Consider the following 112466-nt stretch of genomic DNA (forward strand, 5'->3'; position numbering starts at 1 on the left):
GCACACGTTTTGTATCTTCTCTCAGAGGTCAATATACAATGCTCTTCCCCAGACTTCCTGAATTTCAATTTTTCAGTGTTGCCCTTGGTAGTCTCCTGATGAATCAGCCAGACTGTTCACTGCTGCCTGGAGTCCTTTTCTCAGGCCACTACCCCTTTGGAAGCAAGTCAATGCACTGCTTGAAGTTCTGCCTCCTGGGGCAATCTCCCCTTCACACTATCCTGCAGGATCTGCCTGAGCAGGGCTGCAGTGCAGGGAAAGTTCCTTTCGTTTTTGTCTCCTACCAGTCTATTGTGCTAACCTGTCCATAAAGCAGGCCCAAGCTTTCTCCTTCTCCGCAGCTGGCCATAAGGAATCCCCCAGGAGGTATAGCCATGAGCGGAGGGAGAGGCTCCAGCGAGAATACGGTGACCACGTGGGGACCGTATGGTCTGCTTGTGCGATCCGTCTTTGACTTCCAGGCCTCCTCAGGCCTGGTCTTGAATGTTCCATTTCCATCCCATGACAGCTTGCTGTTGCAATCGTCTGACTTTATGACATAGTGCTCTGACAGCTGGCAACTTACAATGGGGTGCTCCGGTCACACGGTCAGTGGGTCTCCCACAGTCACTGCTCAGCCTCTGTTAGAACCCAGTAGCAGGGGTGCCTGGGTGGCTCAGTCGGTTGGGCATCCGCCTTCGGCTCAGGTGACGATCTCGGAGTCCTGGGATTGAGCCCTGGGATTGAGCCCTGCTTTGCAAGAGAGGAACCCTGCTCAACAGGGAGTCTGCTTCTCTCTTTCCCTCTGCCCCGTCCCCCTGCTTGGGCTCTCCCTCTCTCTCTCTCTCTCTCTCTCTCTCTCTCTCAAATAAATAAATAAATAAATCTTAAAAAAAAAAAACAAAAACAAAACAAAAAACAAAAACCCAGTAGCATGCCAGGTGTTGGTTTTCAGATACTGAAGAAAGCATATTCTAGCTCCAGATTCTCGCTCCAGATTCCTAGAGGTCTGCGCTGAAGCCTCCTACAGGGCTTGCGGAAGGCTCCCTATGTGTCCTTCCCTAGATATGAATGCTTCTATCAGCATGACATCCGATAAATGGTTTGGAGCAGTATTCCCACAGGAGATAAATGTTGTCCCCCAAATCCAGAGGTCCACCGAGTGCCTCTTTATTGGTGGTAAGACATACAAGGTACAATTATTTGTCTGTTACTTTGGAGGGCACATCTCCGCATGTCCTAGATCTCTGACCCACTAAAACTTCTACTGTTGTATCTGATCCCTGAATCTTGGTATTTTCCACCCTCTTGCACATGTATCTTAGAAGGCATCCAGGAGACTCACCACTTCCTCTTCCCCCACGTCTGATTAATATGATCTCATCAACATAGTACTTCTCAGAACCCGTATGAGGCTCTGAGGAAGGACAGGTAGTAAGTATATTGTGACTGAGTAGGAGAGTTAACATAGCCCTGGGGCACAGCCATGACTGTGTCCTGCTGTCATTCCAAGTGAATGTAAATTTTTTCTGATCTTCCTTCCTGAAAATGACTGGGGTGGGGAAGGAAAAGGCATTTGCCAGGACAGTTGCTTCATGCCAAGTGCTGGAATTTACCTTGGTCTGTTTTAGTAAAGTTCGCACATCTGGCATGAAAACTACAATTGGAGTCTACCGTGGAGTCTATGGTAGTCCACCATCACCCACCATGATTTGTTGGTTTTGTTTTAATTTTTATTTTTGCGGTGGTAGGTCTGAATTAAATGGAAATACCATGGGGACTACTACTCCTTTGTTCTTTAAACCTTTGAGGGCAATGCCATTTAACCACAGAGTGCACATTAACTATTTTGTCTGGGGCTATATATGTAACTTCAGATGTTTCACTTGACCTTCCTACCGTTATAGACCTTTCTGTGCAGATCAAGAAACCAATGTGAGGTTTCTACCAGCTACTAAAGTGTATTCTCCCCAATTTTCAGGGATGGGGAAATGATCACAGGAGGGTCTGCAGACCCAAAGGATCCACTGTGAGATGGGCTTCAGCCAAGACTCCATTGGTCCTCTTGTTTCCAAATCCCTATTTTAACAGAAGGGCCACAATGGCATTTTGAGGGTCCTGGTATTAGTGTCATCCCAGACCCTGTATCCCCAAACCATAGAAACATCTGGGTATTCTTCACTCCCTGGTATACAGTTACTTTGGATAAATGGCCATAGGGCCCTTTGGGGAAAGAGTAGGGAAATCAGTTCTTCACGTACTTACTTGGCATTGTATGGTCCTTTCCCAAAATAACCAAGTCTTTCCTGAAAACAATGGGCCCTTGGTCTAAGGACGAGCTTCAGCATGGGAAATGGGCGAGAGAGAGCAATTTTCCATTGTGATGGCTCACATCAGACTTCGGATCCCATGCTCTCGACATGCTTTGATTACATGGGTCAATAATGCCATAGTTGGTTGTCCATTGATCTCACCCTTTGGAACGCTAAGAGCTAGCCCTCAGATCTGTGTGGGGAAGGGTCCCTGGGTAGACTTTCCATCCACCTTGCCTCTGATGGTTAAGCACTGTCACGAGGACCCTGCTGTTCCGAAATCCTGTCATCACCATGAACGCACACCGAGAATTCCATTCCCTGAGCAGTCTCCCCTACTGTCCATTTAGCTTCGAAAGAACCAGCACCCCTGAGCTGCTCCGTGACGCCAACACCCCCTTCACAGCTCCTTTCTTACCACTTCAGTGAAAGGAGCAGACTGGGAATAGACTCAGCTGGAGGGTCCTTTGGGTTTTGATAATATGTTTCTTCTAGTGGGCACCATCTCCGTGGACCATCCTGCTGCTTCTCTGGTTCTAGCAGCTCATGCATTTCTACGTTGCTCATTGTAGCTGTTCTTTCTGTCACCTGTTAAGCTAGGGCCTCTTAGCACCAAAGCCACCCTTCCATTTCCTGTTGTTTAGTGCTGGAGCCGGGACTCAGAAAATCACATCTTAGGATCACCAGTCGCTCTGGTTAGGTCCTCCCATAAGGAGTGCATGAGGGAGCTGACAAGACCGAAGCAGGCAGGAGGGACACGCTCTTTCCCTTGGCTTCCCGGGGCGTCCTGTTTCTGCGGGCACCCCCCCCCCCCGCCCCAGCAAAGCTGTTTTGCCCTGCAGTCCATCGGTGGTGCCTTCCCTTAGCGGCAGCTGAATCCAGTATGTGGGTTTTCCCAACGCTCTGGTGCCCCTCCTCTGAGGTCTGAGCTTCGGTTTCTTGGAAGCCCTCCTCGAAACTTTTCAATTTTGGCAACCTTACCCTCTTACCTTATTCCACCAGCCCTGGGCATGGCATCTGCTCCCGTCATTGCTACCTTTGTGATAACTTGGTGTTTCTCTGTTTACCTTTTCACTTACCTAGTTAATAACATTATACCTACTTCTGGATACTATACATTCTGCTCACTCTATTTAAATTAGTGCTGTGGTTTCTGTCTCCTGATTGGACTCTGATCTTTTTTTATTCCCCCGCTGAAGTTTCAGGGAGCTGTCCCAGCTCCAAGAGTCCCTCCCGGGAGGACAGATCCAGAGGCCCAGGGTATGCATCTGTATCAACAAAGTCTTCCCCAACGCAACCCTAGATTCCCTTTCCCCTCCCAAGTTAACACCCCTAATATCCATTCCCAGGCATGTTCTCTGGACCTCTCTTGGCACCTGTTAGCCAGATACTGTGGTTCTTTTCATAAAAATCCCATTTCTCCAGAGAGTGGTGCCATGCTGACCCCTGGTCCTAGTGATTGGTCTAGAAGTCACAAGAGAACGTGAGAGCAGGTCTTGAAAAGGGCAAGTATGCTCTTGACCGTTGTCTGCCTGAGGTGACGCTTCGGTCACAGAGGTTTTCTGGCTTTCACACCATGCCCTAGACTGGTAGTAGTTGGCTTGTCTGAGCTCATCATTTTCTTCTTTCATCGCATCCATGGCACTTATCAACCAGCAAACTCCACCAGTTCTTTTAATTCCCATTGCCCCCACTCCTTCCAAGTGCTGGGGAGACTGTATAAACCATTATATCCCCTTACACTGGCAGCCCAGCCTCCATGTCACCACAAATGAGACTTCTTGTAATGGGGCTTCTACATGTCAAGGTCTACCAACAACAGAGGTCTTGATGCCATGGACCGGCAAGTGATCCAGTTCTAGAATTTTGTCCTAAGGACCTGCGTTCGAACACCACTTCTGGTACAAGCCGTCCTAGCTCAGGAGACCTCGTGACAAGGACTCGAGCTAAATTCGCTTATTTGGGGAAGCATCCACAGTGAGAGAGAAGTGGGAAGTGGGAGACTGAGAGCAAAGCATCCGAGAAGAGCACACTCTGAAGCCCAGCGACCTACTGAGCTGGTTCTTGGAGCTTGCTTATCCCAGCAGGGGAACCCCAGACAATGGTACAAAACATATAACCCACGCGGGAGGTGGGGGAGCTGGGGTGCGAGTCCCTGCTTAGGGGCGGATGCTAACAGTTGGCAGGAAAGGTCCAGGGGGTATGGTGGGGAGCTGGCCGCCCCCCTGCAACAACCTCCTTGCTGACAACATAGACTTGGGCCCGGCTGGGAGAAAGTGAGAAGGGGATGCATGACTTCCCTGCAGCTTTCTGAGGATCTCCACGTATTTCAAAATAAAAAGTTAAAAAAAATAGGTAGGATGACCAAGGGAACCAATCACATGGAAATAGCATTAACAGCATATATGTCCTTAATGTGGGTTCTTGGGCTTCTTCCAGCAAGCACACGTACTCCAGTGAGGACAGAAGAGCCTTTCAGCTCCCACTCTAAATGGAAATGATGGATAAACTCTAACAGCAAACCATACTTATATATCTACCTGAGTGCAAAATCTGTAGGTGGGAAGGATCACCTGGGAGTAAGGGCAGCCCCCAGCCGGCACTGATGTGGGTGCAAGGACTCAGTTTGTATTAATGTTGCAATGGGGGTGGTGATAACTGGGGGAAACCCTGCCAAGAAATGGAAATAACATTTGTCAGTGGGACTCGTTAAACTAATGGAGCTTCTTGCCAAGCTCCCCGTGGCACTTCTCCGCGATCTGGGGCACAGGGGACTTCCATAGAAAACAACTCCCACGAGCAAAACATCACAAAGTATGAGAAGAGAGAGACTTCCAGGAGACAAGGTCAGAAGACGAAACAGCTTGGGGAATTCCCATGCCTTATTAGTGAGGCAGGATGTCAGAGTAGGGGTGGAGCTGGGAGTGCAAGGTGTTCGTTGAGGGATGATGCCTGCAGAGGAGAAAGGGGTTGGCAGGGAGAACCTCAGCTGAGATGCAGGTCAGACAAAGTCTTGGCTGACCCAAAGGACAATGACAAAGCAAACTTTGGCCCGTAGAAGAGTTCCAGGTTGAGAAGTGGCAAGAGGGGCGCCTGGCTGGCTCAGTCGGCCGAACGTTGGACTCTTGATTTCGGCTCAGCTCAGGTCATGATCTTGGGGTCATGAGCTCGAACCCTGTGTGGGGAGTCTGCTTCTTTCCCTCTCCCTTCCCCCCATTCATGCTCTCTCCCTCAAATAAATAAGTAAATCTTGAAAGAAAGGAAAAAAGAAATGCCAAGACTCCAGCGCCCCATTCATCCTCAGTCACTGCTTGGGGTCTGCCAAGGAAGATTGAGCTGAGGCCAACCTGGAAGGCACGAAGCCCAAGGTTGTCAGTGAGCTGCACTCTTTGTGGCCGAGGGGCAAGTTTGTATCGAAAGGAGATGTGAGTGATGCACGGGCCAAGAAGCTCCTGTCCTAGAACAACTAGAAAGTATACTTCAAAAAGATACACGGAAGACCAGAGACATAAGGCAGGAAGAGGAGCTGGTGGCAGAAGAGGCAAACCAAGGTACCCCACTAATGGGTCCGTGATTAAAGGAGCGAGACTGATACAAAGCGAAGGTCAAGCAAAGCTTTATTCCCGCGCCAAGCATCAAGAATCAAATCTCTTACAGAGAGCGCGACCCCTCTCTGCCCCACAGACTAGCCTTTAAGGGCAAAGGCCAAGTGGTTGGGCCTGGCCACGCACAGGTGGCCAATGAGATTGTTACACACAGAGAAAGCTGCACAGTCATGCTAGGTCACACATAAGTGACCAACTGAATTACAATTTACCCTATAGTAGACATTTGAACTAGCCTATCACTTTGGTCAGAATTGGCGCCCAACAGGCGGGGCCCATATTCCTCGGTAGCTAGGGAGACAGTATGTGCGCCCCCCCGCCCCCAAACTGATTGGATGTCTCCACCTGGCCTGACCCACCCCTGTATGTGGGCTTTGTTACCTGGGACTGGTTTCCGGGACTTGTTTCTAAGTAAGTCCCCTGGGGGAAGGGGGGCAGGGATAGTTTAAGTTTTACTGCATAAACAACAAAATGACTGTTTAATACAAGATGGAATCACTCTGACTAAATAGGGCCCTTACAAACCGAGTAGGAATGAACTGCCCGAAACACAACCCGTGTATTGAAAAGTAAGCCAGATGCAGGCTGGAGAGGGAACCAGTTGAGTCAAATGGATCTGAAGGAACCACCCAGAATGCAGCCCAGGAAGCAGAGAAAAGGATGAAAGCAGGATGGATGGATGGTGCAGAATATGAGCGGAGGGCTCAGGCTCTGAAACCACCCACCCGGGATGAAGTTTTAGCTCAGCTGCTAAAGGTGTGGGTGTGAGGTCTCAGGCATGTTTGTAAAGCTCTCTGTGTCTCTGTTCTCTCGTCAATAAAAGGGAAGGACCTCAGTCCCTACCTCATGCCTGCTATTAGGGTTAAATGAATATAGTTCTTATCAACAAGTTATAGTTCTTATGGCCTATAGTAAGGGCTCAGTAAATGTCAGCTAATACAAGAGAGGAAGGGAAACTATGAAAGATAAATTAAAAGTCAGGATGGGGGAAATTAGAGGTTCTGACATTTATCTGAGAGTAGTTCCAGAAGGGCAAATAGGAAAGAAGCAGCATCTGAAGTACTCATGATGGAGAATTTTCTCTACGTGGAGAAAAATGAGCCCCTAAACTGAAAAACACTGAGCTCTGAGGAGGATTTAACAATTCCATTCCTGGACCTGTTGCAGAGAAATTAAAACACAATAAAGAAAAAAGTCTGCAAAGCTACCGAGGAGGAAAGAGGTGGAAACAGATTATCTACAAATGAATGACATTCTCCCTGAAGCCAGTTTGTCATCAGTCCGCAGTAGGTGCCAATGGAATAATAGCTTTAGAAGGATCAGAAAAACAATTTTAGAATCCTACCTTCGGCTAACCCGCCTTTAAGGGTGAATGTGAAATGGAGAGATTTTCAGATACTCATGACTGAGAGAGAAGTCAATCTGACCTTGGACTTTTGTTCAAACAGTTTATGAAAGATGAGCTTTGGCAGGAAGAAAATCAAACTCGGAAGGGAAAGACCTCTGTCAGCTGAGCTGGAATAACAAGAGCCAGATGTACCTTCCTATGGAGGGGGAACCTAGGCAGACCCAGAGGCCTTCCTAAAATAAGGAGGCAGCTGGAGTCCAAGCAGGCCAAAGAAGTGAAAGTTTGCAGGACAAAGTACCAGAGGAGAGAGCCATACAGTAGTGGGCACTGATCAGCGCATGCACAAGAGGATATGATCCAAGGCTGGGAAATCGCCTCCCAGAAGGATTGAAGGTAAATATTCTCAGAGTTCACATGTAGCCAGGAATGATGCCATTCCCACCAGCTAGAGTGGAAAACACAATTATTGGGGCACTGAGTAGATTATTTCTTTATACTGACAAAGGATCATCAGAAACTCGAAACTTCATTTGCAGTAGCATAAAATGTATGAAGTAATAGGGATAAATCAGACAGAAGATGTGTAAGACCTGTGCTTTGAAAATTACAGAGCCTTGCTTAGAGAAATGAAAGAAGGACCTAATGAAATGGGAAGATATACAGTGTTCTTAGATTAGAGGATCAATGTTGTTATGATGTCAATTCTCCCAAAATTCATCCACGGATTCAACAGAATCTTAATGAAGACCCCAGTAGGCTTGTGCGTGTGCGTGTGTGTGTGTAGAAATTGACAAGCTAATTCTAAAATTTATTTTAAAATGCAGAGGTTCTAAAATGGCAAAAACAACTTGAAAAAAAAAAGAGGAAATTTGAAGGACTTCTACTACTTGACTTCAAGACTTAGGATAGATCTCCAGTAAGCAGGAGAGTTTGGCATTGGCTGCAAGAGAGACAGATCAATGGACAGAATAGAGATTCCAGAAATAGATCCACACTTAGTTGACTGATCTTTGAAAAAATGTGAAGATGATTCAGTTGAGAAAGGATAATCTTTTCAAGATATAGTACTAGAGCAATTAGATATCCATAGGTACAACACAAAACCAAAGATAGGACCTGAAGTGAATCATAGGCTTAAATGTACAATGGAGAACTATAAAACTTTCAGGAGAAAGCATAGAAGAAATTCTTTGCTGGCTTTGGGTTAAGCAAAGATTTCTTGGATACACTAGAGAAATGAAAAAAAAAGTTGGATAAAATGCACAAGAGAAAAATAGATAAATTATGTATTTCATAAAAATTAAGAGAGATCTATTCTTTGAAAGATGCTATTACAAAAATGGAAAGACAAGTGGCGGAAAATATTTGCAAATCACATATATATCCAGAAGAAGTAAAGAACCCTGAAAACTCAGTAATAAGAAAACACATGGCTCTCCTCCCCGACAAATGGGCAAAAGATTTGGACAGACCCTTCCCCCAAGTAGATAGGTGGATAACAAATAAGCATATAAAAAGATGTTTGACATTATTAGTCATCATTAAAACAAATGAAAACCACAGGAAGATACTCCTATGGACCCACGGTATGGCTAAGACCCTGCCAAGTGTTGGCAAGGATGGGGGAGCAAAGAAATCTCCCTCACGTTGCTGGTGGAAATGTCAAGCGTATAACCATTTTGGAAAAACAGTTAAGCAGTATGTAAAGTTAAACATACACCCACTGTACAACGTAGCCATTCCACTCCCAGATGCTCGAGAGAAAAGAAAGCATCTGCCGTATACAAATTTGCATGCACACATTCATTCCTGCTTTATTTATAATACAGCCCAAACTGGAAATAACTCAAATGTCCCCAGTCGGCAGGTAAATGGGTATATAAAAGGTGAGACAACCACACAATGGAATACTTCTCAGCAATAAGAAGAATAAACTATGCATGCAACCACGTGATAAATCTTCAAATAATTGTGCTGAGTCAAAGAAGACAGACAAAAAAATAGCACATACCGTGTGCATCCTTTCATGGAAGATTCTAGAAAATGAAACTAATCCAGAGCCACAGAAAGCAGATCGGTGGTTGCCTGAGCAGGGGGTGGTGCAGGGAGTGGAGGGAGGGAGGGAGAAATTGTGAATCACCAGGAAACTTCTGAGGGTGATGCTCATTGTCTTGAAAGTGGTGATGATTTCATGGGTGTATCCGTATGCCCAAACTTATCAAAACTGCTCACTTTAAATAGGTGCAGTTTATTATATGACAATTACACCTCAATAGAGGTGCTAGAAAAAAATCCCAGAAGTGAAGTGTGAGAAGCAAGAGGTGAGAGTGAACAAAAAAACTGGCAAATTGTTAGTGAATCTAAACAAGTAGCGGTTCTTCTAATAATGATAATAATTATGAGATAGAATGAAAACATTTGATTTGGTGTTGGTTGGAAGAAAGAAGGTGAGGGATTTTTATTCGACTCTTGATTTTTAAGTGTGTGTTATGCATAGTTAACATCCATGCTAGCTGAGGGAACAAAGGAAAGGGATTTGTGGAAAGGCATTTGTTAAAAAAAAAAAAAATCAGCTCCAAAGATGTGAAATAAGAAAAATGAAGCAAAGAAAAAGCATGTGGTAATTGAAGTCATGGGGAAGCATGCAAGAATAGTCGAATGCAGCACCTTAAAAATTCCAAGGGGAATCAAGGAAGGCTTCCTGGAGGAGGGGGACACTTATTTAAGATCATTTTAAAGAATGAGCAGAGATACCCTCCTAGAGAAGGCAGGGGTGTTATAATAGACAGAGGGGGTTGCATGAGCAAACGTGCAGGGAGATAAAAGGACATGTTAGGTCAGCATATGGGATGTGACCCCAGCAGGGGACTGGAGGGTAGGGATGATAGTTCGGGGCCACATCACTGAGGGCCTTGAATGAGGGCAGTGGAGAACCAAAGAAAGATTTTCCAAGCAGAGGTGACAGGGTGGGAGTGGCGTTTTGGGTGCATCCCTGTGGACTGTGTAGAGAATGGGTCACTGAGTCAGTAATGGAGGCAGGGAGAGGAGGGCTGAGGGGAGGCATGTGGTCATGGAGAGGAGGCCACCCCCTTTCCCCCGCATCTCAGCTTCCTGGTGAGCATCAGTGAAGGTCTGTGACAAAGCTCGGACTTCCTGGCTATGAGATAAGGAAACGGAATCAGAGAGACCTGTTCTCACAGCAAATCGGTGGTAATACCATGCCTGTGGAAACATACTATTTAAGTGACCTCATTTTTTTTTTTAAATAAAGATTTTATTTATTCATTTGAGAGCAAGAGGAGAGAGAGCTCAGGCACACGGAAAGGGAGAGGGAGAAGCAGAATCCTCACTGAGCAGGGAGCCCGACGCGGGCTCTATCCCAGGATCCTGGGATCATGACCCAAGCCAATGGCAGACGCTTAAGGACTGAGCCACCCGGGGGCCCCAAAAGTGACCTCACTTCTGATCTTCAGATCCACCTTATGAAGTGACAGCTGCGAGGAAAGAGCCCTGGACTCGGTTTGGAAGGCCTGGGTTCTGGTGCCTGACGCAGCACTGGCTCGCTGTGTAACCTCGGCCGAGTCCCTAGCCGTCTCTGAGCCACTGTCCACTCTATCCCTCCTGCCTCAAAGTGAGGTGTTAGACGAGCAGTTTCTGCCCACCCCACTTGTCTCTGCTGGTTCAGGACTAGCACCAGACAACTCTTCTCAATGGATCAGCAGATCTGGCCAAGCTCCTAATGTCCCCCTTAACCTCCCAACCCACTAGCACATCTTCCTCGTAGGGTCATCGCTGCATTCCCACCAGTAGGCTTCATCACCTGGGAAAGCAGGAACCTCTGATTTTTTCTTCTCTCGAAGTGAAAAAAGCCTTATTGTTCTCATTATAGAAATAATATGGGCTTATTATTAAAAATTTAAACAGTTCAGAAGTGTAAAGGAGAAAGTAAAATTAGAGGTTAATCCTATTATACAAAGGTAGCCACCATTAGGATTTGGGCAGTAGTCTGCCATAATCTCACACACACACACACACACACACACACACAGACACGCGCACACACACACACACTTTAGACACCCTCACACTTTGTGTAAATGGGATCATAGTATTTTAACTGCGTTGTAATCTGTTTTTTACCCAGTGATATGTTGTGAAGATCTATGTAAAAAATATTTACCTTGTTATTTAAAAAATCTTAATTTTGATTACATACTCACATAAAAATATACCATTTACATAAATGTGTAAATGTGGTCACCAGCCACATGACCAAACCCTTGTTACTGTCGTATTCTCAGCAGCTCCCTATTTTCCTCTATAAATGAAAGAACTGTAAATACTGCGACAGTGAGCATCTTTAAACCTCTATCCTTTTGCAATTTTAGGATAAATTTCCAGATATGAAATTGTTGGGCCAAAAATGTGAATATTAAAATGTTTTATACAGATTGTCCAACTATCCTCTGAAAAGTTAGGACCAGTTCTCACTTCTTTTTTTTTTTTTAAGATTTTATTTTTTGATTTGACAGAGAAAGAGATCACAAGGAGGTAGAGCAGCAGGCAGAGCGAGAGGGGGAAGCAGGCTCCCCACTTCACAGAAAGCCCGATGTGGGGCTCGATCCCAGAATCCTGAGATCATGACCTGAGCTGAAGGCAGAGGCTTAACCCACTGAGCCACCCAGAGGCACCCAGTTCTCACTTCTACCAACAATATGAGTGCCAACGTCTCAACACTCTTGCTAATAGAGGGCTTTTGCAATTTCTAATCTGAAAGGCGAACATGTCATCTCGTTGTTTTTATTTTCATTTCTTTGTTTTTTTATGAGATTGTCTGCTTATTGACCATTTGGATATTTTGTGAAATGGCCTGTTTATATCCTGTGTCTACTTACCTTTTGGGTACATTTGTCTGCTGCTTATTGCTTTTTAAGAGCTCTTTGTATATTAGGGATTTAACCTCAGACCATCTGGTTTCTCAGGGTCCCTAGAGTTGGACAACGGGGTCCCCCATGAAATTAGATTCCCAAGAGACAGGAGCAGTTCTGCCTCTGGTCAGCGGAGGGCAGCAGTGGGCAAGATTCGCATTCCAGCGCAACACAGGCCTTTGGGGAGCTGGACACACACCCACACTACACCCTACAAAGACCCTTCAAGAGAGCTTCTCATATTCTCAGGAAACGACTTGGTTCACTGATTCAGGCTCCGCAACACAGAATGGTTTCCCCCTAGTCTCTAGAGACAGCTGACCAGTGAAGAGAACCAGGCTCTGAAGCCAGACTAGAATTTCATATCCAACTCTGTCTGCAAAGCTGGGTGCAACCGTCATGCCCTCCCGAACTCTCAGTTTCCTCATCTGTAAAATGGGTCCACCGATACCCACCTTCACAGGGCATGGTGAAGGAGAGGTGAACCGAGGATGATGTAGTCTGCTGTAGTTGGGAGCTCAGGGATCGTGAACCCACTCCCTAAGCCCTGTCCTCCACTCACTCATTGGCTGACCAGAGAGAAGCACTGGTTCCTGCTGTCATGGCTGGGTTTGCTCCTTCCCGGGCTTGTCCCCATGCTTGACCAGCGCTGTGGCTAAGGAACATCCCCTTTGGGCTGGCTGTGTGGGATTCACTGATGAGGACCCCCACTAGGGGGTGAGGAAGGACCTGTGTGCGGGAGGGACCAGCAAGAACCATGCTGAAAGGGCTGGTACCTGGCAACTAACGAGATGCGCTGGCTAGGTTTTCTCCCCGGAAGGACTTTGTGGACAGCCAGGGCAGGTGCAGAAGAAAAGTCCTGCTCATGTTGGGCTGAGTCTGAGGTGCTAGAGACTTCCAGGATCCTCCCAGCAGTGGGAAATCGTGGCTCTAGCCTGACCTCTCCATTCCTCCCTCACCCCCGCCCCCACCCACCAAAAACTAGGTCCATCCCTGCCCCAGGGATCAGAACTGCTCCAGACCTAATTCAGGCCCAAAGAAGAAACTGTCTCCTTCCTTTCTTCCTCTCTGATCTTCCCTCTTGCTTCCCAGGTCCCCCTATGTTCCAGGTCTGGAGAGGGGAAAAGAGGGGAAGACTGATTTTCACTCAGGGCTCCTACCCCTCCTTTAGGCTAAGGAACAAGGCAAAGCCCAAGAGGGTCCCCCCGCCCCCAGAAGGGGAAACCAGAAAAATGCATTTCTGATGGGCATGACGATGGCCTGGGGGCAGGATGAATCATCTAAAGCAGCAGACGGACAGACGGGGAGCAGAAAGAGAGGGCTGGACCCAGGCTCCCAGGCTGTGAGCTTTGCAGGGAGACAAGGTGTGTACGTAAAAGGGAATGGGGTCCTGCGGCTCCACAAGTGGGGGGCGGGGGGGAGGGGGTGTATCTCTGATTTTTCTTCCATAGCCTACCTGGTCCCGGGGCTAAGGCAGGATTACAGACTTTTTATTCCTGTCTCTATTATGGACGACAGCAGTAAGAGCTCCTTTATTGACCGCTTTCTCTCTGGCCAGCCTCCTGTTAAACTCTTTATAAGCATTCTTCTGTATAATCCTCACTCCCCTATTGTCAATCTCCATCTTACAGCTGAGGTCATAAGAAGCTTGGAGAAGTTACACCACTCACCCCAGGTCACACTGAGGAGTTAGGGAGCCCTGTGCTTGCCCCTAGAGGTGAAGAACTCGCCTCCCTCTTCTCCACCCCCCACCCCCACTCATGGTTGGACCATGTCCTGCACCCAGCAAGACCAGTGGGTTTCCACCCAGCATCCCAGGCACCCAGAGGCCTGGGAGTTCTAACCAAGGTGAAGAAGGGTGACAGGGATGTTCATCCACTGCTAGGTCACTCTAGGCATGGTTTCCCTAATGCCAGAGGATTCTGAGCATGGTTTAAAATTTGTGGGTCTTACAGGGAGGAAAGGAATGAAGCCGGTGGGTGCTAGGTGGGGAATGGGGTAGGGACCCCATCAAAGTGGCAGAGCCAGGGTCAGCTGAAGTCCCCACGTGCTGGGGACTTTTTGGGGTTCCTTAAAGCTCTGCTGCTATGGGGTTCTGTGAGAAAGGGACAGGGGCATGCATATTTGAGGGGGTGGGTTTGTGGCAGCCAGCCCCTACTGTGTGGAAGGCGAAGGCCCGGGCCTCCCCATCTGGTCTGAAGCAGGCAGTGGGTGGTGGGCGTGGCTTGCAGAATATTATCAATCCCTCAGGAATGTATGTGGCTTTGGTAAACCCCAGCCGCAGGCAGAGGAGTGGGGTACAGGCCAGGGCCCGTCCTGGCTGTGGGTGGGAACACTGGGCAGGGCCCCCCACCCCGGCAGGCTTGGGCTGAGGCCAGGTTTGGGGTGGGGCTGGTCAAGGAAACCCTACAGCACGTGTCAGGCAGGGCTACCCCCTGCCACCCCACTGCCAGGCTGCTCTCCAGCTTCACACCTCCCCACACATTTCTTTGAGATCAAATGGGGGGGGTGCTATAGTCTTCAGAATAGCCTCATTTATCAAAACATGGAGTACCAAAGCTATATCAAGTATGTCTCTTCAAGATCTTATTTAATCCTCAGAACCCACCCAATGATATATTTCTAATCACTAGTTTCTAGATGAGGAAAAATCAGTCTCAGAGTAGTTAAGTGATTTTCCCAATGCCACACAGCTTCCAAAGGTCAGAGCCTGGTGGAATCCCAAAGTCAGTCTGGGATTGTGACTCCAAAGTTAATTCATTCTTCATTTCGCTAAGCTAGTGTCCAGAGGGGGTAAGATCTGAACCTTACCCTTCAGGGGTGTCTGGGCTGTTCTAGAGGGGTAAAAAGGTAGGTAGATAATCTCACCCAGCATGAGAGCAAGAGCAAAATGGTAGTGGTAGGAGCAGTGGCTGTATGATGATGGTTGCCTTTCCTCCTGTAGTAGACAGTTTCTTGGTAAGAAGGTCATGGCTGCAGTCATACTAGGCTTAAATCATCCCAGCAAAGGAGGAGAAGGAAGAGGCGAAGGAGGAGAGAGAGAGGTAGCAAAGTGTGTATGTTCTGATGACAGAGTACCTGGATCCAGCTGTCCCTGAGCCTGTATTTCAGAAGAGAGTCTACCAACAATTTCCCATTTTTGCTTAAGCTGGTTTGACATTTGCAACCAAAAGATACCAAATCAATGCCAATTGCATAGTATGTAAATGGCTTCAAAGTGGAACTCAATTTTTATCTCCCAAACCTATGCCTTTCCATACTTCTTCATCTTGATACATAGTTCCACCATCCACCCAATTGTTCAAGCCCTCCTCACCCCATACATAGCCAGCAAAAAGTCCTGTCAGTCCTACCTCCAAAATATATCTCATATCCATCGATTTTTCCTCATTTGCACCTGCCACCTTGGTCCAGGCCATTATCATTGCTCACCTGGATTTCTACATATAGTCTTACCAATGGTCTCTGTAGTTTGGTTCTTGTCCGCCCTTAAATATTTACTCTCATAGCAGCCAGAGTAATTTTTCAAAAATCTGAACCAGACCATGTCATACTCTTACGTAAAATTCTTCAATAATTTCCTGCTGCACTTGCAATGAAATTTATACCCTTTGCCAGGGCTTATAAGACCTGACTCTTATCTACCTTGTAATGTCATTCTGTCTTCTTTCTATTCCACAAAGCTGCCAAGCTCATTTCTCCTTAGGGCACTGGCATTTACTGCTTGCTCTGTCTGGAAGAAACTATACCTTCCCATGGCTCTTTGTTTCTCATCATTCATGTCAGGTCTCAAGTGTCATCTCATACAGAGGTCTTCCTTGAACACTCTACCCCAGACAGCATCCACTGTTCATTTCCAACCCGAAATATTCTTTCTTCTCTCATTCTGTTTACCCCCTTCACAGAACTTTTCATGGTTTGTAATTTTGAGTGAATCATAAATAGACTAGCCGTCTTAAACACTGAAAGCCAGCTCAATCTCTGACTGCATTAAAGTGATCTGCTTCTACTATCCATCAAAAGTGAAAGTATATCTTTTCTTGAGGGAGATAACATGAGCCAGAGCCTCAAATTTTCTCTATATTTCTCATACACAATATCAAAATTTAATCAAAAGTTAGCAAACATGCAGAGACAAGAACTGGCCCCCCAAAAAATAAATAAATAAGAGAAAACATAGACAGATATACAGTAGAAAGAGACCCACAGGGACCCTTCTATCGGCATTAGCAGAATTTTCAGTAGTAGTGATTAACATGATCAACAAATTAAATGAAAACATCAAGAATTTTGGCAGAGAACTGGAAACTAAGAAATTATTAAAAAGTAATTCTATAACTTAAAAACATGAGACTTAAAATTAAGAGCTCAGTAGAGGAGTTTGATAGCAGATTAGATGCAATTGAAGAGAGACTTAGTGGACTGGAAATAAGCCAAAAGAAAACATCCATACCAAAATTAGGAGAAACTAAAGGATGAAAAAATACAAAAAAGAATATAAGAGACAAATGAAACATGGTGAAAATGTCCAAATTACGTGTAATTAGACTCTCAGGGTGAAATGAAAGAGAAAGTAGGACAGATGCAATACTCAAAGAGAAGACAGTTGAGAATTTCCAAAGCCAAAGAAAGACATCAAGTCATGGATGTCTGAAGCACTATGAACCTTAGACAGAGTGAATACAAAGAAAACCAGATTCGGATACATAATAGCTAAACTTCTGAAAATGAAAGACAGAGAGAAAATCTTAAAAGCAGCCAGTGGTGGCAGGGTTGTGGGGTAAAGAATTTTATCTTCATAAAATATACAGTAGGGCTGGGAGCAACTTCTACACAGAAACTATGGAGACTAGAAGACAATGAAATGAATGATAATCTCAAATCACTGAAAGAAAAAACTGCCAATCTAGAATTTTGTATCTTTCACTGTATCCTTTACCTCATCCTCTACTCTTCCCTTCATGTATTTAGCTCCAGTCATACGGCCTACTCTGTCATTCCTTGTACATTTCAGACATACTGACTCCTTGCACTGGCTGTTTCCTATACTTGATTCATTTTTCTCTTAAATATTCATATAGCTATTTTCCTCATCGCTTTCAAGTCTTTTCTCAAATGTCACCATTTCAATGAGGTCTACCTTAAACATCCTATTTAAAATTGTATCCACTTTTTAAAAAAGATTTTATTTATTTATTTGACAGACAGAGATCACAAGTAAGCAGAGGGGCAGGCAGAGAGAGAGGGAGAAGCAGGCTTCCTGCTGAGCAGAGAGCCCAATGTGGGGCTCAATCCCAGGACCCTGGGATCATGACCTGAGCCAAAGGCAGAGGCTTTAAACCACTGAGCCACCCAGGTGCCCCAAATTGTATCCACTTCTGAGCTCTCTTCCCTAAATTATTTTTTTACAAAGCTTTTAATTAATCTATTAATTAATTTTATTTTTTGAGAGAGAGAAAGCAAGTGGAGGTGGGGGGGTGGTGTGGACAGAGGGAGTGGGGAGAGAAATCTTAAGCAGGCTCCATGTCCTGCACAGAGTCCTATGCATGGCTTGATCCCATGACCTGAGCTGAAATCAACAGTCAGATGCTTAGCTGACTGAGCCACCCAAGTATTCCTTCCCCAAATTATTTTTCATTATACATTGCTACCTTTTAACATGTCATATCCTTTATTTATTTATGATTGTGTTTTAAATTTTTTTTGGTCTCCCTTAACTTATATAAATTTAAGCAGATTGATTCAATTAAGACTACTTATTTAAACTATAGCTGTTTTTTTTTTTTAAGATTTTATTTATTTTAGAGAGAGAGATAGAGAGCACGAGAAGGGGGAGGGTTAGAGGGAGAAGCAGACTCCCCATTGAGTGGGACTCAATGCCGGGACTCCAGAATTATGACTGGAGCTGAAGGCAGTTGCCCAGTCGACAAAGCCACCCAGGTGCACAACTCTAGCTGTTTTTACCAGGAAGGCTGTTAAGGGTACTTAATACACCTTGATGTCAGAGACAGAAGTCCCCCTTCATTCAATTCCCTTGTTTAACCTTATTCTCATTTTTTCCTCTGTCTTTTGTTGTAAAATAAGTCTAATTCTCTCTGAAAGTAGATGGGAGGTAGATAGATAGAAGCTGATATATGTTTAAGTATGGATGTTTTCAGCTGCAAGTTACAGGAAACCCAACGACAAGTGACTTAAAGAATAAGGATATTATTTCACATAAGGAGTCATCCAGAGTGAGGGCACCTCCAGTGGTAGCTCAACGCGGACATCTATTTGCTTTCCATTTTCACATTTATCACACTCCGCAGGCTGATTGCTATACATTTTCACAAGAAGACATGACAATATGTTGCTAAAGAGGGATAGCTGCTTTTTCTGCATCTCTTATTTAAGGGCTAAGAAACTCACTTTCTGCAGTACTCCCAGCAGACCTCCTTCCTGTCTCATTCACCAGGACTGTATCACTAGGCCATTTCAAGAACATTTATAGGAGAGGACGATGGATTACCGTGATTGTCTTAGCTTAAACTGATCATGATTTGTCTGGTATAGTGGAAAGGGTCCAGACCCATGAGACAGATGGTTTCTTCATGCTTGACCAAAATCAGGGTTCTTTTTTTTTTTTTTTAAGATTTTATTTATTTATTTGACAGAGAGAGAGATCACAAGTAGGCAGAGAGGCTGGCAGAGAGAGAGAGAAGCAGGCTCCCCGCCGAGCAGAGAGCCCAACGTGGGACTCGATCCCAGGACCCCGAGATCATGACCGGAGCAGAAGGCAGAGGCTTTAACCCACTAAGACACCCAGGCGCCCCCAAATCAGGGTTTGTTCTGAGAAAAGGGGAGTGGTTGGGTGGCTGACCCGAAGTCTCTTTTACATAGCATCTGTCAGATATCATTCTGAAAGTCACTTCACATCCTTGAGCTCATGTGACCTTACGTGTTCAGGAATATTTTATTATCCTATTTTGCAGAGGAAGCTCAGTGATGTTGGGTAACTTCCTGAAGGTCGTAGAGCTAGGACATGTTAAGATCCCATTGGGGGCCCACCACCCCTGGATGTCCTGTCCGTGGATCAATGGTGGTTTAAAAACCGTCCACAAAACTTGTCCGTGAATGTTCACAGCAGCATTATGCTTAAGAGTTAAAAGGTAGAAACAACCTTAAAGGTCCATCCTCTGGTGAATGAATAAACAAAATATGGCACATCCATGTAATTTAATTATGATTTGGTCATAAAAAGGAATGAAGTTCTGACACAGGCTTTGGCATGGATGAACCTGGAAAACATGATGCTAAGTAAAAGAAACTAATCACAAAAGACTACACACGTGATTGCATTTATATGAAATGTGCAGAGAAGTCAAATCTATGGAGACTGAAAGTAGATTGGTGTTTTTCAGGGGCTGGAAGGAAGGGCGGGGACAGTGATAACTAGGGGTTTCGGGGTACCTGGGTGGCTCAGTGGGTTAAGACTCTGCCTTTGGCTCAGGTCATGATCTTGGGGTCCTGGGATCAAGCTCCACATCGGGCTCTCTGCTCAGGGGGGAGCCTGCTTCCCTCTCTCTCTCTGCCTGCTTGTGATCTCTCGCTCTCTATTAAATAAATAAATAAATAAATAAATAAATAAATAAAATCTCTTTAAAAAAGGATACAGGATGGGGCACCTGGGTGGCTCAGTGGGTTAAAGCCTCTGCCTTCGGCTCAGGTCATGATCCCAGGGTCCTGGAATCGAGCCCCGCATCGGGCTCTCTGGTCCACGGAGAGCCTGCTTCCTCCTCTCTGTGCCTGCCTCTCCGCCTACTTGTGATCTCTGTCAAATAAATAAAAAAATAAAATATTTTAAATAAATAAATAAATAAGGATACAGGATTTCTTTTCGGGATGATGAAAATGTTCTAAAATCGAGTATGGTGACAGGTTGCACAATTTCGTGAAAAGACTAAAAAGTATTCAATTATATATTTTAAATGAGTGAATCAGGTGATATGTAAACTATATATTCCTAAAACTTACTTAAAAATGGCTGCAAATGATTTTAAAAGTGCTGCTATGGAAAGCTGGGTCTAGGTCCCTAGAGCTTGAATCTGAATTGCTTTGACCACTTTGACCAACGGTGTATGATGGAAGGGACAGTATGTGACAATATGTGACTTCTGAGTCTGGGCTTTTTAGCAGCTTCTGCTTGGCTTTCTCTAGACACAGGTTCTCGGGACTGTTCTCGGGAATGAGTTCTCACTCAGTGCTGTTAAGAAGGCCAAGTCATACCGAAAGGCCACATATAAGTGCGACAGGGGACACTTGCAGTTAAACCTGGCCTTCAGCCATTCAGGACCAGGAGCCAGACATGTGAGAAAAGGAGCCTCCAAATGATTCCAGTCTCCAGCCATCATAGTCTCCCTACTTGAGGCCTCAGACATTGTACAGCAGATACAAACCACTTCTTTGTGCTCTGTCCAAATTCCTGGCCCCAGAAGGCATTAGCATAATAAAAAATGTTGTTTTATATTACCAATTAGGAGTGGCTCGTTGTGCAGGAACAGATAAGCAGAGTCACTTTCTTACCCCCAGCTGTACAACCATTATCTCTGTTCCATCTGTCCTCCCAGGTCTTGTAGGAGCCCTTCATCCAGGTGCCCTGGAGAGACAGATGGTTCTCAGAACTGGGGAAGGCCGTCTTTCTTTTCCCCTTCACCCCATTCTTCTCTGAGGGTATTTCCCTCACATTACACACGGTTGAAGATTTCACCTGCAGGTTCAAATTCCTAGTTGAATCCTTGAACACCTGCATTGACACCTGTTTGCCCCGACTCTGGGATTTGGAAAAAGGGCTCAGCTTTGTGTAGATTTGCATCTCTTTTACATACATTTGATGGAAGCTCAGTTACCCTCTGTCTCTCTATCTCTCCCTCTCTTGCCCAGACCTCTCTCTGAGCTTATGGTCTCTAGACCAAACTGCCTGCCAAGCCACTCCCTGCCACTCTGTGACGCCCTAAAGTACCTTGAAATCTGGTGTCCACAAGCAAACACTTCTTCCCTTTGAAACCAGCTCCTCCTCCCGTGTCCTCCACCGACAAAGAAGGAAAAGCATCCTTCCAGTAACCAGAGCCAGAAACCTAGGTATCATTCTTCTCTTCCTGTACTCAATCCTGGATCTTCTCATCCATTTCTTGGGTTTGAAACACCATCTATATGCTGATGACTCCTAATTTTTGTCTTTGGCCCTGACCTCTTCTCCGAACTTCTTTCCAGTATGTTCTACCTGCCTACTGGACACCCTCATGGGCAGCTGAAAGGTATCTTGAACCCAACATGACCCACTTCAACTCCTGGTCGCCTTCCACGAATCTGGTTCCCAGGAGGCCTTCGCCTTCTCAGAAAAAGTCGACTCTGTTCTGCTGGCACAGGCCACAGATTTTGGACTCACTCTTGACTTCTCTTGCTGACTCCTCCATTCAAAATACATTCAGAATCCAACACTGCTCAGTGGGACTCTACTCCGAAACCACTGTCATCTCTCTGCCGGATTATTGCAAAGGCCTCCTAACTGGTCCCCTGCTTTCAACTTTGCCTGTATCTATCTCTCACACAGCAGCCTCAGCGATCCTTTTAAAATGAAGGTCAAGCCTGTCACTTGCTTGAAACCTCTGACGGCTTCCCATCTCACTCAGAACAACAGTCCAAGTCCTGACAGTGGCCGACTTCCTTTGGCCCCCTTGCCTCCCTAATCCCATCCACCGCTGGTTCCCCTCCCTCTCTCTCTGCAGCCACCCTGGCCTCCTTGCTCTTCTTTGACACCCAAGATGTCTTGTTATAAAGTCTTTGTGACTGCTCTTTCCTGGAAGGGAGTGGTTTTGCTCAAGATACACACACAGCTGCTTCTCTCGTTTCCTTCCAACTCTGCTCAACTGTTTCCAAAGGATGGGGTCTTCTGTAGTTGCCCTCTACCCCACTCTGGTGCTCTCTATTCCCCCATCTGGCTCTGCTTTTCTGTCCAACACTTAACACCTGACTCATCAGGCACTGATGAGTTTATCATCCAGTCTCTTCCCAGTGGAAAGGAAGCTCTCCAAGGTTGGGGACTGACCTGTCCTGTGGAAGCTTGGTTCCCAGAACAGCTCCAGCAACACTGGTCCGTACCTTTACAGTCATCTGTGGAATGAGGAATGAATGGATCCTCCTTCGCACACATTCAATCAGTCACAAAGTCATTTCTGTGCTTGTCCGTACCTGCTGTCCAAACCGCTCCCCCCCTCCCCACCCCATCAACACTCTGGTTCAGACCTCACCTTCTCCCCTCTTGACTGCTGCAACTGTTTACTGACCTGACCTGCATCCCTCCCTCAGCTTCTCATCCATCTAGGCACTTGCCACAGTCATTTAAAACATTAATTTGGTTTATTTTCCCCCAATGCCAAAGTAATACATGTTGCTAATGGAAAACTTAGAAGACACAGATCAATGAAAAAGCAGGGGGGAAAAAATCCCCACTTATATTCCTCCCATCTAGAGAATGTGTTTTCCCGCTGGCCTCTTCTCCTGTGCACTAGCTTTTTTTTTTTTTTAAACGTTTAAAAGATTATTTATTTCTTTATTTGACAGAGAGTGAGACAGCAAGAGAGGGAACACAAGCAAGGGGAGTGGGAGAGAGGAAGATGCAGGCTTCCCACTAAGCAGGGAGCCAGATGAACCCTGGGATCATAACCTGAGCTGGAGGGCAGACGCTTAATGACTGAGCCACCCAGGTGCCCTGTGCACTAGCTATTCTGTTTGTTTGTTTGTTTTAAAGATTTTATTTATTTATTTGATAGATAGAAATCACAAGTAGGCAGAGAGAGAGGAGGAAGCAGTCTCCCCGCTGAGCAGAGAGTCCGACGCGGGGCTGGATCCCAGGACTCTGGGATCATGACCTGAGCGGAAGGCAGAGGCCTTAACCCACTGAACCACCCAGGTGCCCGTTTTTGTTTTTTTTTTTTGCAGATAGCCGTGCTTCTGCGGACTCTCCAGATGAACACCGACTTTGGAAAAAACCGACAAGCAGAGCAGCTAAGGTTCAAATTTGCTGGCTAACTGAAAGCATCCGGTTTAACCTACGCCCTTAGGTGCCCCACCTGTAAAATGGGAATGATATCAATGCCTCCCTGGCTGGTAGGTGGCCAGGATTAAATCTAGAAAGTGAATCTGCTAGGTGCTCAGCGTTAGCCGCCCCTCTTGCGGGTGCTGTATTGGCTGCCGAGTGCTTCTGCCTTTCCAGGCACCACTCCGAAGACGAAGACGCCAAGCCGTGCGTGTCACACACGCTAACTCCTGGAATCCTCCCCACCTCCATACGCTAACTCCTGGAATCCTCCCCACCTCCCCCGGAGGTAGGTGTGGTTCTAACTTAGCACGGCGAGCTAAAGAGGCCTCGGTGATTTTACAAAGGGAAGGGAAAGCAGAGCGGGGGGTGGCTCCCTCCAGCTTACAGTCCCATGCTCCCGCTATCTAGGGGGATACATGAGATTGAAAAGAGTCGCTAGGGTTCCCCAAGCCCTTACTGTCCGTTGGGCCCGGTGCTAAGTGTTTGCATGCTCAGGCATTCCTCCCACAGCGCGGGTTTTCAGAACCAGCTCGGTGCAGAGCTTGATGGATCAATTAGGCAACGCAATTTGCATCCCGCGGCTTGCGATTGGTTAGACAGTCCTGCAAGGAGAAAGCAGCCTGGAAACCGAGGCTGCAGCGCCTGGCTGGGTCTCGCTTTGTTTATCCTAACAATGGTCGCTCCTCAAGGTGTGTTACGGATAGAAATGGGAAGGCTGGTACTCCGGAGGAAAATCTAGGTGCCATCAAGCTCGGGGACGCTCAGGGACGTTTAACATTCCTGGCCATACACGTATTGCGATGACAAACACCTTTATTATTGAAATAGCATCGAGAAGAACGGCTTTGCAGCCGCCAGCCTGAAGATCCCGAGCCCCATTTTCATGTGTGTGTTTATGTTTCATTTCAAAACAACAAGCCGATAATAATAACAGCGCTCACTCACATTTCTGGAGTTTACATTATGGCAGGCCTGTCTGTGCCGAGAGCTTTGTAGTTAAGCTTTACCATGACTCTATTTGTTATTGGCTCCATTTTGCAGATGGGGAAACCAAGGCACAAAGAGAGGATGCCATTGCTCATTGTCCCACAGCCAGAAGGACCTGGAGCCTGCTCCCAGCAAGTGCACTCTGGCTCCAGCCAGAAACCTCAGCGGCTGTGCTGTGCTGGATTGTGGAGAGCTAGAGGTTTCTCAACTACTGTAGGATGGTCCAAAAGGCCACCTTCTCTCATTTTGTCATCCTACCAATCCCAGCGGACAGGTACCATTGTTTTTGCTGGTTTCCAATGAAAGCAGGGCCTAGAGATGTCAAGCAAATTGCCTTTGAAGAATCACACAGGCAGTAAATGGCTGAGCCTGGGCTCAAAATGACACTACCCAAGTCCAAAGCCCTTCACCTCCCTGCCTGGGTCAAGTTTCCCTGCTATGTCCTCTCATGGCATCAATGCCAGTCCGTCTATGACCGATCACGGGTGTTGCTGCGCACACACACCTGTCTGGTTATCCCATTGGCTCCCCAGTTAGGGGGTAAGCTCTGTGAGGGCAGGGTCCATGTCAAGTTTTGCCCATTGTTTGTCCCCACTACAAAGTAGGTGCCCAATTAATATTCATGGATTGATAAGTGAACGATGGATCCTGCTGGAGGCACTGAGCTGGACCCAGGGGACACAGGACGTGTAGCCCAGCTCCCCCAGCCCTACTGAGGCGGTTTCTAAGGCACAGGGCATTGGGCTCAGTCTGTCCTGATCTCAGGGGTCATAGAATAATCTTAGGACCTGAATCCAAGCAGGTAGGGAAATGAGATTATCCTTATTGCCCAGAGCTTGGACCCAGATCCTTGGAGTCACAAATAATGCTAATGGCCTGGCCAAGTCTCTTTCCTTTTCTTCCTTGATGGAAAGGCTTATTTTATTCGGGTCCTGTCATACTGAGGCCAAATACTCGGAAAAAGCCCCTTCTCAGCCCTTAAGCCAGTCATGATGATTACATTCGGAACTTTGCCAGGATTGGTTTAGTGAAAAGTATGTGATTTAATCCTGGCCAATGGGACCTGAGGGGAAGTCTGATAGGGAGGCTTTCACTAAAAGTTTTCTACCTTTAAAGATGCGTAGGAGGTGGGGCGCCTTGGGTGGCTCAGTCGGTCAGGCTGCTGCCTTTAGCTCAGGTCATGATCCCAGCATCCTGGGATCGAGTCCCGCATGGGGCTCCTTGCTCGGCAGGGAGCCTGCTTCTCTCTCTGCTTCTGCCTACCACTCTGCCTGCTTGTGCACTCACAAGTGTGTGCTCTCTCTCTCTTGCTCTCTCTCTCTCTCTGACAAATAAATTAATAAATAAAATCATTAAAGGTGCATAGGAGGAAATGCCTTCTTCAGTAAATATTATCATGTCTATGCGTGATGGCAGGCCCTGCTGCATCCATCTTGTGACTACGAGGCAAGGCATTGCCCACATGGGAAGGAGGCTGACACCTCTTTGAAGACATCATTGAGCCACTGAATTTCTGAACTGTAGAACTTTTCTCCATTGTTAAGTTTGAAAATTGACCCTTTATGGATTAAATCATATTTAGTTGGAGTTTCTGTTCCTTGCTGTCAAAGCCTCCTGATTGGCATACAGGGAGCCTCTGGCTCCCGTGGCATTTGTCTAGTTGTTCAGCTGCAAATCCACATTTTGGCTCCTAACTTGAGGGTTGGTAGAGACTGGAAACTAACATTTGTGAGGTTCCTACTACAAATGCATTGTTTCATCTCTTCTAGTAGGTTATTTTACTCGCAGTTTATGGCTAGGGAAACTGAAGTGCAGTCAGGTAAAATGACTTGTCCAAGGCTACACACCTTGTCTTCCATTGCCCACTGGATAAAACCCAAACTTGTTGCGGCATTTGGTGCCCTTCAGGATCCTTGGTCCTTCTACCCTCTTCCTCCCCACCAGACTCCAAGCTCTAGTCAGACTGGACTTCCTTCACTCTCCCCTCTGTGCCCATTGCACATGTGGCTCCCTCTCCCTGGGACCTATTTCCCTTTGGCCTGACTTGTCACTCCTTAAGCACTGGGCTGGCTGTCACATTCTCCCAGAGGCTTTCTTGATCACTCAAGCCAGCTCACCCTTCCGCTGCACACCTTCAGTCCCCTGCACTTCCCTTACCCATGCCCTTTCACACTTTATAGTAATTGCCTGGATTCATGTCTGTCTTCCCGAGAGACTGGGAGTTTCAGGAGGTTTAACATGAATGGTCAAAAGCGTGGACTCTGGCAGCTTGATTCCCAGCTCCATCACTTCCTAGCTATGCAACTATAGTGCACCACTTTTTATTTATTTATTTTAAAAGATTTTATTTATTTATTTGACACAGAGAGAGAGAGATAGTGAGAGCAGGAACACAAGCAAGGGGAGTGGGAGAGGAAGAAGCAGACTTTCCAAGCAGGGAGCCCAATGCAGGGCTTGATCCCAGAACTCTGGGATCATGACCTGAGCCAAAGGCAGACACCTAATGACTGAGACCCCCAGGCACCCCTATTTTTTTTTAAGATTTTATTTATTTATTTGACAGACAGAGATCACAATTAGGCAGAGAGGCAGGCAGAGAGAGGAAGGAAAGCAGGCTCTCTGCTCAGCAGAGAGCCCAATGCAGGGCTTGATCCCAGGAGCCTGGGATCATGACCTGAGCCGAAGGCAGAGGCTTTAACCCACTGAGCCACCCAGGCACCGTAAGATTTTATTTCTTTATTTGACACAGAGAGAGAGAGTACAAGCAGGAGGAACAGCAGGAAGAAGGAAAGGGAGAAGCAGATTCCCCACTGAGCAGGGAGCCCTAAGTGCACCGCTTTTAAAAAAAGGTTTTATTTATTTATTTGAGAGAATGAGAGAGAGAACGAGTTGGGGGAGGGGCGGAGACAGAATCCGGACTTGATCCCAGGTCCCTGGGGATCATAACCTGAGCCAAAGGCAGATGTTTAACCGACAGAGCCACCCAGACGTCCCTATGATGCATCCTTTTCTCTCTCTGTGCCTGTGTCACTCCCCATAAGATACGGAGTATTCAACAGGTCCTATCTCGTATGATCGTTGCAAGGACTAAATGAGTTCATTCATGTAAAATACTTAGAAGAGTGCCTGGCACATAGCAAGTCTGACTAGATCCTGTCTATTTGTGTTATCTGTGTACCCAAAGCACTTGGCACCTACCAGACATTTAGCAAGTATTTGTTGAATAAAGGAATGGAGCGGTTGTGATGGTTAATGTTGAACTTGACTGGGCCACAGGATGCCCAGAGATGTAGCTAACATTACTTCTGGGTGTGACTGTGAAGGTGTTTCTGGAAGAGATGAGCATGTGAGTTGGTAGACTGAGTAAAGTAGATTGTCCTCCCCAGGGCGGGTGGGCATCATTGAACCAGTGGAGGATCTGGATAGAACAAAAAGATGGAGGAAGGGCGAACTCACTGTCTGCCTGAAGGCTTGGGTGGGAGCTTTGGTCTTCTCCGGCACCCACAAGGGGACTGGCACCAGCAGCTGGCCTGAGTCTTGGGCCTTTGGATTTGGACTTTCCTGGGTCTCTATAATGAGCCAACTCCTATAATAAATTACATGTCTGTCTGTCTGTCTATCATTGGTTCTGTTTCTATGGAAAACCCTAATACAGAACTGAGACTACCCAAAACACAACCCCTGGGGCACCGATGTGGCCTGAAGTTATGTGCTGCTAAGGCTGTTGAATCAGACACACCTGGGCTCAGATCCTGGCTGTGTGACCTTGAACAGGTTACTTCACCTCACTGTGCTCCAATTCCTCATCTGTAAAATGAGGAGACCAATCTCTACCATGGGAGATAGTTATGTCTGTGAAAGATTCACCTGGCATGGAGCCTAGCATATAGTAGGGGCTCAAATACCTCAGTTTACTTGCCCTCACCCCATGTTATAATTTTTGCCAAGGCCCACATCAGAAGAAAGGATGTTAAGAAATTGGCTTATGTTCACTTAAAATCTCGAAAGATAAAGTAGTCTTTGTGATTTAAAGACCCATTCTCTGCCCTGTGCTGTCCAGGCCCCTCCCCCACCATTCCAGGGGCCTTTGAACTTACTCAGCTCTGACAGGAAACGGACCCCCCCACAGCAGAGAGATCGGAAGGAGCAGGCCCTCCCTGCCTGCTTCCCGCAGAGCCAGAGGAAGCAGGAGCAACACTGATGAGTGGAGGAAGTCCCGGGTAAGTGAGCACCGTGGCCCTCACACTCGTCCCAAATTGCCCCCCCTCCCCCCACCCCAGCTACCTGTGTGACCTTGACCAGGGTCTCCTCCTGTCAGGTCTCCAGCAGACCCATCTGTCCAATGAGGTTGGGCTCCATGACTTCTGCGGTCCCTTCCGGAGCAGGCATTCCGGGATGCAGGAAGTGGGACCCCTTGGCTGCTAGGGAGATCAAAGGGTGGCTTCCCAGAGGAGGCCCCACAGCTGCGTGCCCTCCAGAGCAGCTCCTGGCTTCCTGCTCTGCAAGGAGCCTGCTGTGCAGCCCTGGGAACTGCGGAGGCCCCAGCCAAGGTCCAAGGTCGGACATTAGGCTTCCTCAGCCGCCTCCCACTCCCATCCCCAGGCTGAAGTCATAGGCTTGAGATACTTGACTCCATTTTCCTTTGTCAGCCACCTGGGACAGAGGGACCATGCTGTGTATTGCTCAAATTTAATTCACAGGAAATGCTGGTGTGTGCCATAGGACCCTGGCGAACTTCTTTCTTCACTCTTCTGGAACCCCTCAGGACCATGCAGGGATCCTAGTGCAGGGATCCTAGTCACGCTCTTCATCTGGCCTTTGAGACTCATCATAGTTTCTCTGCCTGGCGGCCCAGCCTCCGGTTCCGGCTGGCTGATCCCTCCTTGCTCTACTCAGTGCCACCTCTCTGCCTTTATAGGTGCTGTCCCCGCCCTGCACACCCCCTTCCTGCCCGCACTCCCCCCCTCCTGCACTCCCCCCCACCTCACCATACTCATAGCTTAACCTAGGACAGGTGCTTTCCTAGGTCATGTCACTTCTTCCCAGCAAAAGCATCTGAAGGAGACATCCTTGCTGCCTTCATTTCCCAGGAGAAGGAGAAAGATTGGGGGAAAGGGGAGGTGCCCTGCTGAAGGTCTCTGGGCAGCTCCAGGCTGAGCCCAGTCTAGAAGCTGGCCTCCTTCCTCCACCTCCCATGCTCAGCCCACCCTCTCTCTGCCCTGCTTCCAGTGGCTAGGACTCTTGGGTTTGCATAGCTCAGATATCCAACCTGAAGAAGCTGAAGCCAAAAGGGAAGTTACTGATTTCTTAGAAAGATACCAGGGTCGACTTTAGAGCAGGACTCAGGAGCCCAACTGTGGGCAGCAAACACTGACAGTGCTACTTCCCATTGTGCAAGTGAGGACACCTCTTAGGGCTTTGGTCTTCCTGTCTACACAACAGAGTTCTAATGACACCTCCTTCACCGGGTTGCTGGGAAGGGTCAATGAGTGAGGACAGTGACTGTAACCCGCAATCAGAAAGCTATTTTATATCATGACCCAGTACATGCATAATATAAAACAGAAGCCACAGAACAATATTTGCCCTTACCATGAGTGGTAGACTCTGATAATTTCAGTTGCAGTATAGTCTAGTCGCTTCTGTTTATTATAAAATATTGGTACCGACTCCTTAAAATGATTTCACGGCCCCTCCCTCTACAGTGGGTTGTGACTAGAGTTTGAAATTGTTAGTGTCTATTAAGAGCTTAGCGAGGCGTCTGGCACAGAATGTTAGCTACTCTTCTCACGGTTGTTATTAATTGCAGACCGACCAAGACTAGAGAAGGACAGGTTTGATTGTAGCAGGTGGCTGAGCGCCATCAGGAAGAGCTCTCTCTCCAGCCTCTGTCTCTCTTTTCTTCCTGTGTCAGCGTCTCTTCCATACGCTTGGCCTTCCCCACTCATCGGTGCCGGGCTGCTCTCAGATGACATCAAGATAGCTCTCCCACCAGAAAGAAGAAGAGTGCTTTCCTCTTCCCCACCTCTAGCTTCACAGAGGATCACAACTAACATTTATTGAGCGCTAATGAGGGCCAGACACTCTTCTAAATCTTGACACGATTCTCTAACTCAGTCCCCAAGACAGCCTGGAGTCCATGGCAGAGATCAGAGGGATGTTAATTAGATCCTTTTCCTCTTCCTGGACCTGCAGATGAATGGCATTTCCCCGTCCCTGTACCTCTGGGTGGGGCCATAGGACTGGCTCTTGCCAATGGATTGGGAGTAGAAATGATCTACGGTTCAAGGCAGTGTGGCTTTCACTGTGCTCTCTTTCTTTAAGCTGCCAGTGAGCTGAGGACAGGGCCCTCCTGAAGCCAGGTGTCAAAGATGATGGAAGCACATGAGGAGTGACCTCTGCATGACCTCACAGAGCAGAACCGAGGGAGCACCCCTGGCCTCTGACCATCAGCAGTGGAGCAAGATCAGCACAAGAAATAACTTTTCATTGCACTAAAGCCAATGAGATAACGGAGCTGTTTGTTACAGCAGCTAGCATCGCCCAGCCTGATGAATACAAAATTACCTGTGTGTCCTTATTTTACAGATAAGGAAATCGAGGCATCAAGAGGTTAAATGATATACATTTCATGGCAAAGCTAGCAGGCAAGGAAGCCAGGATTTGAAAGGGAACTGCGTTATGAACCCGCATTCATTTCTCTGTGCAGTAGGTTGGGGTTCCACAAGCTTGACCTGCCGCAGGCCAAATCCAGCACTATTCCTTTATGTATCATCTTTGGCTGTGTTCACTTGCAAGGGCAGAATTTAGCACAGAATTGATCATTGTGAAAGAGACCCTATCTCCCTTCCCCACCAAAGCGGAAAATATTTACTATTTAGTTTTTTATTAAAAAAAAAGTTGGGGCACCTGGGTGGCTCAGTGGGTTAAGGCCTCTGCTTTGGCTCAGGTCATGATCCCAGGGTCCTGCGATTGAGCCCCACAAGGGGCTTTCTGCTCAGCCGGGAGCCTGGTTCCCCCTCTCTCTCTCTGCCTGCCTCTCTGCCTACTTGTGATCTGTCAAATAAATAAATAAAATCTTTTAAAAAAAATTTGGAACCCGTGCTCTAAATTGAAAAATAACTTCTCTTTCGAAGTCAGTTTGAGTCATGGGTTCTTGTGTGTGGACTAATCAACATAGCTGGGGTCAGGGAGGTGCTGTAATTGGCCAAGTTAAGGTCAGGTGCTTGCCCTTCAGCCCCTCAGTGCAGCCAGGAAGACAGTCCTGTACAAATATACATGGGGCACCTGGGTGGCTCAGGCGGTTAAAGTGTCTGACTTTGGCTTGGGTCATGGTCTCAGGGACCTGGAATTGAGCCCCATGTCTGGCTTCCTGTTCAGCGGGGAGTCTGCTTGTCCCTCTGCCCCTACTTCTGCCCCTCCCCTCAGCTAGTGTGCACTCTCTCTAATAAATAAATAAAATATTTTTTAAAAATGCTAGTGCCTGGGTGGCTCAGTCAGCTGAGTGTCTGCCTTGGGCTCGGGTCATGATCCCAGGGTCTTGGGATTGAGCCCTGCATCAGGCTTCTTGCAAAAGCAGGGAGCCTGCTTTTCCTTCTCCCTCTGCTGTTCCCCCTGCTTGTGCTCTCTCTCTTCCTCTCCCTCTCTGTTAAGTAAATGAATAAAATATTTTTAAAAATATTTTAAAAAATATATAGAGCCAGAACAAAAGGAGAATGTTATGGACTAAATTGTGCCCCACTAAAATTCTTAGGTTGAAACTCTAACCCCCAATATGACTACATTTGGAGATAAGGCTTTTAAGGAGGTGATTAAATAATAAGGTCATAAGGTCATATAAGGTCACCGGAGTCTTTATAAGAAGAGGATGAGACAGCAGAATTTACTCTGTCCATGTGCACACAGAGATGAGGCCGTGTGCAGAGAATGAGAAAGTGCTGTCTGCAAGCTGAGTAGAGGGTCCTCACCAGGAACCAACCCTTCCTGGCCCCTTGATTTTGGACTTCTAGCTTCCAGAACATGAGAAAATAAATTTCTGCTCTTTAAGCCACCCAGTCTGTGGTATGAGTAGATGAAGACAGGAGGACTGGCTATCCAAATGGTGTGTGTTGGTTGAGGGCATGGGCAACACAGACATGATGAATTCAAACCAAAACAATCTCTATGAGCCACGTAATGACCACCCTATTCTCCAATATGTGCTGCTGTGCCATTATCAAATACTATTAACATAGTATCTGGTAGGGAGTGGCAGCCAAAACCCAAAATAGGTCCCAGATTTGCTCTCTCTCTCCTGCTCTAATATCCTTGGCAAGACCCCACACATGGACCGTAAGGAGGGTTCCCCTAGATCATTCTCCTGGTACTCATCTACATATTGGTATACAGACACATAAACTGGTGTGTGTTATACATTTTGGCACACACCAGAAAGCAAGGAAGTGCTCAAAGAATGAGGGGGCATATCAAAAGACACAGGACCTAACTTAAAGAGGCTCCCACTGGCCAAATCCGGAACAATCTGAAAGTCAAAATAATAAATGATAATAGTGGATTATAGCCTGTTGAATAAAATAATCTATGAGTCTGTACAGAAGGAAAGGAAAGAAGGATGGAAGGGAAGAAAGGATGGAAGGAAGGAAGAAAGATGCTGTTTCCTTGTGGTTGTATGTCATCTACTAAATATAGAAGGAAAGAGAATTAGAAAATCACAGTGACTGACTCCCCTGGGGTGAAGCCCCCCACCAGAAGCATGGAGGCAAGGAGGACCCAAAATGCAGAATAAAAATGCTAAGTTCAGATTATCATCAAAGGTGGTCGAACTAGTGGGTAAAGTCCTAGGAAGGACAGCATACTAGTGTGGTCTCAGAGTATCTCTCCCATGCTACTTGTAAGTTACAAAGGGAATCATGGGAACTTTACTAGGGCTTCTACTTTCACCGAGCAATCAAAGCAAACACCCCCAGTACTGGGAAGAGTTCACTGGTGTGCTTCCTGACCCAATGGGCTGCACTAGTGGCATACCACAGGTGTGGCTGCGTGGTGCGGAGTCCCTGCCCTGGGTGCAGCCAGTTAGGCGGTAAATTGTGTTCTAAAATTTTAAAATAGTGAAACAAACTAAAATCGATTTCTTTTTTATTATCACCACGTGCCAGCAATTGGGTGATGAAGCAGTCCCCTTTGAAATCATCCAAGTGATCACTGCCATGACTTTCAGTTTTAACCGTATATCTAATAATGTATTTGGTATATATTTAATTATGTGTGTGTCTATGTAAACATATACATGCGTATGCATTTCAAGTGAGCATATTTTAATCACTTCTCATCCGATAAACGTTGGATTTGAAGTGGAGTTTGTTTGGCGAATTCCCAGTTACACAGCTGGCCCCGGTGGATGTGGGCTCTGCAGAATATGTTTCTTTTTTCAGAGGGAGATAATTTCAGTTTGCAACCGTTCAAGCTAACTTTGGTGCGGTTTGTGCTTCCAAGCCCTGTGGAGCTGCCCATCCCGTGTTTAAACGGTAGATTCAAAATAAGCAATGGCAGCAGAGGGATGGCAAAGAAACGAAACGTGAGTCAGTTTAATTCCGACATTCGGTGTGATTAGCTGGAGTCTTTTTCCCATGTGTGACAATTTTGGGGGAACTTTAGAAAAAATGGAGTCATTCTTTTCAGCCTGGCTTCATTGATGGGAAATGCTGCAGAAGGAAGCACTGGGAAAAGGCTTTCCCGGACAAAATGATTGCACCGCATGAAGTCCTGTGTGCAGGGCAGATGATCTGGAAAGTGAACCTCAGCCTTTGAAGAACTGTGGGTTCCAAAGGGGGATCCGTTCAGATGTTGCTCTCTGCTGTATGTGTCTATTTTTTCCCGAGTTATCTTTTATCAAGTGTGAAGTTTTAGGTGAGGTCAATCAGACACAGAAATATTTGAATCCTCCAGGACCAGCCTTGATCACGGAACAGTAAAGCATCCAGACAGAAATGGTGGAGAAGTTCATTAACTATGCAACAACACATGTAAGGAAGTGGACATTCACCGAGAAAAAATAATCAAATTTCCAAGAAGAGAGCGGGGAGGAGCCGCAGAAGATGCTGCTCTTACTCTGCCAGAAGAAATAAAAGGGAAATGCTTGGATGCTGCAATCGTTTTCAGCAAGAATTGGATACACTTGAAAGACAATGGATCAAACAATGTTAGTTTTCAGCCATTTTGTCTGTTTTTGCAAAAGAAGAAAAACTTTAGAAGTTTTTTTTTTTTTTAACCAAGTATAATAGAAATATTTGATGAATTTTCTGGTGAATATGTTCTAGTGGAAATTTTTTTGACGGTAGAGATGTTTGAATCAGTATCAATCCCAAACAAACAAAGCCATGAGCTGCATGGCAATTTCTGGGTTTTATTATGAAAGAGATTTTTATGAGTCTCTTCCAAACTTACTTCTGTGTTTAATACTTCTTTATAACTATCTGTGTATCTGTTGATCCGTGTGAAATAAACTTTTTTAAAAAAAGATTTATTTATTCATCTTAGGGAGAGAGAGCAGGTGGGAGGAGCAGAGTGGGAGACAGAATCCCCAAGCAGACCCACCATTAAGTGTGAAGCCCAACTTAGAAATTGATCCTAAGACCCTGAGATCATGACCTGAGCAGAAATCAAGAGCTGTTCACTTACAAGACTGAGCCACCCAGGTGCCCCTGAAAGAAACTTTTCTAAATAATTAAAATTAATTAAAAGTATTTGATCAACTATGAATAGACAGATTTACAAACCTGGCTACATTTTCTATTGGACATGAACATATGAATCAGATCAATTCTGATGAAGTCATGAGAAATTTACATCAGTTAAAGCACAAAAACCAACTGTACGGCTGTTATGTATTTCTGGGACAGATCCGTATGTAGTATATATTTTTCCTCCCTTCTTCTAAAACTGCATTAATGTAACTAAATATCATTAAGCCATTAATGTTTTCTTTTTGTGTTCTATAATTTTTTTAATATTTTATGTTCTCATATTTTTAGTGGCATTTCTGTGTTTCTTTTCTGGGCCATTATTCTCATTCATATCATTTCATGATTATTTCTGAAAATAGTTGTGTCATATAGAAGAGGGGAGTGTTCATTTAAAAAAAAAAGATCTGTTCTGGTGGTCAAATGCCCTAGTTCATACGCTGGGATGGGTACAACCTTCAACGGGATTCCCACCAAAAATATATGATCTGATTCTGGTCGTGAGGAAACACCAGGCAAACCCAAACTGGAAGACATCTTACAAAATAACTTATCCATGGACTGTTCAAAAATGTCAGGGTCAAAAAGACAAAGGCCCAGGAATTGTTTCACATGAAGGGAGACTAAAGAGATAGGGAAGGGGCGCCTGGGTGGCTCAGTGGGTTAAAGCCTCTGCCTTCATCTCAGGTCGTGATCTCAGGGTTCTGGGATCGAGCCCCGCATCGGGCTCTCTGTTCAGTGGGGAGCCTGCTCCACCCCCCACCACCCGACTCTCTGCCTACTTGTGACCTTTGTCTGTAAAGTAAATAAAATCTTTAAAAGAAAGAAAAGAAGAAAGAAAGAAAGAAAGAAAGAAAGAAAGAGCGAGCTAGGGAAGTTAAATGCAATGTGTCACCTTGGATTGGACCCTGGACTAGGAAAAAAATAATTATACAGAATATTATTGGAATAATTGACAAAAATTTGAACATGGATTGTGGGTTAGACAAGACAATTTTATTAATGCTAAATTTCCTGTGCTTGATGATTGTATTACTGCTCTTTAAGAGACCCCTTTTGTTCTTAGGAAATATACTTTGAAACATGTAGTGGAAAGAGGCAGGATGTCTTCATATGAGTGTGTATTGTGTATATGTGAAGATACGTATACAGATAGAGATAGAAAAACAGTGAATGAGGCAAAATGTATACAAATGGTGAACCTGGGTAAAGGATATTTGGGAGTTCTTTTGTGCTATTACTGTAACTTTTCTGTGAATTTGAAATTATTGCAAAATGGAAATTTACAAAAAAAAAAAAAATCCAGGCAGGTGAAGCTGGACCCATTGGTATGTGGGGTAAAGGCAAGGGAAGAGCTGAGAACTGCAATTAGTTACCGATTGTGGGTGAATGGGAGAGAGAGGGAGGGGAGAGAAGGAGAGACAATGAGAAAGACAGAGAGAATGAGAATATACCAGCCCAGCAAGATGAGGAGGCTGTGGACAAATGGAATCTCAGATTCTTGAGGGATGATCAGGAGATGATCCAGCAAGCCACTAGGTATGTGGTCCTGGTGTTCGAGGGACAGATCAGGGAGGGAGAACTAACGTTATACAAATCATAGGAGGGATGGAAGAAATTACACAGAGAAGAGAGAACCAAGGATGAACCCTAGGGAGACCAAGATTTAAGAGCTAGCCAGGGTACCTGAGTGGCTGATCAGTGAAGCTTCCAACTCTTAATTTCAGCTCAGGTCATGATCTCAGGGCTGTGAGATGGAACCCCATGTCCAGCTCTGTGCTCAGTGGGGAGTCTGCTTCTCTCTTTCTTTTTTCGCCTCTCCCTCTGCCTCTCCTCCGGCTTGTGTTCTCTCGCTCTCTAAAATAAATAAATAAGTCTTTTTTTTTTTTTAAGATTTTATTTATTTTACAGAGAGAGACACAGTGGGAGAGGGAACACAAGCAGGGGGAGTGGGAGAGGGAGAAGCAGGCTTCCTGCTGAGCAGGGAGTCCCATGTGGGGCTCGATCCCAGGACCCTGGGATCATGACCTGAGCCGAAGGCAGATGCTTAACAACTGAGCCACCCAGGCGCCTCTAAATAAATAAAACTTAAAAAAAAAAAAAAAGAGCTAGTGAAGGAGTGCCTGGCTGGCTCAGTTGGTAGAGCATGTGACTCTTGATCTCAGACTGTGAGTTTTTGAGCCCCACATTGGGTGTAGAGATTACTTAAAAATAAAATATTGGAAACAAAAGAGCTAGTCGAGGAAGAGAAGTCAGCAAAACCAACAGCAGGAATCGGAGAGGCAAAGGGATGATTAAATGACAGTGGTGTCACAGAAGTCTGGGGAGGTGAGAATTTCCCTGGGAGGACATGGTCAGTGGGGACAAATGCCATGAAAACTCAAAGAGGATAAGGATAAGACTTTAAAATTGGATTCTGTGAGCAGCTAGAGGTATACCCCCAAACATACCTACAAAGACTTGGAAAAAGACAAAAATTCATTAGACATTGAAAATCAACCCATGCTTATAATCAGGGCTTCCCACTGATCAGAAGGTGATGGAGGTAGATTGAGAAGTGGAATTGGCAAAGCACCTGTGATATTTGATAAGAAAGTGCAAGATGTAAATGGTCCATTTTCCATACTCTCTGCCCCTGGTCAGAAACATAAGGATGTCGCAACCAGAAAAATGACAGCCGTGTTTGTAAGACATGGTCGCTGTTTGGAGGAAGCCAGAGTGTTGTCTCCCTTCCTCCACATCAGTCCTTTAAAAAAAAAATTTACACAGGGGCCCCTGGCTGGCTCAGTCAGTTTAGTGTCCGACTCTTAATCTTGGCTCAGGTCCCAGTTTCAGGGTCCTAAGTTTGAGCCCCAAACTGGGCTCTACACTGGGCAGGGAGCATACTTAAAAAAAAAAAAAAAATCCACATGAAAACTGCAAATCCTGGAAAACAACTGAGTAAGAGGTGGAGGGATGGACCTGGGGGTACATCCTGGTTTGGGGGATGGGAGATTCTGATTAATACATTTCCCCCCCTCTCTTTCTTTATGTACTAAGTTTATTCATGTATTATAATATGAGAGATATTAAAAACAATTATGTATAAGTTTGTGCATTACCAAATGATCACATTTGGTTAAAGAAAAAATGCCTTGGTGAAAATACCTGACAAAAAAAAAAAGATTGGAAGGGATTACATCAAAATATTAGTTATCTCTGGGTGATGGGCCCAGAGGAGAGCTTTTCCCCCTCTTCCTTCAACCTGTAGGTATTTTCAACTGGTTCTATCATGAGCATGCACTGGAAAAAATAAAGGTAATTTTTTAAAAAGGAAAAGGGAAGTGAAAAAGAGTCCATGGGTTTGGAGATTAGTGCAAGAACTGTCAGCAGAGGGATGGGATGGGGGAGGCAGGATTGTAGCTCCCTTGATAATCGCTAACATTTACAGAGCACTTTCTTGTTTTGCAAAGTGCTTTTACAAACATTTTCTCCTCTTGCAGACTTGGCCAGCTGGACCAGACCCAGGGTCATGAACTCCAACCCTGCAGCACCTGGGAGACCTCTGCACTCCATTGGGCTCCAAGCCTCAGCAAGGCCTGCCTCCAGGCACCCGCTACCCCTACCCCCAGTCCCCAGCTGCCCCAGCCCCTCCCAGCCTGCTCCACTCCCTGTCTGGGCAGTGGTGTCCCGGAGGCGGTGTCAGGTATGTCTGCCTAGACAAACCTGGAGGTATTTCCTCCTCCCGCGTGTGCAGAGCACCAGGTACATGGCCGCACACGTGCCTCAGTTCTCAGATCCCAAGACCCACCTGGGGCTCCCATCTCTGGCGCCCTTGAACATTCCAAGCTTTGTTCTTGCCTCCTCTGCGATGCTCCTTCTGCCTTGCCTATTCCTCGGGGCGATGGGTGGGAAGGGGTGTCCTCTCCACGTCTCAGGGATTATCACGTCTTCTCCTAAGTCTTTGGTCTTATGTCTGGGTGTAGGGTTTTGACAGGAGAAAGTGCGGGATGTGAGCCCTTTGTTATCTGGGCAGTCCGTCATCCCCTCCCAGGGATGCTAATTGCAGGAACGCCCTCACTACCTGAATTAGTCTCTCCAACGCGTATTTATGGAGTATCATCTAATGTGCCGGGGCACTGTTGTAGCCACAAGGGGTACAGCTGTGCCTCAGACAGTCTGATGGAGGAACAATGGCAGGTACAGGGCATTTTGTGTGTGGGGGGAACTCCTCAGATAAGTGTTATCTCACTGGGCTTCTAAATACCCTGATGTCACTGCCCACAGGGAGGAGACACTCAGGGGTAGTTAGCTTTTGCTTTAGTGAGTAATGATTATTTTGCCTCCCCTACCTCTTCTGGGCCCTTCTCTCATTCCTCCATCCCTAACAGTCCCATGCGGGTATATATGATGGACCCTGTGCTCCTAGCTGTTAGTGTAGCTGTTGGTGCACTCCGTAACAAGGCAGGGAAAGAATGAAGTTGATATTTGAGGGAGGGCGGGAGGAGGGAGGCCTGACATGTCTGTGTCCCTGGCTCTGTTACTGTTCCCCAGACCTCTGCTTCTTAGCACAGCTTGAGTTCCGTGAGCCATGACTAGCCCTGTTTTTTCTGCTGATTTGCTACTCTGAGATGGATTTCTGCCTCTTGCAACCCGAAGACTGCAAAAAGAACGACTCGGTATTTTTTTTTTAAAGATGTATTTATTTTAGAGAATGAGAGAGTGAGAAGGGGGGTAGGGGCAGAGAGAGAGGGAGAGAGAATGTCAAGCAGACTCCATGCTAAGCTGAGTTCAGCTGCCCCAGAGCTCAATCCCATGACCCTAAGATCACATCCTGAGCTGAAACCAAGAGTCTGGGGCTTAACCGACTGCGCCCCCCAGGTGCCTCAAGAATTCCTCAGTATTATATATGAATGGAGTAAAGCCCAGAACAATAGGCTTAGGTCAGGTCAAGTGTTGGTTCCATCTCATTTTACATGTGGGAAAACAGAAGCCCGGCACCTGGAAGGGAACCACCCACAGCCACGCAGCTTGTGAGCAATGGGGCTAGGACCCCAAAACACGGGCCCCCAGTTGTCTGCCTCTCTGAGTCACTGCTTTAAGGACCTTTCATCACCCTGACACCCTGACTGGCATATGACAGAGGGTGGCTGGCCTTTTTTCTCTCTTTGCCTCAATTTCCCCATCCTGTCCCCGTGGGCACACAATTCCTGGCAGAAGGGAAGGGAACCAGATGTTATCCATGTGGGCTGCTTTGAGTTCTCAGGGCCTACAAAAGGCTATTATTATTTAATTACTGCAAATGGTAATTATAAGGGAAGGTAATTGTCTGCCCTTTCATTATGGCACTTTTGCCCTTTTCCTCTGGCAGCCCCAGGCCAGTCGTAAAAGACAACTGGGTCCAGATTTGCTGTAAAGCCCCCTCACTGGAGGATTGTTGAGAGCCGTGGGGGTTGGGGGGAGCTGTAAATAGTTGCTGCCGTCATTTTCTGAAGGTGATTTGTGGATAATACAGCCTTTCCATACCCACAGACTCCTTAGATCCTATAGGAAATGGGGAATTAACACTCCCTGAGAAGTGGCCAGGTCCTGGGCACTGTGCCTTCCCTAAGTGAGATCATGCCCATAAAAAGCCCAGCAAGATGCCTCACTTCGAGCGAATGCTTGGTAAATGGTTGTGTATATAGTCTCTAATCCCCACACACTGCCCTGTGAAATAAGGATTATTATTCTCCTTTTTTAAATGAGAAGACTTGAGATGCCCTCAGGTCCTCTAGCTAGTGAGAGTGAGTATTTGAAATGTGTGTGCCCGATCTGAAAGCACTCACACTTTTCACCTACAACTTGCCACAGATACTACTGGCCCATTTCACAGCTGAAGAAATGGAGGCCCAGCCTTGTAAGGTGGCTTGCTTCAGCTCATTGAGGGATTTGACAGAGTCAGGATCTGGATCCACATGTCCTGCCCTGCCGAGCTGGGGCTCAGACTTGCTGCCAGCTCTGCTGTACCCCCTACACTTCCCCTGTCACCTGGCCACATCCCACAAGCCCCAGCTCACAACTAATGGTAGAGACACAAATGATGAGTAAGATATAGTCTTCACCCACTTGCTGAGCAAATGCTAAGCCGAATGGTAGATCTGGGGGCTCTAGCATGAGGCTGGTCTAGGTGACCGGCTGTCACTGCCCATGATGGACATTGCTAATCAGTCACAACATTCTCCGTGTTGAGAGCCCAGATTTTGAGTCTTTTGAGATTTAAATAAAATTTTGCTAGAATTGTCTCCCTTACATTTTGTGGAAATCTGATGATGTCCCCAAGATTTCTTCAAGTTCCAGTGACTTATGAAGTTCTGGTCACTTACTGCTCCTTCTACTTCCAGGGCACCTTCAGTGTCTCCTCTGCCGGTCTGTCCTCTCTGCTCAGGGCCAATCTGGGCATCCCAGTCCCAGGGAAACATCCATCACACAGCTCATTTTACTGAAGGTTTGAGGAAACCAAGTTGGGGGGGATGGTGTCATGGCAACGCAAAGGGCAGAGAGTTGAGTAATAATATCTGTTTGACAAGTTCTGCAGCCGCCTGTCCCCTGGCAGCCCTCTCCTTCAGCTAACCCGTGTCACTGATCACCTCCACATTTCAGGACAATGCTCACATATTTCAGCTTGTTTGCTTTTGGAGCCCCCTCACCTTCAAAAATTCAACCCTTATCATTTTTTTTGTATTCGGGTGAATGAATCAACAAAGAAGTATTGAGCTTACAGTCTGATGTCAAATCACAAGATTAGAAATCTGAATGCAGGGAGCGCCTGGGTGGCTCAAAGGGTTAAGCCTCTGCCTTCAGCTCAGGTCATGATCTCAGGGTCCTGGGATCGAGTCCCGCATCGGGCTTTCTGCTCAGCAGGGAGCCTGCTCCCCCCGTCCCCCACCGCCCTGCTTGCCTCTCTCCCTACTTGTGATCTCTCTCTCCGAATCAAATAAATAAAATCTTAAAAAAAAAAAAAGAAATCTGAATGCAGAATTACAGCTGGGATAAGTGTACCAAAAAGGGAGACGTCCATGGGGTTATGAGGGCATCCTGGAGATAACTGAAGGCCACCCTCAGCATGTGGCTATGAGCCATAGTGTGCTGGGTGAGTAGGCGTCCATTAGGTGAGGGGGGACACGGTGGGTGTGGTTAGGTGGGGAGCACCTGCTAAGAGAAGGGTACTGCAAAGGCCGTGTGACAACAGGAATGAGAATGCCTTCCACGAGCTCACAAGAGGCCTGCATGGCCTCTTGTGCACAGTGGCCAAGGGCGAAAGTAGTCCTGATTGAGCATGGAGGCTTTTGGAGCGGTCAGACTGTGAACAGACACACTTGGGGACCACAGTCACTGTCATTTCATCATGTAGAGCAATTTAGGTCTCCATCTCTCTCTCAGCTCCTGGACAATGTTGGTGTATCTGAACCTTCATTAATAGCTCTGCTCATTAATAACCTCCAAATACTCCGAGTCTCTCTGGAGGGAGCAGAAGTTTTTCCTTCCCCATTCCACATCCTCCCACCCCAAATGGAATGGACGGCACAGAGAAATGTGGCTTCACAAAAGTGTGAGTTATAATACGACCTTAACAAGGCGGAGGGGCCAGTTTGGGATTTAAACAACCCTTTTCCTCATACCTTGGACAGTACAGACTGAAGGTCTTGAGAAGTGTGGGCTCGTGTTCTCAGGGAAGATTTCCCAGGGGACGTGGGGTCAGGGTGGGTCCCCAATGTACAGGTAGCCACAATGCCATGGTCTCACCCGTGATCTCCCATATACTTGGCCCGTGAAGTAGGTGTCATCACGCTGTTTGCACAGGAGAAAAGAGAGGCTCCGAGAGAGGAAGAAACTTGCCTGAAATTAGCAGCTGGTAAGTGACAAGCCGAGGTTCAACCCTGCTCCGACTGGACTCCAGAACCTAACCTATAGTCTCAAACTCCATGGCCTCCTGAGGGGAGCAAAATGAACAAAGCTGGAGAAGGTGAATAGGCACAGAGCTCACATACTTACTCATTCAGTCTCTCAGCTAACAGCCCATAGCGCTCACCATGCACAGGGGCTCTGGACCCTGGGTTGGAAGATCCCAGCCTAGGCCAGGCCTTAAGACCTAGCCAACGATTTTCCTTCCCGTGCCTCAGTTTTTCCCCCTGTGAAATGGGGGATAACATCCCTGTTGGCCTCCCAGGGCTCCTATTAGAAAGTGCTTGTGTTGATGTTTGAGGTTGGTTTAGTTTTGATGGGAGGTATACCCCGCGGGGAGGATGAGGAGGTGATTAGCTTGAGTAGAGGGCAAAGAGAGAAAGATGGAAATCTCTTGGCCTTAAGGTCCCACTGTGAGCAAGCTGGGAATGTAATGTTAGGAAACCTGCCTTGTGCTTCGCGTGACAGGAGTTACGGGGCCCAGGAGTTGCCTGGACATCCCCTGCTTTGTAACTCCCTACATCAGCCACCAAGTCCTTAACACGTCCCACACTTGTCCACTTCTTTCGACTTCTGCGAAGGCCACCACCACTGTTTACCTGGGAGACCCTGAAAGTCTCCCTGCTGGCCTCCCTGCTATTCTGCTTTGCCCATTCCAGCCCATTCTTTCCCCAGCAGCCACATGAACGCTTTGAAATGAAATGTGATCACATCACCTGTCTGCCTAATGCCTGTCTCCTCATGACTTCCTCTTGTTCTCAAGCTAAATCCTTGCCAAGGAGCCCCTGGGACGTCCAGCCCAGAGGGTCACTTCACAAGTCCCCCCTATTTCAATTCCGTTCCATGGTCCTTTATGGCCCTTCAATACAGCCCCACAACCTCCACACACAGTTCTCTCCACCAGAAATGCTCTTGTCCCATCTCTTCCCTGGTCTGGGCTTCCGCGTCCTTTCCTCTGAGAAGCTCCCTGCCCATCTTCTCTGACCCACTCCCCAGACATCTCAAAGCTCTTTTTTGCAGTTCTTGTGAGACAATTATCTGAGTGCCTATTTGTTAAATTCTGCCTCCTGAAATTAACACCCACTTCTCTTCTCCTTTCAGAGAATGCTGCCCTTCCCCGCCTCCCTTGGGGTTGGGCAGGACCACGTGACTCGTCTTGGCCAATAGTGAGGAGAGGCGGTGCGCGTTCCCCATCCCCGCTGAAGCGGCCTAATACAGTGCCAGGATTTTGCAGCCTCCGTTCTGCGGTGGGAACTTAAAAGGGCATGCATTTCCTTCGGTGGGTGCAGCTTCAAGATGGTAGGAACTCCTCAGCCAAGCTCTCTGAGCCACTAGAGTAGAGGACCCAGGATGGGCATGTGGCACAAGAGAGAAAGAAACGGTAAGACTCTCGTGTTACGTCTCTGAGGTTCCAGAGTTCTTTGTTTCTGCAGCAGAATCTGGTTTATGTTGACTAATTCACAGTCCTAACATGCTTCATCAGAGTGGGGCCTGGATCTAATTCACTGCCTCTCCGGTGTCTGTGACGCAAAAGATGTGCTTTGTAAATACTTGTTGAATGAGTGAATGAGTGAAAACACAGAACATGGAAGACATGGTTTCTTCCTCAAAGAATTTATTTTCATCCGAGGGACAGATACTTATACATACAACAGTTAGAGTATAACCAGGGGCTAAACTGTAGAAGTTAAAGAAGATGGAGGGAGCTTATTGGTTGGAGCAGTCACGGAGGGCTTCCTGGAAAAGAATGAGGACTTGAAGAACTGGAGAGGATGAGTGCAGACTTGTAGTCTACACCATCATTTGTCCATCCATTCAGCAAACATTTACTCTAATGCATCATGATATGTGCTTTGCCAGCAGTATGGCCAGAGGACCATGGTGTTTTGGGAACCTGTGGAAAGTGCCTCTTTCCGTGTAGAGGATCTAAAACAGCTTCAGGGAGGAAGTGATGTTTGAGCCAAGCCTTGACAAGTGGGCGTTCTACAGAGACTTAAGAGATGGGGAGAAAAGGACCGAAGGTCCCAGGCAGACGTGAATAGCAGCATGTGCAAAGTCCTTAGAAGGGAGATGGCCAGGTCCATGATGGCACCCCACCTTGATTGGCTGGAGCATAGCTTTCCAGGTGGTAAGACAAAAGGTTAGTGAGGCAGAGATGGACCACACTGTGGTACCTTCTGCCCATAATCCCTTATAAAGACCCCAGCTCAGCAATCAAAGCCTTCAGGATTCTGTCTCCCATCACCCTCTCCACTCTAAACTCCAGTGCTTTTACATGTGTTATTCCAAGCACCTATAATTACAGTGATGGTGATAGTAGTAACATAATAACATTTGTTGGGCCCTTAGAATGTGCTAGATGCTGGGTCAAGCATCATTTCATTGTACAACAACATCAACAATGATGTGGGTTAGTACACTTTTTTAGGATTTTTTTTCTTAGTAGTAGACTTTATTGGAACAGTTTTAGATTGACAGAAAAATGGAGCAGATACTACAAAGAATCCCCAAATATCCCTCCCCCAGTTTTCCCTATTGGTAACATCTTAAGTTAGTGCATTTGTTATATTTTGTTATAATTACTGATGAATATTTTATTGATGCATTATTATTAACTAACATCTGTAGTTTATTAAGATTTCCTAATCTTAATTAAGACCTAATGTCTTTTTTTTCCAAGATCCTACTAGGCTACCACAGTATATTTAGCTGTTCTGTCTCTGTAGGCTCCTCTGGGCTTTCACAGGGTCTCAGACTTACTTTGTGATGACCTCGACAGTTTTGATGAGTATTGGTTGAGCATTCTTTAAGTTGTTCCACCATATGAGTTGGTCTGATGTTTTTCTCATACCAAGACTGGTGTTGTAGGTTATTGGGAGAAAGACCGTAAAGGTAAAGTGCCACTTTTATCACATAATATCAGTTCACATAATATCAATATCACATAATATCAGGTACCTACTGAAAACATGGTTTGACTGTTGGTGTTAGCCTTGATCCCCCAGCAGAGGTAGTAGCTGTCAGGTTTTCCCCCTGTGAAGTTACTCTTTTTGCCTTCCCTTTCTGTACTGTACACTTTGGAAGAAAGTCATTAGGCACAGCCCATGCCTAAAGAGCCTAGAGTTTGCTCCCCCTCCTTGAATATCTCCATAAATTATTTTGAATTCTTTTGCAAGAAAGATTTGTCTCCTTTCCCATTTATTTTTATCTCACTAAGCTCCTCAACAGGGGGTTAATACTTTTACCATCCCCTAGAAACTGGAGGGGAAACTTCCTCACCTGGCTCACCCCAGATCCAATTTCCGAAGCCCTTCTCCACCCCAGAGAAGAGTGGCCTCCTCTGTGTCCTCCCCACTGCTCCCCTCCCTGCCCCTTCTTGTACTTTGTAATCCCAACTAATTCCGGCCACACTACGATTTGTGCCCTGCTCTGTGCTGGCGCTGTGCTTGGGACTTGAAAGCAAATGGCTTAAGTAGGCCTTTTCTTCCAGTTGCTCGCAGTCTGGACGTCCTGTGGGAGACTGGACTCCCCTTGGGGGCAGGAACTTCGCGCAACTTGTTCATAGCTGGGTTTTCAGCCAATCAGCACAGCGTGGGATCATAGGTCCTCAATCACTATTTACCCAATTGGGGAATGCTTCCGGGAGGACCAGCAAACACTGGCAGGTGATTCTGTGTGTGCCTGTGTGTGTGTGTGTGTGTGTGTGTGTGTGTGTCCTTCCCTGGGGACTGGGAACTCCCTGAGGGTAAGGCCAGCCTGGATTCTTCTGGCCTAGAGGCTGGGTGGCAGTGAGTGTCACAGAAGTCTGAGTCGGTGAAAGGACCCAGGGCCGGGCCGTCTCCTCAGGTAGAAGTGAAGTTTGGAAGCGGACACAGCCCAGGAGGCCGAAACCGAAGGACTTGGTGACTGATTGGCTGGGGAGGGTGAGGCGGGAGGAGGAGTCACACGCAGATGGCTCTGAGGTCTGGAGCTGGGGGACAGCCGGTGCCACCTCTGATAGACTCTGCGAGAGGAGCCGCTGACAGCCTTAGGCGGCTCCACCCTTTAGGGGCTCGGGCCTAGGGCCAGGGACGCCCGGAGCCTACAGAGGGAGGGGTGGCCTTGCCAGTACAAACTTCTGCCCCCATTCCATGTCTTCGCCTTAACAACAACAAAAAAATCTCAGCCTGGATTTTGAGCACGGTCGTTGGTTACCAGGTGTGGGAACCCATTCCGGGGGTCCCCTCCTGCCTGCCGACTGCGCAGGAGAACCCCCCCACACCAAGGGCAGCCTGGTCCCGCCGGACCCGGGTCCCCAGCCCGCCATCGCCGCGGGGAGGGGGCGGCGAGGCGGCGGCCGGGCCTGGGCGGGACAATGGCCGCGGCCGCCGGGGCCCCGGGAGCCCCCGCGCTGGGGAAGGGGCTGGCCTAGGGCCCGGCGCCGGTGCCCTCCCCGCGCGGCTCGGGCGGGCGGAGGGGGCCGAGGAGTTCCTTTGTGGCTCTGCCTCGGGCGCGGCGAGGGCGGGGGGCGCGGCGCAACTTTGCCAGGCGGCGGCGGCGAGCGCGAGACGAGGCCCCGGGGCCCAAGTGGGGCCCCCAGCGCGCGGCCCGCCCCCGCCCCCCGCCCCGCGCCCGGCCCCCTCCCCGCGCCCGGCCCCCTCCCCTCGCGCGCCGTCGCCCGCGCCCGGCGCTGCCCACTCGCGGGAGCCCCCGGGGCCGGACGGGCTGCGCAGCCGGAGAGGCGGGGGCCCGACGCGGCCCCCCCTCCCCCCCGGAGCCGGGCGCCTGGCGCGGGGGCTCGCCGAGCGCACGGGGGGCCGCGCGGCGCTGCAGACCCAGCCTCCCGCCGCCGCCGCCGCCGCCGCCGCCGCCTCGGCGCTTGCAGAACCCAGAAGTGAACAGCAGGCGACCCGGAAGGTTTGCGCGCGGCTCCGCACCGAGCCGGAGCCCGAGCCGGAGCCCGGAGCCGGAGCCCCAGCCCGGCCCTGCAAGGGCCGCCGGGCGCGGGGCTGCGGCCGCGTCCCGGAGCCGCCGCCAGCACAGCCAGGTCCGTGCGGGCCCGGGGCGCGCGGGGAGCGGGCCCGGCGGCGGCGGCGGGCGCCCGCCCGAGCGCCCGCCCGCGGGAAAGTTGCGCCGAGTTTCGGGCGGGGGCGCGGGCCGGGCGCGGGCGCTGTCAGCGCGGGCCGGGGCGCTCCGAGGGCCCGGGGCCGCCTGCGCCTCGGGCCCGGCCCGGAGCAGCTGCGGCGGCGGCGGCGGCGGCGGCGGCGACGGCGCGCGGGTAGGAAGTGTCTCCGGCGGCGTGTCTAGGTCTGCTCTCCGAGTGTGTGCGTGTGCGTGTGTGTGTGTGTCTGTGTGCGTGTGTGTGTCTCTGTGTGTGTTTTCTTAAGCCGGGCTATTCAAACCTGCTGCAATTCTCCGGTAAACAATGATTCATGGGGCTTAATGCAAATAAACGGATTGCAAACGGCGCGGTTCGCGCACTTTGCAGCCGGCCCGGTGGAGCGGCCAGTGCCGGATTTCTCCCCTTTTTTGCAGATCTGCAGAATATGGCGTCCCTGTCCTGTTTTAAAAATAAGCCAGGCTGCCATTTTTGTTTTTCTTTTGTCTGAAAATTTTAATAAAACTGTCTGAGAATGTGGGAGAGGCGGCTGGAAGCAGAGGGGGCACCCGAAGGGTTGGCTTTTTTTCCTTTTCTTTGGCGAGAGCCGCGAGCCTTTCGGGGAGGTGAGACACAATGCAATTGCACTTTAAAGAAAAAAAAAAAAAAAGGAAGCCGCTGGGTGATTTGGGGAGGAAGGTTGGGAATTTAAAGTTAACTCCAAAAGTTTTCTTTTCTTTTTTTTTTAAAGCTCTTCTTTTTTTCTTTTTTCTTTTTCTTTTTTTCTTTTTTTCTTTTTTTTTGGAAGGCGGTGAAATGCCGCGAAAGGATCTCGGGGCCCATTTCTCCCCCCAGCCAGCCGCCTTTGCAGGATTTTTGGGAAAAAGTTAACTGCCGGTTTCCTCAGAGCTGCGGGGGGCACGTGGAGGGCTGGCGATGGGGACTTGGGGGGACCAGGAAATGTCTTTTGGAAAAGGCTCTATAAAAATGGCATTGTAAGGAAATAGATCCTCAGATTTGGGAGAGAGGGCTGGCAGTAGGGGCTCTGAGCGGGCCCATGGTTTTCAGCTCAGACCCCGGGCATGAGGAAATAATTCTGCTCTCCCCTGCCCTGCCCTGGAGCAGTGTGTGTGTGGGGAGGGGGGGGTGCTGTTTCCTTCATGGGTGGCCGGGGTGGGGGGGTGGCCCCTGTAGGCGGGAATCATGCCCTGGGCCTTGGGGTGGCTTCTGGAGCCCTCCGGCAAATGTGTGTGTGTGTTTGGCAGTTGGCAGTTGGAGAGCCCCTTCTTTGATCTGATGGGCCTCCTGGCCTCTGGAGGTGGCATCTGGTGGCAGATGCCCCTGGGTGGTGGGCTTTTGTAAGGGTTCAGGCTGGGGGCCCCAGTGGGTCTTGTCTGAGGGGAGGGGGGAAGAGAAGGTTAGGGGGAGGGCTCGGGTTTGCTAGTCTGAGCCTCTCCCTAGTGGTGCCCTTCTACCCTTTTCTACTACTCCTGCCCGAACCCTGAAGGCTCCTCTGTTGGAGGCAGTTTGTACTTGGGTGAAGTTATTGAAGTATCTTGTGGACGGGTCAGAGCCTGCTGGCTTTGAAGGCTGCAGGAGGGTCTTAAGACCAGGCCCAAAGGTCTGGAGTGGCAGGCGCTGTCCAAGGAACCAGGCAGGTTGGGCCTAGTCTTTACCTCTTTGGGAAGGTTTGTCCTGGGAGGACCCTGAGCCCTTCTAGCCCCTGTCCCAGCATCTCCTGGAACGGAGACCCTCTTGTCTCACTCCTGGTTTATATCCTGGCTCCAAAGGACAATGTGAGCTTCCTGAGAGCAGAGTCAGGGATTGAAGGGTGGGCTTTAAGGGTTCAGGGCTGCAGAACTTGGCATGCCTGGGCCAGAGGGTACCAAGCTAGGTATTTTTCAGATGCAGAAACAGGTCCAGAGAGGGGAAGTGATTTGCCTAAAGTCACACTGCTCGTTAGAAGGAGAGCTAAGCTAGGGACTCTGATGTTCAGACTCCCACTTCTGGGCTCTCTCCACTGTTCTCTGTGGAGGCCCTGACTCCTAGAAGAGTCTTTCTGGACAGAAGTGGACTGGAATGGGATAGCATGTCCCCCTTTACTGCTCCCACCCTGGCCAGCATAATCCTTCCTTGTGAATGGAATACAGTTTGCCTATTGGAGTGCATGCTTATTACCCCATCAGCCTCCCCCAGAAACTTGCTTGTGGTGAAATTGTTGAGGTGGGGATATTTAACCCCATTTCAAAATTTAGGAAACTGAGGTTTGGAGAGGTTGAGCAGTGGCAGAGGAAGACTTAAACACAAGCCCCCCAACTCCTTATCCAGGCCTTTCTCTAGGTGGACTTTGATGCTTGTAAATAGGGCTTTTCCCCACCTTCTGGTGTTTGGTCTCTCTAATTCTTTTGCTGACCCAGGCACTGTGTAAAAATCTAGAGGCCGCAACCCTGTAGAATGTCTGAACTGAAAAGGCCCTGAGAGGTCATCTGGGCTCAGAGAGGGGAAGCCACTGGCTTGAAGTCACCCAGCAGTTTGGGTCCCAGCTAGGACCAGAGCCCTGGTCTCCTGTGTCCCTTCCTCTACAAGAAACTCAGAGGTCTGAGAGTGAACCACTCTGCCCTCTGCTAGGCTCCACTGGACCCTGGGGAGCAGTGATTGCTGCTGCTGTTGGTGATTGGTGATGGGTTAGTGGGTGCTACAGCGGCCAACACCTCACAGAGACATGAGTTTGTCTGAGATGCTGAGAAATAGGCTATCTGCGGGCTTGGGATATGGAGGCAAGATGGCCCTAGGTGGAGAGGAAGCTGGTGTGTGGGTGAGGTCTGAAGCCGGCCTGGCCCATCCTTCTCTGGGCAGACACTTCCTTGCCCTGCCTCTCTGTAAAGCAGAGTCCTTCCCCCACCCCTTTTTTTCCTTCCTTCCGTCCTTCCTTCCTTCCTTCCTTCCTCCCTTTCTTCTTCTAACTAGCCATCAGTTATTCATTCATTGGCTTTCTAGATCATCCCCTTATTCTTTTCATTATCCATTTGTTAGTTTAGTGGTTAGCCATTTCAGTCATCCATCCCTCTGTCCTTCCATCCATCCAGTGTCCAGCTCACCCAGCACGGGCTGGACAGCCACGGGAGATAAAAGGACAGTCCTCCTGGGCTCTGAAGCCAGCAGGGAAAAAGACTGCAGGTAGGAGGAGCACAGCCAGGGCAGTATTTGTGGGTACGTGCATGTGTCACAGGGGAGGTCTCTTGGTTTGAAAATACTAGAGAGTTAGTTCCACAGATGGTCATGGTGGTAGATCTGGGTCCCGGGACCAAGTCGCATTTGTGGATCGGACTTCACAGTTTGCACCGGGTGGTACATGGCTTATATCACTTTGGGCACGTTCTTCCCTTTTTTGAACCTCAGTTTCTTGATCTTTAAAATGGGTACACTGCAAATCTCTTGTGGGCTTGGGGGGTTGATAACAAGAGTACGTGGGATAACAAGAGCCCTGGCCAGGCTTATGGTAGGAGCTCAGAATATACCAACTGAACGATAAGGAATGTTGGTCACCGCCCCAGCCCCCATCTTGAGTTTTGAAAACCATCATGATATTTTCAGGGTGAGCCAAGTGATCCGGACACCCAGGAAGCCCTGCCCTTGCTTGATATTCCCCTGCTAAAATTCTTCAGATGTTTCCAGGGCATTTCGAGGAACAAAAACCCAAAGTCCTTTGCGGAGCCTACAGGGACCCCTCATGGTCCAGCTGGGCCTACCCGCCCCTCCACTCCCCTGACTATGCCCCCAGGCTCACCCCCTCCAGCAGCCGCTTTCTGCACCTTGAATGTATGGATTGTTGGGGGGGCCCTTGCATATCCCCCACCTGGAGCTCTCTCTCCCTAGATGTGTGCATGGCTAGCACGTTCTTGTTTCACCGGTTTCCACTCAGGGCGCCTCCACCGGGGGTGGGAGGGGCTTCCCTGACCACTTGCCCTGGGATAGCTTCCCACTCTTGTGACCCAGTCACGTCAGTGCCCTTTCTACTTTGCCTTGCGGCTCTTATCGGTATCCGGAGCTTTCTTATCGATTTGTTTCTTTGCGTTTCGTGCCTGTCTACACTGCTGAACCTGCTTCCACTTCATGTGGGCGAGTGGGCAGGTGGTTCCGGCTCCGCCTGGCGAGGGCTTTTGGGGAGCTGGGTTGGCACTGACCCTGGCTGCAGGGCAGTGCCTGAGAGATGAAAGGACCGTGAGCTCTGTCCGCTCCTCCCCCGGGAGGCTCTTGTTAGGAAATAACGAGATGATTAAATCATGGCCTCTAAGAATCACAATCCTTCCAATCTCAGACCCTTAGCATCTGAAGAGCTTTCTACCTCAGGACCTTTGACGCTTGGAGTCTTCGTGTGGTCTGATCTGGGATTTAGAAGCTTGCAGACGGGATCAGCACCGAGTACTTTGTGTCAGGCCATGTTCCAAAAGACTTTATAAACGTTAACATACTGAATTCTCATTATTTTCATCCCTCCTCCATTTTACAGATGAGGAAATTGAGGCACAGAGGGATTAGGTAACTTGCCTCAGTTCACAGAGCTCATCAGGGGCATTGCAGGACTCGAACCTGGCACTCTGGGACTCCTTCTTAGAATCCCACAGCCGCAGAGGGGAAGTCCAACCTCAACCAACTCCTGCAGAGAGAAGGAATCCCCTTCCCACATCCTTGACAAAAGGGCCTCTGATCTCAGCCAGGGTGGTGGGGAGTTCCCTCCTCCCCATGCTCCCCGCCTGTCTTCTTGTCAGACAGTTGTCATTTTCGGAAAGATTTTCTTCACAAAGTGTAAAGTGCCGCACTTGCCCTGTGAATAACATTTAGGGAATGATGTTCGTAGATTCCCGGTGCTTTTGACCTTGTGGTTTCATGGCTTCCATAGCCTTTTTCTCCCCACTGGGTCGTGAGCCGCTCGAAGGGCAGGCGGCCTTGATGCGTGGCGGCGAACGTGTGAGTCAGTCAGTGAATGTGTGTGTCCAGAGCACGCGCCGCACGCTCCTCCATCCCCGGAGCCCTGTGCTGGGTGCTCGCTCGGTGCTGGAGCACTTGGAGACAGAGGACCATTCTCCCTCCGTGGAGCCCCGGGAAAGCCTGTCTCTGTTGGTAGGGCTCAGAGACTATCTAGGCAAACCTCACTCTGTCCACTGGGGGAATGAAGCAGGAGGGGAGAGGAGCAGGGCTTGTCCAAGGCCACACACACCTTACAGTGCTCATGTCCACACACACTCACGGTGCACGCCTGCTTTCTCGTCTGCACGCAGGCATACGTGTGCACATGCGTGTCTTACACGGGAGTTACAACTTAAAATACACACGTTCATTTCCACCCACGAGGACGTAGCCTCCCATCCTGGGCCTTGCGCATGATCCCTCACGTCTGCCCTTGCACTCGCGTGCGTGTCCACACCCGGCCGGAGCTCTGCTTCTCGCCTGCTTTCGATGGTATTTCCGGAGCATTTACTCTGTATCAGGCCGCAGGCTCGGGGCTGCAGACAGAGGTGAGAAAGTTGATGTAGCCCTTACCCTCGTCCTGGAGACAGACATTCCACAGAGGAGCCCACGAATGATGACTGATTGCAGGTTTTGGTCAGTGCGAGGAAGGAGAAACTTTTCTGTGATGAGGGCTTCCATATAGCTTCTTGGTGTTGGGTTTACCCTAACGAGTAAATATCGAGGTGCATGTAGGGCTAGGGTGCTTCTGGGAAGAACTGATCATCTGAACTGTGACGTTTTCCAGGTGAATGGCCATCAGGGCAGAGGGTACGGCCCGGGCAAAGACAGTGAGGCAGGAAATCAAGGAACATGGAGAAAGTGATAACCCCGAGACCTAGGGGAGGGGGAGGTGGGTCTGGTCTGGCCAGGCCAGGCCACTGGTAGATCTTCTGTGACCTGTTTTTACTCCTCCCCACATGTCCACCCCAGGCCCTCCCCTCTCCTCTCTCTGACCAGCCCAGCCTTCCCGTTGCTGACTTGCCTGCTCAGGGCCCACTCTGTCTGCTGGCCTCCACCCCGGTCCTCAGCTCTGTCTGACCTGCCCTGCAGGCTGCCTGCCTGCTCCCCGCACTCACCCCCGCCAGGGTTCTGAGGTACATACAGTGTGAGAACCGGCTATGACCACCTGCCAGGGGTTCCCAGCCCCGGACCTCTAGGACCTGTCTAGAAAGCTTCTGGGGGCCAGGCCAGAGCCGGGGTTCGGCAGTTGGCTCTCCCTTTTGGACTTTATCCCAGACTTGGCTCTCTAGCAGTCAGGGAGCAGCCCCCGTGGGTCCTGAAAGCCTCCCGGAGCTGCTTCGTCCCCCCCACCCCCAGCCCAGTTAACCTCCCTGGTTGGCTAGATTTCCCTGTGGGTCTTTGGAATGTTGGGAAGGGCTCCCTCATGCCTGAGAGAACCTTCTAACAGAATAGCAACTAAGGCTTCCAGAGTCCTTCCTGCACCAGGCACTGCTCTCTGGACTTAACTTATTTACTCCAAAAGGCAGTGCTGTGGGGACAGCATTGATGTCCTCTGTTAGGGAACAGTCCCAAGGGCCTGAACTAGGGCTTTGACCTGGACTCTCTTTTACAGAAACTGTACTTTTAACCCCTGATTTGCCACCTTGTCCCTCAGAGGGTCCAGGAGCCCAGGCTGTGATTGAGCTGCAACTGTTTTTTGTTTCTTCTTTCTTTCTTTCTTTCTTTCTTTTTTTTTTTTTTTAAGATTTTATTTATTCATTTGACAGAGAGTGTGCGTGAGCACAAGCAGGGGGAGTAGCAGAAGGAGAGGGAGAAGGGGAGAAGCAGACTCCTGGCTCGGGAGCCCATCGTGGGGCTCAGTCCCCATGACCTGAGCCAGAGGCAGATGCTCAACCCACTGAGCCACCTAGGTGCCCTAGTTGCAGCTGGTTTAGGGGAAGAAGCAGGGCGCCTGGGTGGCTCAGTCGGTTAAACATCTGGCTCTTGGTCTCTACTCGGGTCTTGATCTCAGGGTCATGAGTTCAAGCCCCGCCTTGGGCTCTGCACTAGGTGTGGAGCCTGCCTTAAAAAAAAAATAAATAAATAAATAAAGTAGAGAGGAAGGAGCAATGGCCCAGAGAGGAAATGGACTTGCTAAAGGTCACACAGCAAGCTGGTAGCAGTGGGTTTGAGTTTCCTCTGCCCTCACCAGCTGCCGTGACTGGGCGTGAGCCTCATTCCGGACTCCAAACAAGGAAGAGATTAGGGAAGAAGCCAGGAGAATGGGACCCTCAGGGGCTGGCAGAAGGGGCATCGGGTAAGGGCTTCTTAGGTGCCTGGATCAGTGTTTCCTAAGTCATTAGCTGTTCGTTTATGTTCTTAGCATCTTTCTGAATGTGTGTGCTGTATTTTGAAATGCTCCCCACGGTGCCTGGCATGAACCGAGTACTCTGTTCCTCTTCTTCTTGTCCGTTCATGCTGGCAGAAGGACTTTCCCGTGAGGATGGGAGCTGGGGGTCCCCAGGGGAAATGGAAGTAGAGAAGTAGAGAAGGGCTTGTGTTCAAAGCCTGCAGAACATTCTCTCAGTCTGAGAAGGGTAACCCGGCCCATTCTCTAAATGAGAACCCTGTGGCTCTCGGAGAGGGTGGTGTCTCTGGGTGGCTGGTGTGGGGGAAAGGGAGGGACAGGAGCGGGAGGGACAGAGAAGCGAATGGCAGCATCCTAGCTTCCACTGACCAGGGCACGGGTAGCAGCCCTGCTCTTTCCAATTAGTCCCTCCCTCGAAATGAGAACTGCCCTTCCAACTCAGCCCGGCTGCGGAAACCCGGCTTAATTGGATCCAGGACCCTCGGGAGCCTCTGTCCTCACAGGAAGTTCCCAGGAGCAAGCTCCCTAGGCTGGCCTGGGTCCTGGGGATGGGGTGGGGCCCAGCAGCTGGGGCTCAGCCCTCTGGGCCGCATGGAGTAGGGACATGTGAAGGGCAGAGGGATCGTGAGAGGCAGACTTGGAGCACGTGGGTGTCTCACAAGTTGGGAAGATGGGGAACCTCAGCTTCTCCCCTTTAGACCATCTCCTGCCTGTCACTTCCAGGCTGTCCTTCTGGTCACATATTGTCCTGTCTACTGAAAACCTTGACTGTGGCCTTCCCCTGCTCAGAGACCTTCCATGGCCCCCCACGGCCTTTTATCCAAGCACCATAGCCTGGAACTCTGGCTCTTTGTCAGCTACCCCAGCCACCCTTCCCTCCGTCTTCTGCAAATCCCTGCACTGTATCCACACCCGACCAAACGTGATGCTTTGTGCTTTCTTGCCACTGGGCCTTGGCACATGAACTTTTTACCCCCCTGGCCTGCCCTTCTCTGGCATCTCTGGACCTCTCTGCTTTCCCCATTAGTAAGTCCCATCTTCATGAAAGCTTCATGCATCCCTCAGTGGGATGAGCTCATCTTCCCAGGAACGCCCCTACCCCATAGCTCAGCTGAGCCCCAGCAGCAACTTGTTGTCACTCTGGGGCAGGGACCATGGTTGAGAACCCTCAGCTACCCTAGGAAGCTAGCAGTTTGCCGTGTCTTTGCACACACTGCCCCTATGCTGGGGATGTTGTCCCTCTACCCTCTGGCTCTCCTGGCAAACTTCTAAGTCTGTAAGGTGCACGTGGACAGACCCCCTCCTCTCAGGGACAGCCCTTCCCTCTTAGTGAATGTTTATTGAGCACCTGGCACAAAGTAGGCATCTGAGCACTTACTACCTGGCCAGAACTTGGCCCTGGGGCCGCATTGGTGGCCCTGTCCTTGTGGGTCACGACTGGAGGGATTATCTGGAGGCACGATAGAGAGGCGGCAGAGAAAGCAGGGGGCCGTGGGTGTGCATGATCGGGCAGTCCACTGTGTGCTGGAAGAGAATTCGAAGGTGCCCTTCAGCTGAGACCTAGGGAAGAGCCGGGTGAGCTGTGGGGCTAAGTTGGGGTGTGGGGTTGTCACTAAGAACCAGACCCAAGCCCTGGTCTCAGGGAGCTCACAGCTACGTGGGGGACTGGGTGGACAGGGAAGCGGGCAGTTCTAGCAGAGTGGGATCAGGGCTGGGATGGAGGAGATCCAGGAAGCTGGGGGTGCTCAGGGGAAGAGGCCGCAAATACAGCTGTGGAGGGGCTGGTGAGCAAGGAGGCTTCCCCAGGGCTGTGGCGCCTGTGCATGGTGGCATGAAAGTGCAACTTGTTTTTGGGGACCTACGGGGGATAGGGTGGTGGGGAGGCTGTGGGCATGTACTTGCTGGGGATACATGTGGCCTGCAGAGCCTCATTGGCAGAGGCCTCTGGGTGCTGTGCTGGGGATTTGGAACTGTACCCCCAAACTGATGCGAACCCAAGAGAGATTTCAAGGAGGCATGAGTGACCTGGGCAGGCTTTGACCTGGTCCTCCCCTCTGAAGCCCCTTCCTGACTCTCTGCTCCTGGCTGGAGTCTGGGGTGGGGCTGGAGGGCTCATGGTGGGACCTAGCAAGCCCCCCACTCTCTCCGAGCTTTTCTCTCCTCTTGGTAAAACTGCAGGGCCTGAGACCAGAATCCTCGTGGAGCTGTGGGCAGGGGCTGGGCTGTCCTGCTTGGCTTAAGCTTGCTGAACCTTTAGTTTCATGAAAAATATGCCTTAAGGAAGTCACATAACTACCCTGCAGAAAAGTCAGAGACTAGGGAAATGAAGTAAACCCAAACCTGCGATTTCTGCCCTCACCCCAAGCCTGAGGCACCATCACTGCTAGCCTTCCGGTTTTTCCTTCCCTTCTCTCAGTGAATGATGTTTATATAGATGTCATTGCCCTGTCTACACATACAATTTTTAAAAACTGCTCCCCTACCCCATCTCCCTGACAACTGCTATATCATAAGTATTTTCTTTTTTTTTTAAGATTTTATTTATTTATTTGACAGAGAGGAATATCACAAGTAGTCAGAGAGGCAGGTAGAGAGAGAGGGGGAAGCAGGCTCCGCCCCAATTAGAGAGTCCGATGTTGGGCTTGATCCCAGGACCCTGAGATCATGACCTGAGCCGAAGGCAGAGGCTTAACCCACTGAGCCACCCAGGCACCCCTCACGAGTATTTTCTACATGACTTCAGGGTGGTCCCAATCCTTCCTTCTAACAGATCCAGTGTCAGGTGGAAAGCATGGGCTCTGGAGCCTGACTTTCTGGGTTCCCATCGTACATGCTTGGCTTTGGGCAAGTTACCGAATTTCTCCTTGCTTCAGTTCCGGGTAAGGTTGATATGAGTGTTGAATGAGTCATGACAGTGCCAGTAAACATTGGCTATTAATGATTGCAGACCACGTCTCTGTGTACCATGACTTACAGAGCCATCCTCCTATTTAAAATTTTGGCTCTTTCGTTTTTCGTTATTGTTAAAAACAAAAACAAAAACAAAAACAAAAAACCTCACTGAAGCAAACCACTCTGTACATAAAACTCTGTCTATATTTGGGTTATTTTCTAGGGATAGATGACCAAGAATGGGATCATGAGGCCAGGAGGTCTGAACATTTTTTTTTTTTTTTTTTGAGTTCTTGACACATTACTACCAGACTGTTTTCAGAAATGATTGTGTGGTGCCTGGCTGGCGCAGAAGGTAGAGCATGTGACTCGATCTCAGGGCTGTGGGTTCAAGCCCCTTATGGAGCACATAGAGCCCCTTCTCAGCTCACTTAGGAAGGTAGGGCTTAGATCTAGGAAATAAGGAACAGAGCAACACCGGGGACAGTATAGTGCCAGGATGAGGGAGAGGACTTTCCTCTATCCAGGCCATGACCCTTTCAGTTCCCTCCATCTAGTGCATTCATTCATTCATTCAAACGTTTATCAGGTACTGTGCAGGGCTTAAAAGACAAATTACTCAGCTGTGATTGTGCCCTGATAGCGTGCCTGACAATAGAGATGGGCAAGAAAACAGACAGAAAATAGGGGGATATGTGCTCTGATTATGGATGTGCAGGGCACAGAGGGAACAGAGGAGAGGCACCTGACACGGCCTAGGAGGGTGGAGGTGGAGCAGCCCTGGAAGGCTTTCAGGAGGAAGTGGTTCATACGCTGGAGCTTGAAGATAATTTGGCATTAACCAGTGAAGTGGGGGAGGATAGAGAGTTCCAGGGAGAGGAGGTAGCCTGAGTGAAGTTTAGGAAATAAGAAAGGAAGTGAAACCCTGGGGGAGCTCTCTGGCTGGCTGGGCAGAGTGTAAGGTGGGAAGAATCACGGACGCCACAGAGGTCAGTGGGGGCCTGATACATAAGGCCCAAGGAGTCCAGGCCTTGTCTGGAGAGAAGTAGGGAGCCATGGAAGGTTTTAAGGAGGTGAATATCGTGATCTGCTTTTGTATTTTAGAAATCTCACAGCAACTGCAATAGGAGAATGGAACGGGGGCTGTGGGTAGAGGCAGGGAAACCAGTAAAGGGGCTCTTGCAGTAGCCAAAGGGGGCTTGGACCAGGGCAGAGAAGGTGGTGGAGACCTTTCCCCACCTTCAAACAGCTCCAAAGTGCACGCCGAATGTTCCATCTGCCAGGTAGCCTTTGCTGACACCCCCTGCCGCCTAGCTGGGTTGTATGAACCCGGAGGACGGGGGGCCGTGCGGGGCCTGGCAGCCAGCGGTCAGTTGAGTGCCCACCATCAGCTGACCCTGGCTTCCACCTGCGCCGCCATGCCTCCAAGACCCTCCATCTGTTCCCCCTCTGCCCTCGGGCTACCAATAATTTTCTGTCTTTTCTTTGAGAATAAATTTATTGTTTTCATTATAAAAGCAACTGAATGACATTACAGAGAATCGAAATCAGACAAACAAAGACAAAAACCAGATCAGCTCCGGCCACCTCTCCCAGCCCTCCCCCTGGGTGTGGTTCCCTGCAGCTTGCTTTTTCTGACGCAGGTTTTTATTTTTGCCTCCTTGTAATCATAGTGTCCAGACAGTTTTGGGTCCTGCTCTCTCCCATTTTCTTCGTTGGGAGCTCATTCCTCTGTGGCCACGGGGTCTGGGCAAATCTCAGTTTTTAATGCCTGTGGGGTGGTCTGGGGACGGGGGTGGGACAGTTGCTGACCCGCATCCTGCCGTCCTCCCCCTGGGCTGCCTGTCCTCTTTGTGTCTGTTTGTTTGTACTGTACCTGGACCTCCGTAGGGGCAGGGCCTGCCACCCGCTGTGCACCTTCCTCGGTGCCCCTTCTCATAGTACCCCTCTGTGGAGCTTACAAGGCTGCCCTTGGGCCATCTTCCTGGGAAAGGGTCATGGGCAGATCTGGGTTCAAATCTAGACTTGGCTCTGAGACCTCAGGCACATTACTTAACCTCTCTGGGCCTCAGTTTCCTCATCTGTATCATAGGTCTATTGCAATAGTAAAATAATGGCTGTAAAATTCCCTTAGACTGTTCCTGGCCCGCTGTGAGTGCTCAAGAAAAGGGAGTCGATATTATTTTATTTTTTATTTTCCAGAGAGTTTCTGAGACCATGTTGGGCTAGGTGCTGGAATGGCAAAAGTGAACGAGCACTACTTGTAACTGTGAGGAACTCACGGTCTGGCGGGGAAGTCACCCAGGGAAACAGATAGCCACACCAGGTGTGATGGCCCTGTAGTGCTGCACCAGATCTGGGTGGTGTCCTAACTCCATTACTTGCTAGCTGTGTGACTTTGGGCAAGTTGGTCAACCTCTCTGAGCTGTAGTTTCTTCTTCTGTTAAATGCACGTCTCACAGGGGCATCGGGAAGACTCAGTGACGTGATGCATATGACATACTCAGCACAGTGTCTGGCACGTAGTGGGTGTTGAAATTGATGGTAGCTGCCATTTTATTATTATTGTTATTGTTATTCCCATATACAAGGTGCTGTTGGGAACACAGAGGAAGTGACTGACTGGGGGTTCAGGGAAAGCTCCGTAGAAGAGGGAACACTTGAGCTGGGTCTTGAAGGATGAGTAGAAGTTCACCAAGTGGGAAAGGACACTCTAGGTAAGGAGCCTGTGATTCCAGGTTGAAATCTGTCAATGAGGGGTTTGTTCTTTGGGGGGACTAAGGCATTATGTTCATCCCAACTTCCTCGCGTGCCCTCCCTGCTTCCTTCTGGGTCTGTCCCCGAGGTCATGTGCACTCACCCTCCTGCGGCAGCGCTCACCTGTGACTCCGTGTCCTGGTGGCTGTGGGTTCCTGCTCCGCGTCCCCATCTGTCTATGTTTGGGACCATAGGTCTGTGTCTGTCACGTGTGTCTGTGTGTGGGGCCGTCTGCATGTTCCTGTGACTGTGTTTGTCTGCGGGGGGACCCGAGGTCCTCCTGGGCCACACGGTGGGGGGGTGAGGTGCATGCTTCCTTGGCCTCCAGCTCCAACTGGATAGCCAGGCCTCTTTGATCACTTTCTTCCACGTCCCAGCTCAGGTCCTCCCTGCCTCTCCCCTCCATCCCCTTCTCCAGGGGCCTCCTAATGGGTGTCTCCTGCCTCTTCCCCTGGTCTCTCTGGTCCTGTCCACACTCATTAGTCAGTGGAGTCTTTCTAAACCACAGATTCTGCCCCATCACCCATTGCTTTGAGTCCAGACTCCAGGCCTAGGATGTTGTCAGCTTTCCCTGGCTGCTGGCTCCAGCCTCATGTCCCCTCTCCCAGTCCACACTGGAATGCTTAGCTCCTTGCACACAGCGTGTTGCTTCTCACCTCTGGGCCTTTGCTCAGGCTCCTGCTTCTGCCAGCCATGCTCCCCCCTCCTTTGTTGCCTGGCTCACTCCCGCTCATCCTTTAAGACCCAAAGCAGGCATCACCTCCACTGGGAAGTACCCCCTGATCCTTTTTTCCATCCTGGGTCAGGCCCCTGGCTCTGGGTTCCTCATCCCTTAACTTGGGGGGCAGGAGCAACTGATTTGCCCCAGATCACACAGCTCGTGAGTTGGAGCCGAGACTTGAACCCAGGTGCATTGGGCTCTAAACAAAGCAGGCTGTTCCATGGTCCAGGTGAGGTGATCATAGCTAGGACTCGTGGAGAGGAGTGGGTGGATTTGAGGGAGAATTTGGAATCCAGTCCCGGGGCAGTGGCTGGTGGTGGATCTGAGCTGGGCGGGGAGGGTTGGGAGGTGTAGGGACACGTGTGTCTGTGGCAGGAGCATCTGGCAGATGGGGGTGCCCGCTCACAGTCAGGAATGGCTCGAGGGGGCGCATGTCTTGGGGGAAGACCCAGTGCAGCTTAGGCTTGCTGAGTCCAAGCAGCCCACCAGACAGGCAAAGGGAGGTTGCTGGAAGGTGGGCCTGGAGCTCCAGGGACAGGCCCTGTCTGAGGGCGGGGACTTGGGACTTGGACTGTATTTAGAGTCCTAGAGCCGGTGGGCCAGCCACGGATGAGGTGGGTGGGACACAGGAGCGTAGCTTGTGGGTGGGAGTTCTGAGAAACACCGAGATAAGGAGCCCAGGGTCACAGTTTCACGGAGGGTCCAGGCAGCACGAGGCCATGAGGAGGTGGTCTGGAGGGTCCTCGGTGACATGTAGCAGGGCTCAGGAGAAAGTTCTTTCATGCAGAAGCTTGTGGGTCACAAATCTCCTTCCTCCACTTAGCTGGGAGCTCCCAGACAGCAGGGAGCTCCCTTTTGCCTCAGGTCCCCCAGCTCTTGACCCCGTGCGGCCCAGAGGATGTATCCAGAGCGAAGGGATGGGCGGATGGTGGACGGGCTCTCTGGTTTCAGAGGCAGCACTAGGTGTTTTCGTTCATCCACCTTTCTGACTTTCTTCACCTTATGTAGCAAGAAAAACGAAATGGTAGTGCGCTTGCCCTGCCGTGAGCGTCCGGGCTGTGTGTCTCGAGGCTCACAGCAGTCTCGCCTTCCCTTGGGGGCTTGAAGACCAGTGGACACATCCCGCCCAGCCAGCAGCCTGTCCTGCCTGTCCCCACAGGACCTCGAAGGCGCAGCCCACCTTGTTCCTCTGCCCCTGCCCCGGCCTGGCCCTCAGGCTGCTGCTCCCTCTGACCTCAGTCACCCTTGCCTCTGGAGCTTCTGAGGCCTTCTCTCCACCAGCATTCCGGCCCAGCCCCTTGGCAGGCCTTCAGCGCCCCACTGGCTGGCCGGTCCCTCACTACCTCTCCTCTCTGGCTCTCTTTTTGGTGCCTGAAGGTGACGGGCTCATGGACCCAAACCTGCCTCGTACTTGCACATATCCGCGCCTCTGCTGGGGCTGTGGGCTTCTGCCCTGTCCACCTGTCCTAAACACACACCTGACCGGTCTCCTGCTTCAGACCCCTCCTTTCTGACAAGGTCGGAGCAGCTTTGCCCAGTCCTCACCACCCTACCTGCTCACCTCTGGCGATGGCCCGCCACGTCATGCAGGCCCCCGGGCTGCCCAAGGGTCCCGCCACCCCACGGGCTGGCTGGGAGCCTCCCTGGAGATACTCCTGAGCTGTACCTGGCAGTGGGCCTGACACCCAGCAAATGGTCAACCCCCGCCCACCTTCCTCACCTTTGACGCACAGGAGGTATGTGCCAGGGCCAGGGGCACAGACTGAATCATGAAATTGTGACCAGCCAGAGAAGGACGTGGAGAAATTAGGAGGAGACTGTGGGGATCAGGTTAAGTGGCCCAGGGCAGACCATTCACTTCTGTGAGCCTGTTTGTCCAGCGGGGGCGAGGGGCCATCTCTGCCCGCCCAAGGGCCTGACGAGTGGCAGAGAGGATGCTCGACCCCAGCCATGGGACCCTAGGCCAGCCACCTTCCCGGTATCTCCCTGACCGGTCTGGGCCTTTGGGAAGCCTGAACTTGGCATTGAGCTGAAGAGGAGGAGAAGAGGGTAGCCTCCGCAGAACTCCGAGGAACAGCTGGAGCAGTAGGCAGAACCCTGGGCCAGGTCAGGCCTGAGGCAGAGCGGCCTGTTTCACCCCATTTCACAGATGAGGAGCACTGAGTCTCTGAGAGCCGAGGCTCAGCATCGCAGTGCGGTGCTCCCTTTGGTCTCCCCCATCCTTGTGGCCTGGAGCAGAGTGCTTCCCTCTGCAAAATGGGGGTGAATCTTTTCCCAGCTTCCTGGGGGCCCTGAGGAGAATGCCAGTGGGCACAGAAGAGCTTTGTAAACTGCCGCATTGTGTGTGGTTGTCTTGAATTCTGATGATCCTTCATTTATTCACTCTGTCATGCAACTCATGTTGTGGGTCACCTCTCGGCGTGGCTGCCAGGGATACTGAGATGGGTGAGACAGGTGTATCCACCTCCTGGCTTCCCTTCCCCCCAGCCTGGAGTCTCTTCTCCCTGGCTCTCCAGCTCCATTCCCTTCACACTTTCCCTGGTGGACAGCAGGTCCTGAGGCTGCTGGATGAGTGGGTGATTGCCCCCCGGGCAGTGCCTGTTGTATCCTAAGACAGAGCCTGTTCACGAGCCTGCAGTCAGGATGCCTTGCCTTTCCCCTTAACAGCTAAGGGACGGATCAGCTGGACTTTGGAGTTAGGCAGATTAGAGCAGGGATCTCAGCTCTGCTTCCATGCTGTGTGATCTTGACCAAGTCACTCTACCTCTCTGAACTTGAGTTTTAGTTATAAAATGGGATGGTGAGAGTACCTGTCTTTGAGTGTCGATGTGCCTGGCACAAGGGAGGCAGTTGATAAGTGGCAGCCTCCTCACTGTCATTATTGTGTTGAGGTCTTTCTGAGAAAGGGATCTGGAACAGTCAGGGAGAACTCTAGGCAGGAAGGGCTTTTTTAGTGTTGGGCTGTGAGGGAAGGGCAGCTTGATGTCTGTGGGTAGAGGGAGCAGGAGAGCCCTGAGAGGCCAGGGGCTGTCTGACCCTCAGCCTGGCCAGGCTCAGACCTCAAGCGGCCCCCAGGCTGGGAGGGAAAGGCAGAGGTCGTTTTGTGTAGGTATCCAGCCATTTGCATGTGGTTTATTGGCTCAATCAGGGACTGGGGTTTGCAAAGCAAATTCCCCAGAGGAAAAGGCTTGAGCAAATCCGATTTCTAGTTTGACTCTGGCACCCAGCCCTGTTGTCTTGGACAGGTCCCTCCCCCTCTCTCCAAGCCTCAGTTTCTTCACTTATAAAATGGCATAATAATACCTCCTGTGCCTATTTCTCAAGTAAATATTATAAGGATAATCTGTATCAAAAGTCTTTATTAAGAGTGTTGAGATTAGATTATATTGAGAGTTTTCTCCTAAAACCCTCTGCCGGCAATTCCACTAGGGGCTCCTTGGGCTTCTAGGACCAGGAAAAGAGGTCCAAGTCACTTCACTTTGGCCTTTCCTGTCAAAATAAACAGTTTCACTTAAGCACCAATACTAGTAGGTATTTAGGCTAGTAATTTCTGTTTAGGGAGAGAGCTATAGGAGAATTTTGGTGGAGAGCAGGTCTGTTCAGAATGGTCCCTGTAAGTCACTTTTTTTTTTTTTTTTAAAGATTTTATTTATTTATCAGAGAGATCGCGCGCACAAGTAGGGGGAGTGGCAGGCAAAGCAGGGAGATGGAGAAGCAGGCTCCCCGCCGAGCAAGGAGCCCCATGTGGGACTCAAGCCCAGGACTCTGGGATCATGACCTGAGCCAAAGGTAGAGGCTTAACTGGCTGAGCCACCCAGGTATCCCTGTAAGTCACTTCTTGACTTACTCTCGGGTTGCAGGAAGATTGGAACCCTCTGGAAGAGTAAAATAGCTCTGAAGGCCCATCCTTCACGCTGCTCTGGTTGAATGGCCTAATTGCCCGGGCCTGCCATGGAACTTGGAGAGGTGAGGGTCATCAGTAGACTGTCACGTAATTCTAGTGAAGAGCCCCAAACTGTCCTAGCTGCAGGCCTCCCCAAGTCGCTCCTTTAGCAGAGTGTGCTGACACATCCTTGTAGGTAAAATGTTGCCCGTGTCCATGCGTGTTTCTTGAAGACAGCTTTCCAGAGGTAACAGTTTTTTGGGTCAAAGGGCAGTAATCATTTGGGTCTCTGTAAACCATAGTACCAGATTGCCCTTCAGAGTGGTCATATCTGATGACCCAGGCTACCCTCTTGTTCTGATGAAGATGTCTGCCCTCAAGGGGACAGCGGTCAGAAGGGCCAGGATCTGGGTTGGGCAGTTGCCTCTGTTCTGTGGCCGTTTACAAAGTTGCCCCAAGACTCCCCAGTGTGTCTCTGTCTGGCGGGAGTGGGGGTGGGGTGGGGTGGGGGTGGGGCTTCTGTGTGAAATCCATGGGTCCATGGGGTGGGCTCTACAGCCTTGGGCCCTTTTGGGGGATGGGGATTGGTCTGCGGCATCAGGGTGATGGGGGGGACTGGGAGCATAGCTGGTCTGTCTCTGACCTTTGCCCTCTGGGGCCCACGGAGGGAGACTCTGAATTCCTGACTTTTCAGCCTAGGGACGTGGTTGCCTGGGCCTGGGAGGGGCCTGCCCTGCTGCAGGGTGAGTGTCCCATGAGGGCGGGGGTCCCAGACACTGGGCCAGACTTGAGTGGGCATGGCTGATGGGAGCTCGCCCCAGGCGGGTGGGGAGGGTCCCTGTGACAGTCGCTCTCTCCCCGCAGGATGGCCGAGCCTCGATTTAACAACCCCTACTTCTGGCCCCCTCCTCCCACCATGCCCAGCCAGGTAAGACGAGCGTCGTCCTCTGGGGGCCCAACCCCTCTTGGAGCTGCTCTGCTTTGCCCGGGGCTTCAGCCTGGCCTGCGGGTCTCCGGGCTCCCTGCTCGCGGGGGACCCGCGGCCTGGGGAAGTGGCCCGGATGCGGCCCCAGCCCCCTCAGGGCCTCTCCTCTCCCGCCCGCAGCTGGACAACCTGGTCCTGATTAACAAGATCAAGGAGCAGCTGATGGCAGAGAAGATCCGGCCGCCCCACCTGCCGCCCACGTCGGCCTCGTCGCAGCAGCCACTGCTGGTGCCGCCGGCACCGGCGGAGAGCAGCCAGGCTGTCATGTCGCTGCCCAAGCTGCAGCAGGTACCCGGGCTGCACCCGCAGGCTGTGCCGCAGCCCGACGTGGCGCTGCACGCGCGGCCGGCCACCAGCACCGTCACAGGTACTGTGGGCTGGGAGGGGGCGGGGTGAAGGCCTGTGGGGTGGGGGGGGCTTGTCCTGGGAGGACCCCCGCCCCCTAAATCCACAGAAGAGCCCTGACCAGACTTGTGGGTGAGGGAAGGGGCCGGTGTGCGGGGAAAGGTTGGCTGTTCATGAGGGAAGTGGATCAGCAGGAGGGAACAGCATGTGCTAAGCGGGTGTGTGGGTGGGAAACAGAAGGTCAGCTCCGGTGGGAGGGCCAAACCATGAGAGGATGATCGTGTTTACGCTGGTAATATGGCAGCTGGTTCCAGGTGAGCGCCTGTGAGTGGCCCCAGTGGTCACGTACTACTCCCAGCAGCCTGTGCGGTGGGCACTGACAGTATTAGGTTGAACACTCGACCGTTTTTGACTTAGGAAACAATTTCGTTCTCTCCGTGAGGTCTCCACTTAACAGATGAGGAAACCGAGGCAGAGTTGCATGGTCCGTAGGAGGCAGAGGCAGGCAGTGTGGTTCGAGCCCGGGTGTTAATGACCCTTGGCTTTAGCTGGTCTCTAGAGAGGAAGCAGACCATATGTGAAGGGCCCTGTGGGCCAGGCTGGGCAGTTTGGACTTTACCCTTGGGCAGGGCAGAGCCGTTGAAGATTTTTAAGTACGGCAGGGAAATGCTCAGATTCGGGTTGGAAAGCTGGGTCTGGGTGTGAGGTGGGGACTGGCTTGCTGGGAGAGGGAAGGAGTCAGGGAGATCTGTAGGAGAGTGGTAGCCTGGATCAGGCAGTGGCAGTGGGGACAGGGAGAAGGGGACAGATCTGAGAGCTGTGGAGGGGAATGGACAGGGCTTGGTGCTAGGCTGGCCGCAGGGGTAAAGAGAGGGAAGACCAGAGAGAAGAGCCCAGGCATGGTCAGGGGGCAGGAATCACAGGAGGAAGCACGGGGTAGGGAAGGAGGTGAGCTCAGTCCTGAGGTGGTGTCACGAGTCCGGGGCTGCCTAATGTCTACCTCAGAGCCTGGTGGACAGGCTTTCTCTGGAGGCCATGGCAGCCGGGCCTTTGTTCCTCCTCTGGCTCACCCCTGCCTTTAGTTGGGCGCCTTTGCCTTTCTCCTCATTCCCCGTTTCTCTCAGAGACGCCCAGGAATTATGAGACCCAGTGAGCCTCCTTGAGTCCCCAGCCACACTCTGCACATCCCCCCTTATTCTGATTTTATTAAATTTATTTTTTTCATTATAAAAGTAATATTAAAAAAGTAATATAAGCATATTAAGGGAAATTTGGGGGAAAAAAGAGAAATTAAGGAAAAAAACGCACTCATAATCCCCAGCTCCTAACCCAGCAGTTAAGGAAAGCCTTTTGGTTCATTTCCTTCCTTTTCCATCTTTTTTGTTTATTTTTTAATATACATGTGTGTGTTTTGCTGAGCTTGTAGTAGGGCTATACCCATGACTTCAACTCACTTTTCCTACTCAACCATTCTACCATGAGCATTTTTAATGCTTTTTTTGATTACAAGGGTAATTCGTAGTCCTTATAGAAAATGTAAAGATTGCAGACAAGCTGAAAAGAGAGAAAATTAGCTTTCGTCCTACTACTGTTAGCGTTTTCATATGTTTTCTCTATAATTTATTTTGTTTTATCCTTTAATCACAGATCTTAAAAATGGATGAATTCACCAGGTAAAAAATTCAAATAATATAGAAGCAGATAGACACAGTATGAAAATCTCCTTTTACCAGAAAATTCTTTTCTCCCTAGAGCAAACCACAATTTAGACACAAATTTAGTTGGGTGTGTCTTCTCAGAGCTATTTCTGTGCATTAACACACACATCTGTATTGCCTGTTACCTACATAGGAAGCTTAGGTGTGTGTGTGTGTTTTTTTTTAAATAGATGGGTTCCTACCGTCTACAATTTGCTTTTTTTCACCTGACGACAGCACATTTGGGCGTTCTCTCTCCATCATTGCACAGAACCTTTCTTGTTTTTGTGGCTGCTCAGTCCTTCATAGTGAAGATGGACCGCATCTCTTTACACAGCCCCTGCTGAGGACAAACAGGTTGTGACCAGTTTGGTTGTGCAGAAGGTCCATATACACAGATCTTGTGCTCGGGGGCAGATATTTCTTTATGGGCAATTTCTAGAAGCCACGTTGCTTCGTTAGAAGTCATGTACATTTGACGTATTAATGGCTTCTGCCATTCAGCTCTCCATTGAGGGTTATAAATGCAGTGGTGGACATGAACGCTTGTCCATCTCTGGATCTTACCTTTCTCGATGGCAAGATTTTTGGTTTCTTTTTAAAAGAAGCCTTCTTTTAGTCACATGAAAGGTAACATTTTCAGCTTTTTGTTGGCTTCACCTGATACTGTAAACGTTTCTAGTCCTGTTTTTAAGAGAATGACTTTTATTACAAAAGTTTATTTTATTTGTCCTCATTTTTAAAAGAATGACTTTTATTACAAAACTTTATTTTTGTTTCCTTTTCCCTTTTGTAAAGGCTTTTATTTATTTTCAGTAATCTCAACACCCAAGTGAGGCTTGAACCCACAACCCCGAGATCAAGGGTCAAACACTGCCCCTCCTACTGAGCCAGCCAGGAGCCCCTGTATTACAAAAGGCTTTTTTGAAAAGTTCGTTGTCAAAGAATCAAAGTACAGTTAAGTCAAAATGCTTAAAAAAAATTACTCTTAGCTGTACTATCCACATCACTTTAGGTATATCTTCTTCTCCTACTTACTTTTTCTATGCATACATGTGCTGGTTTTGTTTGTTGTGTGTGTGTGTGTGTTTTGTTTTCCAAGCATAATTTTTTAGTTGGCAGTTAATGTTCATTGGAGAAGACTGATCACGATGTATGGACCCCTTCCCTAATGTTCCATATTTCAGTTCCTCTAGTTTTTTGCCATGGCAAATAACACAGTAGTGAACATCTTTGTGCTTTTTTTCCTGTGGTTTGGAGTATTTCCAAAGTGCCTCTGTTACCAAACCAATTTAGTTCTTCGGTGTGTCAGCCCTCTTATACATACATGGGCCTCTCATGTAGTTACCCCGGGTAATTTACGAAGGGAAGGGGAGGCGTGGAAAGGCCTCTGCAGCTGCCTTCCCCTCCGTGTCTTCTGCAGGTCTGGGGCTCTCCTCCCGAACCCCGGCTGTGAGCACGTCGGAGTCAAGTGCGGGCACGGGTACCAGCACTCCGTCCACACCCACCACCACCAGCCAGAGCCGCCTCATCGCCTCGTCCCCCACCCTCATCTCAGGGATCACTAGCCCCCCCCTCCTGGACTCCATCAAGACAATCCAGGGCCACGGCCTGCTTGGCCCCCCTAAGTCCGAGCGTGGCCGCAAAAAGATCAAGGCAGAGAACCCAGGGGGGCCGCCTGTCCTTGTAGTTCCCTACCCCATCCTGGCCTCGGGCGAGACTGCCAAGGAGGGCAAGACATACAGGTGGGGGTCTTGGTGGAAAGGGGTCCACCAAGGGGTCCACCATGGGCTTGGGGGGCTGCCCTTGGAGCCCAACAGCTGGGGCTGGAAGGGGACCCCAGGGGCCGAGGGCGGGTGGGTGCCAGGTCCTGAGGAGCGGGGTTCTCTGACAAGCCCCATCCACAGCTCCTTCGCAGGTGGGTGGGGCAGTCCTCCCCCTGCTTATGCGGGGCTGCTGGGGGCCCAGCTCACCACAGCCTGGAGCGGTGGGAGTCCATTAGTCCTCCCTGCAAGCAGCAACCTCAGCCCTCAAGTTCGAGTCATCTGGGGAGCGCTCAGAAAATGCCAGTCCCGGGAACGTACCTCCAGAATTTCTGATTTAATTTGTCGGGGGCGGGTGGGGAACATGCAGAGGGCCAGTCAGCCCTTTTTGAAAGCTCCCCAGATGCTTCTGATGGGCACTAGGAGGAGAACTTCTTACTCTGAGTGTTAAGGACTGTGGCCCTGGGCACACCTCCCCAGGATTGCTAGGCCTCTCTCCTCTGGGAAATGTCAAGCAGTCCCCTGCTGCTGTGACAAGAGTCCCCCGTGGGAAGAGCCTTGGCCTCCAGATTGGAGGTTTTCCAGGCTGGGAGCCTGCCCCCTGGCTTTCCCCGGTGGGCCTGTGCCCCCGGGGCTCCTCGCTGTGTGGGGCACAAGGTCTGTGGGTGCGGGAGGTCCCCTGTGCTTCCAGACAGAGGGTGGGGGTCTTCCCAGGTGTGAATGAGCCTCTTGCCCCGCAGGTGTAAGGTGTGCCCGCTGACCTTTTTCACCAAGTCTGAGATGCAGATTCACTCCAAGTCGCACACCGAGGCCAAGCCCCACAAGTGCCCGCACTGCTCCAAGTCCTTTGCCAACGCCTCCTACCTGGCCCAGCACTTGCGCATTCACCTGGGCGTGAAGCCCTACCACTGCTCCTACTGTGATAAGTCCTTCCGACAGCTCTCCCACCTCCAGCAGCACACCAGGTAAGTGACCTGCCTGCTGCTGCCCTCCCACCAACCCCCTTGCCCCCGGCAGTCGGTCTTGGCTCAGAACCTGCACTGGGTGCATGGACCTGGTGTGGGAGGGGCGAGGACCTGCTCTAGGTGCCCGCTGCCCCGGCAGTCAAGACCAAACTCCTTTACTTGGCATTTGAGGCCTTTGATGATATGACCTTTGTAGACCTCACTGGCCTCTGCTGTCACTACTGTGCCACCCTTCCCCCCATTTCTCATTTGCTGTGTCCTTTGCCTGAAACACCCTCCCTCTTCTTTATCCTGTTTCTCTGGCCCTCTCCTAGCCATCTCTCCTTTCATCTTCCTCAGGGAATTCCTCCTGGGGCCCCACAGGCTCCGTGCATCCCCATCAGATCAGTGGCAGGCTGCCTTGTATGTGTCATATTCTCTGTCTGCCACCTGAAGTATATTGGGAGCTCTTGAAGATAAGGGCTTGGCCCCATATCGCCAGCATGTGGCACGTAATAAGCATCTGGGCGTTTGTGGGATATCTGTGGCATAAGTAGAACTGTCTTTTATAGAACATATGATTCATCCGTTTAACAAATATTTACAGAGCCTCTGCTCCAAGACAGGCATGGTTCTAGGTGCTGAGAACACAGCATTGAACAAAACACAAAAATCCCTGTCGTCATAGGCATTCTATCTAGTGGAGTGCATGAAAGAGAGATTCAGAAACACAAATGCTTTAACAAAAGACAGATTTTTGCAGGGGAGTACAGACATCAGAAAGGCTGACTCGCCACTTGCCAAATAAAAATACCACAGGTATTTAAAGAAGCAAACCAAAGGTTACCAAGATTACAGTAGTTCAGCTCTTCAGAGGGGAAGGAACACAGCCCTCCCTGCCCCCGCCCCCAACGACGATCACGTATATCTGCGAGCGTTGCTGTGTGTTGGCCAGTACCAGTTTGGGAAAGTCAGGGATGCGGTAGGTTTTGCTACAGAGCTTGTAACTTGAAGGAAGCGATCAAGTTTTCTCTCTTTGGGGCACTGATGCGAGACAGACCCTAGTTTTTGCTTTTAGCGTTTTTTAAAATTGTCGTTACTGTTGTGATTTATTCGGCTATGTCCGCTGTCTTTGTAGGCTTTATCACGGGGCTCAGGAACACCTTGTTGGTCTAGTTCTTGGACTTGGAGGCGTAATGTGTAGGTTTGGTAGTAAGACAGCAATGGGGGAGTGCCAGCAGGACGAGGCCTCTGTCCGTTCCTGCTGCTCCTGTGCCTCCTGAGGCGTAAGGATTGGACCACAGTGGTTTGTTCCGGGAATTTTCTCATGTTTGTCATTACTTTGATTTTTTTTAAAGTTTGGTCAGTTTTCTGGACACAGGCCATTGTAACGAGGTGATGATTAATAAGCAAAGTCTCGCTGGGCGTATGGCTGTTAAGATCAGAGCATATGACGCCAAGGCTTTAGAGCTAACTTCTGTCAGGAGGCTTTGTGGAACCTCTGGGTCATCATTTGAATTGGTGGGTATGAAAAAATTTCTTAGGATATTATCTAAGATCAGAAACCTTGAACCATGCTGGTCAGCCTTGTCGGGTAGTGCCTGTACAGCCTGTAACGATAGGGGTGACTTCTTTTTGCAGAATCCCCGTTTGTCAGTGTTTTGGGCTGATAGGAGTAACTTTTTCTGTGACCTTAAAGGCTGGATGGGAATCCGCAAGCCAGGGAGCAGATCCTGGGCAGCTTCCGGGGAGGCCACATCCCACATGGGAAGGACGGCCCGTGTGTTTTACTCTCAGGCTTGTCATGCCTAATACAATGAAATTTGTCATTAAATGTGACATTTCTGGCACGGTCATGGTTACAAATTTGATTTACCCAATTATATCCTGTTGGGAAGGAGGACAGATTCTTACTGACCTTGCATACCGAACTAACGGCCATGAAGAGAAAGTGGTCCCAGGGAAGACACTGTGAACATTTGTGGGCAATTATTCTGAGCAGTTTTATGGTTTGGGGCCCATAACATGCTGTTTTCAACAGAACTGTTATTTTATTTTATTATTATTTTTTTAGAGATTTATTGATTTATTTTAGAGAAAGGGAAAGAGTATGGAGCCAGGAGAGGGAGGGGCAGAGGGAGAAAGAGAGAATCCTCAAGCAGACAAGCAGACTCGTTGCTGAGCGCACAGCCTGAGGTGGCGCCCACGACCCCGAGATCATGGCCTGAGCCAAAATCAAGAGTTGGACATTCATCTGACTGAGCCACCCAGGTACCCCAATAGAGCTATTATTTTAAAATTCCTTGATAAGTCATGAGTTTATATCTAATGTTAAATTTTTATAGTTTCCCTCCTCCCCCAGAATTCTGAAGGATTAGTTGGAAAGCCACCATTGAAGGAATATTTTATTCCTGGTTCAAATATAACCTCCTAAATCAAGGGTTAGAGGTATAGATCAAAGAAGAAAAGGGTCTTCTCGTATACCCTTTCGGAAATAGGAATGAACCCCATTTAAATCACTTTCGTTCGGCTCGAAGTCATAGTACCCATCCTGCTGATCTTCGGTGGTCCATCTGCTTTGCCAGGTTGTCTGCTTCTGGACTGCAGACTCTTGGATCCTGCCTTGGCCTCGGGCAGTGTCTGGTCAAGGCAATGGTATCAGTGTGGCTGGAGGCTGTGCCCATTCATCTGGTCTCTGGAACCTAGAGAGCCAAGTGCATGTGCTGCCGGCCTCTACTGAGGCCATAATCTCTTGATGTCTTCTTCAGAAGACTCCACTTCTGACCTGAAGGAGAGGCCTCTAGGCAGGTGGGAGTGGGAACTGCAGATTAGCCAGAATGACTGGTCCCTTTATTGTAACAATAAACATTTATTGTAACAATCAATGTCAGAATGGAGGAGAATGGAGTCTTCTATTAAGATAGAATGCATGATCCATTTTTTCAGATTAGGAACATATTTTAGGTAGCAAGGATATTGACCCATCTTCAGGCTCTTTAATTATCTCATAAAGCATGTGTTAGGACTATCGCTAATTGATAAGTGTAGTTAAATGTAGGAAACACTTTTTTAAGGACATTTCTTTTTGATTTTTATTGTACATGAAAATAAATTACTGGGTTTTTTTGGTCTTCACTTTAAAAAGTGCACAAATTGGGACCGCTAGGTGGCTCAGTTGGTTAAGTGTTTGCCTTCAGCTCAGGTCATGATCCCAGTGTCTTGGGACTGAGTCCCATAGGGTCTCCTTGCTCAGCGGGGAGCCTGCTTCTCCCTCTGCCTGTCACTCCTCTCCCCTGCTTGTGTTCTTTCTTTCTCTCTGACAAATAAATGAAATATTTTTTAGGGGCACCTGGGTAGCTCAGTAGTTAAGCATCTGCCTTCAGCTCAGGTCATGAGGGATCAAGCCCCACATCGGGCTCCGTGCTCAGCGGGATGCCTGCTTCTCCCTCTCCCACTCCCCCTGCTTGTGTTCCCTCTCTAGCTGTCTCTCTCTCTCAGTCAATTAAATAATAAAATCTTAAAGATAAAAAAGAATTTTTTAAAAAAGGTACACAAATAATATATATTATATAGCATATATAATTGTATATGATATAATATGTATTTGTATATAAATTACATATAATCATATGTAATATAAATATGTTTTCTGTGTGTATATATATGTACACATAAAATATAAATGAATACACGGAGATTGAGTTATCTCTTCTTTTTTTTTTTTTTTTTTTTTTTAAGAGAGGGAGGGCAGGAGAGGGGCAGAGAGAGAGGAAGAGAGAAAATCCCACATCCTACTCCACGCCCAGCTTGGGGCTCGGTCTCACACCTTGAGATGATGACCCGAGCCAAGATCAAGAGTTGGACGCTTAACTGACTAAGCCACCCAGGCCCTCCTCTGAGTGTCTCTTCTTTTGATTGCCAACGTTCTTACACTTGTATCTTCATAGGACAGCTCTCATGCTAGTGTTTTTCCTAATTAGAAATACAGAAAATACAAAAGGCTCGGTCATTTGGAGCATCACTCTTCTTACAAAGCAATGAAGGAAATCTTCAGTGTTGTTCGGTGGCCATCTAGAAAGTCCAAGAGCGTTTGTGTGTAAAAGATACTTTGATAACTTTATTATTCTGATGTGGGGCCTGGGTTTGAGAAGGTTAAGGGCACAAAGTGGATAGCCTAGGCGAGGTCTGAGCATCAGTCTGGTAGAAAATAAACATGGTAGCAAGTAGTGATAAGTATGAAGAATCCTAGTTTTGGGGCACCTGGGTGGCTCAGTCGATTAAGTGTCCGCCTTCACCTTGGGTCGTGATCCCAGGGTCCTGGGATGGAGCCCTGCGTCGGGCTCCCTGCTCTCTGGGAGTCTGCTTCTCCCTCTCCTTCTGCCCTTCCCCCTGCTTGTGCTCTCTCTCTCTCACGAATAAATAAAATCTTAGGAAAAAAGAATCCTTGTTTTTTTCAGAAATAAACTTTAGTTCTAAAATATTAATCAAAACCATGACCAGAACAGCAACAAAATATTAACAGGCTCGTGAAGGAGGGTATTTTGCTGATGTTTCTTGATCCAGAGTTTTGCTCTCTGTTCCCGAGGACACACTTTTTTTTTTTCCCCTTGAGTGATTTGAGTGCGTAAGTGGGAAACCAAACAAGCCACGTAAGAGGGTCCTGTTAACATTAGAGACAAATTACTAGTCAGTAGACAGGGGCACCTATAATTAAACCAATGTGTCCTAACCCAGTGACAAAGAGGTGGGTGTCGGGTGTCCCAAATGCCCAGAAGCCCCAGAATCCATTAGACAAACAAACAGAAAAATCCAAGCATAAAGAAGCAACCAGATTCCAAGTTCCTTGTTTTAGCCCACTCCACGGAGACTCCTTCTTGCTTTTTGCTCCTCCATGGAGAACCAGTCAAATCCATCATCCAAAGGTGACTGCCAGTAATGACGGGAATAAAAGAAGGTCATGTCCAAGGCTGACCCAGCCCTGGTCTCATAATAGAAATGGACTTAGAAACGGGTTGTGCAGGATTACTCTGGTTGTTGAGAAAGACGGTTCTGGGAGCATTTTGGGGGTAATGTAGTTCAGAGGAGCTGGAGCATCCTGCTGGGACCTCCTTCTGGGAAAGGAAGACACAGCAAGTAAAGAAAAGCGGGGGATGGGCAAAGTGTTCCAGAAGTCCAGAGTTCAGGGTTGGCTTGATAAATAATAAAGACCCCGTGTGTTTCAAAAGGAAGTGAGCAGACCTCTGTAGTGAGTCTGGTGGTCGTGCGAAAACAGCACGTGTCACACATACGGCAGCCGTTAGCATACGTGTGAGATCACAGCTCTGCAGTGTCGCAACACGAGGGGATGGCACCGGTTTGCCAGCGGGTTACAGAGCTATAGTTTAGCTCAGGTGGCTGGATTTGCTTACTCAGGCTGCAGACCGTTTCTCACATTTGCTTTTCTTCTCTCGGCTCTGTGACATGTACATTGTGTACATGTGGCCCGATGCCGGTGGCACGGGGAGGTGTCGTTTGGTTTCCTCAAGTCTGATGACAGTCGTGGTAATAAACTCGTAACAACCACCAGTCCTTGTCAAAGGCTCCTAGGCACCTGGCCTTGCAGAAGGTGATTCCGTACCCCATAGAGTCTGCCCACAGTGTGACTTTGTGTTTTTAAGCAAGAGACAGCCAATCTGAAAAATGCCACAGGGCGGGGGTCATCTTAGGGAAGGCTGTCGCAGAACCTGCCCTCATGTGAGTTACCAAGCACAATGCGCCTGAGGTCAGTCCCCCTGGGGTGCCGTTTATTACCTACAAAATGAAAGAACAAATGAGAACTAAGGAATCTTCAGTGATTTTATGTAAACATTGAATAAATTCTTTGTTGATTTTCATCAGTTGTCTTAATTAGAAAGGAATGTATTAAAAAACTATCACTATGAAAATATCTTAGAAATCTTTAGAATAGGTCACTGAATCCTTCCAGTCCTTCCGATCCTTATCTCCATTTTCGGGCTGAGGGAACTGGGCTCGGGGAGGCTGAGTCACTTTCCCAAAGTCATTCCTCAAAAAGGAGGTCGAAGTGAGGTTCGGAGCTCAGACCCCCCAGGAGCCTGCGCCTCAGAGGGTGGAAGGGGCTGCGGCAGTCAGGCTGCAGGAGAAGCTTGGCTGGGCAAGGGTCCTGGGCACTGCAGGGCAAGTCTCTGGGGCAGTCCAGGGGCCCCAATTTCAACTTGGCTTTTCTGTGTTCCCTGGGGTCCGTGATGAGCTCCCCTTCATCGCACTTTTGGGAGCCTGGACTGGGTGCTCCCCTGCTGAGAAGATGCTCTGCAGGGACAGGACTCTGATGTGGAAATCGAGGGCTTGGTCCTAACTTGCAGCTCAGGGGCAGAAGGGCTTGGGGCTGTTTCACTGGGAACATGCAGCCCAGCCCCCCATTCACCCAGCTGGCAGTCCCTCATGCCCCTTTGGAGCCAGCCCAGTGCTGGGGAGCACACACAAGGGCGGATCGGTGGTCACAGGCAGGCTCTGGCCCAGAGGAACCCCACTGTGACCTGGGAGGCTGGTGGATGTGGAAACTTCTGTGGAAGAGTGAAGTACGTGGGGGCCGTGGGGGAGGACCATCTGGGTCACGCGTTGAAGGGTCCATAGCCCTCCCTAGGGACAGGGACAGCAGCATGAGCAAAGGCTCGGAGGCGTCCTGGGGGATGCATGCACATTGTGGGGAAGTTGGAAGGATGCCGTGTCGGGGAGAGCAGTGGTGGAGGGGGAGGCTTTAGAAACCAAGTCCTTGAATACCGGGGCACAGGGTTTAGACTCTGTCCTGGAAAAGGGAGAGACCATGGAGGTTGCCAGGCAGGGTCCTGGCAAGGTCAGATCCCCACGCTGCTGCTATGGCGGAGGCCAGGAGGGGAGAGGCTGAGGCTGGGAATCTAGGGAGGAGGCCAGGCAGCCATGACACTTGGACTGGAAGAGGCCGAAGGGTGGTTTCCCATTCAGGAAGGCTTGGCTGGGTCCCTGAGGAAGGACCTAGAGTCCTTTGGAGGGTGCTCGGTCAGTCAGTCAACAAATGCTTGTGCGGTGTGGAGCGCGTTGGTTATATTGAGCAGACGACTGACCTCACAGAGAAAGAACTCTCTTTCCTTCATTCAGTCCACGACTCTGTATTGGGTCCTCTCGACTGAGCCCACGCCGGGCCCTGGCATGATGTGGTGAACGGGACCCGGGGAGCACCTGCTCTCAGGAGGCAGCCCAGGAAACAGGGATTAGATGGGGACAGAATCAGTATCCGTGCTTGGGGGCTTGAGAGGGCCTGCAGGGGCCAGGCCTGGTCCAGGGGGTCAGGAAAGGCTGCCCAATCAAGGGCTTTTATGCTGAGAACAGGAGTGTGGGTTTTTGCTGGGTGTTCACTGAGGGAAAAGTGTGCCTGGAGGAGGGGGTAGCCTGGGTTGAGGAAGGAGCTTGGAAGCTAGCAGAGCTTGCAGGGAGGCCAACAGGGACTGGGGCTGAGGGTGGCAGGGGAGAGGCCCAGTGGGTACTGGGGGGTTTTAAAGCAAAATCAGTGCATGTCTGGGGGTCCCTTAGTCTCCCCTGGCACCCAACCTCAGCTGAATGAATTCCCCAGCCCTGGAGGGGAATGAGAATGGAATGAAATGGAGGGGTTGTGGCCTCAGGCGGAGTCAGTCCAGATGGCTGTGAAGGTCCTGTGTTGTAGAGACAGGGCACTGTGGCTGGGATGATGTCCCCAGAAACGTGTGGGTAGAATATGGGTTCTCAACGCCAGGCCAGCCCAGCTCCACTTGGCAGGTGTCTGAGCAGCCTGTGGCTGGGCCCTGGGCTTGCCCTCAGCTCCCCGGCTCGTAGGGGAGACAGGAGGGAGAGCCTCCCCTGCCGAGGGTGCAGTGGGGGCCCAGCTGTGGTGGGCAGGATCATCAGTCAGGCAGGGTTGCCCGATGAGAAATGGATCTCCGAGCAGGATGGAGGGTGCAGAGGAGCAGGGAGGGGAGCCCAGAGCCCCTGGCAAAGGGCCTTGAATGACACACTCAGGAATCTGGACTCCACCTGTGTTCATAGCCGGCAGCCAGTGACTTCCTGGTGGCAGGGAGGGGTCTTTATTCCAGCCGGTCCAGCAGGAGGCCTGCTGCTCCAGGGACCTTAGTTTGTTTGATGAGTGTGTTGTTGGCCAGAGCAGCCTAGTCAGCGAGGTGAGCCGGGGCGTTAAGGGAAGGAACTGAAACTGAGCGGCCGGGGCCAGGTTCTCACTCCACCCGATGCTCAGTGGCAAGGGAGACAAACAAGGTTCAGGCCAGCCAACCTTCCACTGCACCCCTGCTTGGCAGAGAGGATTTGCCAGAACAGGTGACGGAAGACAAGCGCAGGCCAAAGGTGGGGGGCTTGCGTGGAGGACGAGGCTCCCCCATGTGGGCACCTCATCTGGGCCCAGCTCCGTCCATCCTCACCTGGCCTGTCAGACGAGCATGAGCAGCACCCCAGACCTGAACAGAAAATATAGCCATCAGCCCTGAAGTCATCACTCTGGAGTCACCCTCCCAGGGAGGCCCGCCCTGACCACCCTGTTTAAAATTGCACATACCTTTCCGCCCAGGGCATTCATGCCCCCTCCACCTTATTTTTTTCTTCTCACTGCACTTATGACATTCTGCATGGGATTTATTTAGTTCGTGTTTGTTGTTTGTTTCCACGAGGCAATGGTTTTATCTATGTTGTTCATTCCAAGTGCGGAGCGTGATGCCTGGCACACGGTTGCCCTGTGGGATAAACATCGCAGGTGTTTTGTGAGTGCCGACTTTGTGCCAACACTCCGCGAAGCCCCTTAGCATATATTACCTAACATTAGCTTCACAAGTGAAGCGAGAGCATATTTTGATGCCCATTTTGCAGATGGGCAAACTGAGGCACAGTGATTTCCACCCCCCCCCCCCACCCAGGGTCACTGAGCTAGTAGATAGATGGTGGAGCGAGGATGAGAACCCAGGAGTGGGAGGGGACAGAAGGGCTGAACTGCAGGGCCTCCCTGTCCTGCATTTTCTCAGTAGCTGGGGTGACCAGGTTGCCATTACACAGACATGTCTCTGATGTGGAGACAGGGCACGAGGCAGAAACTGGGGGCTAGAGAGAGAGAGAGAGAGGCTTCCTTCTGCGGGGAGGAGGCGGGGTGGACAGGGAAGTTCCTGGAAAAGCCGTGGGTTGTGTTCTTGGCAACAATGGTGGGCAGGTGGGTTTTGAAGAAGAGGGGGGCGCAAAGTGGTCAGAGCAAGTGGCCGCTATTTAGCTGGAGGGTTGGGCGGGGCGTCTGAGTGGGTGCAGGTGGTGGGTTGGGTTCAGCAGGGACCTGTGGGGAGCAGGAGGGCTCTGGTCACAGACTGGCAGACTGGGAGACCAGATGATGAAGGAGAAGCGGCAGCTCTTGCCTGGTGCTCTCTGGAGAGTGTGGGGAGGGGAGACTGGGAGGCTTGGGGACCAGATATATAGTGGAGGCCCTCCAAAGCCTTGGGGGCTGGAGCTGGCTGGGTTATCTGTCAGGGACTGTGCCTCACTGGGCTGCCCATTACAGAATCCACACAGGTGACAGACCCTACAAGTGCCCACATCCTGGCTGCGAAAAGGCTTTCACTCAGCTCTCCAACCTCCAGGTGAGTGCCCATCCGCCTGCCTCTTACCTGCGGGTGCTCGGCCGCCCACTCGCTGCACAGGGAGCAGCAGAAGGGGGTGGGACTGGGTGGCCCCCCTTCCCCACCCCGGGGGGGCCTGGCTTCTGACCCCCGATTGTGCTCCCCACAGTCTCACCAGCGCCAGCACAACAAGGACAAGCCCTACAAGTGTCCCAACTGCTACCGGGCCTACTCGGACTCCGCCTCCCTGCAGATCCACCTCTCAGCCCACGCCATCAAGCACGCCAAGGCCTACTGCTGCAGCATGTGCGGGCGGGCCTACACCTCGGTGAGTGCCTGGGGTCCCTGATTCTCCCCACTTTGAAGGCAGGGAAACTGAGGCCCAGAGAGGGTACGGGACTCCACCAGATCACAATGAGTGGCTGAGCCAGGACTTCGGCTTCCCAGCTCTGTTTTTGGCTGCCCTGGGCCGAGCTGCCAGCCTCCTGGCGGCCTTTAGCCTGGCTTTCCCAGGCGTGGTTTCCTCCAGGCCCCAGGAACACTCAAGGCAGTGGTGGGGGGCCAGGAACCCTGCTCTCCAGAGCCAGGAGGGGGAGGGGCCTAGCCACTGGGGAAGCTGCAACCCCCATTGTGGCCACAAGGAGGCACAGTGACCCAGCCTGGAGCCACCTCACCTCAGGAAAGGCCTGAACAGTAGATCACCTCATCCAGCCCCCTGTCCTGGGTGGGAATTTTCCCAAGCAGAGGCCTTTCAGCACCCATGAGAGGAGCTTGGCCCATCACTGGAGTGTATGTGTTCAGTTAATGAAATATCCTGGTTAGCAGATCCCCAGGTAAACCCACACGGATCACTGAGCCTCAGTTTCCTCATCTGTAAAACGGACGAGGTAACTGTTCTTCAGGGCCGTTGGCCGGCCCAGTCCATGTCCAATAAACGCCCGCTAACGCCAGTATTTATTCGCTCAGTGTTTAGTGAACATTTGTGCCAGGCGCTTGGGCATCAGGATGAATCCAACAGACACATTCTGTGTCCCCAGGGAGGTCGGAGACTATTGCTGGAGACAGATATTAAACAAGTAACCACCAAATAAACACGGAATGACAGGTTGTGGTAACAGCCCTGAGAAGGTCTGTCAGCCTCAGCACATGGTAACCTGTGGGCAGGGTTGCTTTCCACTGGGGGGCTGTCTGGTGACTTGTCTGGTGACTTGTAGGATGTTAGCAACGTCCTTGGCCCCTGCTCACCAGCAAGCCCCTCGCCAAGCTCTCACAATCCAAAATGCCTCCAGAAGTTGCCAGATGTCCTGGGGCAGGGGTCAGCTGCCTCTGGTGGAGAACCACCGGTCTGAAGGACCACAGGTTGACGAAGCAGCAGGGAGGCCGGAATGGATTTGGGAAGGGGACACCGGTCTGGGTAGGCCGGCTGACGGGGTCACATTTCATTGGAGCCCTGAAGGGTAAGGAGGGTAAGAACCCTCCAAGCAGGGAAAGGTGAATGCAGAGACCCTGAGGTCGAGCAAACATGGCGCGTTCCAGGAACTGAAAGGAAATTAGGTCACACGAGGCTGTGGTGGGCCCTGTTAGGGAGTTTGGATATGTGCCAGGTGGAGTGGAAGGCACTGGGGGAAGGGGACTGCCTGGGAGGGTATTTTGAAAGGTCACTGACAGGCAGGGGCCACACCTGGGGTGTGAGGAGTATGTTAGGTGCTGGCCAGGCCTACAGTTTGCTGGGTTCCTCACACTGCTCCTTCCCTGGAGTTCAAAGGGCAGAGGAGAGGTGAAAGACAGAGGGCAGAACCTGCGGGGAAAGGGCACCAAGGGGCGAGGTGGGGCACCACAGAGACCTAGGAGCCCCACTCAGCTGGCTGACCTTTGGCTGATGTTGGCCTCAAGTTCTCCACATCCACCTCCTCACACCTGCCTCTGGGGGAAGAGGGGCTGGCATTTACAGGCTGTAGCTCTAGATGGAGTCTGTCTGAACTCTGGGGGTAGAGGGGTGTCCCTGGGCCCCCTCCTGAACTGGGCCTGACTGGACTCTCTAGAACAAGAATACTTACCTTTATTTTAAATTTATTTTTGTTTTTAATTAAAGTAAGTTGACCTATCTTTTAAAGTAGGCTCCATGCCCAGGGTGGGGCTTGAACTTAGGACCCCAAGATCAAGAGTCACAGGCTCCACTGACTGAGCCAGCTAGGCGTCCCAAGGTACCTTTTATTTAAAACAAAACAAAACAAAACAGAGCAAAAAAAACTTTAATGGATTGAATTTTCAGCTACTTTAACATATTTTAGAATAGCGAACCTTCATGTTCCATTAGCCTCCAGAACCATCAACCAGTCTTGCCTCATCCATATCCCTATTTTTTGAGGTAAAATAGACATTATAGTGTTTCATCTGAAAATGTTCACTGCGTCTCTAAACACAAGGACTCCTCTTTTTGAACATATCCACAGTATCTTTACAACTCACCGTTAAGTCCTTGATATCATCAAATCCCCAGTCGGCGTTCACATTTTTGTCTTCGGAAGGCCAGAATTTTATTTTATTTTATTTTTATTTTTATTTTTTTTTAAAGATTTTATTTATTTGACAGAGAGAGAGAGAGATCACAAGTAGGCAGAGAGGCAGGCAGAGAGAGAGAGGGGAGGAAGCAGGCTCTCCGCAGAGCGGAGAGCCCGACACGGGGCTCGATCCCAGGACCCTGGAACCATGACCTGAGCCGAAGGCAGAGGCTCTAACCCACTGAGCCACCCAGGTGCCCCCAGAATTTTATTTACTTACAATTTGATTTTGTAATCAAGATGCAAATAAGAGCTCTACCTTGCACCCAATCAGTATATCTCTTAATCTGTTGATCCCCACCCTGTACCCTGACTCGGGCCTTTCTGTCCTTTGCAAAGTATACATTGACGAGGCGTTTCCTGCTTTGGACATTGCTGGTGGCTTCTCTCTGGTGTTGATAGCATGTTGCTGCCACGTTTGAGGGCTTCCTGTACCAGATTCTGAGCAAAGTGACATTTGAGCCTGGGGTCTGGGGGGTGAGTGGTGGCTCCCTGGGTGCTCTGCCTCCTCCCAGCTAAGTGTGAGGGCCTCTGGGCCTGCGGGTGAGCCTTTGGGTCACCTCACCCACCCAGCTGTAGGTGCCTCAGGTCAGACTTAGCAGAGCCTTTGAGGGCACTCAAGGGACGAGCTGAGCATGTCCCATTTATGCTTCCTCGAGTCACCAGTCCCATCAGGTACAGCTGCTTCTCCAGGGAGCATCAAGTTGTGGGGGTGGGGGGAGTTGCTGCAGTGGCAGGGACTGCCGCCACCACCCGGAATGCAGTGTAGATACCGGGTAAGGAGGAATCCCCTCAACCCGTACTGCATGCTGGGAGCTCTGTCCACCAAAGCAACCCTTAGAGGTTGTGCCTTCAGGAGGAGGAAACTGGCTTGGACACCGGAGATGACCTGAGGTTCCACTGCTAAGAGATGGCAGAAGCCAGCTCAGACCAAGGGCTCCTGCTGCTTCTCCCTTGCTGGAGCGCCAGCTTGAAGGGGGCAGCCATGCTTGATCCCTGTCGGCATACCCCACTATTGCCTGTTGGCCTGGTCCTAGGAAAGTCTGGGTGGGCACTACTGAGGGATGACCCTGGTGCCCCGCAGTTTTCCAGCTAGTGTGACCTGTAGGCTCAGAGTCTGGGAAACGAACCAGCATCCACACGGGGTGACGATGCTGCATCACTAGAACTAATGCCCAGTGCCCAGCTGATGCCCTAGAGCGGTGGGGACTGCTCACCAGGAACTGGCCCCCTGCCCCAGCAAGGAGCCCTCCAGTGGCCACTTGTGGGAACTGCAGCCTCCCCTGTGTCTCTTGCCCATGGTTGGTTGGTCATATGTTGTGAATCTCACCCCTGCCCACAGGAGACCTACCTGATGAAGCACATGTCCAAACACACGGTGGTGGAGCACCTGGTGAGCCACCACTCGCCCCAGAGGACGGAGTCCCCCGGCATTCCGGTGCGAATCTCCCTCATCTGAGCCGACCCAAGGCGCCGCCCCACCCTGCCCACTGGCAGACACAGACCCAGGCAGCACCAGGCCCCAACTTCCTCCAGGGGCCCTCCAGGAACAGCCGAGCTCTCTCATGACCTTCCTGACCTTCCAGAAAGCCTGGGCTGCAGAAGCCCTGCCCGGTCCAGCTCCGGGGGCGGCCAGGCCAACTGCAAGATTCTGGACTGTTTTGGTGGCATCCAAAGACGATCTCAGAGCACTTTGAACCTCTCTGTTGGGTTTCTTTTTGTTCCCCACCCTCCACTTGCTTCACTGTTTTGTTTTTTTTTTTTAAGTTTGTTTTGGAAATAACAAAAAATATTTATTGGCCAAGAAGTTGGTGCTGCTAAGACCGAGAAATTAAAAGAATCGGACAGATGGACACAGAGAACCAGAGGGCAACGTGGGACCTTCTCTTGCCACAGCCTCAGGTCTTGAGGGAAGGCTCAGGCCTGGGTTTCTGGACTGCAAAGGGGACCCTCAGGTGGGAGAGGACAGGAGGCAGCTGGAGTGAGCCACTCACCCCTGGCTGCCCCACTCACACCTCTCGAGCTATGCCCTGGGTATTACTGAGCAGAGGGATGTGGCAGCTCCCAACACTGCCCAGGCTTCAGGAGGCAAAATGAGAGAGGGGCCGGGAGATCTGCAGGACCAAAGGGTGCAGCGTTGGGCTGGGCTGGGCGCAGGCCCAGGGAAATGGGGTGAGGATGGGCTGGGTAAGACCCGGCCCTCCACTGCCCTGAAGACCACCCCAGTCTACCTCGGTGCTGGCCAGGAAACCTATTGGCTACCTCTCCCACCAACCCAGACTGTGGGCAGGGGGGTGGGGAGGGAATGGGCCTGGGCTTAGGACCACCCCCCTCCAGAATTTCCTCCAGATGGGGCAGTGCCCAGGGAGGGGTTATTTGTCTTCCCTGTTACGGAGGGGGAATCCCCAGTCCAGGCCCTAGGCCCCTCAGCAGGGAAGGGATCCTCGGGGAGGAGGGTCCCAGGAGCAGACCCTGCCCTCAACCCCCACAGACACACCCCAATCTGAAAGCCATGCGTGTCCGTGTATATAGGAACTATGTACAGAGCCCGGAGAAGCCCCCCTTCATCCCCCGGGGGAAAAAAAAAAAAACTAGACAGAAACTCATCTATATATTCTGTATCTGGAGTTCCGTTTTGAATATTAACTGTGTTATTTTTATACACTTTTTAAGCCTTAACTCGCCATTGATTTACCAGTTTAACGTTTCCTGGGTTTTTTTTTCCCCCCACGGGGTTCTCTGCCCCCTTGTTTGACTTGCGTCGTCTGATAACTCAGTATTGTAGCTTTTTGTCCGCATGTTACTACCCTGTAAATACGCTGTTATACATACTGTTAACACCCCATTTGCTTTTTTCTATGGGACCTCCAGGCCACCATATTTAGAACTAGTTACCTTATTAAAAAAGAGAAAACAGTCTGTTGGCTTCTCAGTCTGCATCTTGGTGGCAGGGAGGCAAGGGCAGGTGCCCCTCAGTGCTTCAGGAAACAAGTTTGCATTAGATTTAAGAAAGGGGTGGGGAGCAAAATAAAAATCGAATGTGGGGGAAGACACTAAACGGGGCAAGAAACAAAGGAATTCCAAACCCTCTGCTCTTTGTATTTCTCTGTTGTGAAGAATAAACTGTACCCGCACCCGGGCGGCGGTGGCGTGTGGCGTGCTCTGTGCGAGGGCAGGGCTGGGGGGCACCTTTCCATTGCTCCTCTCCCCTCCCCCGCCCCCCAGACTTGGGGAGGAAGGGACATGGCCCCTTACTGTGGGCTAGCCTCACCCCAGCTGCTGAGCCAAGTGCTTGGTGTTGGTTACCTTACAGCCCTCTGTATGTGTGTGGGGGGGGGGGCGGTCAGCAAACCAAGAGGGGTTTTTTGCTGAGGCTCAAGTTGCAATTAAGTGGCAGGAACACAAATTTCACCCATGTTGGTCTCATTCTGAGTGAAGCCTTTTAGGATGGATGGGGTCCACTGGTGAGGTTCACAGCTCCCACTCCCAGAGGGGCAGCCACATCCCGTTACCCTGCGTACTGTTGGGGGTCCATTATGAATGTCTGGACTTGTGGGAGCAATTCCAATGATTGAGGGAATGAAGAAGCCCCCTTTGCATACATCTTAGCCATGTGGGTCAGTGTTTTGATTGCCTGAGAGGGAAATGGAATTAATTCCCCCAAAGTTTACCAAGGCTGCCCCTCGGCTGGGCATCCTTAGACAGAAGTGACTCTACCAAGAGTCACCATGGAGCTCACCTTCAGGAATTCACCCTGAGCCCTCACAGGCCTTGGGTGTCAAGACTTGGCTCCAAGTGATAGAAAGCCCAATCCAAACACGGATTTATTGGGTTACATAACAGAACAGTGCGGGTGTGAGGCCAGCCTCAGGGCCCAGTGGTGTCTCCAGCTCTCCACATGGCTTTGTTCTCAGAGTCAGTTTCATCATCTGGCTCCTGTGGAGTCAACAGCTCCAGCCTCCAGGCTCGATTTCCAGCAGTCTTTCTCCCAGAAGCCCCAGGAAAAGTCTGACTGGGTCTTCCATAAAGGAGATGTGATTGGGACTGGTTTAGGTACCATCCCCGAACCAATCACTGTGACCAGAACGTTTGTACTTGATTGGCTGAGACCTAGAGCCCGTTTCTCTAAGTCTGGAGCAGAGGGTAAAACCTCAATCTGTAGTACATCTCCCCAAAAGGAAACCAGACGTGTTAACATCTGGAGGGGGAAATAGGTGTGGAGTTGCCAGGAACATGTTTTGGACAACTTCACAGGCCTCATCGTCTTCTCTGAAATCGACCTCCCGTGGCCTTCTGTGCTGTGAAGGGCAGCCATGTTTATATCACATGACCCGATCCCGGCCAAAACTGATTGGCCAGCGGTGGACACCTGACTCCGCTGCGGGAGCCTTAGACCAGAGCTACCCAGTGGCGCTGGTGGTGTGTACTGGCAATTATGGTTTATGAGAGTAGACTGGGCACACCTCTTCCCAACTCCACGTTCAGTGAATGTTGTACTTTGAAATCAGCCATGGTGGGATTCATACAACAGAAACTGGCAAAGGCTGCAAGGGGGCTTTCTTATTCCGGAAGAGTCAGTTGCTAAATGCTTACCAGCACACCACTGGCTCTCCAACCAGCTTCCCCAGTCCATGGTTGCGAGTAAGTCAGGAGATGGTGGACTCCTGAACCTAAAGACCGTGTGGTCCAGGGGTTTGGGATGTGTGTTTGGCCAGACACAAGCAGGACAGAGGCAGATAGAAGCAGACAGAGATGGAGGGAGTAGCCGGAGAGCTTGTGTCAGACTCAGTTCCTGACTTCCCGTCTCCATCCTCTGGCCAGGTTTTAATTTCCTGCTTGTTCTCACATCAGCGAGTTTAAGTTATGGTGTGACATGGAGCAAGTTACATATGTAACCACTCTGTACTCAATTTTCTCATATGTATGATAAGGGACATAATAGTAACCAATCTGTAGGGTGGATGTGAGGATTAAATGAATCCATATATGTCTAATGCCTAGAACTGTGCCTGGTACATAGTTAAGTACCAGTGAATTTAATCATGACTATTACTATTTGATGTGGCCTTGGTCAATCTAAGTCCCTTATGATCAGTGAAGCCTGACTAGACAGCTAATGATGATTGGCAATTTCAGGGGGTGGCACCTGAGCTGGCCTGGCAGGGTGCGGCAGCAGGGCCAGGTGAAAATTTGACATGTAGGAGCCACACTCCGAGGACTGGGAGTCTGCTTTTCACCTGCCCGCCTGGAAGCCCTCGGAAGCTTCCACTGCCTCTGAGGCCCCCAGCAGGTGCTGAGGACAGTGCTGATTGACAGTGACATGGATGGAGGTGGCTGCAGAAAGAGCTTAGCCCCGCCTTGTGATTCCTGCTGCTGCCCCAAGTGCCTCTAATGCCCCAAACCCCAGTGAGGGCTTCTGGGTAAGACAAAGGAGAGGGACACTCCCAAGAGGTCGTCTGTTCCACGGTGCAGCTTCCTTGACCCTTCCCTGTCCTCAGGAAGGTCTCCACCCACAGCACGAAGCTGCCGCAGCCTAGCACATGGCAACCCCTGCCTGTGCCATCATTTCCTCTTCAAGACAGGAAATGGCTGTTCTCTTGGCAGAGCCTTTGCACTGTGAACTTGCTGGAGAAGGGGAAAGGAAGGAGAGGGAGAAGGCAAATTACGTTTCCTGGAGCACCACAACAACCTCCACAAGGAGGGTGATCGACATCCCCACTTGACATATGAGAAAACTGAGACTCAGCAAAGGTAAGGGACTTGTCCACAGTCACGCACAGAGTGAGAAGAGGAAGAGACTCCCTCCTCCCCGCACCCAGCCAGATCTTCCTAGCTCGTGCTCAGGTCTCTCATGGCCCACGGGTGGTGAAGGTCGGTGGGGGTGGCCCTCAGTGAATATTACAGGGTAAGGTGGTGGACAAGTGCCCACCAGAGGAAGGGATGTTCCAGTTCAAAGTCATCAAGCGATAACCTGTTCTTAGGCACACCTAGCCTGTTCTTGTCTCTCATCCAGAATCCAAATGGCCTTCTGGGTTTTGCTAATCTAGTTTGGGGTGGGAGGCACTGGGGGACTTCAAACTGTTTTTGAGAGGGGAGAGATCTCTTAAGTCATACCATGAATAAGTGGAATTTGCTTGTAGAGATGATCAGATTGTGAAAACCATCAGGGGTGATTTATCCCGGAACTGCAGTCCTTTGGAGGAACAGTGGAGGCTGTTAAAAATGCAAGGTCTTTGAGAACACTATGTAAAGGATTCAGGGGACCTGGGGTGAAATCCCACCCTCCCAGGGCCTCAGTTTTCCCAACTGCTGCCTTCCCTGTCTCCTTGGCACTGTGACCACCGTTTCTGGAGGGCCTGATGATTTCACCTCCTGTTCAGAGCCTGTGTTTCTCCCCCACTGAGGATGAAGACTCTGGATAGCGGTCCTGGGTAAGGAATCTTACCCGTCAGATAGCCCTATTGGCCCTGCATCAAGGAAATGCCCTTTTTGCGGACAGTCCAGGAGAGAGGGCCATAAAGACACTTGGAATAATTTTATTACAATATTACTTAAATATGTACAAACTGTGCTTGAGGGCAGGGGAGGTGGAAGGGCAAAGCCAAGAACTCAGATGCCACCACGTTTCTCCTGCAGCGGAAGCTTTCTCCTTTTGGCCCAGAAGCTATTGTCTTTTCAGAGCGAGAGCCAGGGCTGGCTGTGCAGCTGCTGCCCAGACTGACTCACAGATTCTCTGTGTCCTCAGGCAGCTTTGTTCCCTTTTCGTGTCTCAGTCTCCTTATCAAAAAGGGGGTTGGGGATGGCGGTGGGTGACGGGCTAAAAGAGCTCTCCTGGAGGCATCAGCCGAATCCAGTAAGGTCAAAGGTGAAAGGTGTAGAGGCAGCCTGGCCAAGGCGCTACTGCCCCGTCGATGCTGCTGTCGTCATCCGTCCCTGTAGAAAGTGGGGGAAAGGAGATCTTTCCCTCCCAGCGAGAAACTCCTCAAAGGCCACGGTCCTCCTCCCACCGCCACGATCCCACGGCCACGCCCCTGGCCGAAGCGGGCAGGGCTGTTTGCGTCCAAGCTCTCGCCGCCCTCCGGGGCGCCCGCACGGCTTCCGGGACCCCCTTCCTGGCCCGGCGGGGCCTAGTCGCGCAGCACGGCGTACTCCTTGGGCGCCCAGAGCAGGCGCGGTCGGCGGATCTCGGCCCGGCGGCCGATCTCGGGGCTCCAGCAGAACTCGGGCGACAGCACCTTGGCGGGCTTGTGCAGCCAGAAGAACTTGTTGAGGTGGCTCTCGTCGTGCCAGCGCGCCTCCAGGCCGCGCTCGCGGTCCCGCCGCAGGCCCCGCACGCAGTGCGCCGTCAGTCCGCGCAGCGCCGCCACGCTGCCCCCGAACACCGCCGCGTGGTAGTAGAAGTCGCCGTCGCCCGGCGCCAGCGCGGCGGCGGAGCGCGCGTCGCGCTCGTAGGGCAGCAGCCGCCGCGGCCAGTGGTAGTGCCAGGCGTGCAGCTGCGCCACCGACTCGGCCAGCACTTCGGGCCCGAAGGCGCCGCGGAAGTGCTGGTCCACGTCCATGCAGAGCACGAAGTGCGCCTCGCGGCCCAGCTGCCCGCCCAGCGCCTCGTGCAGCGTGTGCATACGCTGCATGGACACGTCTTGCCAGCGCCGCTCGCGGGCCACGCGCACCACGCGCAGCCGGCGGCCGGGCGCCAGCGCCACGCGGGGCACGGCGGCCGGGCGCTCGGTGAACACGTAGTACACCACGCGCTGGCCCAGCATGAAGTGCCGCTCGGCCGTCTCCAGGAAGCGCGCCAGGTACTTCTCCAGGTACCTGCCGGACGGGCGGGGCGGGTCAGGCTGAGTGCGGCGCCCACCGGGATCCCGCTCCCGGCGCCGGCCCCCGCTCCACTCCGCAGTCCTCCAACCGCAGCTTTCCCGGCGGGCACAGATGAGTGCAGACTGCTCGCCTCTCCTGCCCAGAGGGGCCCTGGGTTCCTTCCCTTGAACGTGGGCTCCCACTACCTGCCTGGATCAACAGGGTGTCGCGGCACAGAGGCTGTTCTGGCCCTTTGGTCGACTGGGGGCGTTAGCCCTTGCCTCGTTAGGGCTCCGAGCCTTTGCTTACGAAGTCAGAGCCTTGATGCCGCAGGGACCTGAGGGAGCCCAGCTAGCTGCGCAGAAGCCTGCGTGGAGACAGTGCCCCACCGGTGTTCAGCAGTTGGCCATCCCAGGGGAGGCTCAGACCCTGGGGAGCAGCAAAGAGCCCTTCCTACGGAGCCCTGTGGGAATTCCTGCCCACAGAATCAGGAGCTATAATAACAGCTGTTTTCAGTCCCTTACACAGATAACCAGGATGGTCCCTGTGTGGGGAAGGAACGGTCCTGCCCTCTTCCTGGGAGTCTGGGACAAGAGGTGCTGTCTTTGACTCCTTCACTTGAGGATCTTGTGGCCCACGGGGTTCCCCAGCCCTACATCACATGCACACCTGTTCTACTCCCTGGCTGGACAGCATGGCACCCCTCCCCAGGCCTTACCTGCCTACAGCAAAGACAGTCAGACCAATGGTGAGGTTCTGCTGTAGAGCCTTTTGCTGGGCTGCAGCTGGGTCGAAGGTGCCATCCCAAATAATGGGGGCCCCCCAGGAGGTACAGGTCAGGACATCAGGCCGGGCCCTGGCCAGGGTAGGGATGGAGAGATAGGTCCATTCGTCCACCCATTTGGTGCACGTTCACTGGGTGCAGTGACCCCAGCCCTGGGGACCCACAAATGGTTGTGTCCCAGCCCCTGTCCCTAGAGATCCCTAGCCTAGATCCGATAGGGAGGATCGGGAGATGTGTGACCTGATGGGGCCACCGGAAGGAGTACCCGGTCCCGCTGGGGTGAGGGATGTGAGGAGGGCAGGGCCACTGGGCCAGAGCTCTGGAGGGTGTGTGGGCGTTGGCTCCTTACCAGGGATTCAGGAGACCCGTGAAGTTGTCTCTCAGCAGGGCCTTTCTGGCAGAAGGGCAGACGCCCATGGGGATGAGGGCTTCCAGATGCCTGTGGGGTGGGGGCGGCAGTGAGGGAGGGGCATGACAGCCCAGCTCAGGGCCCCTCCACTTTGCTCTTTGTAAGGAGGGAGAGCCCACAAGGCCAAATGTGCAGCCAAGACAGGCACCACCCCCACCCGCACTTGGAAGGAGCCTCTTTAACCCTGACCCTGCAGGTTCCCACACTGAGCACTGGGAGAGAGGGGTTGTACCTGACTATGGGGAGCCCATACTGGAGCAGCCCTAGGAGGCCCAGCGCAAGGAGGATCAGCCAACAGAAGATTCTCTTCCAGGTCCTGGGTGGTGGGGAAGGGCATTAGCAACTCATTTATATACACGCATACACCTGAGAAATGTTTATCTAATTTTAATGTTTCATGTTTACTTTTGAATACAGATCTACCCTATTCGCATGGCACAGACATTCAGAGGTACAAAAGAGTATACACAGTGCAGTCTTTCCTGGTCCCAGCCACTCAGCCGCTCTGCGTGGAGGCAAGCCAGTACCACTCTTTTCTTGGGCCTCCTTCCAGAAGTGGTCTGTGCGTGTACAGGCAAATATAAACGTGGTAGTACAGCAGATAGGCTGTTCTGCTTCTCGCACTTTCCACTACCTCCACCGACCATTGTCTTTGAGGTTTTTCCCTCTCGGTATCCTAAGGGCTTCCTGACCCTTTTCCCCAGCTTCCTGATAGGCTGTTGATTGCATAAAGCCAAGCACTTCGAGCAAGGCCTCACACATAGTGCCAGCTCGGTACACTCTGGCTATGCTCTTACTCTTCTTCTTCCGGAGCGGACCTCCACGATGCCCTGGACATCCTCCCAACTCCACTCGCTGCCCTACAAGTCCTTCCAGAGTCTGGCTCCCCCAGTCTCTTTCAAGAAGCCTGCCTGGTCAGACGCTCCTGCCTCCTGACCGCCTCTGCTACCCCTCTTTGCTTTTCATCAGCAGGTGTCTCTAGTAGGTAGCTCGGGAGAGGCGTCTCGAGGTGGCGGTGATGTGTGCGTGCCTGCATCCACCTGCCCACCAACTCAGCACATGGCCCCTCCTTCTGCTTGGTTGGCCAAGCCAGAAACCTGGCTGCTCCCCACTCCTCCCTCTCCCTCACCCTCATCTGCTGTCAGTCCCCAGGTTGGGTTGACTTGGCCTCCTTGACGACCTCCCCAAACCTGCGCTCAGCTCCTGCTGTGCCCCCAGCACCCCCCAGTGACTCTGCCTGCACGCCTGTCCCTGGGGTCATTGGGACACAAATTTCTCTGCTCCCAGCCACTCCCCACACGGCCCCCAAAGCCATTCTGGAAAATGCCCGCCTGCCTTAACAGTGTTCCTATCACACGACCAGTCTTCCAAGAAGAAATGCATCCAGGAGGCAAATAAGTGCGGAAATGTTCACCCTCACTAGTAACCAAAGACATACAAATTAGAACAGGCTGGCATGTTTTACCTATGAAATGAGCTTTTTTTTTTTAAGGATTTCATTTATTTATTTGAGAGAGAGTGTGTGAGAGAGAGAATGAGCATAAGAAGTGGGAGGGTCAGAGGGAGAAGCAGACTCCCTGCCGAGCAGGGAGCCCGATATGGGACTTGATCCCGGGACTCCAGGATCATGACCCGAGCCGAAGGCAGCCGTTTAACCAACTGAGCCATCCAGGTGTCCCTAAAATGAGCTTTTTAGAAAGAAAGAAAAAGAGCAGCACTGCAGGGATACAGCGAGATAGATGCTTTCACACTGCCAGCGGGGGTGAAGGCTGCTAGGTCTTTTGTGGGGAGCTCCTTAGCTCTGGGAATTGAATCCCCTTTTATCCAATCTCCCCAACTTCTGGGAACCTGTTCAGTATGGAAAAAGTTGGTGCATGAAGATGTTCATGAGTTTCTGCTTATTCCAGCATTCACTCTGTATTTACTAGGCACAAGCTCAGAATCAAGCACTTGCTAGGTCAAAGCTTCTGAGCTGAGCGAGGCACAGATCTTGTCTTCAGGGAATGGAGTCAGGAGGATGTGGGTAGTCAGGAAGAGAGGGAAGGGGTCAGATGACAGATGGTGAAGAGATGAACACAGCACAGTGAAGGCTGCAATTAGTAATAATACAAGATGCTCTGAGGGCAAATTGGAGGGTGGCAACTGAGCCTTGAAAAATGGGGAGGAAGTCAGGGAGGCTTCCTGGAAGAGGTGGCCTCTCTCAAGAAGGCAGCAGAGCGGGGAGGGAGGCCTATGAGAAGAAAACGAACAATGTACAAAAGTGAGAGATGAGAGGAAGCTTGGGGTTTGCACCACGCTGCGGGCCATTCTGCAGGGTGCAGTGCAGGGAGGAGTGGGGAGAGGTGAGGTGGGAGGTAAGCCAAGGCGAGATCACACCCCAACTTGCATTCCACGCAGAGGGGTATCATCTTGAGAACCCCTGGGAGCCCTGAAAGATACTTTCCCCAGGGAGTGGTGCAGTCAGATTTTTATCCGCAGCTGGGCTGTTGAGCCCGGACGCTGGGGGTGCGGGAGCAGGGCTGGAGGCCGGAGGGTTGGCTCCAAGCCATTGTCAGCCCTCGGGGCTAATGGCGATGTGAGCCCGGGTGTTGGTTGTGGGGGTGGGTGGAGGAGTCAGTGGTGAAGGGCTGTCAAGGCAGTGGGCTGGGCAGGACTTGGTCATGGTTCCAGGGCCAGGGGCCTGAGTGTCCCGTGGGGTGGGGAGAGGAGTGAGCCGAGGTGCAGTGGTGGAGGCAGGGGGCCTGGGCAGTTCCCAGAAATGCAACTGGAAAGAGGGAGGAGAACAGGAACCAAAGGGGCGGAGGGGCAGGGTTCTGTGGAGGACCGTGTGTTTCTTTTAGGAGAGGCACTTGGACTTGGCTGGATCCCCACTCGAGGCCCCATGGAGAAGGCCTTGCGTGGGCTGCTGCACAGGCCCCAGCAGTCAGCCCACGGACTGACTAAATCACCCTTTACTGGCAACTCTGTGGTCACATGGAAAAATGCTTACCCAGGAAGCTTCGAGGCCGGGGGGGGGGGGGGGGGGAAGCAGGTTCTAAACTTATTGGGCAGTATGATTATAATTTAGCAGGAATTAAAATATGCACCAGAAAATAAGACTAAAAAAAGGAAAACTTAAAAGTGTCTAGGCAGTAAGTTACAGTAGGGTTTTGTTTTCCTTTATTTTTCCCTTCCAGTTGTTTGTAATGTGCTTATATTGCTTTTTTAATGAAGGAAAAATACAGAGTTAGCCATTTAGAAAAACAACCACCACAACAAAGCTGTGTTAAGGCTTCCTGCTGTGTGCAAGACCGAGTCTGCCCTCTTAGCCCTGTCCAGGGAAGCCTTCAGAGCCTGGCTCTCTCACTGTCCCACGTGAAGTGCTCTCACCTGACTTGGCTTTCCCACCTCTAGAAATGGAGACTCACAGCGGGCAGACCAAGGACAGTCTTGTAGCTGTGTTGGAAAAAGCAAATGGATGTCGGCAACCCCAGTGCTGATCAGCAGGGAACTGGATGTTGAGTTAGGCACATCTATACCACGGAAAGACACGCAACCCCTAAAAGGATGAGGTGGAGGTAGGTATGTGTACTCTCTGGAAAAGAGGTCCTGATGTAGTAAATGGAAAAGGGAACAACAGTATATACAGAGGCTGATCCCACTTCTGGGAGGGGAAAGCCCCCACACCTGAGAACCCAGGCAGTTATAGACGTGCAGATCTGTAGTCTTTTATAAACATGTAGGGAAAGATCTAGGTCAGCACTGTCCAGTAGAAGAACAATGTCGGGGTGCCTGGGTGGCTCAGTCAGTTGGGCATCTGCCTTTGGCTCAGGTCATGATCTGATCCCAGGTCCTGGGATCAAGCCAGCCCTACAATGGGCTCTCTGCTCAGCAGGGAATCTGCTTCTCGCTCTCCCCCTCTGTGTGCTCTCTTTCTCTCAAATGAATAAATAAAATCTTAAAAGAAAAAAAGGAGAATGTGAGCCACATGTATGAATTGAAATTTTCTAGTAGTCACATAAAAAATGTGAAACAGCTGAAATGAATTTTAATAATATTTTAATTTAACCCAATATATCTAAAATATCATTTGAACCTATAATCGATACAAAATTGTGAAGATGTTTTATATTCTTGTTTTGTTCTAAGTCTAAATACCAAATTCAGTGTGTTTTTTAGATTTGTAGCACATTTCAGTTGGAATCAGCCACATTTACGGTGCTTGGGAGCCACACAGCGCTGGTGGCTGCCGTACAGGATGGCATTCAGAAAATGGACCAGTTAGTGGGGGGCTGAGAGTGGAGGGAGGAGGGAATTTCTACTTAATATACGTCTATCACGTTCTACCGTACAATGAGCGGGTGTTCCTTTTGTTGTTGTTAAAGGAGCAATGGGGCCCAAATGGAGTCACTCCTGCTGAGCCCCCCATCAGCAAACCAAACCAATTAGCACCTAACTGCAGTTTCAACTTGTCCCAGAAATATACCTTTAACCAGTCATCTGGAATTCCCTGGTCAGCCCTAGTGAGATTCTCCGCCTTCCCCTAGAGAAAAGTGACCCTGCTTGGACAGTCCATCTTTGCTAGAAGCTTCCTTTCCCCCATCCCCTCCTGCTATAAAAGATTTCCATTTTGTATAGCTCCTCAGAGTTCTGTCTGTTGAGATGAGATGCTGCCCGATTTATGAATCATTAAAGAAAAGCCGGGGCGCCTGGGTGGCTCAGTGGTTAAATCCTCTGCCTTCGGCTCAGGTCATGATCTCAGGGTCCTGGGATCGAGTCCCGCATCGGGCTCTCTTCTCGGCAGGGAGCCTGCCTCCTCCTCCTCTCTCTCTCTGCCTGCCTCTCTGCCTACTTGTGATCTGTCTGTCAAATAAATTTAAAAAAATTCTAAAAGAAAAAAAGAAAGCCAATTTGATCTTCAAATGTACTCAGCTGAATTTTTTTTTTTTTTAACAGATTGGGTGGCACCGACAGGATCAAAGGAGACTTCTGGTGGCTTTGAGGACAATGAGAAACACAGGCATGGTATCCGTGAGCCTTTTGAATTTTCTTTCTCTGTGTTTCTGAGGGAGGGCCTTAGGTAAGTTCCTCTTGGTTTTGAGCTCCACTGTCTTTCCTAATGTCAAACTCCTGATCTCACTGACTTTCTGGTCTGGGGCTGGTCAGCTTGAGCGAGCACAGGGTTCCACCCAGAACCCAAGCCCCAAGCCCTCAGCTTAGTCTGCAATCCCCCCCGCCCCCAACTTGATTGGAACTCCCAGCACTTTGGTTCTGTCTCCAGATTCCACACTGGGGCCTGCTGGTGGTAGCTGCTGGTCCCCGATCTTTTGGGCTTGTGATTCAGGCCTTCCCCCAGTTCCCACTTCCATGCTGGGAATCGCTGGTGGTGCACACGAGGCCTTCTGTCCACCACTGCAGATGACTGCTGGTGTCCACAGGCCCACTTCTGTGGTCACTTGGTTTCTGTTAACACATATGTAAGGTAGAGGCTACCGCTAGTGGGAGTCGTAGAAGCCAGAAAGCTCCAAAACTTGGTGGGCATGGGTCGAGCATTTAAAAACTGTTACAGCACTTGCCACCTAACCTCAAAACTCATGTGTTAGGTTAGGCTGAGTTACTAGGTCTCCTGCCAGCCTTAAGAAAATTTCTGTGCAATGAGGAACAGTTTAAAACATCTTGTAATACCCAGTCCAGCAGCACGTCCCTTTCAAGTATTAGTTTGGTTCTGAGAGACTCAAAGGCTTTATTATTATGAGACAATAATAATGATAAGGGGATCCTTAAATTCCAGAGTCAAGCGTGCCATCTTCCAGCACACTGACTTATTTTATGTCTAAGAACTACAGTACTAAAAGATTGATATCTATGAAATGGCACAATTTTACTAAAGCAGCCTAGAACTACAGTTGCCATTATGGAGAACATTCCATTTAGACAAGATCACTCATGTAAGAAGTGCACTTAAAGACAAGGGTTCCCATGGTTCCCAAGGGCACCTGAGAGGCTCAGTTGGTTAAGCGGCCAACTCTTGATTTCTACTCAGTTCATGATCTCGGGGTTGTGGAATCAAGCTCCGTGTTGGGCAACATGCTCAGCTTATCTGCTTAAGGTTCATTCTCTCTCTCCCCCCTCCCCACTACCCACTCTCGCTCTTTCTCAAATAAATCTGAAAAAAAAGTGTTGGGGGGGGAGGTTTCCCAAATCAAACCAACTGAATGGGATAGATACCGATTTTATTTTATTTTTTAAAAAGATTTTATTTATTTATTTGACAGAGATCACAAGTAGGCAGTGAGGCAGGCAGAGAGAGAGAGGGAAGCAGGCTCCCCGCTGAACAGAGAGCCCGATGCGGGGCTTCATCCCAGGACCCTGAGATCATGACCTGAGCCGAAGGCAGAGGCTTTAACCCACTGAGTCATCCAGGCGCCCCTAGGATACCTATTTTAACTGGTATACAGAAGCTTCCCAAAGGCTTCAAGATTCCAGAATAGCTTCATTAAAAAAAAATTTTTTTATTACAAAAGGCCAGTGAAAATTTAGATACAAGATCATAAAAGTCTACTAAGCCATTTGTCTTCTAGCTGTAAGGGCTGCAAGGCCAGAGACTTAAAAGAGCTCTTGGGTCTCCCACGCTGCACCTTCCAGGGCCCATCGTTAAAACACTGGCTCAGGGACTGATGTCTCAGTTGTAATCAGTGGAGAAGCTGGAAAAGACATTGTCCTCAAAGGCCCTGTACAAAATTTCCAATATCAATTTGAATGTCCTTTATCTACCCCTAAAGGTGGGCCCCCTTACTGGCCCCTCCCAGAGTTCACAGGTCTCCAAGGGATTCTCCCATACTGCTACCAGCAATTCCTTTAAGCAGGAAAGGGGAAACTAAAGTTAAAATTAATTTTAACAACTGGCAAATTCTGGTGGATGCTGGAACTACACCTTCTAAACCTCACTTGCGGGATACACAGGGTGGCTCAGTTGGTTAAGCATCCAACTCTTGATCTCAGCTCAGGTCTTGACCTCAGGGTTGTGAGTTCAAGCCCTGTGTTGGGCTCCATACTGAGCATGGAGCCTACTTCAAAAAACAAACCTCACTCCAGGGGCCTGCAAGTGGGATCCTGGGAAAGAATGGAAGAAGGCAGCTAAAGATGAGAATATTCTTACTAGAGCCAGCTCTCCCGGATCTCTTAGTACCTGGTAGAAAGAGAAAAGTTAAGTTTTCACGTTGTCCCTTCCTTTCTAAATCCAGGCCGCTGGTTATTATCTCTGGGAATGGCTCTAGATCTTGTGAAGATAATAACTTTTGTACCCTTGTTGAGGATACTTCTTGGGTTCTTGGGGTTGTTGTGTGTGGGGCTTGATCCCAGGACCCTGGGATCATGACCTGAGCCACTGGCAAATGCTTAACTAACTGAGCCACCCAGGTGCCCCAATATTTGAAAGGATTTAATAGTCTGTGGTCATAAATTTGGCCAAATTGGAAGCCGATATTCAGAGCCAGATGACTTTTTTTAAAGATCTCCTTTCTTAAGCTAATGTACTGGGGGGAAAGAGAATCTTTTCAGCATAGGTGGATGGTCATGTCAGTCCTTGGATGTCTTCCAGGCTACAACTCAATTCTCTGAGGAGTTAGAAGTAGCTATCCTGGGGCACCTGGGTGGCTCAGTAGGTTAAAGCCTCTGCCTTTGGCTCAGGTCATGATCCCAGGGTCCTGGGATCAAGCCTCGCATTGGGTTCTGCTCAGCAGGGAGCCTGCTTCCTCCTCTCTCTCTCTGCCTGCCTCTCTGCCTACTTGTGATCTCTGTCAAATAAATAAATAAAATCTTAAAAACAAAAAACAAAAAACAAGTAGCTATCCTTAGCCCACAAATCTTTCCAAGACCAGAAATTGCAGCTCCAGAAACAAGTCAAAGTCTACCCATTCTAGGGGCACCTGACTTGCTTAGTTGGTAGAGCATGGGACTTGATCTCCAGGTCCCAAGTTCAAGCCCCACACTGGGCATAGCATTTACTGAAAAATAAAATAAAACGGGCACCTGGCTGGCTCAGTTGGTAGAGCACGTGACTCTTGATCTCTTGATCTCTGGTAGTGAGCCCCACATTGGGTGTAGCGATTATTTAAAAAAATCAAATCAAAACGCACCCTTTAACAATTAAACTCGCTCCTATTTGTCTCAGAAGGCCTGTGAGTACTGTAAAAATTCTGGCTTTAGGGAACACGTGTCCTTCCTGGAGGAGTTTGCTTTCTCTCCCTGTGCCTTTGAGATGTAAATGCTCTACCTGATCCTCACCAGGGACTGTATTTCGGTTTAGGCCATCTCCTTGAAATGCAAACCTCAGGAAGTACCCTTGACCCTGAACAGGGTGTTAGGGGCCCTGATTCCCGGCCTGGCTGTAAAAATCTACATATAATTTTTGACTCTCCCCAAACTTAACTACTAATAGCCTACTAGTGACCAGAAGCCTTACTGATATATGTATGTTATATGTATGATATATGTATGTTGTATGTATTAGATATTGTATTCTTACAATAAAGTAAGCTAGAGAAAAGAAAATGTTATTAAAAAATTGTAAGAGATATATTTACAGTATTGTACTGTGCTTACTGAAAAAAAAAATCCATCCATTATAAGTGGACCCTTGTGGTTCAAAGCCATGTTGTTCAAGGGTCAACTGTAATTCTTAACAGAAGTGGGGAGAAAAGGAGGAAAGAGGCCTGTAAAATATAGAAACTGCTATGGACATTCCCTTGCCCCAAATCTAGTCCACAGCTTCTATTAGATTACTTGTCAAGGACAAATCCTAATCTTTAGTGTCTTCTCCATGAAGACGAATAAAAAGCTGCAGCCATCTGAGCAGGTAAGCTTAACTTGTTCCAACTCTCCCCTTATAACCTAGTGAGTTTTACATTACCATACTGGTTTCACGGCTAAAATTTTTTTTTTTAATTTTTTATTTTTTTTGAGCGAAAGAGAAAGAATCTTGAGCGGACTCCACGCCCAGCACGGAGCCCAACCCAGGGCTCCATCTCATGACCCTGAGATTGTGACCTGAGCTGAAATCAAGGGTTGGACGCCTAGCCGACTGAGCCACCCAGGTGCCCCTTGTAGCTAAAATTAAGAAGAAAAAAAAAAAAAAGCTATAAGGTCTCTGCATCCGTCTATATGATCAAAATGTTTAGATAGGTGTATTTTCTATTACAAACCATACTGACCACATTAATTTGTACAAGAGCTCGACTTAACTGGCTTTAAAAAAAAGTAAGCACTTACATGAAGTAAGTATTCCTGAAATTCTCAGAAATATAATAGAAAATAACCCAAATACTTTTCAGCTTCATGTGATCTGGGAACATATTCAGTATTAAAGCTAGTTTAAGTTTGGTTTAATTAAATATGTTTTTAGAGTTATCAGCATTAAATACCAAACAGGCATACAACTTTTATTCTACTTGGGTTTCACTAATAAGCTTATATCTCAGTTACAAAAATTTGTCAGCCAGAAAAATAACTTAGGATGATAACCAACTTTGATGTCTGTAATGATGTTTTTGTGGGTAATCTAACTGTTAGACTAAATCATTTAAACAGATATAAATGGGATAAGAATTTCTAGGTGAACTTTTCAGCAAATAGTTCCAAAAAAATTTTTTTTTAGATTTTTTTATTTATTTGTCAGAGAGAGAGAGAGAGCGTGCACAAGCAGGGGGAACAGCAGAGGAAGAAGCGGGTTCCCTGCAGAGCAAGGAGCCTGATGCGGGGCTTGATCCCAGGTCTCTGGGGTCATGACCTGAGCCAAAGGTAGATACTTAACCGACTGAGCCACCCAGGCTTCCCAATTTCCAAAATCTTTTGACTCCTCAACATTTTAAAGTTTTGCTAAGGTAAGTGATGAGTTAAGTCAAACTCACTGAATATCTAGACCATCTCAAAACAAAATAATGTGTGCCACATTGGAAAATTTACTATGAAGAACATAATACTTTTAGGAATTTGAAACATATTCATAAGACTGCCAGTAACAGCCCATTCACAATTGTTTAAAGCTACGAGAAATAATACAGTTCTCTGTACGAAACGAAAGCAGCATGTGCATTTTCAGGAAGAGAAGGTATGAGGAGTGGAAATGCATTTTTGTTGAGGGAAAAGAAAGTAATTTTGTCCTACAAGTAAGGCTGGTTATTTGGAATGGGAAAAACAGGACGAGATCTAACTGTAAAAAACAAGGTGGCAGATGGTGTGTACAAAAGGAATCTTGGGAAAAGGATTTTATGTGTGGTCAAGATAGCTAAGATTGGAATGGATATATGTTTTAAAAAATGAATTAATGAATGTTAATCCCCAAAGTGCACAGGTACAAAATGAAAATTGGTTTCCTCTCTGTTAAAAGGATGGAGTTTTCTAAGCCTATAGGTCTGAAGCTGATAAGAGATCGTACAGGTTTTCTTTACCAAGTGATCTGCCTGGAAACGAAAGATTCTGTCCTCTTAAAATAATTTCCCGTGTCTCATATCAGATCTCTGTTTACTTAAGAAAACCCAGACTTCTCTATAAGGAAAGCTTGGGGCTTGTTTTTGTTTCAGGACTCCTTAACTCTCGGTAAATCTCTGCAGACCTTGTAATCGTCATTATGGTTAAGCAAATAACCAAGTTATGCTTCACAACGACCTATGATCTTATTTGATCAAGTTTTTAAAAACCTCTTTATATCTTCGGGGGTGCCTGGGTGGCTCAGTTGGTTAAATGTCTGACTGTTTCGGCTCAGGTCATGACCTCAGGGTCCTGAGACTGAACTCCACATCGGGCTCTGTGCTCAGCATGGAGTCTGCTTACAAATCTCTCTCCCTCAGCCCCTCCCCCTCTAAAAAGAAACCACCAAAAAGCCCCCCAAACCCTTTGATATCTTTTACAAATTCTGTGTCCCCCTTTCCCCATAACATAATTCTAAAAGAAGTCTTTTTTTTTAAAGATTTTATTTATTTGACAGAGATCACAAGTAGGCAGAGAGGCAGGCAGAGAGAGAAAGGGAAGCAGGCTTCCAGCTGAGCAGAGAGCCCGATGTGGGGAGCCGAAGGCAGAGGCTTTAACCCACTGAGCCACCCAGGCGCCCTTAAAGAAGTCTTTTTAACCTGGAAGTAACTTTGAGGTTTCCATAGGATCCTTGGAAAATCTGCAAAAGAACTGTTCTCTCTCCTTATAGAAAGAGAGATGCCAAACTCATCAGGCTTATTTGATACATTAAATTATACAGGAACCATTGTCAAATAAGTAACAGGAAACCTTCCTTATGTTGTATTTGTGTAGGTAGGTAAGTGCTCCAGAAACTAGGGTGCCTGGGTGGCTCAGTCAGTTAAACATCTGCCTCTGGCTCAGATCATGATCCCAGGCTCCTGGGATGGAGTGCCACATTGGGCTCTCTGCTCAGCAGGGCGCCTATTTCTCCCTCTACCTCTGCTGCTCTACCTACTTGTGCTCTCTCTGTCTGGCAAATAAATAAATAAAATCTTAAAAAAAAAAGATAGAAATTACGTGGAATTCTTGGAAATCTGGTATGTCCTCGTATAATGTTATCAGTCATAATCCTGGTTATTATTTTAAAATGTTGTATGTTATAGAAATAGTCAAATTTCCTTGTTAATTCTGTTTGACCACAGCCATAAAAAAAAAAAAGATTTTTATTTATTTATTTGACACAGAGAGAGAGATCACAAGTAGGCCGAGGGTGGGGGGGAAGTAGTCTCCCCACTGAGCAAAGAGCCCAAAGTGGGGCTCAATCCCAGGACCCTGAGATCACGACCTGAGCTAAAGGCAGAGGCTTAACCCACTGAGCCACCCTGGCGCCCCTGTCCACAGCCACTTTTAAGTCTTTTGTCATTTACAGATGGTTCAGTTTTACTGTGATGCTTTTGCAAACACGTTTCAGCTTTAAGGAGATTCAGTAAAGGTTTCTAATAACTTTAAGACCATAAAACTGAAATGAGTAAAAAATTTCAGAATAGGGAAACTGGATTCAAACAGAATATGTATTAATGACATGGGACAGAATAAACAAGGAGTATGATTATTTTTTTATGACTTTTTATCTGAAACATTGCTGGTTCCTTAATGTTTTGTTTTTCCATATTTAAGGAAACCTTTTCTCTTCAACTGTATGATTTGCAGCAATTCAGTAAAGTATACTTTTGTAGACAAAGATGAAACATGTACTTTTTTCTCCTACCTGATCCCCTCCCGAATTCAGAAACTGTTGAGTGTTCTTTTCATGGCTCTATAGTTAGTTATTTGCCTAAGTTCTATGAGAATCTGTTCTCGTAATAAGACACAATTGGAAGCATTGGTTATATTACCAAGGTTTTGACTGATAGGAATTCACCTGAACTATAGGTATATCAGGTAAAATTTAATGGTGAGTCTTTGGCTTGGCTTCCTGCCTGAGAGACTTTTAAAAGTTCAATCTGAGATCCCTTATGATCTCAGATTGGGTGGCACCTGGGTGGCTCAGTTGTTAGGCGTCTGCCTTCAGCTCAGGTCATGATCGCAGGGTCCTGGGATCGAGCCCCCCATCGGGCTCCATGCTCAGCAGGAAGCTTGCTTCTCCCTCTCCCACCTGCCCTTGCTTGAGTTCCCTCTTTCAGTGTCTGTCTCTCTCTCCGTCAAATAAATAAGGAAAATCTTTAAAAAAAAGAAAAAGAAAAAGAAAAATTTTGGCAAAGCAGTCTTAAGACAGGCTTGAATGGTCAACCACTATTCTTACTGCACCTACAGAAATAATCAGGTCAACTTAATGCAAACAGATTAGTTTAACTGTGATTATATTTAGCAAATAGGGGTAATTGTAGAGGGAAAAATTGTGTTTGCTCTTTGTAGATCCTAGATTCTGATCCTGTTTATTGTCTTTGACATCTTGTTAAATGCCTGTAAACAGAATTAGGTCCTCAATTCTTCTACTTTCTTCAAATATCTGACTATGACTTTCCAAGCGAATGTTTCCAAGTTTCTCCTGCCCTTCTGACTTGGGAGTCACCGCGCCCAGAGAGGGCCCTGAATCTCCTTGGAAGGGATTATACCAGGTCCTCTTCACTATCCTGATGGCAGCCAAACTTCAGGGACTTGAACCTTGGGTACACAGCTCACAGCTAAAGAGGGCTCCACCTGGCCGCTGGGCCTGCACAGATGCTGGGGACCCTCTGAATCACATGGATAAGGAAAAGTAGCCGACATCCAGGCAGACTGCTCCCACCTGAGGCACCAGATCAAGACTCCTTACTTTCAGGAAAAAACCCTTCTTTTCTTTCCTCCCTTTATTCTAGCATTGGTCTGGAAAGATGACACCTTCATCTGTATCTCCTGGGCCATTGTTAAAGGGAGGTAACCTTTCAGACTTTGGGATTTGTTTTTAAAGACAAATGTTTTAAAGACATGGTCTGGCCATGAAGGCAGAATCCATTCATAATGCCACCTTCGTGGAAGTGGACTGTGCTCCCACAGGGTCTGTCTTTGTGGCAGCTTTCATCCCCTTTGGGCCTTTGAATGCCTACAGGGGCAATGCACCCTCTCTAAGAAGGTTAGCTAACAGTGCCCCTAACTGTCACAAGCAAACCCAGACACCCCATTGGTCAGCTCCCCTACATTTACATCATCAAGTTAGAAAGGACCTACCGGGCGGCTTTTGTGATTCAGGATTTCCTTCCTTTGGCAGGTCCCTAACTCCCTGGTTAGGAGTGAATACAAATGAGGCTGTGATCAGGTCATTCTCCTTAACGCTTGAAAGTGTGGCAAAAATCCAGGGCTGGAGCACTAGCTGCAAAGTGAAAATCCTTAGACTCTCTGGCCAGAGTTGTTTTCGTTTCTAAGTTTTTATTCATTTATTTGCCAGAGAGTGAGAAAGAATAGAGCAAGAGAGGAAGCATGGGGGGTGGCGGGGGTAGAGACAGAGGCAGAAGCAGACTCTCCGCTGAGCAAGGAACCCAATGTGGGGCTCCACCCCAGGACCCTGGGATCACGACCTGAGCCCAAGGCAGATGTTCTATCAACTGAGCCACCCAGGCGCCCCTTGGGAGCTGTTTCTGATAATAGGGCAGTCTTTGATGAACTTTGAGCTGAGCACAGAGTCAGGGCTGTGCCCAGCACCTCCCGCTGCCCCGGGATGAACACTTCTGGGGAAGCCGAAACTCACTTCCGGAAGGGCACCAAGTGAGCCATTTGGCTTAAAAAGGGAACCCCTTCCTTGGGGTCTTTCTTTGCCTTACTTGATTTTGATGGATTTGGGTCTTGGGGCCCATGGCTCCTGAGTGCGCTCTAAACAGAGAGAAGTGTCCCGCTGATGACAATCACAGTAGTAATCCTGGGGCACTGTCCTCTCTCAGAAGCTTTACATGCACGTTCGGAGGCCTGACCCCCAAGCAAATGATCTCCCTGAGACCGGGGCATTAAGAAGGGAATGGGGTGAACGTCTAACTTAAACAGTGTGAGCCTGATGTCATGACCTGTGAGTATCACGCAGAGCAGCAGCAAGCAGCGGGAGAGCTTCGCAGGGACGGCTGGGAAGGGCACCCACGCCTTACGGTTTCATCTTCATTAAACCGAGAATCCGATCAAAAGGAGGGAACTGTTATAAAAGAAACAGCGGACCCCAAATGGAGCCACAGACACTCAGCCCCCGTCAGCCAGCCAACATTCAGGATCTAACGTAACTTCAGTTCCAATTTCTCACAGGAAGCTATCTTTTAACCTGGTCAGCCCTAGCGAAGTCGTCTGCCTGACAGACCCCGAGCCTTCCCCCAGAGGAAAATGACCCTGCTTGAAATAGTCCATTCTCTGCTAGAAGCTTCCTTCCCCCATCCCCTCCTGCCAATAAAAGCCTTCCATTTTGTAAGGCTCCTCAGAGCTCCTTTCTGTCTGCTGAGATGAGATGCTGCCCGGTTCATGAATCATTAAAGAAGCCAATTGGATCTTCAGATTTCCTCAGTGGAATTTTTTTTGAATGTTGTCTAACGGAAGAAAATAGTGTCCGTTTCTTCACACTCTCTTGTCCAGCTTTACCACCTCGTGTTCTAGTCACCCTGAGGGCTGCCTCTCCTTCTCTGGCTCACTTCACCTCCGGCGTTCCTACAACCCCCTCCTCATGTTCCATAATTTGCTCAAAGAACAGGTCACATGACTCAGGGGGGCACTTTACTCGCATTTCCTGGTTTATTTATGAACAACCTGATGAAGGGCTACATAGAGGGACGTCCAGAATGGTCTAGAGCTTGGGAGCGTCTGTCCCCTCGCAGTTGGAAGACACCACCCCCGGAGCATTTGGACCCCTTCATGAACCCAGAAACTTTCTAAACACTGCTGTTCAGGGGTTTTTATGACCCAGTGTTCAGCCCCACCTTCCCTCCCTTCAAGGTGAGGGTGAGGCCGAAAGTTCCAAGCCTCTAATGCCTGGGTCTCTCTGGCGACTAGGCCCATCCTGAGGCTATGGAGGGGCCTACCTTAAGTCACCTTATTAGCATAAACTCAGCTGTGACGTGGTGACATGGCTTATTAGAAGAGCAAAACACGTTCCAGTCACTCAGGAAATGCCAGGGTTGAAGGACTCCCTTCTGGGCCGGGAGCACAGGGAAAAGACCAAAGTCGTCTTAAACCACACCCTCGATCAGAGTTCCCTCCCGGACCTGGCGAGGGTCCGAATCACTGTTGGGGCCTCTGGTGGGACTGTTCTGGGCATCATGGGTCCAGTGACAGAAGACACTTGGGGGGACTGATGCCACCTGCTCTCTCTACTTGGGTGTCTCCCAGGGTGCCTCAGATTTAATGGCCAAAAAGGGAACTCTCGATTTTCCTCAGAACCCTGCTTTCCATTCATGTCTCCTCCATCTTGGTAAATGACATCATGACGTCCTGTGTTCTCTGTGACTGGTCCCAGTTACCTGAGTGGGGCCCCTTCCCCTCCCCTCACAGCTGTCAGTTACCAAGTCCTCTGGCTTCTGCCTCCTTGCCAGAGCCCCAAGCTCCCTTGTCCCCACCCCACAGAGCCATTCCCGCCTCATTGCTTCTCATTTGGATTCCTGTGTCTGACTTGCCTTTGTGTGTTCCCCACCTCTGTGGTGTTTGCTCTTATTTTCCTACCAACCACCACGAAGTTCCAGAGGATACTTCCAACACCCAGCCAGCCTCCTTGTGATGCCTTCCTCGATGCCCCCACCAACACCTGCCACCAGGTGCCTCTCGGACCTGGGCAGGCCTCTCCTCCAGCACATGCCCAGCTACACTCTGTACCTCTGCCCCACCAGCCTGTGGGCGCCTGTTTTCTTGGACTTCGTATTCTTGGTGCCAAACCTGAGAGCCTGCCTGGTGGCTGGTGGTAGTGATGACTGTTTAGCAAAGGAATAAAGCAACGAATGGTTTTCTCATTCTCTTTCCCAGCTTTCTTAAGACTCCCAGTCTTTCTTAAGACTGTGTGCTTCCGTGTTAAGTCTACACTCTTTACAAACAATCCCGGATGTTGTTTAGGAGGCAGACTCTCTGCCTGCTGAGTGTTTTCTGTCCCTATCTCATGGAGGGTCTGCCCCCAGGCCCTTGAAGGAGATGCCGTTGACTGTCTCCATCTTATGAGGAAACTGAGGCTCAGAAGCGTTCAAAGCACTTGCTCAGGCTCACCCAGCTGGTTAAGCCACGGAGCTGAGGTTTGAACCGAGGTCTGATTCCAATGCCAAACACAGCTTCTGAGGCTCCTTAAGACCAGGCTCCGCTTAGCCCTGAGGCTCATCTCACAGGGGTCTCTGGCTGTGTTGTTATTCCCCCAAGTCACCTCACGTTCCTGCTGGTGTCCCCTGCAGAATACTTTCTCTCCCCTCCTGTGCTTGCACCTCACCGGCCGCTGCAGTACTACCCCCAGAACAGACCCCCAGAGGGCAAAGTCGGCTACTGGGACAGGAAAAGACTGGAATCAATCTCTCTCGGCCCCCAGGTGTTGAACTTTTAGCCAGACCCTTCCCAACCTGGGTGGGGAATGCTGATGCTTATCTTGGGCGCTGGGCCTCGGCCAGGGCAGCCAGGCGGAGCGGGCCCCAACTGGCCCAGGTGAGGGCTCAGAGGGTGCCCGGATCTAGGCCTGTGGTAGGCACCTGCCAGCTCCCACTGCCCCCTCCCAGGCCCCGGCTCAGCAGCCCTTAGTGCATAGGGGCCTCTGCTTGGCCCATAGTCCCAACATACCTTGCTCAGCTGTTTTCAGAGGCACCCCCTTCACCCCACCTCTCCCACCTGCACAAGGTGGTCCCTCAAGCCTGCCCCATGCTCTGCCCCCTACAGCCTCCTGGCTTTCAAGGAGGGGCTGAAGATCAACCATTAGTTCTTAAGTGGGAACAAGTTTCAATCGTGGACGGTCAGTCCCAATAGGACCAGAGAGAGCGCTTGGCTATGGTGAGGGACACAGCCCTAGGTCTTCTTCTTTTCACTCACCAAGGGGGGTTGGAGTTAAGGAAAGCAAGAGGAGCTACCCAGCTCTCCTGACAAGATCCACAAGATCTCTCATGATGTACCCCCCGCCACCACACCCTGCCTCATGGACTGTCTCGACCCCTTGAGCAAGGTCCTCTTTCAGAGTCCCCTTCTCCCAGGAGCACCATGGTTCAGCTGGTACTCAGCAAGCCGGCTTTTGTGTCTCTCCCTTCACTGTTCTGGCCACCAGGCTGGACTCCTCTCAGGTCCGCTGTCCTGCCCCATCTTCCCCCACACACTGGCAGTATCTCCAACTCACCTGAGTCTCTCCCTGAGAGCCATGTTCGAGAAGCTGGGAAGATAGCTGGCTAAGAAGAACCCTCGAGCTCGGAGCCAGGGTAGAAACGACCAGTTCCTGGTGACTGGGACAAAGCAGCTCCAAGCCAGCTGTCAGAAACCACACCCACAGGAGCGGGCAGAGAGAACTGCCTGGAGAGGGACTCCCTTGGGGGGGCGGTGCCTGCTGGAGGAAGCTGGCCCCAGGATGGGGTGAGGGCCTGGAGCCCCTTTGGCGCCAATCACCTGGAAGAAGGTGGATCTGAGTAAGGCCAGCGCTGGTTGGCCTGAGGCTCTGAGCTATTTTGTATTGACTTCTCTTACCTGCCCGAGGGTCCCTATCTTGGAGGGTCAGTGTCTTGGAGCCCTGGGAAAGGTGTGTGGGTCGGGCTCTGGTATTTGCCATCCAGGGAAAATCCTGTTCTGCACGGAGCTTCAGCCAGATCTCAAGGGCACTGGTCCCTGAGTATGACCTTGGAGAACTCACCATAAAATGGGGTGCATATGCCAGTCGCCCAGGACAGTGTTAAGAGCCGCACAAGATAGAGGATATGAAACCATTCCGTAAGGTTTACACTGGGCAGGGTTTTTTAAAAGTGCAGATTGTGAGCCCTCAGAAATCAGTTTTGCAGATCATGGATCGTGACCAAGATTTAAAAGGTATGAACAGGAAGAGAATTGAAAGGAAAATATCAGAATGTACATAAGGCTAGGTATTGTTTTGTGAAGTTGTTGCTTTGAATACCTATACTTAAGTGCGTGTATGAGAGTGGGAAACGTTTTTCTAAACCGTGGCTCGTGATCAAAAAAAGTCTGCACAATTCTATGTAAAGTGTAAGCAACAGGAGTAAATGCAGGTTTTCCTGCCCTCTGAAAGAAGTGTTCTTTCTGGAAACTTCCATAAGCAGAAAGGACGTAGAGTGACGACGGTTTAATTTCATCATTAATTTATATGGAGAGTGCTTTCAGTGTTCCCAGACCCAGAAAGTAACCCGTCCTGGGCTTTTCTGCTACGTTAGGACACACCCTGCTAACAGACACACAAATAAGGGGAGGCGGAGCGCTGATGTTCCCCGACAGCCCGCAGAGCCGTGGGGGCTGGGATGCCGAGCGCCCCGGGAAGGAGCACGGGCTTCCATCTGCGGCTTGCTGCCGAACAGACGCTAAACTAGCTATTTTCATTTTTTGCCTTTTTTTTTGCCCCCAGAACAGCAAAAACCTTGTTGGGATTTGTTTTGGTCCATGAAAACAGGGACTCACGTAGGTCTTTTGTAAAAGTGAAGTGGCCTAACAACGAGCTTTCGCAAGTGGGGAGATCTGCCTGCATTTAGAGCATCGCCCTTCACACGCAGAGAAGGAATGGCACCAGTATTTGACTGTGTCCGTCCCCTCGACTGCACCACAGCCTCTTTTCGGAGGAGTTGGTGCCCTCCTCCCTCACCACATGTGTTCGAACAAACTCAGGAGACACCTGGCTTTGACTTTCCCCAGAAGGGAAAAGGGGGTTCCAGGGTGCAGAGACTTGCCCACACCAGCCGGGACCTCAGGGCGCCTGCCCAGCAGTACCCAACACACTCCCACTTTCCCTGGGGCTCGGCCCCTGGGCCCTGGCCCAGCAACCCCTCCAGTCCCGGCTCTGCCCTCTGGGTCATCACAATCACCTGCAGGCTTTTTCTCCTCCTCCTCCAGGTACTAGTTACAATTTAACTGGCTTTCCGCAGAGGTGTTATCAAATCCTAAAGGTGATTGTGCCTAATCTTCCTGGGCCCCGCCCTTGGAGACTGATTCAGTGGGGCCTCAAACCCACATTTTAAACTGGCAGAAACACGGCCTTAAGGAAAAAAACCCAGAGAAGGGAAGGCGCAGGAGGCCAGGTTGCTTCCCTCTTCCCTTCCCCAGGGGTATGAGCAGGAGTATAAGGGGCTTTCACGCAGGGCAGAGGCTGCTTTGCTCACCATGTGGCCTGGTTCACAGTGGCACTGGGTGACACAAGCCACTGTTGGCCGTACCCATCTGGGCCACCCCACCCAATTTCTCGTGTCCCCCCCCCCCCCGCCCACCTCTGCCTTGGCATAGCCGCCTACGTCTACTGCACAGTGCCCCTTCTTTATTCAAGGCCTAGGCGTCACCTCAGTGAGGACAGTGACTCGAACAATGAGCTATCCCAGCATCCAAAAAGTGCTCAGCAAGTGCAGAGTGGACCAGAGCCATCCCCAGGGCGCTCATTCCGGATCGGGAGCTGCCGACAGCAACAACGGAGGGTGTGTGCTTGCCGATTCAAG

At 50.0% G+C, this 112466-nt stretch overlaps 3 protein-coding genes and 1 pseudogene across 8 annotated transcripts; 3 read left to right on the top strand and 1 right to left on the bottom strand.

Annotated features, from left to right (window-relative positions):
* Positions 1-45053: 45053 nt before the first annotated feature.
* Positions 45054-48184, top strand: LOC116879228 (caskin-1-like). Its single transcript, XM_032877280.1, has 2 exons — positions 45054-45068; positions 47144-48184. Exons 1-2 carry the CDS (start codon positions 45054-45056, stop codon positions 48182-48184), a joined length of 1056 nt encoding a protein of 351 aa, XP_032733171.1.
* ZNF362 (zinc finger protein 362) lies at positions 47651-86591 on the top strand. 6 transcript variants are annotated; one of them, XM_032877143.1, is made up of 9 exons: positions 47651-47924; positions 60777-60902; positions 66411-66474; positions 66652-66898; positions 69997-70318; positions 71077-71301; positions 80834-80912; positions 81061-81219; positions 84795-86586. In XM_032877143.1, the coding sequence occupies exons 2-9, from the start codon at positions 60865-60867 to the stop codon at positions 84909-84911; spliced, it is 1251 nt and encodes a 416-aa protein (XP_032733034.1). In that variant the 5' UTR covers positions 47651-47924; positions 60777-60864; the 3' UTR covers positions 84912-86586. The 6 variants fall into 6 exon arrangements, with proteins under 6 accessions (XP_032733034.1, XP_032733037.1, XP_032733036.1 ...); XM_032877145.1 differs by lacking the exon at positions 47651-47924 and adding an exon at positions 48019-48155; XM_032877144.1 differs by lacking the exon at positions 47651-47924 and adding an exon at positions 48169-48184.
* Positions 85524-86592, top strand: LOC116879168 (annotated as a pseudogene).
* A 3795-nt stretch (positions 86593-90387) lies between these two features.
* On the bottom strand, positions 90388-110296 carry A3GALT2 (alpha 1,3-galactosyltransferase 2). Its single transcript, XM_032877154.1, has 5 exons — positions 110168-110296; positions 92678-92761; positions 92386-92475; positions 91971-92108; positions 90388-91267 (listed from the first exon to the last, which is right to left on the bottom strand). Exons 1-5 carry the CDS (start codon positions 110188-110190, stop codon positions 90580-90582), a joined length of 1023 nt encoding a protein of 340 aa, XP_032733045.1. The 5' UTR covers positions 110191-110296; the 3' UTR covers positions 90388-90579.
* Between the last annotated feature and the right edge of the window lie 2170 nt (positions 110297-112466).

This window comes from Lontra canadensis, unplaced genomic scaffold (assembly GCF_010015895.1).
Source record: "Lontra canadensis isolate GAN:19392208 unplaced genomic scaffold, GSC_riverotter_1.0 scaffold60, whole genome shotgun sequence".
Taxonomy (NCBI): domain Eukaryota; kingdom Metazoa; phylum Chordata; class Mammalia; order Carnivora; family Mustelidae; genus Lontra; species Lontra canadensis.

Bases quoted from the DNA above. Each gene is read 5' to 3' on its own strand.
- ZNF362 (XM_032877142.1), top strand. From the start codon at position 63,356: ATGGTCAACCCCCGCCCACCTTCCTCACCTTTGACGCACAGGAG. The intron at 66,899-69,996 runs GTACTGTGGGCT...TGTCTTCTGCAG, and splicing joins GGCCACCAGCACCGTCACAG to GTCTGGGGCTCTCCTCCCGA. The intron at 71,302-80,833 runs GTAAGTGACCTG...TGCCCATTACAG, and splicing joins CACCTCCAGCAGCACACCAG to AATCCACACAGGTGACAGAC.
- A3GALT2 (XM_032877154.1), bottom strand. From the start codon at position 110,190: ATGGCTCTCAGGGAGAGACTCAG. The intron at 92,762-110,167 runs GTGAGTTGGAGA...CCCACCACCCAG, and splicing joins GCTCTCAGGGAGAGACTCAG to GACCTGGAAGAGAATCTTCT. The intron at 92,476-92,677 runs GTACAACCCCTC...CCCACCCCACAG, and splicing joins TATGGGCTCCCCATAGTCAG to GCATCTGGAAGCCCTCATCC.